The sequence below is a fragment of the Scomber scombrus genome, chromosome 8, assembly GCF_963691925.1.
Source record: "Scomber scombrus chromosome 8, fScoSco1.1, whole genome shotgun sequence".
Lineage (NCBI taxonomy): Eukaryota > Metazoa > Chordata > Actinopteri > Scombriformes > Scombridae > Scomber > Scomber scombrus.
In genome coordinates, this window is record NC_084977.1 from 26,920,034 (window position 1) to 27,042,533 (window position 122,500).

The following is a 122,500-nucleotide window of genomic DNA, read 5'->3' on the forward strand; positions in this document are numbered from 1 at the left end:
GCACAGGTAATCCTTCTAATAAATCATATCTGTTCATCTTGTCAGTTTTTCATAAAAGAGAAGGAACCAACTGTGAAAATAAGGTGGATTTTGTAAAACATTTTTGTATTTTTTCTTAGCTTATAACTATCAAATGCTAAATCTGATGAAGGTACACTTGTCATTTTATTTGCAAATATCTGTTTCATCTTGACCACTCATGTCAACCTTTAACCTTTTTTTTTATTTGGATGTATACTTTTTTTCTGAAATTCCGTACCTGTTGTACATACACTGCATTTTGTACAGACTAGGAATTTGTTTATTTTGAAGGGTTTGTTTGCATATTTGTCAACTATTAATGACAGTACATGCACTATTAACTCACATTTCTTGGTGTGTGTGTTTCCCAGATGTACTGCCTTTTAAAGGAATGGCCGTCCATTCGTCCAGAGCAGGCCATGGAGCTGTTGGACTGTAACTATCCAGACCCCATGGTCAGACACTTTGCTGTAAGATGCCTCGACAAATACCTGACTGATGACAAACTGTCACAGTACCTCATCCAGCTTGTACAGGTGGGTCTAATCATATGTCAGGAATATTGGGTCTGAGGAATCATTGACAAAAGAAAAGCATAAAAAATTACACTTAGTAAAATGGATTTTGGAGTGTCTTTCTCAAGCCTGAGTGTTCTCGGCTTTCAGTCTTATTTCTGAAGGAAAGAAGCTCTTGATAAATTGGTTCCTGTGTATCAAAGACTTAAAGGCCTTTATACACTTGACAGCATAATGGGCTTGTGAGTTTGTGTTTTTATGTGTTTCTGTTGCAAATTTGTATCGTTGCCGGTGTGAATAGTTTTGAAGTATTTCACATTTTCATGGTTTCTTTTTTCTTTGTCACGCCCCCTGGTGTGTAAAAGCCTTTAGGTTTTATATGGTGTTTGTGTGCACAGACTCACAAAGTGGCTAGACATAATAGACTTTAAAATTGCAAATTCCTCTTCTTCTTTCTTTCTTGTCTTTAATCTTCTCCTCCGGTCTCTCTTACTGTTCCAGGTGTTTAAAATATGAGCAGTACCTTGACAGTCCCCTGGCCCGATTTCTCCTTAAAAAGGCCCTGACCAATCAAAAGATAGGACATTTCTTCTTCTGGCATCTAAAGTGAGTCACTGTTTGTATGTTTATGTGCCTTCAATTCTCTGCCTTCCTACAAAGCTAAATGCAGTAAATCCTCCATACTGTGTTGTGCTTGTTAAAAGCCTCTCTGCTTCTTGTTTTTTTCTAACACCTCTCTCTCTTGACTCTCTTTCTTTCTCAAAGGTCAGAAATGCACAATAAGACAGTGAGCCAGAGGTTTGGGTTGCTGTTAGAGGCTTACTGCAGGGCTTGCGGCATGTACCTCAAACACCTGAGCAGGCAGGTAGAATCCATGGAGAAGCTCATTAACCTCACTGACATCCTCAAACAGGAGAAGAAGGATGAAACGCAGAAGGTAAGGAGGTGGCGACACACACACACACACACACAGACACAGGCATGCACAGTAATACAGATATGATTTTCAGTAGGCTTCTGTCTTTTAGATCTTAACACTACACTATATAATGTGTGAAACAAATTGTGAGGATGCTGACATTTATCTTGATCATACAAAAACACCATTGGAAACGTAAATAATAAGCATCTTACATCACAATCTGTGTATTATCAATGGTTGTGTTTGATCGAGCAATGCTCTGAAAGTAGGGTGGAAATGTAGATTTGTACCTGTCCACCTAGCTATGTTGCTTTTTAGAATTAATTTATAATGTTGACATATAATACAAAATAAGCAGCAAATGATCCAGCAAGAAATATGCATGCAAATAAAATAGGCTGATTTAGTTTCTTGGTTATATTCACAGCATAGGTTTTTATCAAATAAATATCCTTCTTTTGGTCTTAATCAATCACTGCTGTGGCTTCTCCATTTAATCGACTCATAAAGGTCAATTTACTCTTTTAACTGACACCAAACACACAAAATGTAATTATGTGCTATTATTATCCAAAAACTGGCCTGTTGAACATCCAGATTTTATGTGGGACCTGTGATTTGATACTTATTCTTAAAACAGAAAAACATGCCTGTCCATTTTGATTATTACTCATCGCTTAGGAATAGAATAGAATAGAAAGCCTTTATTGTCATTGTACAAGAATATACAACGAGATTTGGAGTGCTAAGCATAATTCACCTTTTATAATATTGTGTGACATATTCAGTTGGTTTTAGAGGATTTCTTTGTGTTTGTGTCTGTGGAGGTCCAGATGCGGTTTCTTGTGGACCAGATGAAAAGACCAGACTACATGGACGCTCTACAGAACTTCACCTCTCCTCTAAACCCTGCACACCAACTGGGAAACCTGAGGTTAGGAGCGTGTGTGTGTGTATGTGTTAGTGTGTGCGAAGTGGTGTGTGTATGTGTAAATAAAAAAAGAGGTTAATTAATCATTTGATATAATTCCTACGCAGGTTAGATGAATGCAGGATCATGTCATCAGCAAAGAGGCCATTGTGGCTGAACTGGGAGAATCCTGACATCATGTCCGAGTTGCTCTTTCAAAACAATGAGATCATCTTCAAAAATGGAGATGGTAACATACACACACACACAAACACACACAGAAATACACACAGCCAGCCACTGCTGCACTCACTGCAAACTGAAACCATGTGTCCTTTGAAACAGATCTGCTTCAAACTTCTCTCTAATGTCAAGTCTGAAACAATATGAGCTAGAATAGATGAGGCATCGTATAGCCTATGACTGTCAAATAAACGGTGATAATTTAGTTCAGTGATGAGCCTGAACACTAAAGATTACGGAAAACTTCAATCTCAAAACAACTGGTATTGTTTGTGATACTGTTTCTTAAAATAAATCCGTATGTCTCACATTACAGCAGATTGGAAGTTTTGTATTTGCCTCTCACACTCCTACCACAATATGCTATTGTAAAGACTCAGGACATTTTAAGTCTGTTTTATGGGGAAGAGCATTTCAGTCTTTCTGACTTGTGCTTTAAAGCAGTAAACCACATTTCATAACAATTTCTAAATGGTGACACAAGATATAAACTACTGTATAGAGGCTGCAGATCTTCTCCTGTAATCATACCTGCGCTTCTTTATGTTGTTTTTGTGTATAATCTGTGAATGGAAGGACTGAAGGATGTTATTTGTTGTAATGTGTCTGTGTTGTAGACTTGCGGCAGGATATGCTGACTCTGCAGATTATTAAAATCATGGAGAACATTTGGCAGAATCAGGGACTGGATTTAAGGTATTACAGTCAATCTGTACTTCATTATCTCTCTATAACTTTTTCTTCTATTCTCTCGCTCTTTCCCTATGACAGAGTTTTTGGGGCTAAGACTATCTGTTTTTTGTGTGTGTGTGTGTGTGTGTGTGTGTGTGTGTGTGTGTGTGTGTGTGTGTGTGTGTGTGTGTGTGTGTCTCTCTCCAGGATGCTGCCCTATGGCTGTCTGTCATTAGGAGACTGCGTGGGTCTTATTGAGGTGGTTCGCAGCTCCCACACAATCATGCAGATTCAGTGTAAAGGCGGCTTGAAGGGAGCCCTGCAGTTCAACTCCAACACTCTGCATCAGTGGCTCAAGGACAAGAACAAGGGTGAAACGTAAGTTCTTTTCCCCTGACATTATTTTTTACCGCTTCTCTGCATCATTAGACTTTATAGAACTACTGTCCATTAGAGTACTGTCCATTAGAGTACTGTGTCTGCTGGGCTCAAAAAGAAATGTCTCTAAGGGGGATTTAGTCGTTTAAGAGTTCCAGTTCATTTAGTTCAGCCTATAATAAGTTTATATTTCTCATATGTGTGATTTATGTAATTTGGAAGTACCATTACTACTACTTTATTTTCAATTTTTAATTAAAAATACAGAATTGATGCTGTCATAGCTTACTGTGATTACTGTGTTTGTGCAGGTATGATATGGCTGTGGATCTGTTTACGAGGTCCTGCGCTGGCTACTGTGTAGCTACATTTATTCTCGGGATAGGCGACAGGCACAACAGCAACATTATGGTCAAAGATGACGGACAGGTAACCATACAGCATACATACAAATACATACACAGCATGAAACATCATGGTTTAGGATGGACAGGTTGCAAATTGCACACATACACAGATATTTTCTGGATATAATGAACATTTGGGTCAGTGACAAATAAGGGTTGGCCTTAAAAACAGAATCGTGTTTGTTAAAATGTACATTTTGTATTTTTGTTGGTTTTATGTCATTTGAAAATAAATTTGCACAAAAGTAAGACTGAATGGTCCCTATGTCAAATGGTGTAACCACAAAAGAATGATAAATATTACATATTTTATCCACCTACAGTGTATTTAAGTGTACTTATACAAATAATTATTTCATTTTTAAAAAATGTAAATGGTTCCTGATTTACATGATTCCCCAGATTAAATGTAATATTTAGAACAGTTGAATTCCATTAACTTTATTTAATATAAAAAGTTATAATGTAAAATCATGCAAAACTAGTTGATATGAAATATGAACACAACATAACACAACTTGTGGTATTAAGCTGCTCCATATAAATGTTGCCCATTTACCTCTATAATCTGTGGGTATTTGATTTGATCATTTGTAATTTAAAACCTAACTTGTTTATTGGCCAGGCCTTTATTTGATCCAATGAATAAGTTTTTAGCCAATACTGTGTCATTTTAGATACTGTATTCATCTTTGTAATAAGATTGGTGTCATTGCCTTGTGCTTTCATGAGGTTAACAGTATATAGTGTCACTGAACTTTGTCTTCCTGTATCTGTCTGTTTTTGTTCTCTGCTCCAGTTGTTTCACATAGATTTTGGCCATTTCCTGGATCATAAGAAGAAGAAATTTGGTTACAAGAGAGAGCGAGTGCCATTTGTTTTGACGCAAGACTTCCTCATCGTCATCAGCAAAGGTTCCCAGGAATGTGCAAAGACCAAAGAGTTTGAGAGGTACTGTAGCATGTTACTTCTCCTTTCTTCTCAGCTGTTAGGTGTCCTTGTCTTTAACTAGGTTTTAAAAGGATGACTCAATGAACTGGAGAGCACGTAGTAAAAGCAGAACTGCTAAACTTTAACACGCAACTTTGAGCTCTTTTCATACGTCAGGAAATAAAAACTGCTGCCGTAATACATAAAAAAAGAAAAAAAAGAATTGACCAACACCCTTCCTGTCTGGCAAGCAGGTCTGTGGCATCTTTTACCAAATTTGCAACATGCAAGTTGCACGTTGCATCATGTCCTCTCTTGTCTATTTTCACTTATACGTGAGCCCGTGAAAACCTCAATTGTGAAACAGCTCAGTGTCGGAGCCATCACGGCACCCTCAGCCTTCTTAAAAAAAGGCATCAGACCTGAAAGGAAACACAGGTGCTCATCTGGTTTTGGGTGGGTGCTGCAGCCGTTGCTATGACGTCCATGCACTTCAGCCACCTAAGGAAATTGTACAATAATACTGTCTTTTTTCTCACATTCTCCTTTTCCATATACCTCCAGGTTTCAGGAGATGTGTTATAAAGCCTACCTAGCCATCCGGCAGCATGCTAACCTGTTCATCAACCTGTTCTCCATGATGCTGGGCTCTGGCATGCCTGAGCTGCAGTCATTTGATGACATTGCCTACATTAGGAAGACGCTGGCTCTGGAAAAATCTGAACAGGTATGGGTCAATGACGTGTTTAGTCAAATTTAAAGGGTTTAAAATGTGAAATTATTACTGCAGCAAGTGGACAGTAAAATAGAAGAGAAGCAATAAGAAAAAGAACAACAACAATTATAATAAAATATCTATAATAAAATAATCTTGACATTATTTACATTATTTACAAGAGTAATATTGGTATTGTGTTGTAGGAGGCCCTGGACTACTTTATGAAGCAGATGAACGATGCTCACCATGGAGGATGGACCACCAAGATGGACTGGATTTTCCACACAATCAGACAGCATGCACTAAACTGATTCGCACACGAGCAAAAAAAAAAAAAAAAAACGCCAGTCCCACCACCATGGAGTATTTACTTCTGTCAGCCAGCATTCATCCATCACAGAAGTTTCAGTTTTGCAAAGCAGACGCCAGAAACTGCTCAGTGATGATGGAAGTTTTGGAGCTTGATATTTTTTTAATCACACCAGTACAAACTTTTTTTTTTAAACGAGGTTCCTGTTTTTCCTGCATTTTCTTGCCATGTTCCCTTCTTCCTTTTTGTGTGGTCTTGATGGCGCTCCCCACACTACCCTCTGCTTGTTCTGGGTCTACAAGAGAGTGTCCTCCTCATGTCCTTAAAGATGTGCGCTACTTGGCTGATGTTTGTAGTTCTGACTACTATGCTTCCTCTGCCATATTCTTTTCATACATAAAAGAAGAAAAAAAAACCTTTTCACCTTATACAATCCACAAATTGGATAAAAGGTGTAAAGAAAATGTATCGGCCAAGCTATAAATGTAGCCAGAGTCCGACCCGCTGCTGTATTAGTGCTGCACTGTGGCTCAATCCCAGAGAGGAGATGCTGGGGAAACTTTATTTTTCTTTTCTTTTTAAATCTTATCAGTGCTGAGAAGACAGACAGAGGGCACAAGAAACTGTCTAAATGATCTTGTTGTACAGTGCAGGATTGGGGGGGCAGTTATGATGAAGGATACCACTGCACAGTCTTCCGCCATCTTTGTGGTGAAGTCGCCCTCGTGACCTGATTCAGTGTCAGCGCTCCTACCTTTTAAACCCTTTTGTGAGGAAATGTCAAAGTTTAAAAAAAAAAAAAAAAAAATTGCTTTGCGCCACTCTACAGTCTCCGTCAGCCTCAATGGAACAGCACTTCTGGAACTTTTTGTCAGTGGTGTAACTTTAAGACTCTTGAATAAACTTCAGGGTGATGATGCCTTTCCATCGAAAAAACAGCACTTAGAAAAAAAAAAATCAACAACAGAGTAATATACAAATTTATTATGACTTTTTACATTTATTTATGTATCTTGTTTCATTCAGTTTATACAGTGGCAAAAACCCTGACTCAGCTCTTCAGAAACATGCCATTGTTTGTGTAAATATATTTGAATTTCTTTTTTTTTGTATTTGTGTTTACCTGTTTGCAGCCTCTTTTGACTCCCATGAGTGCAACTGCTCCCCCCTTTGCTCATATTTCTTAGTTAGGACTGCTGCTGACGCCTTTTTTTTTTTGCCTCTGTCACTTTTAAGTTAAACATTTATTCGACCTTACCAGTAGCTCCATTTGTTTAATTGTGGCTAGTTTGCAGCCCCACCTCGAACTTTCAACTTCAGTTTGTTTACGAACGCAAAATGACAAGAATGAAAGTGCCACTCTCACATTTTATGAATAATGGGACCTATTTTGAGCCTCAGGCTGTCTGTTTTGTCAGCGAGCAGAGGCCCAGGGGAATGTCACGTCTTCCTGTTGATAAAATGCCTTCGTGTCACAGCACAACACTCCACAACACTGCACACTGCTAAGCCCTACACACTTTGCTCAGTCGAGTTGTAGAAGACAAACCGTGACAGCACTATTACTATTGAAAAGCATGGCTTCATTTGACCCTAGTGATGTGGTTGTATTTCTAACCATGTTAGGTTGATGGATTTTGGCATTTCCGTCATGAGAATGTATGCATCACACATTTTTTTATCCAGAAAACACGCTTCAATGAGCCCATAAACCCAGGCAGTATTTGACCTCTGTTTTCTGTTTCCAGGCACTGTGAAAGCCATGATCTCCACCTTTCTGTGAAGCCTGGATGATTTAGCATTTAAACAAGTCACTTCTTCATCAGCTAGACGTTACACTATGTGGTCGAGGTTTAGTTATGAGACTGACTTAATGGTGAAAGGAATGAATTAGACCTCAATCAAACTCTTTGTCAACTGACATCCAAACACTGACCCAGTTTTATATGATGGGTGAGGTTAGCTCGTCGACCCCGATCACATTTGATTGGATACAGTTATGTAATAGCCCCCAAGTTCAAGATGACTCATCAGAAATATTTTTCATCTTTTACTGGAAGAGGGAGGATAGGGATTTTGATATGAAAACACTTCAAATGAGTTTTTAAAAAACATATTTGCATTAAAAAAAAATCATTATTTTTTATTTTACATTGTCTTCGAAGCAGATCATAACTGTCTGGTCTCTGAAGTTACGTAATTTCGGGAATTTTCTAAAAAAAAGAATGCATTTTTTTAACACTTACAAAGCACCTTGAGTGGCGGCCTGCTTTACAGCATTCGTCAGTTCAGTGAGGAGAGAATGTATTTTATTTTACAAGAAAAGGTGCCTCAGAGCAGCCTCGTAACCCCCCCCCCCCCCCCTCTGCAGTATGACATTTGGATGTGGGCATGGCTACATTATCATTTACATTAAACTGGATCTGTCAGGGAAAGAGAGAGAAAAAAACACTTTCCTTGTTTAACAGTTGATTGTATTTAAAAGCCAAAGTTGTGGTCTTGTTCTGATGTGGCGCACGTGTGTGTGTGTGATGTCAGATTATTGCAGCATTAACGGCTCGAATGTATTTCATTTCTAATGCAGACCTTAATCGCACTCATCTTTTTTATGTTTTTGCATCCGTCGTGTTTTCTCTCTAAGGTGAGATGCAGTGCCACTAAACATGTTGTCAGCTCCTTTTTTCTAAACGTGCCATGTCGGGACTGTGAAAGCTAATGCTTGATGATGCAGTCGGTCGAATCAGTTACAAACTTCTTCTTTTTTTTAAAGGGGAAAAAAAAGGGTTGGGGGTATGCACTTAAAGTTCTTGTACTCAATGCCTTTCTGTCCAAAAGTACACTGTAGGAAGAAAGTTAGCCTAGTATGCATGTTTCTCTTAAGCAGCATTAACCAGTATGTGTGTACAGTTACAGTCTAACCTCTTTTTTCTATGTTAGGCTTCATGTGTGACAAGCCTGTAGTGCTGTTAGCCTTTATTTATCCTTTCCCACGTATCCTCCGAATTGTGTGCGCGCGCGTGTGTTTGCGTGAGTGCGTTTGCCCATATGCATTAGCTGTTTCTGTGCAGGTTGCAGAGCTTCATTGGCAGGCCCCAATGAGAATCCACACTATGTTTGTATGTATGTGTGTATGTGTCCATGTGTCTGCGTGTGACGACACTTAAACTGTTGCAGTGATGGTGTCTCTAAATGTTTTATAAGCCTTTTTTCCCACTGGCTTGTATGTGCCAGAGCAGAAGAAGAAGAAGAAAAGGGAAAAACAAATGCTGAAGTTTTTAGCATCATTTGTAAAAGGAAACAAAAACGAAGGGGAAACTTTTTTCATACATCAGTTGTAAAATGTATTACTTGAAATGTTACAAATCGGAACCACAGTTGTAGTTTTAAAGTTTTAAACGGGAGAGTGCAGTGTCTGTTTAATACTGAAGGGTGAAAGTGTACATATGTCGTACTGTAAGTAAGCACCGAAGGTTGAAGCACTATGTTCAGACTGTTTGTTTGATACTGGATTGTGAATGTTATCGATGCCGCCATCAGACATTTCAGAATGAAGACTACTTAACGAAGGACTAAAGTTGATATTGAGGCCAACATTTTTAAGATCAGATGCAGTGTGAACTATGACAAAGTAGTTTATGTGATTTTAATAAGATTTACAAATCCTGACGATGACGCCCAGCTGTGATAGTTCTCAAGTCCTCCTCAGAGCATGTTTAATTGTTTAAAGTTTTTCTTGGCCCTTAACAGTGGCGCTGAATAGGTGCAGGAGTTCTTCTGTAAAGTGTTGCACTATGTTTTCCTCCATCATGAGAAGGCTCTGAAGGCACCAGAGCTTTCTCCAACTAAACAAGAAGCTAAGCAATGAAAACACAGACAGACATTTACAAGTCTGCTCATCACAGGATCAGTTTGACTGGTTTTGTGTCGTGTTCGAGCTAAGCCGACTTGTCTGACTGTATGAATTAACAATTAGCAGAAGATTGAGTATCACATAATGATGTATAACCATCACACCTGCTATTTTAGTATAGTAGGTGAAATTAGAAATGGTTGATTCTCCTTTAAGCCCCTTATGAGAAGTGCTAATACATTTTCTGTGCAGTTTAACAGAGAAAGGAGGGAAATCTGATTTTCATTCATCCTCTAATCAGTTTGTCCCTGCTAATACAATCATCATTTGAGCTGGGCAGACAGTGAACACAATAACATGAACTTTAAAAAAATAAAATAAAGAAGAAAAAGCAATCCAATAAATTATACACTATCTGTGTTTTGATGACTGTGAAAAAAAGTTTCTGTGTTCTTGTTATTGTGTCCACCCCCTGTATGGGCCCAGATATTCACCTTAAAGCAGTAAAAGGTGTTGTTTTTGTTTTGTTTTTTAACCTTAACTTAAGGAGTGTCATTGTTTTAAGAGAGTGTTTTTTATAAAGCCCTTCAAGAGGCTTCAAACTGAACGAATGTCCAGAGTTTTGAACTCTTACACCCTCTGATCTAAGATCAAATATGACTAATCATTCAGATTATTGATGATTTGTGATCTGAAACGTCCTAAATTCTCCCTGGGAAGAAAAATATTGATGTAATGTCAGATTGTTATTTTTTTGTATGCAGCACTATTAACGACATCGCAGCGTCTCACCAATGTATTTCCATTACATGCTGTCAAAACCTTAACCTATACTATGAATGTACAACGGGCCATGTTATTGTATTGTTTTTCACAGCCTACCTGCATGAGATTGGGTGACAATGAATATTATCCTTCTTGCTACCTTGTTTTGTGTTTTTGTTTTTTTGTTTTTTTATTAGTCTGCTAAGCAGCCACACAAATATTTATAAATGAATGCCTTAAGTTTGCTCCCTGTAGGAACAGTTCATCCTCACAATAACCTGCATTTTCTTTAATTTATAAATGTATATTGTGTTTCATTTTTGGTTCCTTGGTCATAGAGTAAAGGTTTGTACCCTGACTGACGGACTGACGGACTGACTGACTTACTGACTGACTGGTCATCTGAGTGTTCTGTGAAGATGTACAAATAAATTTGTTAAACATTCACCCGGCTGTGTTTGCTCTTGTACACACACCCCCCCCCCCCCCCCCCCCTTCCCCCACCTCACTGATCGACCAAGTTTGAGAGTGCAGCAGGCCTCTTAACCAAATGTTTTATTGAAGAGTGGAAGCATTTAGTGTGTTTTTATCCAGCACATGTAACTGTAAAGAGTTAAATGTATTGTTTTATTTTCAGTGTTTCCATTTTTTGTTAAAATCTTAGATAATTTAGAAGTTTAAAGATTGGATTATTGAAGAAATGCATTAATTCTCCAGGAGAAAACAAGGACTATCAGAGATTTCTTCAACTGTTAATTAAATATTTCTTGCACTTCATTGATTTCAGTCCAACTTTAAAGTGAATTTGAAGTTTTTTAAAGATTATTATTTTAAATTACGATCTCATCAGACCGGAAAGAACATTTAAGGCAATAAAAAGTGCCATGAATGACTTCTGCCTAGTCATGGGATACTGTGTTAAGGGAAAAACACATTGTGAACTTTGTATCCTCTGATCAAACAGCTGAATATTGTCTGTCCATGTGTAAGTAATTACACCACATTTTCTTACTGTAAAAAAAGGAAAAAAATGCATTTTTAATCACTATCCATGTGCTTGCACTTATATTCACACATTAAATCAGCATGGACCAAGTATTTACTTTATTTTCCTTTAGAGAAGATTTCCAATGTATACCCAGAACTTGTCATCTTTCATTACCTCAATTTATTCAAAGGAAACACATCAACTAGCAATGTTTTTTTGTTTGTTTTTTAACTGCTAAACTTGCGATTAATACAATAACAGTATATCACTTCATATTTATCTCTGGCTTAATTTAGTCCTTTTTTTTGGCCCACAGTGCTTTCAGGAGTTACAGAGCCTCAAAAATGATTTGCCCTTTTCCCCTAGAAAACTGGCTCATCTTTTTACCAAAACTCTTCTGCTTTTGTAGCATTAATTCTGCACAATATAGCTGCAAATGTGCCCTTCCAACAAAAAAATCCCTGCAATCCAATCCTTTATAATGGAAGATTAGTCTATAAAACAACAACAAATCAGTTAGGACAGCAGGATGAGTGAGATTATTTTTCGGGAACTGTTGTTTTTATATTTATCCCAGCAGGTCTGTATCACTGAAGGTCCCAGGTGAAGGTTCGGCAGGAGCCAACTCTAGAAGAGCCTTCGTGGGAGCTGCGGGCGCACCAGTGTGGTCTAGTTTGAAGGGTTTCCAGGGCTTGGATGGGCAATGGAAGGGGTTGTCTTTCGCAGCTGCATCAGGGGAGCCAGCCTGTTTGGAGCCAGTTGTGTCTTCCTCAGAGGATTCCTCCTTGGCTGGGGCTTTGGAGGGCGATGGCAAGGGTGGAGATGAAGGAGAGGGGACGGTGTCAAAAAGAAAGTTCCTGAGTGGAGACCAGCCGGGAGGACGGCGCCTGGTGAGTACCTGAATAAAAGAATAATGGATGAACCTTCATCACTGGCACAGGTTTCTTCTGAAGTGCACCCATGGAAGCATAGCCTTCAGGATAAACCATGAAATCACAAACCATTTTACACTGTAGATGTGTTCATAGCATTGCCTTTCTCACTATTTATGCATTGGCTCTCAAATGATTCCAAAATGCTGTGAAAAAGTTAAAGTTTCGGTAATTCCTAATAGATTTAAGTCAAACTGAGCTCACATTTGATTGTTTTTCGGTTCAAGACTGGCTAGTTAACACAAAACTTGCTGGTTAATTTGATGCAAGAACCAGATATTTGTCTAAAGAGTTGGTGGAGAACAAAACCGCTGATATTAGAGTGAATGCTAGGCTTTAATTTGTCAGGAACACGACTCCAAATTAATTCTATGGTTGGTTTGTGTCTGGTGGATGTGTAATTTGCCACAATTGTTTTATGGTGATCATATATCAGAGTTGTGACACTCTACTGTCCTCAAGTGGCCAAAAAACTACTTTTGCAGCTTTTAAATTATACATTTAATCAGGAAGTTCATATAAAAGAGGCAAAATGCTTACCGCAGGCAGTGCACCTTGTTCACACTCTAACTGGGCATCTGGGGCCTCAAGTCTCCATGGTGCTACGTCCACTGTAGAGTTACAGTTACTGAACTCCTGCACACACATAAATACACACAGAAATACATCAGCTCATGTAAGCCTGGAAGACATCACATTATATCAGTGATGGTGCGAGTTTTGTATCCATGTTTACCACATTGTCTTCATCAGGGACACACATCACGTTAAGTTCTTTGTGTTCAGACTTGGCGCAGACGGTCTTCCTCATATCAAATCTCAACTTGTATCTGAAACCTGCGACCACCTGCAGGGACACACACACACACACACACACACACACAGTATGGTCAGAAAATTAATAGACATTTTCTCTACCTGAGATTCTTCCCACATCATCGCCAACCATTGCACCCAGTCTCTACCTGTCTGGTGGCGTAGCCGACACTGTGGAAGGTGAACAGGTGTGTATGCTCAGAGACGTGAGAGTTATACTTGGAAAGGGAGGCGGTAAGAGGGACCCTAAGGTCCTCTGAGTTCTCATCAATCTCCTCAGGGCAGCCCAAACAGGGAACTTTCTCTGGGACGATGTAACCATCTGGAGGTGGAAAAATATCAGGAAAAAGTGTGAAGAAAAGCATGAAGTAGAGATTAACTACTAACTTTGTAGCTGTAATGTCGATTTTCAACATTACAGTGTCATTATAACTTAATTTAGCTTTAATCCAATCATTAATTTACAGACAAAAAGGTAGTTTTAACTGAAAATGTGAAGGTTATCATCAGCCATGACTAAAATGTAATGTTGAGTATCATCTGCATATTTGTGATGATTGATGTTATTGCATGTTGTCATGTAATAGCTTCTATGAGACCAAATTCATGTCACAAGTTCAGAGTAAGTAGGTGCTGATGCTTGTTTACTTTATATATTTTAATATTCAAGGCCAGATCCTTGAATACACACAGATATTACATTATCATAAAGAGGAATATTTCAAGCTGAGACAAGCTATGTTTGAATATTTTGGAGAAAATGTTGAGGCCGACTGTGGGCTGTGGTTAGGTAAACAGATTAAAGTCTAGGCTTAGACGTTGCCTTTTATGGTGGGATAAGTTCATATTGTGCTCTCTCTATCTACAGATAGTGTTGATACATTACTCAATCAGCCCCCTTTTGTATCCTCTTCGCCCACCAGCGTACATTTTCCTAAGTGACTCACTGTTTTCTCAAAGAGAAATACTGCATGTTCTCCTATGATAAACATCTGCCACAGTGGACTATATCGATTGGACGATCTGAAAATCTTTGACTATGACTTGCTCAGTGAAGTCTTTCTCTTTCTGGAAGGAGTAGGATTGGAAGTGAGTACTGTGAAAAGCTTTTAAAGGATCTTGCTTATGGAGAGCTTTTTCAAAAAACCTTCACTTCACTTAAGTGAAGGTTAATCTTAAGTGTCCCAGATTATTTCACACCACACAAACACACAAATTGATCAGACTTAGTGCATGTAAGTTAAAATGTCTCACTTCACTGGAAGCTTATTCTGCTGGCTTCACTTGTGTCATAACTGTGAAATCAATAATCGGATGCAGAGTTCAATCACCCAGATCCATGTGAGATCATATTTACTCACCTAGCAGGCAGGCCACCTGTTTAGTGTCTGTTTCTGTCTCTGTCACGTGGACTGTGGCATTGCATGCAAGTGGCTTTTGGAGAAACAACAGAATATATATTATGATTATGATTGGTGCTATTAACAGTCAATATAATTGTATAATCCAAACATTTACATTATTCACTGCTTCCAACTGCAAGCAGCAGTATAAAGACACTATAAACTAATCTCAAATTGATCCAAATATACAGTTGCCACATGGAATCTGCAGCTTATTGCACTTTATTTCATTTTAACCTCCACAGAAATAAATAGAGGACACATGTACTTTTCATTTCTAAATTGAGATTTGTCAAGAACAACAATATCAGCAACTCTTTGTCATCTCTTTGTCACTACCTTGTGTCCAATAGGCAGATAGTCGCAGTCTGTCCAGGGTTTGCTGCTGCTCACTGGACAGTCGCTCCTCCTGGTGGTGAACTGCAGCGAGTACACCGAGTCTGCTCCGCTGTCTGACTGGAGAGGGACACACACACACACACACACACACACACACACACACACACACACACACACACACACACACACACACACACACACACACACACACACACACACACACACACACACACACACACACACACAAAGTCAGTGTGTACCAGGGGTCAAAGTATTTCAGCATGTTTTCCTTGAATTTCTTGCTTATCATCCCACAGCTTCAGTTCCTTTTTGCGTCATCCTCATTTTCCACTTTCAGCACTGTGTGGATTTTTAAAGGAGGCAACAACCATTAGATCACTTCACATCAGAATATTTCCATAACACTAGAAAAATGATGTTTTTAATTATATTAATTATATTTATACACTGTGATTTATTTGCATATGTAAAAATAACTTTAAAGTACTGCTTCTTTACATCGATTTTGTGTTTTTAATGATATTTCATTTACTTTTTATAAACATTTACCTGGCAGGAAGCTACTAATATTGATCATCTTTACTGTGTTTGTCTGTACTTTTACTATAAACTATTTTACTATACTGCTGGAATATTAGCAATAGTTTTCTTTTAAGACTTAAATAGAAAATAAGGGAAATTACATTTTCTGCCTCTATTTTTCCTTCGAGACAAATCCACATTTTTTTGCAGACACTGTACCTTGGTGGCTGTTAGGACCTGATAGAGGGCCAGCTTGTTTTCGCTAGTCAGCTCCTCATTGAACTTGTGCACAGCGCTGGTCACAGCCTTCTCCACAACTGGGTCGTCACAGAAGACAAGAACGCCAGGTTGGACTTCCACCTTGAAGAGGAGAATAATGATTTAATAAAGCAACTCCTAATCTTTGGACCCCCTGAAAGAGTCACAGGATAAATCTGAAGGATTGTGGACTGATTAACAAGACAGAAAAAAAAACAACAACACAAAATTACGTTTGACTTTTCTCAAGTCTTTTTCTGGTGAACATCTCATAGTCTTACCTTTTATTTTAATTAGAACATCTTAGTAAACACACTCACACTTAGTCAAACTGACAACAGCTCATACAAACTGTTACAAGCAGCAGAGGAACAAAACCAAGTAGATTTAATCAAGGGGCTGTATGTGTACAATTTTGTGGTACTCTCCTTGTTTATCTCCATTCAGTTATTTAAGACTTATTTACAACTTATACACTGTGCAGTATATCTACTGCATTAAATTTCATCAAAAAATATGTAGTTTTTACTCCACTACATGTACCTGACAGCCATAGTTGTATGTTATGAAATACAATGCATTGCCACACATTTAACCTCCCACATGTTAATGCATCAGTAATAAAAAATCAATATTCAAGAGTTGCATAACAAGAACTTTTACTTTTAATACTTTTGAATCCTTTACTCTATTGCATTTTCCTTTTACTCATAATAGAGTTTTGTTTTGTTTTTTATGGTACAGTATGGCTAGTTTTACCTAAGTAAAGGGTTTTAATACTTCTTTTACCGCTGGTGATGACGGCCACAAGCAAAAACAGTTTGGAGCAATTTAACCAAAGAACGCAGCACTTTGACTTCATAGAAGTCAGTTTTACAGTCAATTTAATTACTCAAATCTGTACCTATCAGATAAATCATGCTTGTGGTGGAAAGTTACTTATTACATTCACTAGAGTCTTGCATTTAAGTACAGGTATTTCCATTTTGTGCTACTTTGAACTTTTAGCTCTGGAATTTTTTTTTTGACTTTTTAGTTATAGATAAGGAGTTAGTCAAACTCCAACAAGCTGCACCTTTAAAATGCTCTTTACGTGATACTGAATCAATAACTATATATAATTAAATAATAAAATATAATTATGTTATACTCTGAAAGTCATGAAAATATTTTATTTTGATACTTTAAGACCTAATAATTCTGTATTTTTAGCTTTTGCTGATCAGTTCATCTGCTCTCCCTGTGTACTTTAGGTTTAATGCCACAAAAGCAGCTCAAAATTGTAATTTCAGATTATTTTCGCCTTACCTGCCCAAAAACTGAGCTGTAGAGGCACAGCAGGCACAGCACGTACTGCCCGACTCCACTCCTCATCGTTTGATCCTGATGAATGTTCGGCTCTGCTCTGCTAGGAGGCACAGAGGAGTGATATTTAACTGTAAGTGTATTGCTTAAACAGATGGAACCCCCCCCCCCAAAACCTGGCAGTGATAGCTTAATCAATCCTAATTATCTTATTTAAAGCTTTGCAAACAAATATAAAAAAATCTCTTGAGCAAGTGGTGCTTACAGTTTCTGAAAGTGGAGGCCTTCTCGTCGTTCCTGCAGGGCTTGAAGGGGGAAAACGTGACTCCTCTCCACACACGGATGTACGACTGAGTGAAGTTCTCCTGAATATGTGGGCGGGAATCCTACGAATGATGAAGACACACTGATAGACCCATACACAGAGGACAGGAGGGCAGAGAGGACACAAACACACACACACACACACACACACACACACACACACACACACACACACACACACACACACACACACACACACACACACATATATTTACGCTCAGTGGGTAAAAGAAGAGTAAATGTTTGCTCATTTGTTTGCCCTCCTACCTGTTGGGTCAATACAGCAGAGAGAGAGAGAGAGGGGAGCATGTAAGGAAATGCACAAACCTCCATCATTAATGACTTTGGAGGAGCAAAAATCACACCTGAACATGTAAAAACACTAAATTAAACCACAGTAGACTTGATTGATGTGACTTTTTTTATGGTAGCAAAAAAACAACAACTCCCCTCATAATTTAGATGGCCATTTTATGTGTGTGTGTATGTGTGCATGCTCAGCGTGTGTGTGTTTTGTGTATTTTAACTGGTACTTTGTCCCTGTCGACCTTTATACCACTTTGATTTCCCCACTGTGGCCTGATGTTACACTCCACATATGGTGAATGTATCATACAGGCCGTGTGTGTGCATTGCATTTGTGCACTTTTACCAAGTGCACTTTCCTGTCACCTGAAGTAAACCAATCACAATCTTCCATGTGTCACTCATAGATAATTGACTCTGCTATATTTAGGGAACTATTTTGGCTCCATCATATGTAGGTCTATATGATTGGCACAGGATGTTGGTCCTTAAAGTGGATATTTTTTGGAGACTATGAACAATTGTAATTCTGTCAAAGATCTCAAAAATCGAGACATCAGCAGGTTTTTAAAAACATAATTCTGCCCTCTGATGGTTATTTATGTGTAATGAAACAGTGTGCTGATCGACACCACAGCTACAAGTATTAATCCCATTAGAGTTGCTACAATTAAGCGATTAATAAGCAACTATTTTAATAATCAATTAGTCAGTAGTGTCAGTTTTCAAGCAAAAAATCCAAAAACCCCTTGCATCCCATGTTTTTCTTTGTCTTAAATTATATAAAATTGAATTTCTTGCTGAATTGACTTTCAGTTTTTGGATGGTTTATCGGATCAAACAACATGACATTTGGGCTCTAGTAAAACTGTGGTGGACATGTTTGACTATTTTATTATATTATCCTGATGATTTGTAGACTAAACAATAGTAAACTTCCAACCTGAGTTCATATCCACTAGGGGTCGCAAGAGAGAGAGAGAGAAAAAAGATTTCTGCTACATTCATTTTTGCTTATTTCTAAAAAAAAATGTCCTCTTATCTTTGCTCCTTATCTTATGAATTGTAGTATAATTTTTACTTCTGCATGACTCTGAGAGATATTCAAATGTAACAAAAGTTATTACTCTGATGTGTGTAGACATGGCTTCATTTTAAAGTGTCACATGCCAGGAACTTCAGAACCACCAATACTTTATAAACCACATAAACTTTATCACCTCCTCAACCACAGAATTCAAACTTGACATCATTAGAAACTCTAACTATTTTTTAAGGTGGGGTGAGTCGTGCAGTCAGGAATGATCTGGTGCTTGTCATTGAGTTTTATGATATTTTTTGGTATGGTATTTTATCATAATTTAGAAATGATTTGAGTCTTTTGCTGTTTTGGATGTATTGTATTGCTCAGTTTTGTGTACTTTTAAAGGCCTGTGTAGATACTGGGAGGAGGAGGACATCTTCTGTCCATGCAGCAGATAAACTTTAAAATAAAAAAATATTAGCTTGAGAGAGGATAATGTGCGGAAAAACAATGCTCGATACACATTATTATCAAAGCTGAGTATTTTTTATATATCTTGAACCATATATGGAACATTTCAACTCCACATTTCTTGTGATTGACAAGTTATATGTCACTCATCTTGAGCTCTACTGTATATGCAGGTTTAAACAAACATTCAGAATTAAGAAAAACACCATCAACCCCATCCTCAATCAGAAAGAAACCACCTGGACTACAGCATATGGCTTTGGTGAGGAGGGTTAATAATATATTATGAAATTTTAAAAGCATTAGTACTTTAACTTCACCATAAGTGAAGTTTTCTATTCAACATTATAACTTTTTATTCAGCAAACCTAACCAGTGACACCTCTAGAAGCACATTAAGTTATGTGTTGACTAACCTTTGATTCAGGGACTGTTCTCACATCAAATGTTTGACAGTTTCAAGTTGTGTGACTGACATGACATCACCATCAGAGGTGCAGCGGCCTCTGCCCCACCTACTCACACTTCACTTCCTCTGCTCAAAATATTTAGGTGTTAACTACATCAACACAGTTTCACATTCACACACCAGATCAGACCACAGCTGCAGCATTTCCATTGTGTTTCAAATCTAGCAGCATCATTTTATTATAGCCTGTTTGATTCTTTTCTAGATACAATGATAAGGAGCTGTGCAGGTGGATGGTGTCTTTTATTCCTGGCTGCCATTTTTCCAGGTAAGTCTGCTAATATTCACAATTTAATTTCAGCATCAGATGTTTGACTTTGAATTCCCATGACAGGCTGCTCGTTGTCTTTTCTCATTTATTTAAACATGTTAATACTTATGGAAGAATTATGAGTTAATGGCAGTGATCAAGGTTTTCCACACTTTGAACTCCCAGTTTTATTGCATTTTTGTCTCAAAAATGAATCACACAACAGTAACGTGATACAGCTTTTTAAAATTAAGCTTCTGTTATGCTTCATGAAAATATTTAAAGGTGAACTGTTTTTCACTTTGCACTCCAAAAACAATCAAATTGCATGTTTAACATTGTTAAATATACTATATCTATACATATATGTATGATGCTGCAGCACCAGTTGAGTTTTTGTCAGGTCAGTGATGGTGAGTCAAATTTCCCAGAAGTAGCTGAGGTGTCTGTTGAGACCGCTGTGGTTTCCTGTCCCACACAAAGAACATTGGTTTACTGACACTTCTGGTGGTCGCATGCTTTCTTTATTTCTCACTCTGTGGTTTATGCAAACAGATCATCTATGAAGATGAATTGAAAAATTGAGCAAATCTATTTTGCCCGATAAACATCTTGCAATGTATTTACATTTGTTTACCTCTATCAATTCATTTTAAAACATCCTGGAAATGGGGGTCTTTAAAGAGAAGAGATGTGTGTCAAAAGGTGTGACAACTTTAACAGAACAGTATCAATGTTTAAAATGATACGTCATGATATTAAATTAATAACGAAAACTTTTGTATTATTATTCTAAACAAATACAAAATGACTGTGGTCAAGACAGTTAGTAGACATTTGGGTGTAAAGTTTGCTTTGTCTTACAAATATAAACCTAGTTTCATCTGTCTTGTTGCAAAGATGAAATTATTTCATTTGTTGATGCATTTCGTTTTGAGACAAAGAAGACAAAATATTGGATGTGGTTTTTCTATCTACTTTGCACTTTTAGCACAATTTGCCACCTCAAGATCATCTCTAAGCTTTGGTTGTATTTACACTGAAGTGAAGCCTTTTCCTGCTTTGTGCTATAAAGAAATGCAGGAGGTTTCCCACCAAAATCCATCCTGGTTCATGTGAAACACTTTCTAAAACCATCCTAAAGACTGCCAAAGCATTGCTAGTTGTAATGTTTTATTGATCTTGAAGTTTTTTTATATAACACATTGTAACAGATGATAAACAGATGATGTGAGTAACAGGTTTCTTCCTCCATCAGGTGTTCACCTCCAGGGAAATGGCCGCTCCACTCAGGCTGCCTCCCACTCTGAACTCCCCTCAGAGGCTCAGATCTACCAGCTGCCGGTCCTGTGGCCCATTGAGACAACTCCTTTCGTAGGTATAAAACATCATCCCCATGTCTTACAAACATACAATCAAGAAATATGTTAGTTACTGCACTCAAGTGTTGCTTCTGGTTGCTGCCAGCTGTCATGCTGATTGGACTGATTTTGTGCAGCCTTTTGAAGATAGTTTGCTTTGTCTGCATATCAAAACTTTGCAAATGTTTGATCAGGACATAATGAGAGATACAAGATTTGAAAAAAGTCAAACTCTGTAGTACAATGATGCAATGGGAGTATAATGCATATAAACTCGTATACCTCATATAAATGCATCATTATGGTACGAGTTTAAGAATAGCTGATCAGTATATAAACCTAAACTGTATTATGTCAGTTATAGTGACAATACATTGAAAGTGACAGAGATTTCATCTTTGTAATGTTGAGTCAAACTACATGAGCCTATATGTCTGGACGATCAAGGTGCACTCAGCAACATTTACAGCTGTATTTTTAGGCATAATCAGTGAGAATTATTTGAGTGCAAAAGCAAAATTTTAAATTTGACACATCCACATTGCGTATGTGTGTGTGTGTGTGTGTGTGTGTGTGTGTGTGGTGTGTGTGTGTGTGTGTGTGTGTGTGTGTGTGTGTGTGTGTGTATTTTTTGTGTGCAGGGACCTACACGGTGGAAAACCATGCTGGGATAACCTGCATCAAAGCCACCATGGGAGTAGAATACATTGTCATCGAAAAGAAGGTTAGAGGGTGTGTGTGTGCGTGTGTGTGTGTGTGTGCGCGCGTGCGTGCATGTGTGTATTTGTGCATGTGTATGCATCTGTCAGGGTCAGACATTTTTGAATATTGATGTGCATGCTTGCCTCTGTGTGTGTATTGGTGTCATTTTCTATAATTTCAGCACTTTTTGCAGTAAGTGTGTGTTTGTGTCAGCGTTTCTTTGTGAGGTGGTACAAGTCGGTTTCACTGTTCAAACTGTAAAAATCCAAAACAACCATGCTAAGGAGAGATTTTTAAATGACACTGTCTTGTGATATCAAGTATTTCTCTCTTGTGTGTATTCAGAAGTCCTGGTATTTTAACCTGGACCCCTCCAGAGTCATAACCAATGGTCTCTGTGGCAAAGACACTGCTGTCCTGTTTCTCACTCTGCCGGGTTATGCTGCCAGTCTGCAGTTCACCTTCAAAAAGGTACAACAACACATTAAACAACATAATGCACATGTTCCCCTATGTGTAGAGTCTGCATGTGTCTAGTTAAGCCAACATTTGTCTTTTTATTTGCACCTATGGAAAAATGTGGAAGCAAAATGTGACACTGTGGTTACAGTGTACAGCAGAAAACAAAAAAGTCCAGATTTGCAAAATGAACCACATTCACAGTTTGATGGCCATACATTTCAGCCATTATGAAAGCAGATGAGATATTGATCTTTCAACTCTAGTAGAATATTCGTTTAAAAATAAGTCTGCAAAAGTGCTGAAAAAACATTTTTAAAAGTTCAGATCAGCACATAAAGAGATATGTGTCCATGTCAAGAGAAACAGTGACATTTCTCCTTCAAGAAAATGTTGTCTTTTGTTCTTTATGGAAACTAAATAAATATTCAACACATATTGTTACCATATATGTATTATTTTCATCCAAGAACACCATACATTCACACAGAACCCCTGTGAGTCTTTCAGATACATATCAAGATCAAAATGTTCACATCAAATCATGAAATGTTTGTTCACTTGTTTAAAAATGTGCAGATTTCTGAATCTGCTTCATTTTTCTATATTTTGTCCTCAGGGAGCGACTCTCGACTTCTACGTCACTGACTTGGCTGCTCACCTGTCTCCTCGGCCTGTCTGCCTGGGATGTGCCAGTAAGACCTCAGAGAGAGAGAGAGAGAGAAAGAGAAAGAGAGAGAGAGAGAGAGAGAGAGAGAGAGAGAAGGGGGAGAGTGAGAGAGAGAGAGAGAGAGAGAGAGAGAGAGAGAGAGAAGGGGGAGAGTGAGAGAGAGTGAGAGAACGACAACATACAGCTTCTATTTCTGATTTGGAACAATAACCTGTTTGTCATTTTAATGTCTTCCCTCCCAGATAAGACTTACTCAGGTTCAATAACACATGACAAGCTGTTTGCAGCAGGCGATGGACAGAGCTTCAAGTGCAGTTCTGTGAGTCTGCTTCCGACCTCTTCGGAGCTGAGGATCAAGCTGGTTCACTTACAGGTGCAGGCCTTCAGGGTGCCAACATTCCTGTATGGACAAGGTGACTGAACTGATGATTTAGTGTAGGGGTAAACAATAAGGCAGCTTCAGTCTGGTGCACAATTGATCTAATTAATATATTTGTTCTTTGGAAGGGGAGTTATAAGTAAATCCGGGCTTGCAGACACATTGAAGTTGCATGTGTAGGCTACTGCTTGATCAGAGAATTCAAAAGCAGTGTGATTCTCTGATCCCTTCACAGCTGAGCATAATAATCTTGTTGTGCTTCCTCTCTGCTGTTCAACACACACAGAGAAGCGCAAGAATGTGAACGCCAGTTTTGCACGGGTTTCAATGCATAAACACACATTTTCATATAAAGAATATAAACCTCTTTGGGTTTTGAGCTTATTTTCTGCAGCAGGATCACACTTTGTTCTTACTTTTAGTGGTGGATAAAACAACCTCATTGGTAGCTTTACTGCTCTGCTTATTAGTGTCTCAAGTATTTTAAGGGAATACAAAGGGGGCAACCATTTATGCTGTCATGACAAATCTAATTTCTAAATCGGGATGGTTTAAAATAAGGGCTGCAACCCCTGCTTTATGTCAGGTTTTATTGTCTTTATTTCTATCAGACATCTGTGCCAGGAACAGGAAGGGAAAAAAACTGGAAAGGGTGGTTTGTGACTCTTTTTATTGATTAAAGAGGCATGCCTGTCTGCGATAATTTACCCCACTGGACTGTGTTTAAGAACAGTGTGATTCTGAGTCGTAAATTTGACCTAAAACTGTTAAGTGTAGTCCTGCGCAAACATGAATGATGTGACACAAAATTGATTTAGCTAGCAGTAAACCTTCCTGTTCATGTGGTTAATGAACGAAACACTTGAACAAAGTGCTCGTAACGTGGTCGATGTGAGTGTGCAAACATTGCTATAACTTCTAATACCACAAAAGTGATGCAGATTCTGAGTGAATATATGACATCTTTCTTTCTTTCTTTTAATCCTCCTCCTCTTTGCTTGTTTTTCAGAGGTGGATTGTTGGACTGATTTTTACAAGGAGCTCATTCCCATCATCATTGGGGCCACAGTGCTGACCCTCGTTCTGACCGCTTTGCTGACCTTCTTGCTCATCAAAGACCGCCACAGAACAGGCTACGTGAGGATTTGAGTCTGATGTGAACCTGGATGCAGATTATCTTCACCTCAAAGACCACTCCAACCACAGTTACCATCACAAAAAGTTCTCAGATTTTCTCTCTTTAATTAGTATTTGACTTTTTCCTCAATAGATTTGTCTGATATCATCTTATACAGAACTCATGTCTGTAAATGCAAACAGTAGACCTATTATTGAACTTTTACATTTTTTACTTTTTACATTTTTTTTTGCATTGTCTTTGTAACTCTTAAGTACCTTAATTTCATTTTGCATTTCATTTGTCTTTTGTCCAATGCTGTTAGTTGTAACATCCTGATTTGTTGTATATTTGGCAGTTGTTTAATAAAAAGAGAAGTGCTGAAAACTCGAAGCATAGCATTTGTTTCCATAACACTACAAATATAAATCAAACAGACTATTGTATAATGTTATTTATCACAATAAAAAAAGTCTTTAGATGCATCTTAAAATTATCAGCCGTCTCAACCTGTCTAATGACCCCTGGCAGGCTGTTCCAGAGCCGAGGGACTTACAGAAAAGATACACATCCACATACATTCACACACAATAAATACTTCTTATGAAATATATGTTTATTTATTTTTTTTAACTGCAAAGGATATATAATTAAAAAGTTTTGATGAAGCCAGTTTAGTCGTTAATGTCTCATGTCTGCCACCTGTTTAACAGAGAGAGAAACGCCGCCCTCTGCTGGTGAGTTTCAGTCACTGCAGCTTCTTCCCCACCTCCATTTCGCCTTCTCCTATTGGCTGTCGACACTACGAGTCCTTGTAAAGTTCATAAATAACACACACAAAGTTTTTACATGTATATATTATCGTTTAGTAGATTTTATAAGTGCAAATGTGATATTTAGCTGCTTTAATATATCTTATTGTTGTACGTTTAGTGGTTTGATGCAGTAATAAGTTTTTTTATGAGTTGTTTATTCAATTACGGCTTCGCCTTTTTTTTCCTCCTCAGGGTGCCAGTCACTAGGTTAGCAGTCAGCTAGCCGCATCAGCTGTGAGCTATGGCTGCTGTTATCCTAAGTTTCCCAACTCTGCAGGGTCTGAGGATATTTACACAGTGAGTACATGCAAGCGTCATGACTGCAATGATCATATCTCACACAGGCTGACAGTATCTTTTACCTCTTTGATATTTAGTGTCTGTTTTAATGTTAGCTCAGCAGCTAACAAGTCTGCAAAGCCAGCCAATGTTTGTTTTTTTAGGTTGTATATTGTATATTAACTAACATACCGGTGCTCATCAACGCAGGCCTGATTAAAGGCATACTATTTGTCCTCTTAACATCAACATGAGCATTAAATGTTTTGTCATTTTTGCAGCTGCTGGATCAGATAATAACTGAGCAAGGTTAAATAAAGGTAGCAGACTGACAGCTAGCGTGGCTAATGTTTCATACAACACTTGTGCTACCATCCTTCATTTGATACAAGCAGTTCATTCAGTCACAGAGGCTGGAGACAGTCAAGGACCTTAAATGAACTTTAAAACATTTTTTTCTTGCAGGAATAATTACTGAGCATTAGTAGATCCATTCATAATGCATTTAAAGTGTAAGTGATGAGGACCAAAATTCACAGTCCTCCTTTTTATGCAAACATGTGTTTAAAAGTTTATCTGAAGCCAGTAGTGTCTTTATTGTTATTGCAGGTATACAATTAAACTTAATTTGATCAGTCCAATTGCAGCATAAAAATAGAAAATATATAGACGTAATGCTAGCACACACACAGTCATGTAGAAAATGAATTGTACACAAGTTGTTAACATTTCTCTCCTCTCCTCAGAAAACTGTCATGGACCAAAAAAAGTGTGAGGCTTGTTTCAGGAGGTGAGTGATTAAAGTGCTCTTTGCCATATTTCAGGTTATCATGACACAATTTGCTGTCTTGTATGTGAAACTCTAAATAAATCAGTTTAGGGTTTGGGTAATAATTTAATATTTTTATTATTATTATTATTATTATTATTATTATTATTATTATTATTATTATCATTATTATCTAGAGACTTGCAGCAGAGTTTTATTGGGTTGAAAGTTTTAATCTCTAAAAGTTAAGTGAGGATACTTTCAAAATGATGCCATGAATAGTTATTTACCAATGAACTTATGCAAAGTTCAGTAAACATTCATTCATTCATTTATTCAGCGTTGCCTTTAAAGCAGCACCAGTTCTCCTTGGTACACCTGCTCACAGTGTTTAAAGGTTCTAGGCATCTCATTTGTTAATGCATCTTGGAGAATTTGCCACAATATTCTGTAGATTTACTTTTTAGGCTGTCATTGTTTCTTCTGCCTCTTTATGTGATCCCACACTGACTCCATCATGTGGAAATCAGGGCTCTGTGGAGGCCCAACCATCTGTTGGAGAACTCCTCGTTCATTTTGTAGCAGAAGATAGTTCTTTATGACTGTGGCTGTATGTTTTGGGTCGTTGTCATGCTGTAGAAAAAAATAATTTGGGACTGATGAGACACCTTTGTGGTGGAATTCCATTATGGATAAGAATCTAAAGTTATGTACAGTGCTTTGTAAAAGAGCCTAAATCTTTTGCAGAGTACTGAAAATCATGTTATCATTTACTAAATATATGTTTACCAGCTGAATTATGAGGAAACTGTCATTAATATTAGTTAATAAACTTTATGTTACATTTGAAAACTTGTAATGCATTACAGTGGAACAACACTGTCAACGCTTCAATAGCTTCAGTATTTTGATATGAAATTCTTTATGTTAACATGGGAAAAAAATCTTTATTACTGTTGTGATCATTATTTCAATCACCCAGTAGTAGGAAGTCTTAGTGAGCTGAGTTGGGAGATTGTCAGTGATTTAAATATGATCTTTCTTTCAATATTTGTCCTTATTGTTGATAGGAAACAGTCATTGTTAAGAAAGTACTTATTTCTAGGAGAGTGATGCTTACAGAAGAGTTTTCTGCACATGTTGTAGATGGTAATAATACTGCATGTAGCTGCAGTTATAGAATATGGCTCCAGACTTCAATTTACATTTTCATTTAAAGAACAACTTTGAAATAATAAAAAAAAACACTGTCTGCTGTTTCCTGTGCAGGGGTCGGGAGAATAGAGAAGGTGCTGATAGCCAATCGAGGCGAGATAGCGTGTCGTGTGATGCGCTCAGCCAAGAAGATGGGCGTCCGCTCTGTGGCTGTGTACAGCGAAGCTGACAGACACTCCATGCATGTGGCCATGGTGAGAGGCTGCAAACTTTTTCTTTTTTTCTGTCTTCTGTTTTCTTCCACTCTCTATGCAGCTGCTTTTTAAAAACACAATGAGACATTTTTCTAAAACTATTTGCTACTTATTACTATTTTGAAATTTGCTTTATTTACATTCAGTTATAAATGGTGTGTTTTTCTTTGGTTGTTTTGTAGGCAGATGAAGCCTACCACATTGGGCCTGCAGCCTCCCAGCAGAGTTACCTCTCCATGGAGAAAGTTTTGGAGGTGGCCAAGAAGTCTGGATCTCATGTGAGTAATCATGTAAAAGCTTTTGTGAAAGAAGATCCTGGGAATTGATGCTTTCATTTGCTATTAATCCTGCTGAAAGGAGAACAATTTTTAAAAGAAATCTGTAATAGTCATGTTTCAGTTTGACATTGTTACACTTAATGTTTTAATAATCGTGTGTGTGTGTGTAGGCGGTCCACCCTGGCTATGGATTTCTGTCAGAAAACACAGAGTTTGCAGAGGCGTGTAAACAGGAAGGAATCATCTTCATTGGACCACCTTCCTCTGCCATCCGAGACATGGGTATTAAGAGGTAACACACACACACACACACACACACACACACACACACACACACACACACACACACACACACACACACACACACACACACACACAACACACACACACACACACACACACACACACACACACACACACACACACACACACACACATCATTAAATTAGCTTCATCCTTTCCAAAAACTCTTGTATTTGGCAATTGATTTATTGTTTTGTCTTCTTTTCAGCACTTCCAAACACATCATGTCAGCTGCCGGGGTGCCAATCATTGGTGGTTACCATGGAGAGGACCAATCAAATGAGAGGCTGCAATCAGAGGCTGCCAAGATCGGCTACCCTGTGATGATCAAGGCAGTCCGTGGAGGAGGAGGGAAGGTGACACGACATGGAAGAGCCTAAATAACTTAAACAAAGTTATTTCAGTGAATACAAAATAATATTGTGTGTGTGTGTTTGTGTGTGTGTGTGTATGTGTTTAGGGGATGCGTATTGCACGGTCAGACTCAGACTTCTTAGAGCAGTTGGAGTCGGCGAGACGAGAGGCCAGAAAATCCTTCAACGATGACGTCATGCTGGTTGAGAAGTTTGTAGAGGATCCCAGGTAACACTCACATGCTTAAATATTGCCAAGCGATCTACTTCCTTGTTATTTTTGTGACATAAAAAAGATAATATCATTCTTTTATTTCTTCCTCTGTCTCTGTGCCTCAGACATGTGGAGGTTCAGGTGTTTGGGGACACGCACGGTAACGCTGTGTATCTGTTTGAGAGGGACTGCAGCGTCCAAAGGAGACATCAGAAGATCATAGAGGAAGCACCAGGGGTGAGTGTGTGTGTATTTAAAGAGTTGGCCATGTGCTATCACTGAAATACTCACATTTGAAACACACTTGATTTAAAAAGAATTTTTAAGGTTGATGTGAATAGACTGCATGTATATAGCGTTTTTTCACACACACATTCATACACTGAGAGCACAGCCATCCCGAGCAATTTGGGGTTCACTATCTTACCCAAGAACATTGCAACATGCAGACTGGAGGAGCTGGGGATCTGACAGCTAATCTTCTACCAGAATGTGCACAAATCAGACTCAACCTGTCCGAGTTTGAGTGAATTTAAATTCTGTAATTGCAATCAGTTACTAAAATAAGTCAAGATTTTGCTCCATCCAGCTACCAGGTGCCTGAGTTCATCACACATCACACACACACAGCAGTGTTATGGTTAGTGCTACATAGTAGAGAATATTATGTATATTTCTGTGCAGCATTCACACTAGTTTCTTTCTCATGTAGATTCTTTGTATGTCACAAACACTGCAATGCTGTCTAATATTAAGGATGTATATCATGTGTGGACTGTGTTATTGTGTTGAAGTTTTATGTCCACACTGCAAACCAGTTTCCCTCGAGGATAATCATTAAGTTAATCCAACTTTTTCCGAATAGAAAGTTAGAAAATTGTCTAAAAAATGATTTCATAAAAAGGTTGGCAACCTCGATTATCAAACATGTCTCCCATTGTGAGCGAGTGCAAACAGGCAAACTGTGAAAACCAATATTTGTATTATAAATGCTTCTCTTGAGTCCCATTCACAAAGAAAAGCTCTTAGTAAGGGGACATGAGAAATGCCAAAATGCAACTGCTGCTTTTAAGTAAGAAATCTTCTATGTGTACCATTTATGATAACAATAGAAAATATAATAGGGAAAGTGGATTCATGCTGTGAAACTTTCAGGGCTTTAATCACTTGAATGTGTTTGTTTTTTCCTTGTTTTGACTAAATGTTGTTCATGTTTTTCAGCCTGACATTAGTCCTGAGGTTCGGAGGAAACTCGGAGAGGCAGCAGTCAAAGCAGCTAAGGCTGTGAACTATGTAGGAGCAGGTGAGGCATAAACACACACACACACACACACACACACACACACCTGCATATCCACCTCACCCTAAATTCCCACCCAAACCTAAAAAGTGGTGTTATTTTTTCTGTGTAGGTACGGTAGAGTTTATAATGGACGCTCAGCATAACTTCTACTTCATGGAGATGAACACCAGGCTGCAGGTGGAGCATCCCGTCTCTGAGATGATCACTGGCACTGACCTGGTGGAGTGGCAGCTCAGGGTGAGGGAAAAGTGAACTTTATTCCTACCGTTCAAGCCAAATGCAAGAAAGAAAAGTTTAGATTTAAGTCAAACTGACAAGTTAAAATCTTTGCTTACCTGCTCTCCTCCAGGTGGCAGCAGGGGAGCGCCTGCCTCTCCTCCAGGATGACATCATCTTGAATGGGCACTCGTTCGAGGCTCGTATATATGCAGAGGATCCAAATAACGACTTCCTCCCGGGGGCGGGGCCTCTGCTGCATCTCTCCACCCCTCCAGCGGACCAACACACACGCATAGAGACTGGAGTCAGAGAAGGTAGGACGTCAAGATCGAACTCACAGATCCTGTTTTTACAGATAGTTTTCCATTCTTCATGTAATAACTCTTATAACTTTTATGGCCGATAAGACAAAATAAAACACAAAAAAGACATAAAATCACATGAAATCAATGACTGATCGATAAGAAATTAGAGGGCTGAAACAACAGCAAGAGTGCTCAAACACTGACTGGTCTCTATTCATTTGTTTCTTTCTTTGTTGTCCTTAAGGTCTGATTTGTTTGTACAATCAAGGCATCAAAAGAAAATACAGGGAGGATGAGTAAATAGAAAGTTAATTATCGTTGTACCAAACTGTGAGCACTGTGGCTGCCAGTATGTATGTACAGCTGTGTGTGTTTTAGGGCTGCAACTTCTAATTATTTTCATCATAGATTAATTGTACGGAATATGAAATGCAATAGAGTTGTGAAAAACGCCCATCTGAGTTTCTCTGAATTAAAGGTTTTAAATGTCTTGTTGTGTCCGACCAACAGTCAAAAACCTGAATATATTAAAATTTACAATAAAAAAAAAAGAAAAGCAGCAAATCCTCACATTAGAAAAACTGGAACCAACAACTGTTTGGTGTGTCTGCTTGAAAAATAAAATGAATAGTTGCAGATTATTATTATTTTTTCATCAATTAATGAGTTGTTGCACCTTTCATTGTATTGTGTTTGTTTGTTTTCAGGGGACGAAGTGTCTGCTCATTATGATCCGATGATCGCTAAGCTGGTGGTGTGGGGAGAGGACCGATCTGCTGCTCTAAAGAAGCTGCGGTACTGCCTACGACAGTACAATGTAAGACGCTCAAATGATGTTTTGCATGTCATACAAATAAGTGAATTAATGTAATAATATTAATTATTAGTTAATTGCCAGACACCACATACATGCCAAAATCCCCAGAGTTCATGTTTCCTTGCGTTCACCTTTCTTTTCATCCTTCCTGCCCTCAGATCGTGGGTCTGAACACTAACATAGACTTTTTGCTGAGTCTGTCGGGTCACCCCGAGTTTGAGGCCGGTAATGTGACCACCAGCTTCATCCCTCAGCACTACGCTGACCTCTTCCCCACACCGAAGGCTCCCTCTGGAACGACGATCTGCCAGGCGGCCCTGGGCCTGCTGCTACAGGAGAGGACACACACACAGGACTTCACACAGATCTCCACCGGTGAGGAGATAAGATGCTCTTTGTAATGACACATGATTTGTAGGACACATTTGAGCTGAAAAAGAAATACTATACTATATATAAGTACATGTGTTTATATGATTTCCAGATCCCTTCTCTCCATTTGGCTCCAGCAGCGGCTGGAGACTCAACGTACAGTTTAACAGAAACATGACACTACAGCTGGGAGATAAGAGTAAGTAGCAGTCATGCAGGTTTACCTTTGCTGCCCTCTGGTGTTCAGGACTGTAAGGAGGAGGAAGAAAAGGAAAATAAGATGGAGAACAAGATCATAAGTGTTACAACAGCTGAGAAACTTTTTTTCCCCCCAATAAGTAACAGTAGTTAAGTCTAATGAATGCAAGACAGACGGACACTGTCAGCTTCAGAGCCTTTAGATCAGAAAGATTCAGAAAGTGCTCATTTATTCAAAAAATGTGAGAAAGAGGAGAAAAATATCCATCAGATTCCCAGAGCCTACGGTGACCTCGTCAGATTGCTTGTTTTGTCCGACTAACAGTCTGAAACCTAAAGAATTTAAAAATGAAAAGCAGCAAATACTAAAATTTAAGAGGCTGGAACTAATGAATGTTTGGCGTTAACAACATTATTGTTGATTAATTTTCTGTGGAGCGTGTCTGAGTCTTTGGTAGTGTTGGCGGGTAACCAGGATCATGTGAGACTAATGGATTTCAATATTTTCAGATTAATGTTTGATGATTGTTTAGAGGAAGCTTTAATTAAAGTCCCATTGTGTTTTAAATTAGGTGAAGAGCTGATATGTTAGTTATAAACAGCAGGTCAGGACAGTTTGGATGAACTGTGGACTCACAACTGCGGATATGATTCATTTAATGACTATTTGAGTAATTAAATTTAGGACTGGTCTGTTTTATGACAGTCAGTTAATGAACTCCTATTCATTATTCAATGTTCTTATTAAAAATTGTCAGTGGGAAGCCAAAAATAAGCCCAATGGCTGCTGCTGTGTTAGTCTGATGATCATGATAAAGCTCAGCTGAAGCATCAGCGTTAAGTTTCTTCCATGTTTTCTGCCTTTATTAATTACAAACCTGTTATTAAAACATTTGTTTCTGTGTTTTTAGAAGTTCATGTGGTCGTCATATACAACAAAGATGGAAGCTACACTATGCAGGTAGGCTACAAAAACAGTTTTACACAACTTTATTGATAAGGCACTTGGTTTTCTTATTTAAACTGATTTTGAAGGCAAATCTTTTGAAGAGGCAGATCATTTTAAACATCTGCACATGATATTATTGTATTATAATGATAAAATAAACTCAAAATCGACCTGTTCAGTGTGTTTATATTATTTTTATTCTATGTTATTATGTTTGTTTTGATGTTTTAAACTTTTGTTCTACTTTATTTTAAGTTTTATCTTCTTATACATTTTATTCATGTTTTTTCTCTTTTATCTCTTTTTTCTCAACATAGTTTTAGTATAGCTTTTATTAAACTTTATCTTTTACTTCATTTTACTTTTATTTTGTCTTTTTTATCTATTTTAAACCCAGTTTTTTAGCAACTATAAGGCTCTTTTAACTACATTAACCTGAATGAAAGGGGCTATATAAATAAGGGTTTATTGACCATAATAACTATTTGTATAGCACCTTTCATACAAACAACAAAGCTCAAAGTGCTTTACACAAAATAACTTGGATGAAATAGTTTTTTAATATTAAACGAAATAGAAATAATAAAACCAAGTTAATAAAAATTATACCTTATAATTGATAAGGCATTTATTATACATTGATTATAAGAAAAGAAAAGCTCAAATAGTATATGGAGTCCTACATGCAGTAATAATGGTGACATTTAGTTGTATTAATGGTAGTAATAGTCACAGTATGAGCAGCAGGAGGATTATTGGTCATATTTGGGTAAATATATCATTGGTAAGAGTAACAACAGGAGGTAAAACAGCAGTTCAGATCAGTAATTATATATTTTGTTCTCTCAGGTTGGTGAGGAGTCGTACCATGTGACGGGGGAGCTGGAGATGGAGGACGGAGCTTCATTTCTGCACTGCTCCGTTAATGGAGTGAAGTCTCGTCCCAAACTGGTGATCCTGGACAACACGGTGCACCTGTTCTCCATGGTACGTCCCCGCTGAACCACTGCTGTCACCAATATAAAAACACTGCATGGCTGACCTGAATGTAAATGATGACAGAGACCTTGCATCTCTTTTCCCCACATCTCATCTGCATCTGCTTTGCATTGTACTATTCTAAGTCATTGAACCCAAGGACATCATTGAAGAGGGATTTACTGCTTATGATCTGCAATTTAAAGTCACAAGAGGCAGAAATTTGTGACTTTTATGTGATTAAAATAATCAAAAATTAAAGTAATAGTGTTGTAAAAACCTTGTCTTGTAGTTTTATAGCCAACTTACTGCAGGTTCATTTGTCCAAATAAAGGATTCTGTACAAAGCTGTAAATCCACGCTTTCCCCAAGTCGATTTTAAAGATAAATACACTTCACCTGCCACTGCTGACTGAGTGTGTCTCTATTTCTAGTCTTCATCATCCATCATTTGTTAAACCCGGCGACTGGAGACAAACACTCAATAATAAAGCCGTTTGAATCCTCTCACCACTGTCAGCTCTGTTTTTTTGACATCTTTATGGTTTTTCTGCAGGAGGGGAGCGCCGAGGTGTCTATTCCTGTGCCGAAGTATCTGGCCGGTGTGAGCGGCTCTGGGGCTCAGGGTGGAGCAGTGGCCCCCATGACTGGAACCATAGAGAAGGTGAGTTTGTTCTCACTACATTGTGATTTCACGTTTGCCAAACTAGTCGTCAAATTACAGGAAATGTCTTAAGTTGAGGGAAATTAAACTTAACTTAATGAAAATTTTAAAAATGGTGATATAAGTAGGAATTTTCCATTGTCAGATACTGACATTGTTGCGAGCTAGAGTCAGCTAGTATAAGTGTGAATTGATGAATAGGTGAATAATTACAACTTAATTGGTGAATCAGAGTAATTTACAAAGTGCTGAACATAAGGTAGAGTAAAAAATCGACATAAACTGCCAAGCTAAGTTATAAAAGAGACTGATGACAGATTCAGAACATAATGAGCTCCTTTATTGCACAGATTTAATTGGTTGTGGGAAAAACTAAAAAGGCCTTAGCCAAATGATTGTAGACACCATTTAGTCCAGTCAGGCATCGTTTATATACTGTGTGTTGGGGCTCAGCAGCGCAGCACCTCGCAATGGAGGAAGGTTTCTTCAGATTTTGTGATAATGAATCTGAAGTGTAATCTCAAAAATAATGAGTACTATGTGAAAAACACAATGACATTAAGCAGGATGGTAATTCCTCTTTTTCATGTATGTGTATATTATGGTGCTTTAAAATCAAAGTTGTGCTGTTTTTAGATTAACTGCAAGTTTCATAATGTCTGACAAAGTACCTGTATGAAGAGTTTTTTCCTCACTGTAACCATTCCTCCTGCTCATACTTACCAGTAAGAGTTAATATGCTTCCAGTTTAAGTGACAAAATCCACTCCTCTTCTGTGCAAACATTCATAAGCTCATATGAGGCTTCTGCAGTCTGATTTAAACTAATCAAGTAGATATCTTTCAGAGTTAGTGTCTCTTTAACATGAAAATCCTTCTTTGTGTAACATTCACTGCACACATCTAACATCTAATAAAAAATGTTGTACTAAAGAGACAAATCTGCTTGATTTGACTAATCTGACTGCTGAAGCCTCACACTAACTTCAGATAACTTTTAAATACATTATTGCACGGAACAAATCTGCATTTTCTTCCACTAAAATCACATTTTGAAGGGATCTTCTAATTGTCAGCTAAACCTGCTTCATTGTTCAGAACGGCACCTAACTATTGCTTTAAAATGAACTGGGAAAAATGTGAACTAGTCCTTTAAACAATACATAACTGTGACAATGATGCTTTTGCTTCCCGCTACAATAGCCAGTTAATTATTGAAACAAACTGCTTCCAACATACTTTATAAATGATTTGAACACAGCTTAACGTTTCATTGCAGTAAGTATCTCTGTTGAAGAAATGCTGCTCTGTTTCACATCACCTCCACTTTCTTTATCATTTTATTCTATGAGGACAACCTATGAGTGTATTACTGTTTATCTAAACCATGCTGGCAGCCAGGGTAATGAAACTGAAATAGAAATGATAAAAGCAGACCGGCTGCCAGGTTTTCAAAAAGCCAACGAGAATTTTTACAGCAGTCTAATCAAGAAATAATAAAGGCACGATTAAGCTACTCATTATCCTTGAGTGACATTATGAGATTATGAGAATTATGATAAGTACACCACTGACTTTCCTTTATATTGAAACAAATAGACATCATAAGTGTTCTGTTTTGTGGTGCGTTCAGGTGCTGGTGAAGGCAGGAGACAAAGTGAGCATCGGAGACCCGCTGATGGTCATGATCGCCATGAAGATGGAGGTGAGGCAGTCCTGCTGGCTCCATCTTTGTCTCTCTCACACACACAAACACACAGTCACACACATACATGCTGACCTTTTAACCAGCAGTCTATCTCTAATGTAGTTATACACACACACTGCGTCTCCGCCGAGTGTGCCGATGTTGATCTATGGCTTGTTATTGTCTCTGCAGCACACGATCCGGGCGCCCAAGTCAGGCGTGATCAAGAAGGTTTTCTTCACTGAGGGCTCTCAGGCCAATCGCCACGCTGCTCTGGTGGAACTGGAAGAGGAGGGGGAGGATAACGGGGACGGTGGCCAGTAATTGCAATTAAACACATAATCAAACCCACAAAAAAAACAAAAAAAAACACCACACAGACACAGAGGCAGATAGGAGAGAGCCAGAACGAGTTACTGTGACTAAATGAGGGGGAGGGGGGGTCGGCATCCATCACTTGATTCATTTATATGTCTGAAAATGTGAGTCAGTACCACCTGAGTGGGGCGAGTCTGGCTCAGTCTGGAAGGGGATGAGACAAATATTTTGTCATTTTGCCCAAAATGCATTTAAAGAAGATTGAAAACAGCTTGAGAGACCTGAAATGTCACTTTGGGAAAAGACTCGCATAGAAACGGTCATTAAGTATTTAATTCACATAAATGTACAGTTGCCTTTCACACAACAGAGGATTGCCTTTATGTTGATTGTAGAAATATTAGTTTCTTCTTCTTTTCTTTGTTGTGAGTTTAGTTTTTTTGCAGAAATCATTGAATCTGGCTTTTCTACGTCTGTGTTTGTAGAATATTTCTTTTCCCCCAAGTCTTCCCTTCTCTGTGTTGGTTTCTGTCAGCGGTGTTGGGTATTTCATTATCTGTATGGACACACTGTACTACTTTTTTTCCCTTATTTTTTTTAACACAGTAAAGTTTGTCAGCAAATCTGAGGCAGAAGATACTGAGTAGGCGGGATGGTAAGTGATAAACAAGACATAAATCTTGCTGAATTATGCCACAGAGGGTTATAGGAATAGTTACTGATAACTTTGGGGAGTGAAAAACTCTCATTCACATTAATATTTGTGTGAAAACTGTCAGCCCCACGTATTGCATTAATGGTTTGTGTATCACCCTGTCTGAGGAAGAAATGCCAGGAGCTGTCCAGTAAAACTTATGCACCTTCAAGCTTGGTGATTTTTACAAGTTTAAGGCTCCAATGCTCCTGCAGAAAATGATTTAACTCTCCCAACACTTGTGTATATATATCATACCTCTTAGTATTACAAAATTAACTCCTTTTGTTTGTTAATTCATTAAAAATGAACATGTTTGGAGCTGCATGATTTTTACTGAGCAGTGAAGACAGGAGAGAACAAGAGGTTGGATGTTAAATTCTGTATTCCAGTTTGTTGCTCTGCAGCTTTTCTGTCCTTCAAGACTGACTCCTTCCAAACTCTCCATCCCTCTTCCTCTTTTGTTCTTGCACTTCTAAAAGCAGTGGCCTAGTTTAACCCTGCAATGTTGCATCATGACGTCTCTTTAGAGAGTAAAGGCAAAAATGCGGCACTGAGAAAGCTCCTTTTTTTTCTAAATCGGGAGGCAGAAAAACACTCCAGAACCACCTTAAAAATCGGATTATTCTCATACAAAGTTTAAAGTCCTGTTTTCAGTGTTTTTTTTGTTTTTGTGCCCTCATCTGAAAAAACCCCTAAAGAATGAAATGTCGGTCACGAATGGCTTTTACCAGACAGATGGTTTGCCTGTGTGTAAATCCACTGTCATTCCAAGTGATTTATTCGCACAGTCGACATGTGAACTTGACCTGTTTGAGCCGATCGCTCTCCTCTTACTAACTGTGTGCTACGAGGCCTTGTAGACTAAAACTGATCATTTAAACACCTGTGTTCATTTTCTGGCTTACTTTGTAGATGTAAAGTAGATGATTTTTTTAAAAAGATGATTTTTGGAGTGGTCAAATACTGTAATAAACTTTTGTGAAAGTACATATAGCTTTATGTCTTACTTGATGCATTTCAAACTGTTAGGAGGTAATTTAAAGTGACTATAGCTTTTTCAACAACTTTTGCTGGCCAATGAGACCTGTTGAACTGTCTGTGTGGGCAGTGTTGGAGAGTAACTCCTGACTCCTGACACCTCCTAGCTTTGCTTTGTTGCACCTGTTAAGGCAGGAAAGCGTTGTCATGTAATCGCAGAGCTCTGCCCCGCTTCACCTTGGAGGTGTAATCAGCCAGAATAAATGAAAACACCTGTGAGGCTGTGCAGCACCTTCAATGCTGCGTGTGTGAAAAATCTAGTCGGAGAAGTGAAATAGGGAGAGCTGCTACTAATTGATGCAGTGTGAGTGTTAACTGGAGATGTAATTAACCTCCACAGCTCAGCAGCTAAACCTTTTTAAACCTTTGTGTTCCTGTGAGAAATGGCTGTAGAAGCTGAGCAGCTGTGCAGAGGTTAAAAAGGAGCTGCACCAAACTGGTTAGCTGGTTTTTTTTTATAATCAGGACTGCCAATAGCTTTATTATAAATTCATTGTTTGTTTGATGAATTAACCAGATAAGCAATTAGTCTATAACATATCACAATAGTTGCAATTGTGTTTTATTTATTAAATAAGGCATTATGAAATAAATGAATACAGGCTAAATGAGTATAATCAGGAGATGGTGAAATATTCCAATTATTTATTAAGATTCAGTGTGTTGTGATTATTACATTTTAATTTATCGAGCTGTTTTTCAAGATTAATGTGTATTTCTTATGTCTCTCCAAAGTTTCTTTACTTTGTGACAACTTCACGATGCAGGTTTTGTCCAACTAACAGTCAAAAAGCTAAAGATGTACAATTTATCATTCTTATAAAACAAAGATAAACAGCAAATCTTCACATTTGGAAAGCTGGAAGAAGACAATGTTTTAGTTGTGCTTGACGAGTGACTTAAATTGATGATCAAAATAGTTGATTACTCACTTAATTGATCATTTTAAGAGTCATAAAGTACAAACATAGGGGGAAAAAACCCTTCAACCTACTTTTTAATTGAACTTCTCTTTACTTAAAGCCCTTCTCTGATGGTCGTGTAAGACTTGAGAGAAACTGAATAGATCTGTTGTATTAATTGCAGCTACCAGCCTGATATTAAGTCCTAATTGTCCTGTTTTCTCCCTCATTAACTAATCTAGAGATTTCTTCAGTCGCTGCTGTTTTATGTGGTTCTGCTTCCCAGAATTGCATTTAAAAGAGCACTGATGTGAAAGAAATCACTTTATTTTTTAAAGACCAGTTTCTTAAAAATGTATTTATTTCGTAAATAGAACTGCATTTTCATAAACAGCTATGAGACAGTTTTACAGACAGGAGGAGGAAGACATACAGACACAGCAACAGATATCAGTCAACAGAAGAATGATGGCGGGTTATTTAACATGAGGTGATTTATTGACACGAAGAGGGGGGGGGGGATAAATATTATTTCAAACAAACTGACTTGATCCCGCAGCTTTGTGTCCGAGCTGGGCGATGCTGAGTCACAGGACCTTCTGCTGCGGAAAACTGGTCGGTTGACATTTTAATTTAAAGTCGTTTTTTTTAGCTGATTTGATCAAGGAACCCTTTAATTTGATTCAAGTCTGCAAACCGAGGCTCGGCTTTCCAAGAGCATCCGTGCAATGACATCATCTGTCACCTTTTCTTTCATTTCTAATTGATGGTAACTAATGTTGATCACATTTCTTGAATTGAACAGTTTAAGATCAGGCCTCAGGACAAATATCATATTTCACTCACTTAATTTTTGACCAGTATTTCCAGAAGCAGGAATATTTCTGATTTAACTTTTGCTTTTTCTGCCTTTATTTAAAATAAGGTATTCTATTAAACCTGGAGAATGCCTCTGGTGAATGACATGATGATCATCTCTGGTGGATGCTTGATAAAAAATTAATAATTTTTTTTTAATCATGCGGCCAAGTTATCTCCTGCTTCTAGAAATACCTCCAGAGGCCTTGAATCCAAACCGGCTCACTTAGTAATGAAGCTCAGGTGACGTCTGTGCTGCGATGCTTTGGAGAAACAGATCCAGGTTGTTACTTACATCAAAATCTCATCTTTTAAAAGGAAAAAACTGAAATATACTGTATAACAGCAGTAAAAAAGATAACTTTCGTGCCACTTACGGGCTTTATAATTACATCTGATAGTGAAAAATATATCTGCCCCTTCACAGAGTCTGGATAAAAGTGCAATTACAGATCTGCATTTACATGTGAATATTTTATACTATATGAATAAGTTCTTGATGTCTGCTTTGCATCAAAACTGACTGGATGCTTCTTCTGGTTTTCATCATCAGGATAGGAAAGACCCAAAATGTTCAAACTGATAAATTGTGAATCTATCCTGTAACATCTTTAGTTTATTGCAGCCCAATTTGAAAAAAGGTCATTTTCTAGTGTTTTTTAATTTTTTTTATTTCACACCGTTTTCCAAATGATTGTCTATTTTAAAATGTCTCTTCATCACAAAGTCTTACAACAGACTTTTAAAAAAGGACATTTTGAAATAAAAAGTGCTAAAATATGAATGTTTTTACTGATATTTGTCCTCCATTATGATTAATTTAGTTGTACTAGTCACTTATTTGTGTATCTCTATAAACAAGCCAGGCTGATACATTTTGTTGGTATCTACAGTATTTGGCTTTACTTATGCTATGTCGGCACTTTGAACATTTTGGGTCTATGAGCACTAGCTAAGTTTAAATAAAATAAATTGTACTCATATGGCTGTATAATGTAATTTGAGGCTCCGAAGGAGATTTCCAAAGTTTGAGGATCATATCAGCTTGAGCTTGAGTATTGAAACTATTAACATAAAGTAGAGTTGACATTTGCTAGGCATTGTGGGAATTGTAGGATCCAATGTTTTTGACAGATCCTTAAAAAGTCAAGCTATCTGCCTCTGCTACATCAAATTTGACAGTTTCTTATTAAAAGAGGTACCCCTGGATAAAAGCAGCAGATGTCCTGATATCCTGATTTAGTTCCTGGTATGAGATGAGCTCCATTAATGCTGGATCCTACAGTTCACATAATACAACTCAAATCAACCTTCACTGCCTAAATGCCCTTTATCTCTCAGAGTCCATGATCTCAATTAATAACAAAGGTTTAATATCAAAGTCACATCTTTTACATCAGCGGGGTTACTTCCTCAAACTTTTAGAAAGCTCCTCCAGAATAATAGAGGACATTATAAATCTGTACACTGACCTTTTTAATGTGTAAAATATATGGAGTATTAACATGTATATAGATTTTTAATTCAAGTACATATCACAGGTGTATCCAGGTAGAAATTTTAATATCAGATATGAGGTCAAATGGTTACAAATTCCTGTGTAAATGTGGCGTAAGGAGCTTAGGAGCAAATGATGAACTGGTTTTCCAACAACAGTGTGATTGATATGAACATCCTGTTAGCTACATGGATCTCAAAGCTCATGGCTGCATTCAGGCCATGTAAAGGACACATTGATATATTGATATGTAAGAAAAAGTAAAACATAACAGGGGAAGAAAAAAAAGAAAAGAAAAAGGACCGTTACAGTAACTACACAGTTTCATCATCAGTTGCACCTGTGTGAACAAAAAAAGGATACAACAGATTTTGCATTTAACATCTGTACCGTTTTGTAAAATAAACATCAAGAATAATTAACAATGACAGGAAATATTACTGACTGATTTTTCAAGCTGCTGAGACAACGATAGCTCTTCGAAACTGTAACCGTACCAACAGAAACATCCTATGACTCTTTTAATGTTCCCCGTGTGTGAACTGAGGCGCCTACCGGTCACTGTGGAGTGATTGTTGATGTCAAGTTTAAAACGGTTGTCTTAAAGGGTTTTTTTTCTCCCTAAACCTTCACTGTCACCTTCTGGAGTCTCCTAGATGCCCTCTTAAGTCTCTTAATCCCAAATATGAACCGTAAAAGTCTGACTCAGATAAACGAGTGAGTATTATTAAAGAGAAAACTATTTGACCTGCGTGCAACAAAACTACACACTGTACCGCCGTTAACCAACATGGCTGCCGTACAGAGAAAACACACCAACACTCACACATTTCATCAACAGGTGAAATAGAAAACACACATGGAAAAGAACAACGTAACAGCAAAAAACATGATTCACATGTGACATGGTGACAAACGAGCAATGATTTGAGAAACAAAAAAAGGAAAAAAACAAACAACAATGTGATTTTTTTGATATGTGACTTGTGCAAACTCTCTGCTTTTCTTTTTCATTGCTGTTGAAGCTGAACCGTATTAATCTGATATATTTAACTCTAAAGATAGAAAACATTCTGCTGTCTGGTTCGACATGCATCAACCGCGATCTGCGAAAAAAAAAGCATCTCGCCATTAAAGCCATTATTTTTGTGTGTTACTGAAATAAAATAATTGTACCATTATCTGATTGGATGGACAGGAAATGCTTTAAGGTAACTGAGATGGAGGGTTCTACCTCGGTTCGATGTTATAAAACCTGATTACCTCCAAAATATTCCCTGAGCATCGTTGGCTTTTAATGCTGAGATGCTTTTAGTAACTCGGCTGAGTGAAAAAAGGCATTCAAGGGGAACACAAAGTAACAACGGGCTCAAACAGCTTCTATTTACAGTACCTTCAATAATCTATTATTAATATAACTTCTTGAAAATGTATGGCTTTATAAACAGACCCCGTCTGGCCCTCTTTCAGCGACGCTCCACGGAGAGAGAGAGAGAGAGAGAGAGAGAGAGAGAGAGAGAGAGAGAGAGATAGAGAGATAGAGAGAGAGAGAGAGAGAGAGAGAGAGAGAGGCCTGAACAGTCAAGACGAGAAAGCAGCACGAACAATGATAATAGTCTACATAACAATATAAGCTTCTGTACAATCAGGCACAAAAATAAATCTTTGAATCTCCAGTCTGAATCCTTTTGGTCTTTGGTACCACGTTAGAGATAAAGCTCCACATACAGCATCTCAGGGAGTACTGTAGGTCTAAATGATAAAACATCTGCAGAACCGCTGGATCAGCAGGGTTCTGGATGCTACAGCACTGTGGGTGGTTGAGCTTTTTTCCCTTTCCATCTTGAATGAGAAATGAAGGTGCAGCGGGGGGCTGACAGCTCTAAGAGTGATGCAAGTCGGAGGTCTGTAGCAGAAACGATTATAGTTCATGGAAGCGACATGATGGAAGGTCTCAGCTACAAGCCAACACCTCTGAGATGTGGTCTGACTTTGCTGAGCTTGTCTTGGTGCTACATTGAAAGTCTCGGTAGTTGGTGTCTACAAACAACCTCAGTTCAGGTGAGTCTGCGAGTCCAAACCAGCTCAGGTAAGGTGGCAGTCCTCAGGCTGCGATGCTTCGAGCAGGACTGACTTCTGACATGCAGTAAAAAGTCCAGAAACACAAGAATCTGCATTCTGTGTCTACAAATATATAAGACTTACAGTTATTTCAAAACCAGTTGCAAGAAAAAAATAAGTTTGGCAACTGTTCTGAAAATGAAAAATAAATAGCTGCGTGCAAGCTTGTGTACCAAAGCTGATCTCATGTCTTCTTTCACCATTAAAGACAAGTAAATGTACTAAATTTGATGTTGTCAGATACTTGCAGCAGAAATCTGATGATTAAATGCTAAAAGATGTGGATTTCTCTCCAGGAGCAGCTCCACAGATGTCGGCTTCATGCTGCGCTAACTCGCTCCACGCTTCATGTTTCATTTCCCTTCATGTTGCGGCTCTTATTTGATGTCCTTTTTTTTAACTTTTTGTTTTTTAAACAAGATTTGATTCACTCTGGGACACAAATTGCTGGAGGATAAAGTAACCCCCGCAGCACTGAGCCGAATCCTTTGGTTTCATACGAAGCGACGGCTCCTGTTTAAGTCCGCTTTGCATCCAGCTGAGAATGCATTGAGTTTTATGTGAAGTAGGTTTATAAAATGGTGACGGGGGGGCGGGGGCGGGGGCTGGGGTTGTGATTATGACTCATAGCGGAGTAGCAGCTTTCCCCCCCAGCTCTGTGCGTTACAGTCAGCTGCCCAGGGATTCAGCAGTGGGTGGCCTCGATGGGCGACAGCGTCAGGATGCTACGATCGTTGGAGTAGAAGTTCTCTGTGTCGTTCCAAGACCTGAAAACAGGCAGCAGTGACTGAGGGTTAGGAGGCTGAGGGGGTGTTTTTGTGTTAAGGTGTCTGTGGTTTGTTTTGGGGAGGGGGGGCAGAGAGCTGGAAAGTCCTTAGCTTAGACACTGCTGTCCAAAGTTTGTTTGATTACAACCTTCACAACCAGGCTGGAGGAAGCAGAGAAAAATGATGAATGGAGGAATGAGGCGTTGATAATAAACATGATGGTGGTTGAGTATCAAAAGTCTCTCCCTCCTTAACTCACATTTACAAACTGGTCTTTCAGGATAGTTTCAGAAGCTTAAATTTAAAGAACCTAAAACAGTTATCCGTCACTTGTCATCTATTCCCAACACTGATCATCTACAGATCAGGTGAGTTTTGGGTGTTAAACTCTTTATAAATATTACGAATAAAAAAGCTTATTTAGTCAAGAATATTCAGTGCTGCAGAGAAATACCAGAAGCTAAGTTTTCACGCTATCAGGGGATCTAAAAACTTTCTATAGCTATGACATTTTTAAAACTTCAAATAAAGAAATAGAGCAGCAAAAAGAATCATTTGTGTTTAGTAAAGCTGGTAAAAAGTATTTAAAGAGAGAAAAAATAATTCATTACTACAGAACAATTTGGTTACATCCACTAATAGTCTCTTATTTACTTTTTTTTTTTTTACATTTTAAAAATGCAAAAATGTTCTCAGAGTGCATGGAAAAGATGTAAGCGTGCAAGTATATCTCAATAGTTGATTAAGTTGAACAGCTTTTTTCACTCTAAACAGTGCAGTCCAGTCGCAGTGAAATATATATCTACTGTATAAAAAAAAAGTTAAATACCTGGATCTGTTTCTGGTTTGTTCATTGAAGAGAAAAGGAAGTGACATGAGACTTGAGTTACTCAACCCATGAATGAAATCCACACAATAATAATAATAATAATAATAATAAATAGAACAAATCATGATAAACAAGCATCAGAAACACTCTTGCCTCATAGATCCACTCTCCAGACGACCAGGGGCCAGATCCATAAACCATACGTGCACACAAAAACCATGAAACGCTTTTCCCTGCACACAAACTGATACTTATAGACGCAGAATGTTTAAACCACGCGCATTCTTCAGACCAGACGTACAAACGTTATTCTAAACTGATCTGAGGCTGAAGTGATGAGATGGACATGAATCTTTTAGTAAAATATTATTTGTTTTGTCTGATTTTTTGTGTTCACACAGATTTATAAAATGCCAATCAAAGGTGCACCTATAAACGTATTAATTATTTTTATGTGAATCATTTGACTATTTTTTTTAAATTACACAGAAATCGTCATTTTATTTTTTCCCCCTTCTTAGTTGTGACACACGTTGTAAAGTCTGTTCAGACTCAAACTAATCGATTAATTTTCTGCTGATGACAGACCATGTGATGGATTTATGACATGGACGCTATAAAGAGCGGCACAGCTGTGTGTAATGATCGTTCTCGCTTCACAATCTGTGAAACTGCACTTCTTTTCCCCTGTTTGTGCTACTGACAGGTGTTCAGATTGGTTGAGCAGGTGGTGAACGGATATGAAAACGGCTAATAAAATGCCTAATTTTTGGAGTAGAAATCAGGCTTTATAAATATGATGAAAACAACGCATATTTCTGGCTTTGTGTGTGCAGATTTTCGTCAATCAACACAACGTTTTATGCATCTGGCCCCTGGATTCCTAAATGATTCCCTGCAGGTAAAACATACATCCTTAAGTTCATTCATGGCTATTTAAAACATCTTCCCTTCTTCTTTTTCTTACTCTCTTTACTACAAAAATAGGTATCACAGTATCTTTTATAGTATTAAATATATGCACTATGCATATAGTATAAAATATATGATCTATATATTTCAGCCTTTGGAAAATAAGGACTCATCAAAAGTCACAGTTCTTTTCTGTAATTAGCTCATCAATCTGGATCTTCTTTGGAATTGTCTCAGTGGGACAGATACACAATCCGTTTTTAAACCACTCTAAAATGGTTTTGAACTAAAAAGCTGGTAAGCAACGCTACATGGAAACATCATGAGGTTCACAGCTTGCCAACAGTCATAAAAAAGGTCACAACAAACCAACCTCTACCGCTCCAGCTCACATCAAAGCACTGCTGCACCTGATCTGACCCGCCTGGTGCATGTGCAGCTTTTTACATGTCTCCATCAACAAATCTATCCACCATAATCACACCCTTTCTTTGTTTTTTTGACTTCTAAATGTCAGCTGCTTTACTCTGAATAACTCTCATGACCTTTTAGTTTTAACGCTGCACTCTTGAGATGAAGACAACCGTTTTAAGACCTGGTAAACAGGAAAACAGGGCCACCCAGGGACTTTAAATAGGCCGATGACTCAAATGGTGTTTTGACTGGAGGCACTATCATGTGCTACATCACTAGCTCGGCTGTCTACCAGGGCCGGGGTCAACTCAAACATCTTATTGCTAAAATCCGTCTTTGCTCTGCGGGTTTTAACGACAGAACAAAAGAGGACGTTAGCTCCGAAACGCTTTTAAGGGGGGATAAACCGGTGGGAACACGGACCAGAGAAAAGAAAAAAAACAGAGCAAGCAGATTTCTGACAAGACGCAGCTTACGGGTGACGTTAACAGCACATGAATAATTCATCTGGAAGGTCGAACAACATTATGCAGATTTCAGACACAGAAGGACAAGGACACAGAGCAAGAGGACAGAAAAAGACAAGTGCAAGAGGAGGAGTGTATGACAGGGCACGAATACACACGTTTTACATACATTGTATACAAAATACCAAAGGCAACAGCAGCCCCCATGCAACAAGACAAGAGTCTGGGCACTCTTGTTCTGTAACCTGTAGTGGACAAGCCAGGTGGAGTTATAGACTGTTCATTTAAACATGCAGAAAAGGAGTCATGTGGAAGAGGTGAACTCCACCTGCTTGGGACACCCCAGGTTATAAAACAAGCATACCCCCCCTCCCCCCCAAAAGTTGGCCTCTTCTTAAAAGCACATATAAGGCTTCAGGATCCAATAGAAAAAGATTAATAGATACAGGAAGTAGCAAAAAAAAGAAAAAGACGTATTGTGATGCGCACAGTGTGATGAGATCATGACGTTACAATCAGGAGTGGCTTTGATTATGTGCACCTACATTTTTGCCGTGGATATACGATCCATCCAAAACGCCTTATGTCTCTCCTCATCTGCATTCTCTTATTTAACATTTCAAAGGTCAAGGGGAACAAATTGCTTGACATTTTGAATGGAGACGCAGCTACTGAGGTGTGACAACTACACACGACGGGCATATCTGTTTAGTTTATTTTGGAAAACATCTGGACTCCTGACATCCGTGTCAGTTCTCGCTTTGTTGCCAGTGCCATCCCCATCACCCTCCCAGCCATGACTCAGCTGTGGGCCAGCGTTCAGCACCGCAACGACAGGCGCCCAAGTCGAGCAGCCAGCTACAGTCGAGCTTCAAATAAATGACAGATTAAATACTTGACCTGTTATAGACGTTTTAAATATGCTTGCTGTATGTGTCTCTTCCACTCATATTATCATTAATATGTAATGTAGAACCTTCTGTATGGCAGTATCCTAGCATTAAGGCCAAATGTGGACTGAGTCTCACTAGTCTTTCATTCATTCTGTGTAGTTTTCTGCCTACAGAGAAGGTGAAGAAGAGGGTTGAGAAGATGAAGAGGACAGGGGTAGAAAAGGAGAGGATGGATAAAAAACTAGACTTGCAGATTCATCCCTAAGTCTATAAATTGGGGATCAATAAAGTTAACCTTACTGTATATGTTTTTTTTGTGTATTTTACAGTATAGAGCACGCCTAATCAGAGCATTTTACCTGTATTCATCATTGTTTAGCATTATCCTTCTGGGAGTACAAATTGGCTGTCGTTTCTTTAATAGGAAGAATCCAATTGTTTGCTTTGTGCTAAGGTCAGAAAACAAATCAATCATTCCCACAGGAAGAAATTCATCTAAATTGAATCATGCAATTAGTGGTAATTTGGCCAACTAGCAATGGGGGAAACGTTTCCTTTCTTTCACCCTGACAAACAATTGAAATGGATTATTTCGTCCTGCATATCCCACACGATATTGTCAGAGGGATAATTAAGAAAGTGAATATTAAGATGAATGACTCGTTTTATTCTCCCTATGGGCTGAAAGAAAAAGTTTAAAATGATCAGAGGATGCCTGCGATGTTAATTAATTGCACACAGGCCAAGATTAGTCACCAAGACGTCATTACAGATGGTCATAATTTTACATCTCGGCTATGATATTACTCATAAGACCGCTGTTTCCCCAAAGCCTGACTGACGGCGACGACACAGTCCTCTAGTCGACCACAGAGAGTCTGCAGGTTGCTATCCAGAGGGGCTGGAGGGGAAGGGAGGGTGTGTGTGTGTGTGAGGGGTGTTAGGAACAGTGCTTCCCTTATCTGACCTGCATGCCGTTATTACTTTTACACACACACATACATACACACACACACACAGTCATAAATGAACAAACATGCGAGCCCACGCCACATGACTCTGTGCAAGGTTCACTGCAAAAAGACTCACAATGAATACAAAGAACAAGAATGCTACATCTTCATTATTAATCTAATCAATACCGAGGGTCCCAAGCTGTTTTGGGGAATATTGATTGCTCAGCAGAAAGAGCTGATCAGGTCAATTAATCAATGATCCTACTGAGTCACTGGCATTCAGGTTTAAAAAAAAAGAAAAGAAAAAAAAGAGACACAACAACATTGAAAGCGCAGACTGGGCAGACCAGCAAACTGTGAACTCAGCTTTCCCGTCCTTAAAGCTGCACTCTGCACAATATTTCATGAATGCATCCGGTTGCTTCTGTTTCATCTTTTAAGTGGAGCTGCAGCAGAGGAAGAAAGACCTGTCTGCACTAACTGAGAGTTCACTTTTGTGCAGTAAACTCTGACATCATGTTTTATTACTTCTGGGCACTGAAATCCTTAAATGTCAGTTACCTCCCCGCTGCCATTTAGGGGTGGCGACAATATGCTCGCTGCAGCTTGAAAGCTAATTTGCCACAACCTCACACTAGTGAAGCCTTCTCACAGCTCTTCACAAGCAGATGGATCATTTACAATCTGACCAGCTAACCATTACCTAGCCTCGTCTCTAGTGGAGTGTAGAAGCCCTACGATGAACATGAAGAGCTCCTTTACAATAGAGGAATCAACCCAAAGCTAACCAGTCAGCATAACAAGACACATGGGAGTCATATGTTAAAGTGCAATACGGATTTAAGAGTTTCCCTAGAAAACTGGCTAATCAGGCTAACCCCCATTTGGTCAATAATCTCTCTGATTTGAAGGGGAGTACTGAACAGAAACAGAACCAGAGGAGACAGACAGAAGAACAGATCATAGCATAGATGATTAAGACGTAAACACAAGAGGTGTTACAGACCTGCCCTTAATGTATGGGCTATACAGGTTATATTGTGTAGTATTGAGACCTGTTGGGTGCCTGTAGATCACAGCAGGTCTTCATTCTAAGGGTCTAAATAAAAAAATACTGGGATTCATATTCTCCCTGGCTGGGCTGTCAAACATCCACATCAGCATGCTATGTGATGTAGACGGCATGGCCATCACAATCTACTCAGTCATTGGTCTCTATACTTTTGGTTACAAGGTGTACTGATATATTTCTGATAGTACACTAGTGTAGATATGAGGTGAAGCACACTTTGGATGTCCAGACTCCTTACTCTCTCCACATGGACTCTGATGAAAATAATAAAACTCATAACAGTGCGGTCCATGATGGCTTGATCAACACATCTTCTGCCTCTATAACTCCTCCATTGGCCGTCGTCCCCAAAGGCTCGTTAAACCGCACCCCATGACCGTTTTGAGACCCCAACTTCCCCCGCACAACTGTATTCAACCTGGTATAGATCTGAACAAGAAAAACTTACAGTAGAGCAGAAGCCATATTATGAGCTGAAACCTTCAGGCGTGCAGCCCAAATTTTTGCAACCAAGAGGTGGAGAGGGTTCATCGGGTTTCAAAATCATATCTTGCCGTTGTTGTCCTCCCCACCTGTTGCTGGATGCGTGACAATGGTCGGCGCTGGCCTGGCACTGCCTGGTCATTTGCTCCAGGAGGTGGGCCAGGCGGGAACAGCCGCTTTGCCCATGTTGGTAGCAGCACAGGGACTCCATACAGCTGAGGGTCTGCGCCTGGGCGGCTGGTAGAGACTGGAGGAAGGCAGAGGAAGGTGGGACAGTAGAGAAAGGTGAAGTAAAGGGTGATATAAAAAGTTAAGAGAATGGCAATGGCAGAGAGTGAAAGAGGGAGAAGTGAGTGAAGGGAAAGGGCAAAAAAAGAAACAAATTATTACCAACACAATACAGGTTTGCTGTCACACACTGACAGGATGATGAAGGTGACTGGAGGACAACATATCGCATGCCATCACAGAAAGAATGATGTACAGGGAAAACATTCAAAACATGCTATTGAAGGGACTGAGATGTTTCAAATTAATATAAAAATTTGAAAAAAAACAAACAGTAAACAAAGAGCTCCATGAGAAAACAAGCTCAACATGTTAAATCTAAATAGTTTGCAGTATATTTAAAGGTGGTTATAAGTCTTTTAACTTGTTTGGTAATCAAAGTCTATCTCAAGGTTTCCAACACTTACTGGGAAGTACACAGGGCTGTCTTTTACCTTGAGTGCCTACAAAGGGTTTTTTTTCTCCAGCGGCTCTAAAGCACAAGGCTGCTCCCCTCTATACTCATCTAATGCTATAAACCTCAGGATCAAACAGATATTTCACTGCAGTGGGTCAGGATGATCATGCACAGTATTATAATGTGCTTTCAGACACTCTTTTTAAAGCAAGATGACGTGTCGCTCTGTTGCCAAAGCCTCTAACGCTCAGCTCAGTCAGGCCAGGCCGTTATGATGTCTGTGATTGATCACTCAGCATCGGAAGAAAGTCCACATCCCTGATGAGCATGACCTAACCATGAACCAAGACCAGCTGATCAGAATCATAATCTGTACTACAAACTAACCTCTTTTTCACTTTTCCTGTATATTTAAATATAATATAATATAATATTTGAAGGAATTTAATAAAAGGAAATTAGTGTCTTGAGTTATGGCTAAAAATGTATTTTGTGGGGTCACAGTGACCCTTTAGCTTTGACCACTAAAATCTGATCAATTAATCCTTGTTTACAAGTGGACATTTGTGCCAAATTTGAAGGAATGCCCTCTAGGCGTTCCTGAGATATCCTCTTCACGAGAATGGGATGAACGGGCAACCTCCAAACATTACGCCTCCTGTCGTAGCCATAAAAAATATGCCTCTGACAGCAGAGGGATACTTTTTATGCCTCTGCTGTCGCCGGCGCGGAGGCATAAAAAATATGCAGTACTCTCATAGATCTGGGATATGCAGCTTACTTCAGTTCTAACATTACTGGATAAATATCTTTTGAATGTGCATACATACAAAGCAAGATGACATGAAAATCAATATACCATTATTTTATAAACATTATATTTGTTGTAATTTTTCCTTTCATATGAGAGAAAATTAAAAGATAAAGCTAAATTGTGTCTGTATTAATGTAGGAGTTGAAATACAGTGCCAAGAAAACTGTCGAAATAACAAGACTAAAAATATATTTTATGATGAATCTGTCTTGAATTTGCCTTGGTAGACGAAGTTGAATGAAACTGCTGCCTATAAACCTGTGGGATCAGGTGGCTTTGTTGACCTGAGTCAGCACCCGAGAGAGAGGAAGAGAGAGAGGAAGAGACAGTGTGTGAGGGGGAAGGAGAAAGTGAAGAGCAAAGAGGCAGATTGTGAGGTTACACTAATCAGGTTTTATCCTGCACCCCGTTTCCATACAGCATTACAGTTACATGATTAAAACAAATTGAAACAACACTGAGGTTAGGATAGACACACCTCATTCCTATAAGTTCACATCAGCTCCATTATGTGCTTTTTTTAACATCAATTATAGATATCTGTGGACGTGTGCCTCACTATCTTGAATTTAACTGTGGTAAACTGCAACAAAGCCTCCCCTCGTCCTTTTCACAGTGTCTAGTTTCAAAATCCTCCCTTTTAAGGATATAAAGAGCTCAGTAAACACGAGGATGCTTGTTTACGGTCTAAAATCAGCAAGTCAAAGTATGAAAATATGCTTTTGTAGTAAACAATTACTACACTTTCATATTTTATCATTTGATTCTTTGCGCCTCTGATGTGGCTGAATGTGTGATAAACTTGTGTTCCTGTGCTTTGACTTGTGATGTTGACTTTGTTACATTTCTTTCTCTGCAGCAGAAATTGGAGACACCCTTGGCATGAAACCAAAACTTCTCCTTCTTGGCCAGCAACAGCAAAACAAAAAAATGTAATATGAATTATACTGGCAGAGGAAGGTGTCCCCAGGTAACAAATGCATGAATTCATGCTGTCTCTAACATGGCCTTTTTTTTTGTCCTTTACTTTTGGGGACAGGCATACAAATGTGTTCTTGTTACTATAAAACGACTTAAACCTCTCCATAGCTGAGGGGCAAGTTGAGGTTGGAAACTATTCCAAACACACAAATGGATCAAACCACAATAAAAACAGCTGTAACCATTGATGGTAACGTCAATGGTCAAGTGTCCTTAGTGTATCTATATCCATATGGGCGATTAACACTCAGCTTTTCATTAATTCATAAGATGATTAGCTTACTCTGACCAATGAGCCATCATGTCAATCTGTGAAGTGGGAAATTAGTCAGTAAGCACGGATGAGTCAGTCATAGAGCTGGTAAATCAGAAGCAGTGGTGGACAGAGTCGGAGAAACTTCTGTTTTCAGTCACAGTCATGTTAGACTTAGAGTTATTCTCCAAAGCACCTCATTGGAAAGATGATTAAGTATCAGCTGAAAAGGCCATCCCACTATATAGCGCTTTTGAAGTGATTTTCAAGCCATTACTTGTTTTTGATTCTGGAGAAGCAGCTGCAATATGATACTCAGACCAAAACCAGGCCAAAGTGTGTGATTAATAGTTGTGTTGTATGCTGCGGTTTTCTGAGAAACAAATACCAGAATTAAAGATTTTGTCATAAACTGACCAAGCCTCAGTGACAGCTATACAAGCGACATCATCTCCCTGTTTAGATTTACTAGAGGAGCTAAAGAGTTCAGCTAAAGTTCATGTGTGCTGTCCTTTTATCCCCTTCACTGTTGTGTTGGTTTATAGAACAAAAGAAAGAGTTTTTCTTTGACAAGATCTTTTTGGTAGCTGTCTCTAGGAGTATGTTATTCTTACAATCCTAGATGTATAATATATATGGGCACTCAAAGCAAACTCTGTATGTAGAGAAGAAACAAAAAGTGAATCTGACAATTTAAAATAATGCAACGTGACAGAAGAAAATAACTCAAAATACTTTCTCAAACTTGGTGTGACAAAAAAATAAATACTTAAAACAAAAAAAAGTATATGGAGGCATCAAATTACAAGCAGACAATGGTATATCATCCAGGCTTCAATATGGAGTAACAATACGAGCATGGAGGGAGCTTACGGTGGAACGAAAAATAAACATGTCAAACACGATGAACTTTGCATGCCAACAGCATTCTCTCTTTCTCTCTGAGCACAGACCTGCTCAATAAGAGCAAGGGGGTGAATTGAGACCAGGTTGGGAAAGATAGTGTCAGCCGTGGTTGGGTAGAGGAAGACGTGGGTCATGGAGGGCAGGGAGGGAATGGAGAAGGGGTTGATCATGATTTGGGGAGAGGATGGGTCATTCATGTCGGACTGACACATACAGGGAGCATACTACGCATGAAATAAAAGGAAAGTGCAGGGGCAGCTGTAACAGGCAGCCATGAGAGCATGACTGAGGGTGCATAAGTGCGTATGCTGTCGACTGCAGCTGTTAGGGGGTGCACAGGGTTGGTTGGTCCTCAGGTAAAAAGCCATAATGCTGGGGGCGTTGACAGTACAGTACAGGGGGGGACAATGAGAGTGAAGAATGGTACGCTACTACCTAGGGGAGCAGGGGTCTGGGCCGGGGGCAGCAGGGGGAGGATAAGCAGCTAGCAGGTGCCAATTGTCCTCCCCTGGGCTTCGCTGGGCTTTAACAGGGTCATATTCTGGGCCGACTGAACCCTCACCCTCTTCCATCTGAAGGACACAAGATGCTTACAGTGAGCCCTGTTGGCTAGTCAAACAGCTCATCAGTCAGTAGACTGTTGGTAGGTCAGACACCCAAATAGCAACAGAACAAGTGAAGCCAGCTAACTAACCGGTGACACTGCGGAAATAGCCATCTCAGCCATTTAGTCTCATATTCAGTCTTTAAATTTTTGTTTAAATAAGTGAATGATTCTGATAATGGGATTAGATCATTACTTGTTTTGGGGATTTTCTTAAAACTAGTACTTCTATTTAAGAAAGGACTTTTTAAGTATCTTTATTTTAAGTAAATTTCCATTTGATAGAGATTAGAAACCATCTAATATCATTGGTATTATTTAACATTTAATTCAGGAAACCTATGATCTTAAGACTCAATACGAGACTAAACAACTAAAGTGATGTGGATATGTTTTTCTTTTTGTGTTGCTTATTTACCAACCAGTGAATGAATCAGTTAGTTAGTAAGCAAGTGGTCAGTTAGTAAGTCAGTCCAAGCGCCACTGTAGTGGGGGCAGTCAATTAAATGTCTGACCCTCAGTCCACAGTGTGCCCTAAAACACTTACACATAAAGTTTACTGAGACCAAACTATGTTGGTCCCATTTTTAAAGTCCTTCACGAGTGACCTCAAAAGCTATCTTCAAAAAAAAAAAGCAACAGAGCTGTGCAAATTTTTGGCTTACAATGCAAATAAGAACACTTGCTTCCTGTTTTTTTTGTAACAAGACACCAATGCGCATCTCTGGCCTTATTCGCCTGCTGCAGATCTAATATTGTAATTGGGACTGTGTGATAATAAATTACCTCATGAGAAGAGGTCTTTGAGAAAATCTGAGTGGGGTGATGAGGTCACTGAGTGAGGGCTTTAATTTCTCACAAAAGCAGAGACAATTGAACACATTAGCATGAAAGCTCAGAAAATAGCTGTAAAACTGAACGACAAATGAGCAGAAAGAAGCTGCAGGCATGAAAAATATGTCTTGAGGGAAAATGTTCCTTCTAGCTCAGATAAGAGCAAATCTATTAGCATCCAAACTAATTAACCCACTGCTGAATCTATCAGAGCTACAGAGTGGCCAAACAATGGAAACCCCAGGAGAGACTTCTGGGTTCTTTTGTGATTACCTCCCTCTGATCTAATTAGGAGAAAAAAAGGCACTTCAACACATCTGAATAAATTGCATTATTCAGCACATGATCATGAATGCATGCTTAGATTTTGAAGCTAATACGAGCATCTTTGTATAGATCCAGGGTTTCAAAAAGCAAATTACTCCAACTGAGGAATCTCTCTTGCATAATCCACGCTCCCTCTATTACTATAATACACACGACACTGATGATCAGTAAGTCTACAGTTTGCTTCTGCTCATCTAGTTTTTGGGACAGGACCTGTTTTGTCCATATTACCTAAGACTTGTAATATACACTTAGTTGCCAGTTTATTATACAGCTAGTTAAAACTAATGTAAAAGCTCTGCAACAAGTCCTATCTTCAAAATTCCAAAAGATTTCAAAAACCTCAAAAGGTGGTGAAACTATTTCAGACAGGTGTTCAACTTTATGGTCATCCGGAAGCTGTAATTTTGTGAAGTGTAGACTAGAAACCCCCCTCAGTGTAATGCCATTTAATACAACCTGCACCACAAACTACAGCCTCCATAATGATCATTAAGTTGAATCAATACCTCTGAAACAGTTTCTACAAAAACTAAGCATTAAAACCTTCGGTACAGTAAGATTTGTTGCAGGGCTCTTGTATTAGACTGCATTAGTTTCAACAATGTGTATACACTGGTGACTAAACTTAAACCACTATAAACATAAATCACATACTATTATTTTTATATCATATAATAAAATTTACAGAGCTATCAGAATTAGTATGCAATGTACGTAGCAGTAATAATAATTTAAAAAAATGCAAAAAACAGCCCTTTTTAAAAAATTACCCTACAAATAACGATAAAATATACATCATATATTATTCACATGATTTTGGACAGTTGACAAAGCTGTCAAAGATCAAAGTATTTTTCTCCTGGCTTTGATTTTTTTTTTTAACTCAAGAGAGATCATGCTAACGTTAGCATTTCCCCTGCAGCATCTTTATATTGATATTTGCTATGACAGCACAAGATCTATGAGTCATTAGTTTGACAAAGCTGTGATAATAGCACAGCTGTCTTGTCATGCTTCTAAGAGGGCGACAGCACCATGCTGCTGTACAAGGCAGCCCAGACCAGTCCAAAAGTCTGTCATGCAGCTGTTGAGGAGTATCAGTCTTGTTCTCTACATGCAAGCGGACAACTTGCATATGAGGATTTTTCAGGTGGTGGAACCAGTTTGAGGGTGTTTGGTTCAGTAAACGTCAAGAGGATGCACCATGCCAGAGATAAAGGGGGTGATTTGATGGGCTTAACCATGCGACTATCTGATGTGGCAAGCCAGACTGGGGTTGTAGGACAAAACCATTAACTGATGGAAAGCAGGCAGGTCCGACCAGTTCTGATTTAGCACTGATGCAGATGCAGATCATCACAGTCAGAACGGTGCTTCTTAAATTAAGACTCAGGACCATAAATGGGAATCAGAAGGAATCAAATTAAGTTAAAAAAAGGGAAAAGGTGTTTTTGACATTCATTCATCCACTCATTCATTCATGCAGTGGGCTGACTAATGACTGTACCATGCTGTAACACGCAGGAGTGGTGGAGGTCACATTCTTTAATACCAGCCGCTCGATGAAAATGCAAGACATGCAGGTGGGTGAAATGCTTGATGTCTCATTCTTCTGCATTACTATTTTTCCCCGATCCCATTTACGGAGAATGCTGATTGGCTTGTCTCAGCATGCACTTACAGGAATCACACACAAAAAAAGAAGCCCTGCTCCAACACTAACAGCACATCTCTGCAGTCAGCATACTGCCAGTGTTGGAAACAGGCCTCAGTGGGGCTAAATCAAGTCCTGAACTGGGAAATCAACATTTAAGCATTGATCAAATATTTATAGGGAGGAGCGCTTGTTCCATAAAGCAATGTTTCTACTTTTTAGTGGCTATCCAGAGTATTTAAACCAGTATAATCTACTGGTTTAAACTAATTTTAAATCTGACAATACACATATCAAAGCATTTTTGAAAAGATAGGTCTCAAAATTTGCCTAAAAAAAGTACACCAATTAGTTGTCGAGAGACATTATGCACATTTGTGCACAGTTGTGCTATGTAAAATCCTTTCATTAGTCATTTTAGACTTCTAATGACTGCACTGAACTATTTAGTTTGTTATAGGTTCCTGAAAAAGGCAAGATGTCACAAAGATATAAAAACAGGCATAATTCAAAACTAAAGGAAGTGAAATTTTAGAGAGAGCGGCATCAGTGCAGGCAAACAGGAAAGGCCTCTCTATTCAATTTAATATACAGATGACAAAAACTACTGATATAGAAATATTGCTTTTCAATAAAGCACTCCAGGGAAGTCGTGTTATTTGAATAGATTTTCAGCTGTATTTTAAAGCTCGGGGCTGAATCTGTCTTATCTCCTCTACCTAATTTTGCCCAGCTGGCTCTTGGCTCTGGACAGAGGCTGCAGAGCGATGAAGTCATCACCTATTGCCACGCGGTTGGAATACATCTACACCAGGAGAATACAGACAAAAGGATAGGAGGAAGAGCACACAGACACACAGAGAGGTTAGAAATCAAGCATACTGTAAAATCTCTTCACACAGACACAGACACACAGACACAGACACACACACACACACACACACAGACACACACAAAGACAAAATGGGATAAAGGTTAGAGCAGAAACAACAAACAACAAACAACACACAACGGATTTGAAAAAGCTAGTTAATTTTTTTTCTTAGAAACAAGAAGAGAGTTTTTTGAAAGGACGAACATATAAGATTAAACATAAACAGTCTCAAGCTGGAGAAATCAGCACACTAACAACATGGGGTCTGCTGAGAGGTGACCATGCCCACTGTGTGTTTGTGCATGTGTGCATACATTTCTATGTAGTGGATCAAAAGGAAGTCATGCGGTGTGCGTGTGTGTGTTTGTGCAACTGAACATCATGCTGTTCCTGTAAAGAAGTGAGTTACTCATGACCTTAAACAACATGAAATCCCAAACCTTTTTTTTTTTTTTTTTACTCACTGCCTAGCTTTTGAGTTACCTTGACATTTTTAGATGATTTCTCTCTCCCCTCCAGTCACTTGTAACATTACCGGAAACAAAATTACCACATTTTTCATGATACAAGTAGGGAATAAATAATAAATCCATCAAAGCACACAGGAGACAGTTTAAGGACTGGAGTGTGCTTGGCTTTGTGTGTACAAATAAATTAGTTTGAGTAAGTTTTACTTTTGAGATTGGACTTGCAGACCTTATAGAAAATATTAAAATCTGCAATGACAAGTATTTTAAATTGGGCTTAAACAAACAAACCATGAGAAGAGATGAGCAAAGACAGCTTTGGAGATTACCTCCATCTGATCTAATTAGGAAAAAAAAGGCACTTCAACACAACTGATTAAATTGCATTATTCAGCACATAATTATGAATGCATGCTTAGATTTAGGAGCTAATAGGAGCATCTTTGTATAGATCCACAGTTTCAAAAAGCAAATTACTCCAACTGAGGAATCTCTCTCGCATAATCCACGCTCCCTCTCTTACTATAATACACAAGACACTGATGATCAGTAAGTCTACAGTTTGCTTCTGCTCATCTAGTTTTTGGGACTGGACCTGTTCTGTCCATATCATCTGAGACTTGTAATATTAGTTGCCAGTTTATTTTACAGCTAGTTAAAACTAATATAAAAGCTCTGCAAGTTTGAATAAGCTTTACTTTTGAGATTGGACTTGCAGACCTTATAGAAAATACTAAAACTGACAAGTATTTTCAATTGGGCTTAAACAAACAAACCATAAGAAGAGATGAGCAAAGACAGCTTTGGATATGGATAAAACATCTACTAATTACAGAGTAGTTATAATGTGGTGTGGATGTCCAAGACAAGAGCACAATCGTACAAAGAGGTGCTCAACTAAACAGTGATTTAAGAGCTGTAGTGACCAAGAGTTAGTACACTGCACCTTGGTGTCAGACGCAGGGTTCAGGGTGTGTGAAAAGTAGAGAAAACCTCCTGAAGTTAGACAGATAGATGCTGATTAAGTCTCTTTAAATCCTATTTTATTTTGATTACAACCACGTATAATTAACCATAGAAAAGCTCATTCTTATCCACTGTAGTGACAACTGGACTAGGATTTGTTACAGATGTGTTTTCTTACCACACACTCTCATTTCCTTGTTTTATAAGTCCTCGTCTCCCTCCACCCCCATCCTACCTGACTCTTCTGTGTGCTGGTGGGCTGCAGATGTCGGTAGAAGACCTTCTTCACTATGTCAGGAAACAGGCAAGTTATGACGATAATGATGATGGCGAACCAGGCTGAGCCGCTAGACAGCAGCTGCACGAAGACGAAGTACATGTCCTGGGTGTGGAGGAACGGCCTGAGGGGGAGGGGAAACAATGATTGTAAGTTTGTATGCTTCTCATCAGTGGTGGGAAAAGTCGATTTGTCTCAAAGTAACAGAAACATATATCAGTGCGTGTACAGGAACTGACCTGAGTAGGCTTTAGGATGGGGGCACTGCTGAAACCCTTCAAAAATATTTATGGAGGTGGTTGGCTCACTTTGCCCTCTAACTGTAAATTCAGACCTCACTGGCCTTTCTCTTTGAATTATTTCATTGTCTCCAGACAGTACAGGATCTGTGCAGCTGCCAGACCACAAATATTAAATATGACCCAATATTTTACAGAATGGCTCCAACTAGTCTGTGAGTTGTCTGGTCTGGGTTAAGTGATTAAGATTGATCCGATCAATCCAACACACTTTCAGATAATCACTGCTTACTGCTGATCCAAACAAAGTCTTGAAGATTTCTCTGCCAAGCAACAAAGCAGCCTAATAATGCTCAACTGAAAGTACGTGTGTTTATTTTTTTTTATAAACAGCCACATTTAAATGAACACTACATTAACTTGAGGAAAATAATTCAATACTGTGAGAAACACAGTCTGTTAAAAAGAGGCTGTCAGACCAAACAGCGTCTGTCTAATGGCCCTTTTATCATTGAATGCAGTGTAAGTGTTTGTTTTGTTGTTTGTTGTCTTCTGCTTTGGACGTTTCATATGGATAGCAATGCTGACAAAATATTAGCTCAGAAAAGCTCACGGTAGTCACTTTGTATACAGTGTATTTACTATAGTTTTCCATGTTTATATATTAACCATAAGCAGTAAATGATTACTAGTATCATTGGATATTGAAGAATGCTAATTTTATTTTCCCTCTGCAAATATGATTTAAAACTTTTAATGCAAGAGTGTTATTTAAAATAACAACTGCCTTTATGCTGTTTATGCTACATCTAAAACTGCTCCATGGTGATTCGAAGTATGTTTTTACAAATGTAAGGACCTCATTTTAAACATGTTGTAAAAGCTTTGTGCAGCGCCTAAAGTATACCATGGCAGAACACTTTCTCTCAGTTAAAACCTGCATTTTTGTAAAAAAGAAAAGATAAAGAAACTGAACCAAGATGCTATTCTCACCAGATGATGCCTCCATAGAAGAGAGAGAAGATGAAGTAGAAGGCAATCGAACCCCATGTCACAAAATGGTTCATCCACGTCCAGAAATGAGTCTCTAATGCAAGCTGTCATTACACACACAGGCACACACACACACACACACACATAGTGGAGGGAGAGAAAAAAGAAAGCTAGATGTAAAACACTGATACAGGGACAGGGTTAGCCATCAATAAAATACAGCAATCTACCTTGGTGCTGTAAAATAACGGACCTTGACCTCAACCTGTGATAAATAATCTTCTCCAGTTAATGGTCACTGAGATCATCCTAATACTTCACAACACACAGTATTTCATGTAACAACAGCAGCACTACATGTGTGTCCCTGTCGACCTAAACGTGTTACCCAGCTTAGAGCCAGCGCACACAGTAACAATCATCTTAAAGCTGCTTAAAGCTTTCAACTTCTGGTGGGCAGACATACTAAAAAAAAAAACAAAGTTGCAAAAACACAATGCCGACAGATGGTGAGTTTACCAATGGATTATGGATAAGATGTTTGAAAATAACCACCTATTTTTAGTAGACAGAGCATCATGAGTATCCTATTGAAATGTGTTTCTGACCACTTGATGATCCAATATTTGCTGTAATTTACCTTTAATGTGACGGTGATGACCATGACAGTAAAGACAAGCGTTCCAAAGGTCCAGTTTCCAAACATCTATAAAACAGATACAAAACTGTTAATAAAATGGTCAACAGTATAACACAGTGAAAAAGTGGCTATTTTAACATGCATGGACTCACTTACTAGCAAGATAACAATATGGTAAGATCATTGTGTTGTCAACCTGTTTATATAACTTGCAATTTCTTCTTCCTGTTTTCAAGAATAAACTAATAATCATGATGTTACTTCACTATTAGGTTAGTAAAAGGTCGCAAATCATTCAAATAGAAATCTCTGACATTTTGTTGGCATTTCACTACAATGAATAATGGAGACGAAAAGTGCCAGCTGAAGTCAAAGTCGTTGGTAATATGAATTATTTTGCTAGCACAATATTATTATTATTATTATTATACATTTTTCAGTCAAAGTCAAACCACAAATATGGATATGAGCAGGAAGTTAGGAGAGGTAGAATCAGTTGAGCAGAGTTATGCTGGAGTTTACAGATGTAGTGTGGAGAAAAAAAAAAACATCCAGCAAGCATCGGCCTCAGTTAACAAGTTGTGTTGTAATACGGTTCCTATAATGAGGCCTCGCCCTCCGACTGCGTGCCCATCTCTGATAACACCACCGCTTGCTATGAGAATCACTCTACTTATAGGTTGAGAGCTGTGGGGGGGGATTGTTTTGTTGCCAGCCAATTTAGGCCCCTGCTGGAGCACTGAAAACTAATAGTGAGTGGAGTACGAAATGTCTCTATATATCTATGAGATGCATCTCTAGAGACACTAAAGGAAATAGACAATAATTCTGGGTCAGTTAAAGGAACAATATTCAAGTCATACTTTACTTGTACCACAAAACAAATTTGAGCAAAGTGCTTTACGAACTTTACTCCGTATTAATCATTTATATTATTTGCATTTTATATTTACTTTCGTTACATTTTAAAGTGAAAGTATGAGCTGACCCTTGGTATTCTAACTAGTTAGAAATATATCAATCCAAAAGTAAGTTAGTTTGCACAGGAGGGTCCCAAACATATCCTCTTTAAAAAAAAAAAAAAAAGACATATGAGGTAAAACTATATATTATTATTATATATACTATTTTACTACTGGTGGAGATAGTGTACCTCAGACACAATTTAAGACTCAAGGAGACCGTACCTTCCAGTCCGCAGCCCCAATGCTATGAAACAGTCTCCCAATAAGCTTGAGGTCATTGGATACTGTGGACTCATTTAAAAAGCACTTAAAAACCCATCTGTTCAGTCAGGCATTTAGGTAATTTGTGGTATTTTATGTTTTTAACTTGACACCTGTGTCTGTTCCCTTTGTTTATCTTATCTGGTGCCTGTGTTTTTATTTATCCCACTTTCATATGATTGTATTTGATTTGATTTTTTCTGAATATTAATATATAATATTTGTGACTGCTGTCTGTGAAAGGTGCTTTATAAATAAACTTTGCTTGCTTTCTTTTGCTGTGGTCTGTTGTGTGCGCTAGACAAAGTAAATTAATACAGAATTTATTACATTTTTCACCAGAAAATGACTAATACTGCAATGGAATAAGAGACATGGAAGTAAGAAATGAACACTAAATTAAAGCAAAGAGAAAATGGAGGAATAAAAAATGATAGTTTTCAAGAATCATCGGGGATCAATGAGCCACTGAATGTTTTATAAGTACCAACACAGCTCATTAAAATGTTTAGAGAGAGAAAAACAGAGCCTGTGTGGTGTTTTGTGGTTCAGCATCGTACAAGACTGCATTTTAACTCAAAGGGATAGTTCAGGTTTTTTGACATGAAGTTGTATGACATCCTCACCATCAGTGTCGATGGAAACAGCAGATGGAAAGGTGGGCTGCTGTCAACAGGCGGCAGCGCGCATAGATACGAAGGGAGGGTAAATAGAGCCAGGTGATTGTGAGGTCTGACTTTTTTTATGGACAACGATTTTGTGAACGCATATTATTTTTTGAAGCAAAACGCTTTATCTTTGTGACTCCAGCAAACTAGCCGGAACTACTTTCTTCAACACCAAAAGCGGGCCAGAACTCTGCTCACATTACGCAGTAGGGGAAAAGTCACTGCTGATGCACGACACTGATGGTGAGGATGTCATACAACTTCATGTCAAAAAACCCGAACTATCCCTTTAAGTAACATGAAAATGTACTGCAGAGCACACAGTAGTTACAAAGATTTTCTCTTATACTACAGCGTTGTTGCCAACACAAAAACATATCGAGGAATCTTGATAGTCCTCTCATTAACCCCCTTCAGAGACATGCATTCAACTGTAGAGCAGACTCTTACCAGCTGCCTGTTAGCTCGCAAGATCTGAAGACATGCACAGCGTGAAGGCAGAAGGAAAAAAAAGAGTAATCAACAAAAGATAGAAGAAAAAAGATAAGAAAGAGAGAGACCAAAGTATTTTCTGAAATACCAAATGTCAGACAAAGCAAAAAGAGGGCAAAGATATGGAGAGATACCAGACACACAGATGTTAGAAGAAGACAAGACAAAATGATTAGAACTTACTAATTAACACGTGAATGACATTCATGCTATTAGAGTAATAGAGACAAACAGACTGTATGAAAGGTTGGCAAACAAAATTAAGAGAGAATTAAGGTGAGACAGGCGAGTAAAGAGAGTTTTAAGGGGAAAGAGTGACTGCAGACAGACGAGCAGGCAACCAGCCCCGTCAATAATAATAACACACGTATACACACATAGCTAGCTGTCCTGCATTTGTTTATACATAACATACAACACTGGAAAATCCTCTCAGCATGTCTAGGGATTCTGTAATGGAGACAGTAATAACATACAGTACAACACACACACGCTAACACACACCTGCCCGTTGCCCATAAGTGTGGTGTCTTCTCCCATCAGTATGTAGGATCCGAAGAAGAAGATTAAGGCGTGACAGAAGCCCAACAGAGTCCAGTACAGGAACGTCCAGAAATTCAGCAGAGAGTTCTTGCTGATGTCTCTGTAAGATATAAACGGGTCAATGACGTTTTTTTTGTGTCCATGTGGTTTAGTCAAATTTAAAAGGGGTTCGAATTCGTTTTGTTTTGAAGAATATATAAAAGGATTATGGCAAAAATGTCTAAGTGGTGTAACCATTAAAAACTTTGTATCAAATAATTAAAATAATGAATTAAATAATAAAACTTGCTTAATTCTCAATAAAACACCATATCAATTAGTTTGGCATGATCTTACATTCTAACTTTTTTATTACATAAATATCTTGGAAAACAATTGTTCTAAATTTTAATTTTAATCTGGGGAATCAAGTACCAAGTAATTATTTGTACTGTATAAGTACACTTAAATACACTGTAGGTGGATGAAATATTTAATATTCATCATTATTTTGTGGTTACACTATTTGACATTTTCAGGAGCATTCAGTCTTACTTTTGGTAAAAGAAATGGTGCAAATGTCATTTCAAATGATATAAAATCAACAAAAATACAAAATGTACATTTTAACCAACTTGAAAAATAATTTTTAAAGATATTTTTTAGTTGTTCATCTTGCCAACGCTTGTTTGTTCCCAACCCGAACATGTTTTTTTGTTTTTCACACTCATGTTTCATGTTTAATTTACAGAGCTATTTAGAATTTGTTTAATGAATTATGGATCACATATTGCACATATGCCAACAAACTTTGTTATGCTGCTTGATTTTATTTTAAATGTTACATAAATGTCCTATTAGCACGATCTTTGCTGGAAAATATTCTACAAACAGTCAACACAAATCTATAGTGTGCACCCACAGGTATTACACCATCTTACCTGTACAGGCCTGGTTTATTCTGCAGGACGTGTGGATGGACCAGCTGTTCAAACAAACTGTACACCAGGATGGGCAGCGAGGTGAAGCAGATGTTGTACAGTGTCAGATAAACACTGTCATACAGAGTCTAGATGGGACAGAGCCAGAGTTTCATTCAACATCAGCTTACTGGCTTTAAGTTTAACAAAATGAGCAGAAATCAAGTATATAAATATGCAGGGGGAGGAGAAAAAAAAGAAAAACAGTAACTGCACATGAATATTTGATGAATTTAAATGCAAAGTGGGGCATCTAACATTTTAATATTAAAGCAACTCTAGACAACTCCTAACATTAAATAAAAGTAATGACTGGATCAAATAAAATTCTTGCTTGTTGAACCTTTTAATTCAAATTTCAAGATTACTCTAGGAAAGAAACATATATTTAAGAACAGAGTTTATGAAGCAACTTTATAATATTCAGACAATGAGACACTGTGCCACATTAAAACCACAAACAAAACTACAATGACATATGAGATGGTGGAGGAGATGAAGAGAGAATAAGACTTACTTGTTGTGAAAACAGACAGAAGAACTGGTATAAAAACTGGGGCGTGATAAAACACACATTCTACAAAAAAAACAAAGAGTGCAGGAAAGAAACATTAATAACACTGCAGTGAAAGGAGACTATTGAAACTTGGGGTGTAAGGCATGTCTACACAGTCCTGTTAACAGCTGATATAAAATCCTATTAATGTAACTCAGGATGTATTACATGAACAAATATGTGACAGGGTGATTCCTGCATATACCCACAGACTGAAAATAGTGTATCACTGAAAAGCTGCTGAGCTGGTATCTCTTATTAACTTATTCTGCCCTGGGAATGCATTTAAATTCCTTAAAAAGAAATTAAGATGAGTGGATCTGGTATTTTCTAAAAATGCTTTATCAGTAAAAAAATATTATAGCTATCCTTACTAAAGCTTGTGCAGATAAAAATGTAAGAACATTTTGTACCCAGTGCAAAGTCTTACCTTGTAGAAAAAGTACTGTACAAGCGTAGATATTCGAATGTAGTAGAAGTGACCGTGGACGAGCAGTAGTTTAGCCAGGAACTTAAATCTGGCAATTGCATAGTCACTGTTCCTCACGGCCTGACGACCCTCCTTCCCCATGATACCTGGAGACGTGTGCACACACAGACATGTTGGAGGAAACGCTGCAGAGAAAGAATTTGAGACCATTTTGTGTGGCTGTGAGGAGAGTGTTTACCTATCCCCACGTGGGCTTCTTGTATCATACTGACATCATTGGCTCCGTCCCCAATAGCTAAGGTGATGGGTTTCTCTGGAGATGTTTTTAAAAGACGCACCACCTGGACAGAGAATCATCAACACAACATGAGCGGCAACAGTAACTGCACAAATGTAAGACTTTATTATAAGCACCATTTTCTCTAAACATTTCTCTTTATCAACAAAGAAAGACAAATTCTAAATATCTTCAGTGATGGTGGCACTCTCACTAATTAAAAACATTAATTAGGGGGTGGTGTGTGTATTGCAGTGGTTGGTACCTTAGCTTTCTGCAGTGGGGCCATGCGGCAGCACAGCACGGCTGAACAGTTTTTACACACTTCCATAAAGAGCTTCTCGTGTTCCCTCAGCGCTAAAGACAAACTGGCTCCATCCACAACCAACCCATGCTGAATGACATGGTCCTCCTTTATCCTAGTAACACATGGAGAGAAAGAGAGATGAAAAAGAGCAGGAAAGGAGAGGAGAAGGCTAAAAAGAGGAATGAAAAACAACTATAAATTACTGCCATCTTTCTAAGTGGGTTTTTTGTTTATTATTATTTAACACATATACTTAATGTTTTGTTTTAAAACAGACTCTTCATATTTTATAGGTCTATTAATATAGAGCATATTAAAAATCCTGACAGGTTCCTCAATCAATGCCAAGTTTGTGGCGGGGCCAAAACACAGAATTTATATATTTAGGCCCACTTAAGGGGCTGAACCATCCCAGAAAGTAACACAAACAAAAAATCAGCATGTAACAAATTAAGCCTTGTTTGCTGAATCCTGTGATCACACTTTGCCCACAGTGCGTAAGAGCATGTTAAAACTCTTTTAACACTTTGTCAGCCATTCTTGGTTTTTATACTTCTAGCTTATTTAACTTCAGCATAGGTTTCTTGCAGAAACATAGATTATTAGGCCTTACTCCCTAAAAATACAGTATATTTACTTTTTTCAATAATAGGCAAGTTTAGGTCTAGACTGTGAGTAAATATGTTGACGTGAACATATACATCACACAGTCAAAAGCAAAACCACACTACGGCTGGGTGATATGGGCAGAATCAAATATCACAATATTTTTTACCAAATATCTCGATATCAAATATTTACGCAATGAGATCTTTGATAAATAGTCATCAGTAATGTGGATATAATGACCAAGTGGATAAAGGCAGATAATAGAACAGTCTGTCAAGCTCAGAAAATGACATTTTTACTGTAATGCAGCCTTTAAAAGCAGAAAAAGACAACACTTATTCCATATCACAATATTACAATATCCAAAATCTGAGACTATATCTATAAAATATCACTATATCGATATAATATCGATTCATTGCCCAGCCCTAAACCGCATAGTTCTGTCTCACACACACTCACCTCCTAGCCAGTCTGCGGAGCTGCTCGGCACACTCGTTGTCAGAGCGCTGCTGCAGGAGCTCCAGGATGTTCATGGTTCTGTGGAAGTGACCACAGGACAGGCTGACACTGACCGCGGTCTCATGTTTGTCCCCCGTCAGCACCCATACTTTAATTCCTGCCAGCCGTAGAGCCTCAATGGTCTCCTGGACTTTGTCTTGGAGTCTGAGGGAGATGAGGGAAAGAGAGAGGCAGAATAAATATATAATATAAAAACTTTCAGCTCTATGGGTTCAGTGCTTCTTATGTGCAATTATACTGCGTTCAGGTTTATTACGGGTGATGCCACAAGCTGGCATCCAAACTTTTAACTGCAGTTGGTTTAATGCTGTCAAACCCTGAACAAATTCATAGTGAAAGACAAGATGGTGCCCATTTATTAAAGCACTGACTAAAAGCACCGACTCAGTACATTATACTGGCAATATCTCAATACTCAAGTGTTCAAACTGCAGCTTATACGATGATGATGAAATTCACATAGCCAAATACACAAGTACTCCTGGAACTAGTTCATGATTCATTTTCTTTTCACCCACACACCTTGTAAAATATGCATTATGGTTAGACGTTGAGTAAAAGCAGTTTGAGTTTAAAATGAACTTTGTTTGAACTTTGAGTTAAAGCTTCTCTAAGTCTTTGCATCCTAGAGTGCCCATCCTATTTCCATTTGATGAGAAGAAGAAGGTGAGAAATGGCATTGAAATCAGACAGCACTGATTTTATGAGAATACAGAATGTATCAAATATCTATGTGACCGCAATTAATATTCCCCAAAAAAAAGAATAAAAGAAGGTTAATAGACACTGAATATAATCTAATAGTACCACGGCTATCAGATTTACATTATTAGACTGAGGAAAAAAAAGAATGGTTTAGTCTTCTTGTCTGTAATGGTGATCATCTGATTGTGACCATGTGTGCCTGAGGAGGAATTCATTCCAGATACAGAAACAGAGCGGGGAAGAGAGGAGAGAGACAGCAGAGAGATAAATAGAGTGGGAGAAGCGAGAGGCTTATGTGAGGAGCAGATGGTGAGCGCATGCAAACACATATCAACATTCATTTCCAGCGAGGTTCAATGAGGTGACGTCTCCATCTCTCTCTCTGCTGACTATCCTTTTGATGAAGATTCTCCCCCCCGATGTGTTTTTTTGTTTTTGCCCCGTGTGTTTCCTTGAGTACTGTGATGCCCCAGTTTTTCTTTTACTGTACATCAAACTATTTTTAATTCACGTAGCTTTTAACACTTTAAAACACTAACAACATTTTAAAAAGTGGTTCATTTTTCTGTGCTTTACTGTAATTCTGTAGATCCAAGTAGCTGTATAAACCTTTATAAAAAGATTTTCTATTAACAGAAAATGAAGAAATGCAAAGGAAACATACAGAACATATTGTCAACCTAGATTGTTATTAAAGCTAACTATGTTTTATTATTTAGGGTCTAAGGATAGAGGGTCATATATAAACCCTGTGGGCTTGGACATAACGTAAATGAAATCTGACTTGACTTGGCTATCCTAACAATAATTATATGTTGTTTGTCCATACATAAGTTTACATCATACTGTATGTTAAATAACATTGTAATTGGGCAGTTGAAGCAGCCTACAGATGACAGTCAATCACCTCTTCCTTTACTTTAATAGAATAGTTCACGACACCCTTTCATGATGCGAGTTAGATGAGAAGATCAGTACGACTCTCGTGCCTCTCAATACACTGAATAAGAAACTAGAGCAAGCAAGCGAAAAGCTTAGCATAGCAGAAAATATGCCTACGAGCAACTCCAATGCACACAAAATAACACATTACCTCATAAGTTACATGGTAGGTGGATCTTTTTATAATTGGGAAAGAGCGAGGCAAATGTTTTCTCCCTGCTTCCAGTGTTTACGCTATGCTACATTAAGCTAATCACCTGCTGGATTTACCTTCATATTTAACATACAGACGAAAGCATTATAACCAGGGTGTAAACTACAGGGGAGTCAGGGGGGGCTTGAGGTCTGTAAAATATTGACGATATGCTATTTTTAACATGCATTTCTACTTTTCTGCATTCTCATTATAATGGATCATGCGTAAAATGAGTCCATTATGGAAGTATGATTCAGGAATGATGGTTATTCCTCATTAAAAAAATGTGAGCTCACCTGAAAGGCACAATATTGTTCGCACACTGATTATAACTATCTTCCGTTCTAACTGTAGGCAAGTAAGTGAATAAGTGTGTTCCCCAAGAGTATTTCAAAATCTACCAGTTTGTACAGATATATGCATAGATTTACATAAATCATAAGTGAAGTAAACAACTTTATAAAGTCCAGCACAGAGGGTAAAAAACATTATCTGTTTGTAATGCACTTACAAACTGACTAGATTCATTCTTTACATAGAAGATTTAAATTAAATCATGGACTAATGCATCAGTGATGAGAACTGCTTTACGGGAAAAACAACAATAGTATAGTGCAATTTATTTTTAAGTGTCCATACTTGTCCTCCACCCCTGTTGCTCCCAGGAGATGCATATCTTTCTCTATGTAGGTGAAGGCCTCCTGCAGTCTCTCCTCTCTCTGCTGCAGCGCGGTGCGCGCACTGTTCAGACGCCTGTCCACATCAATGTACTCCTCTGGGCTGAAGTGGCGACATGCTACCACCAGGGTCCGCAAACCTTTCTACAGTGGGACGAGGAGGGTGGGTGATGGGTAAAGAAAAAACAGGAATAACAAGTGAGGAATATGATAGAAATTGAATGAAAGACACAAGAAAAAGACACAGGGGGGTAAATGTATAAAGACAAATTAAAAGAAGTTTTTGTGGTAGGGAACAGTAGAAGTGATGAAGTTCAGAAGATGGTTAGTCGGAGGATGTGTGTAGAATGAAAGAAGAAGAAAAAAGGAGTTGAACATGAGCAGAGATGGAAAAAAACAACAGAAAAACAAATTATGAAAGCATGGCTTTAAATCACGGAACCAGCCCGAGGGGCAGACAAACACAAATCAACCCAATCCACAGCACCGACTCCTGGGTACTGACGTCCAATAACATGATGTGGGGGCCGGATGTGTGTGTGCGTGTGTGTATGTGTGTGGCTGAAGAATTTACAGTCTAATACAAACAGAGAGCGACAGAGCCAGAAGTGATCACTACAATGCTGCGAAATGCTAGGCCTAGACACGCACAAACACACAATTATAAACATATGGACCAAAAGGCATTTCAGAGTCAGATATTTGAAGGTTTCACTATAAAGTTCAGGTGGATTTTTTCTGCATTTATATTCCATGAAGTGGCAAGTGTGGCATTGTGAGTTCATGTCTCTTATTCTTGTTCTTGTAGAAACATAAAGATTTTCTCACCAAGGCAAACTCGTCAACGTGAAGTCTCGTCTTTTCTATCTCACCACTGGTAGTGAAAGGCAAGATGGCTGACTCTGCTCCCTTGGTGAACAGCACTTGGCCCCCTGAGGGTCAAGACAAAAATGATAAATTTAAACGTGGTATGTTAACATATGAAAATATGAAATATCTTTCAAAAATACCACAGGCAAAATTAAATACAGTACATTTGTATACAGAATGAATGCATGCAAAAACTGATGCAAACCATCTATGCTGTATTTCCATTGCAATTATTTCTTATTTAAGTGTATTTGTCAGAGTTGTCTCTTATGTTTTTTTTGTTATTTTATCAAAAGGCTAAAAATTATGTTTAGTTCAAAGTTGTTTTACCTGAAGGAGTCTCAAGTATGACGCTCATTCTCCTGCGGTCGGCATCAAACTCTAATACATGGAGCAGTTTGTACCTGAGAGAGCATAGATAGGCGAATGTTAATGCAAAGTAAGAGTTGTGGAACTAGTTAATACAAAGTTTAAGAGAACTTTTAAACTGATTTTTCGGCATGGACACTAACAAGCCTTGACAGTTGGTAAATACCTTTCTGCTATCCTTAAATTACTTCACGGAGGAGTCAAAAACAGCTTTGTGAACTGAGAGATAAAAAAGAGTGAGACATACTTCTCTGATTTGCCAAATGTTTTGATTTCCATGGTTTCTCCGCTGCAGAGTGTGAAGGCCACTCCAATTCTGAGAGGACAAAACAGCAGTGACAGTAAGAATGGAAAATTCTGACCTTTAAATACTAGCTGAGAACCCAATTTAGAGTTGAAAAGGTTATGAAGGTAATAGTCAAATAGAGATAAAAAAAAAGTTTAACTTTTAGCTATAGTACTCTCTAAGGCCATTCAATCATTCATTTATTGCACCCAGTTATTAATCTTCCTCACAGTTATGGCTATGCCTATAATATACAGTATGTGTGACAAAGGTGGGACATTATAAGGAAATCCAAGTGATCAGATTAAAGAGAGATCTCAACATAATTTTTTTTTTTGCCCAAAAGAAGATATTTATAGTTGGTTCTTTAACATTAACTGACTGTTTTATTTACCACCCATTATTGAGGTTAGAGGTCCAACTGTCTGTCCTTTCAGTTTATGTCAACAGCTACACTGTCTGTGGCTCAATGGAGCATGGAGCCACTGGGTCATGAGTTCGAACCTTTAGCGCTTGACAAAATTAATTTTGATGGTTTGAAAATGACATGGTTCATGAAGCCAGGATCTCTTCATGCTCCGTGGATCCATAAAACTTTCAAATATATTCTGACATTTTAGAGGTGTGCCCCCAGAGCAATCTATTAAATACTCAGACAGCCACATCTCTTAATAATTTCCCTCACAGTCTCGTGGATCCTTTGTTCTTCAATGTTTTTTGTTCAACTGGAGGAGCTTTTCAGAATCATCAAGAAGAATCTGGCCACACTTTACTCCCTTAAAGCCATTTTCTCCCCATGTATGCCCCAGCCTCCAGGATCCAGGCTTATTTTTGGTTTCAGAATTTTGGAGTTTTAGAGTTTGAGCCCAGTGCTGCAAGACAATTCTGCCAGAAATCATATGACTCGCTACCTTGTGTTTGGGCACATCTCTGAAAAGTGAGTGTTGTAAACTCAGCTCTGAAAGAACAGTCTGCATTACAAGTGCACATGTACCTTTGCAAAAGTTTCAAAATAAAGATTCAGCCTTTCAAAGCTCTTTCAGTTTCAACGTTATATAACTTTTTAGATCACCAAGGTTTCAAGTTATGTTTGTTTTTTCAGCCTATCAAAGCATTACGCAAGCCTTCATAACTGAGTTTAAATCTTTCCAAACCTTTTTTATTAGGTTTCAAGCTTTCAAACACTGAGTTTCAACCTTTCCAAGCTTTTTTTTTTTCCAGTTTAGAAATATTAGAAATACGATATTCATCCCATAAACCTTACCTCTTAGCCGCCTCTACCAAAGCTTTCTCGTCTGGTGAAGCGGCGTAGTACTCCATGTGGTTGGAAGAGAAACCGTTTGCATGGGAGAATGGATCTCCTCCCCCAGCCAGGCAGTCTGGCTGATCAAAGCTGATCTGAACCGTGTGACACAACGATACCGCCTTGAGAAATAACAATTCTTCACCAGTCTGGGCGGAGAAGAGACAACAGGTAAGAATGAAGGATAAAAGAGGTGATAAATACAAATATAACATCTAATTACATAATTATTTGGGATATTGTATGTATATGTGAGTTACCAGGGGAGGTGAAGAACCATCTGGTGAATCGTCGGTCACTCCCTCTGGTACCAGTTTGCCGTTAACTTCACGGTACTTGGTTCCGTTAATTGAACACTCGCGGAACTGCATCTCGTTTTCCGTTAGCGTACCCGTCTTATCAGTAAACACGTACTCCACCTAGGTGAGAAGAACACACACAGGCTCACATATACTGCATATTACCAAAGTTTCCTAAAATGTGTTGAATATGTTCATACCTGTCCCAGCTCCTCATTGAGGTCAGAAGTGTTGACCTGAGCTTTCTGGTCACTCTCTTCGTGGTAAAGGTCCAAATCCCAGCCAATGAAAAAGGAGCCCATGAACTTCTGCATTTCCACGGTAACGTAGAGCGAGATGGGGATGATGAAGTTATAGAGGACCAGAAATGCCAGGAAATCTGAGATGAACTTCAAGATCTGACGGAGATACACAAGAGCAAATTTTATTAGAGTGAGGGATAAGAGGAGGACAATACAATGAGATTAAACCAATTTCAACTTTTTATTGGTAACGAATAAAAAAAACTGCACAGAAACTGGAAGGAGAACAAAAAGCAAGATGAAGTGTGACGATGTGTACAAGAAGAAAAGTTAAGTAGAATATTTTCATCTGGATTTCAGCCAATTCCAAATGGACTTTTTAAAAGCTAAAATGAATTAGATGAATTAGCTTTCATCATAAAGTGTAATGTTGGTTGATAATGGACATATCTGAAATTAAAAAAAGGCAATATTCTAATGCACAATGTGAAGATAAAACAACTATGTATTTAAATTTGAAGACATGTCCAATGTTTGTATGATGACATTTTTGTTTGAAGAAATATTTGCGATCTTTTTATCAAGACGACGGAATGTTTTTTCACTATTGACAAAACTTTGTCACTGTATAGTTTCTATCAGTTGCTTTGATGCAAATATAAACAAGTAGAAGACTGAGATGGCTGAACATTTGCCTGATATAAATCTAGACCTGCACCAAATGCTGATGCCTTAAGCACATTGTTTTTAATCCAAGTAGACAGAGTAATTCATTCCAATTAAGCAGTTAATTAGCTTCCTTGACAGTAAAGTAGCGGGAGAGAGGACCACAGACTGAGATAATGCTTTACAAGAGCCAATTCTTTGACCTTTTAGACCTACTACTGAGCTCTGCTAAACCTAATAAACACAATGAAGAAATAAAGCTGGTGAAATTAGTATATTTCTGGGGGGGTTTTTTAGAAGAGAGGCAACATAACAAAACTACCAAAAAAGATCAGTCATGAAAGGTACAAATTTAAAGTGTTTTTTTTTTTTTTAAATAAAATGAATATTGATTCAGAATATTGAAGGAGTGGTAGTTTAACCAGACACAACAGAGAGCAGGACATTAGCTGGGATGTGGAGACAGGCAATCATTGGTTGAAGCAACACACACTGAAAATACGCCAGGGGATTTCTGGCGCACTTCTTATTCTAAATAGAAAAATAAAGCCATTCATTTGTTGCAGGTCTTCATTTCTCTGTCTCAAGGGAGGAGGAAAGCTATTGTACAACTCCCAACTTTTTCTTCATCTCTGTCTCAGTACAAAGAGGTTGCTGTTCCTCTCTGACAGATTAGTGTTGGCAGGTAGGTTGATAGGCTGGCAGACTGGCCCAATGAAAGGCACTTCCTCTCTTATACCTTGTCACAAAATCAAGAGACACTAAAAGCGCCCAACCAGCACCTTTCTAGGACTATGTGTAGATGTGGAATCAAGCATGACCTAATCTTTACATTTTCACTGACTGTCCCCGTTAATGTATGTATATCTGCAGTAGAGAGACAAAGACCATTATTCTTTGGTGAGGATATGAAAGCATTAGGGAGTGCATGTTGCATAGAGGTAAAGACAGAGCGAGGTGGAATGTCGGCTAAAATCTCACTTCATCTTATCTCTGAGGCTGATAGCGTGCACTACTTACGAAAGCAAATCAATAAGAATGCTCTGGTTTTTTTATGCTTGATGTGAAGTGGACTAACCGGACTGCTGTTTTTCTCTTGTTCAGTCATTTGGTTGTAGAAAGGCTCGTCCCATTTCTCCTCAGCCTGCCATGCGTACTTCAGGATGGTGCTGAGTACGGCCTCGAACAGCAAGATGACCAGGTAGATGATTAGGAAGGTATTCATGGACCTTATGAAGTAAAAAAAAAAAGATAATGAATATTAAAACGTATTTTAAAAGCAACAATATGTTGTATACTCTGAACAGAAAATGCTCACTTCTCTACTGCAGAGCGTTTCTGGGACTTGCACTTATAGTTGAGGGCCATCTTGGACTCCATCCCGGTGTAAACCGCCAGAGCTGCACCAGCACAACAGGTTAAGTTATTACACAGGGCTTGTGGGAGATTAACCCATTACCTCACTTATCAATTTACACATCTGGGTCTACATACCAACCACTAACACCAGGACATTTTCTGTACTTTATAATTTCTATAAAACCTGCAGATGAATTTCAGCCTTTGCCCAGTCTTTGGTTTACATCACAGGTGCAATGTGGCTCTTTTTAGCAATCATTTACCCCCCCACATGTTTTCTCTCTTGTGGACAGTTGGTTTGCGGGACCATTTCTTTTGACCCTTGCTGTATTGACTCACCAAAAATCTCTTTGGTATTTTTCAACCTTGCTCCTCGCAGCAGCAGGTTTTCTGGACCCAGCGGTCTGACAGGAAAGAAAACACACACAACATAAATACATAGTAAGATGGATGTTGCTGCAGGGTTTTAGTGCAAACAAGACCCATTAATCTTTATTTGGAAATAATCTTTTTTTCATCTTCTTTTATGAGGCCCACAGCTAGTTAACAAATTAGTCGTTTGCAGAATCAGTGTTTGTAACATTACCCAAATGTTTTAAAATAAGGGGGAAAAAACACTTGACTGCACGAAACAGATGACTTTTATGTTTAACTCCACAATTAGCCATTATAGCTGAATAAAGCTAGTCTCACCTGACTATCTCTTCTCCTTGTTGAGTCACTGTCATCCGACCAACAAACCTGTAAAACATCAGAGGCATTGTAGTGATAAAGATGGTCAACTAGGTTTATACATTCATGCAGAGAATGCAGCAATCTGAGAAAGCTGTTTACACACACTTCTACAACCTGGTTACTGCTGCTTGTGGGACAGACTCAGAGTAGCCAGGAAGTATGCTAAAGGCTAATAAAATACACACTTGCCTGGTCTGATATTTCACATCAAGCAATATCCTTAACTACATATTATACATTTTTGTTCCCATTACTAAATAAGAGTCAAAAAGATTGAAGTTGGAGAAACTGATTTATTTTCTTGAATAATTTTCTGTACTTTAACATTAGCATATTATATTAAAGAACAGGAAAAAGGCTGTCTATGTATGTGCCAGAGTGGGGCACCAAAGTGAGAGCAAATTGACTCCTAATTAAGAGTTTTCTGAAATGTTCAACAGTCCTTTAAAGTGCATGTAAACAGAGCCAGGACATTTATGTGCACTTAGGTAACAGCGGTTACTCAGAGAAACCAGGTTGCTGAGGTAATCAGAGATAGTTTTTACATGCACTGTAGTAACCAGCTGATTACTGTAAATCACTGTACACAAGCAGCAGATTTCTAGCCTACCCCCAACCTTTTTGTTTTTTGCAAGCATTTTTATTTTCTTTCTTATTTTGACTTGACTGACAGCACAGTGGACATAAAACAGGGAGACAGCCAGGGCAGAGCTTTACTTCATAGTGTGAATGTAGCTGAATTTAAAAGTTAAATGTTTATTACCTCTCTGGCCTCACTTTAAGGGTGAGGCTAGAGGGTGGAGTAATCTCATGAAGTTGTCTCAAGGATGAATCACTATGTGAAATAATCTTTCCTTTTTCACCTGTCTGAACCCTTTCTCATACACATGCAATTCAATTAGAAACCTGGTTACTCGTACATTGCCAAGAAATCAGCGTTCTCCAGGAGAAATCTACATGGGGTAATCAGGTTACCAGATTCCCCAACCTCAATTACGGAAACATGGTTGCAAATTCACATTTAAGAAATCAGCTTCCTGGAGGAACGAGATCGTAACCCTGTTACTTAAGAGCATGTAAACGCAGTGAGTGAGTGTGACCAGAAAGAGACAGTAACTCAGAGTGGGGGATGGGAGGAAAACTGCCATTGAAATAAACTGCTTGCCTGATCTAAAAATACACTGATCAATCCTGAAGTGGCCATCTGAGACAGATCTGAGGTGTAAGGATTGTTGAAGCAGGATATTTCAAACATGTATTTATCATTTTTTCTAAGTCAGGTCCCAAGAGCTCTAAAAGTTCTTCAGGGGATCCCAGAAAATAAAATGTCGGAAATGAATGATCTATACTTTAAGTGTTGAACATTACACAGTTAAACATGACAACCAAAAATAAATATAAAACAACAAATTCCTTCATGAGGACAGAATAATGACAGAATCTTAATTTCTGATGTTCTATTTATTTAGATTGGAGTATCCTTTTTATGTTGTATGATACACACACACAAATTTGTATGCTCTCACTCTGTTAGGTGTATAAACACATGGGTGCTGATTACCTGTACAGGTCAGCCTCTGGTTGTTGACATTCCACCACAGCCTGCAGGGCCTCCAGTTTGGAAACAGACTGACACACTGATGTCTCTGCCACAGAGAAGTGGGTCTACAAACACAGAGCCAGAAAAACACAAATACAGATAAAAGAGAAAAGGGAGGCATTGTTTAAAAAAAAAAGGAGTTACTTTTTAAGTTTAGAAATTAGACATTTTCATAAAAAAGACAGGCTCCTCCCTAAACAGATATATAGTAAATATATCTACAGTTAGAACCACTTCTCTCTATTTATAAAACAACTGGTTCGACCGGTTGCCACCTCACTGCTAGACAGGAGGCTGCATCTCACCCATTAACCTGGTTATGGGAATTAAGGATAATGACAGGCAAGACATTACTTTTTCACCTTATTTGAAGATATTCAGAACAGATCCAAAAGTGGACCAATTATTAAAACTTCTTAAAAAGTCTCAGTGCTGACTGAGATACTCTGAAGCATATAGATGAGCAAACTCTGCATTACTATGAAAAGAACCACAATGCAGCAGTAAGATACATCAATCCCATCAGGTCCAATTAAGATATGATCAGTAGTTCTGACTAGGTATCATCGCTACCTTCACTACTATGAAGGGAAACATGTCTCAATGCAGTGTTGACTCCATTAAAACCACTGATATATTTCTAGTCTTCAGACAAACAAAAAAACCCACAAAAAACTGCAATTATAATGTAGTTACAATATTTTTGGTAATTGGTCTTCCTTTAGGCACTCAAACAGGAAAAAGGACAACATAAAATTGACTAAAACTTTCACAGCATAGAATATAAATAACATGGCTGCTGCAGTACTACAGTATAAACAGCTGTAGATGATCAGGTGCAACAACTGTACAAACACGTTTCTGGACCAGTAGTAAAAACCCACAGCGCTGTATAAATAAACTGTAATAGAAAGAGCAGCATGTCGTTAGAAAGACAATTAAGTAACTTGGCTTCTGGCAAAACAGGAGGGGAGGGGAGGCGTGATGAGGAGAGGAGCGGGGATTAGTAATGTGACAGCAGTCTGTCTATTTTCTGACCAAATCAAGACTAATTCCTAATACTGTATATGCAATCTATTTCCACTTAACAGCTTATCAATGAATCTCCATGAGGCTCTTTTCAATGCATAGTTTTATTAGCCTTATGTTCCAGGAGTAGCAGTGTGTCTTCCAGTCATCAACTCTCTTTGCCTGTCAGCACTAAGAAGAAAAAAAAAATTCTCAGATGCATCGTGATGCAGACGTGGATGATTCTGCATCGATTTGGAAAACTCAAAAATTGATTTTCTAAGTGGGGTTTCATAATGTGATGTTGGCAAAAAGAAAAAGGTGAAGGCAGTGCAGCAGTTCACAAAGTTTGACTTCACAAAAGGCAGCACTTGCAAGCATGTTTTTATTTAATGATTAAATCATTACCCTTGCAAGATGAACGTGAAGTATACTGAGAAGAACCTTCTACTCCATCTCTCAGAGACTAACGTAAGCAGAGTGGAGCAGCGAACTCCAACAGTAACAAACAAGACCAACACACACTGCAGCATTGAACTACTTAAACCAACTCTGAGGTGAGGAAAATAACTCTAACTAAGTCTGTTTCATCTCAACAACACTATGCCCGGACAGCGATGTCTTCCCCCAAGCTAACGGTGCAGCAGAGAAGCTGCTCTCAACTGCTGGAGACATGACGTTAATACCAACACAGTGGAGCACTCCGCCTCCCCCTCGTGTTGTTATTCTCGTACCGGCAGGAGACGGGCAAATTAATTAATTAATGCACTTAACTTTTTAAAATAAAAAGGCTGCAGACTATTCATCTAATGTGGCAGTTATGTGTCATCTTGTGTTTTAGTGAATTAAGAACTGAGAACTGAAAAATAAATAAAGAAATCAAAAATTTTGATGCATCAAGATACCTCTGTATTCAATTTATCATGACATCGTAGACCTCTGTATCGGAATCTGAATCGAATCATGAGGTGTCTGCAGATTTCCACCCCTATCAAACACCCTTCTAACATTCATGAGTTCAGCAGCAGCAGTAAAAACTTGGGAAAATCTGTTCTTTTAAAAATGTGATTCAAAGTGAGAGATATGCACTGTGCATATCCAGGATCATATTAACAGTAACATTTATATAATAAAGAAAAAATTATATATAATTACATTTGCTTGCAACCATTTATTTGCCACGATCACTTTTATTTAATCAATTTAAGAAACTGTCTATTTGAAACACACCATTAAGAAATGGCTACTTAATAACTGATTGAAATGAAAACATACACTATCATTCATCAAACATGTCTCCACTTGTTTTCCCACACCACATATACTCACACTCACACTCCCAAATTCAGTGCACTGACGCACACACACACACCTTAAGATTGGTCTCCCCATCGAGGCTGGCCGTGGTGATGTGACATGTGCCATCTGCACGGTCCGAGGACAGCAACACCAGGTCAACTGGGAACGTCTCATCTTTAGCCACACGAACAATGTCCCCCACCTGGACAGACACGCAAGGAAAGACACACACACACACACACACACAGGTTAATACTGTTAAACTTCAACATCACACCTGTTCAACCAACGAGCATCTACAGACATACAGCTCCCTGGTGCTTTTTTTACATTCCTTTTGTGTGCTGTATATTGCAATACTAATTTGTTTGTATGTTATTGTATTGTTTATATAATTAATTGCTCCACACAAATTGCCTCTATAATAAACTGGTTTGTATTATATTGTATTTTATACCAATATGTGACTGTTTTCACTTAACACTCACCAAAAAAAAAACATTTGAGTAAGGTTGTTAAATCCTCTTTTTGTAATTTTCCTTTTGTACATGAACAAATTTGGATCATCAACCTTATTCATGTTTACATTGTGCTGTTTGATTGGGTGCATATGAACAAGCTATTCGACATTTAACAGATTCAGCAGTTTTATTGCTGCACAAATGTTCTCTTTTTTTTTTTTAAAGATTTTCCACAGGCTTTAACTGTAAATGCACAAACTGACATTTAAACAAATGTAACGGTTAGGCAATACGCCCACCTAGCAGAAAGTCCTCTTGGCATTTGTATTTTACCGCTTCTTGTTACTGACACTTCCTGGGAAAGGGTGGGTGACAAGCTTAGTATTTCAACACTGTGTCTTGCTCTACCGGTATTCAACCCACTGATGCTGATCCATGCTGTGGGTATTAAACTAGGGCAGTGCCCATTCAAAGCAGAATGGGCTGACTGCTTGGCCTCCTGCCACTACTTTATACAGTTGATGGGATTTGTGATGAATGAGTATACACCAACAACATGAAATAAACATTATACACAGATGTTATAAATAATAATTAGTCTAATAGTGAATACATGCTCTTTTATCCATTTTATGTACTTAACCACAGTCATTGTGTATTGGGCTCTAAGTGCTTCCAAAACGTAGGCGACCTCGCTCAACAATGTACCCGAACGCCTCCTGTGTACTTACTCACTGCTGCAGCTGCTAATCTGCAAAAAGTGCTGCTAATGCTAAGCTTTCTGTCTCAACACAGGGTCAGAGTGTCCATAAACTGTGTTTTTGATGTCTACTCTTCTCTTTTTAGAGCGCTTTCCATCTTTCCTGTGACTCGTGTCACGCTTCGTTTTGGTCTCTCCCGACACACTGGAGTCATTCTGCAGAGCCCCGAAGCTCCACCCTGTCCCTGCACAAAGCGAAGCGGCTTGTTGATCGCTGGTTTATACAAAGTTTATTACATTTAAACTTATTATGTCTCCAAATTGCACCAAATTCGACAGCGCACTCCCTTGGGTCCCCAGCGATACACCCAGCAGGCATGGAGTCGATCAGATGAACGATTCATGAGGTAAGCAAAGGCAGGCATACATACAGACAGAGATTCTTTCCTTTAGTAGAGAGATAAAATAGTTCACTCTTGTAGACAAACTCGTCTCGTGGGTGTCATCAGGTAAACATCATCAAGCATACTTGACAAGCTTGAGAATATTTCTAACTGTTTGATTAGTTACAGTGTCTCAGCAAAGACATAGTCATGTGTGAACTGCAATGTTTTGACTACCAAACATATTTGGGCAGCTGAGACTCAGTATCAATAAGAGGAGAGACAACAGCAACACTGGACAAAGAGGGCTGAAGGATGCAAACATCATCATTTCTTTACATCAGGGGGATTCATTCTTTAAATCTTGACTACAAAAAAAATTTCAGTATCAAGTAATTGGTGAATTATTTGTTTTATTAATCAAGTAAACATGTTGTCAAAAAAAGTGAAATATGCCCATTACAAGCTATGTTTGTGTTTTCAAATTGCTTGTTTTATCAGATCATCCAAATCTCCAAGATATTAAATTGACTATAATATAAAAAAAGAGGACAAATCCTGACACGTCACAGCCAAATATGGGAATATTTTGAGTATGACCCCGTAGTAGGTAAAAGTAAAAGTGTTGCGATGAAGAGTGATGGGAACATTTGTAGAATATAGGTAAGATAAAAGGGGAAAACCCCAGTAAAGTCCACCTTCACAAGAAAGCACACAAGAGTTGAGACAATAGGAGAGTTGAGGGTGCAGGAAACAGCTAACATAAGCTCACAGTAACACAGCTGCACCACAAATACAGAAAACTTTACCTAAGTGTCAGGCATTATTTTATCCTTTTCAGCTTCTATAAATTAAGGCTTTGCTCTTAATACCAGAAAAACTAAAACTACTTAATTGCTTGTTAAACTAAACTGAAATTTAAAAAACAAACAAACTGAAGAACTATATGAAAATGAAAACTAATAAAAATTTAATAACTATAATAACCCTGTAAAAGACTAACAAATCCATTATTCAATGTATTGTTAATTCACAGTTAACTTCAAATTTTAAACAGGACAGGCTGCAGCTACAAAAAAGCAGGTTTCAATGTCACCCGATAAGACCAAAACAAACCCATAATTATCAAAAAACTGCCACAACTGGACAGCTACATGAGCAATAAAGTCAATCTGAATGAAGATGCCTGTGGTACAATTGCAGCACCTTGTCCAATCAACAAAATGAAAGACATGATTATTAAATAGCATCAATATTGCAGCATCTGTGTTGCACGCTATGAAAGTCTCAGTTTCTTGCAATTCATAAATATGAAACAGTGCTCTTATATATTAGCTTACAGCATCAGTCTATGCACTCTACATCTACAGAAACCAGCAGCAGTTAGAATTTAACAGCCAGGCTATAGAGAGTTGGGGCCGGTGGCTATGAGCTGTGAAAAGCTATTTTTAGACACTATGAGGTAAAGGTACATAACGCTTGCTCTCTGAAATGATCCTGTTCTTTTATCTGACAGGAACCCTTTGAGCTGGACTAACTGGTATCATGACATGTCTTAGTGAGCAGCTGTTGCCGTCTTACCCTGATATTCTTGGATCTTGTCTGGACCAGACTTCCACTGCGAACCACAAAGACTGGAGCCCCGTTCACTTCATTGTCAGCCTTGTGTCTCAGCCAGTCCTCGTAGCCCTGTAAGATAATTCAGTTAATAACCAATCAAAGAAGCATCTGACAGCTGGTTAACTTCAATGAAATATATCATTATTGTTCGGCCCTAATTGCTGACGAAATGCAGACATAACCGAACATTCAATTTCAATTAAATTTGTATTAACTGTAAAAACCAATAGATAAGTCGCAGTCTATTTTGGGAGGTCTCGTGCAGGAAAAAATGCTTTTCTATTAAAGGCTGGTTTATTTGAATGCACCAGTAGCTATTCATTTATAAACACATATATTTATACATTAATTTGAAACACAATCAAAACACACATATTACACCTGAAACAGTGTGTTGGGTTAATGGTTAATGGTCCGGTAATGACTTGCTTAACTGAACTGGACCGCTTTATTAACTCCTATTAACCTATTTACTTCGGATTAGGCTAAGAGTTTCAATTAAACCTTTTAAAAGATCACGGTAACTTTACATAATTGATACAGAGTGTAGCTGTATGCTCACTCGAATCCCAAAAACACTTCATAGGAGCTGTTGCTGCTCTCTGTACAACATACAGTGGTAGCATCATCAATATCCATTTCATTAGCTGCCGACACAGCTCGAGCGCAGTGCGTGCTTGACACTGCTGTTTACAGGACGTTATAGTTCATAAGTGTGGATGCTCACATCATTATTATAGTTATAGTTTAAGTTATAGTTATAGTTATCGCTTTTAGTGTGGACGGCCCTTTACAGACCTATAACCAAATCAGATCCAGCCTCTCTCTACATTTTACTGCTGTATAAGACGCACCCCACTTTTAAATGAAAACAAAATGGTATCAAAGGTGCGTCTTATACACCTTTTTTTTATACTTCAATATCGATATTTGGACAATATTGTAGGTATGATTACTGGTGCTTTAACAAAATATGTACCCAATGAGATTTTTGATGTAATGTGGATATAATGACTAAGTGGATAAAGGTAGATAGAAGAGCAGAACATTCACTCTATTATAATATTCAAAATCTAAGACGATATCCATAAAATATCACATTATCGATACATTTATTTATTGCCCGGCAGCCTTAAACCAAATCACAATGAAGTTATTTCAAGGCACTTTTCACACAGAGCAGGTCTAGACTGTACTCTGTAATTTAATTTAAAAGAGACCCAACATTCCCCCAATGAGCAAACACTTGGTGACAGCAGCAAGGAAAAACACACACAGTAACACCAACGATCATAATAAGAGCATGACTAATGATAATGACAGTAGCATGCATGGGTGTCAATCTGGACAAACATCCATCATCTGAAGCGAATGACAAGCGATTCCAAACACACTATTTATGTAAATTGTGTTGAGTGCCGAGTTGAGTCAACACCACAAACTGAAGAATGAAGTGATGAATATGTGATTGATTTTCAGACACTCAACCCCGAAACTGATAGTTATAATTCACAGGAATGGTTTCAGTCAGCATGATTTTAAAAAACAAAAACAAACACAAAAACCAGAACAATGATGAAGCAGGCAAGATGCTGCAAGTCAGTTGACGTCAAACTAATCTAGGTACTAATCAAGGTCATGTTGTATTTGTGCTGGTTCCCCATTTTCGACTCCATGAAGAGGAAGTTATTGTGTGCTTGTGCTTCTCACCTGTTTTATGGCAGTAACTGTGATCACAAAGAAGAGAGGCAGACCGCTGGTGACTGGGGAGGTCGGGGTGTCTATCATTAACTGGAAAAGACAGATGCAGAGAGAAGGATGCAGAGACGTTAGTGTGGGTGTGTCTCTTTGGTAAACGACAATCATAACCACAGACTAGAGACAACAGAGGGAAGTAGCGGCTGATGTGTCAAACAGGAAACCTCCTGAACTTCCTTCATTGGTTAACTGTCAGTTCAGAACTACTCGAGCATACGTGAACGAGATAAAAAGGGCGTGGAGGTCTTGAAAGAAACATTTCCCAAAGCAGACATGTCTCAGCTTTCCCTCTCGTAAATCAGTCTGAAGTTTCACATTAAAAAAAAAAGTCTATCTGTAAGACTTTTACTCTTGAATCTTTTGTTTGTATACAAGCTTTTTGGGGTGAGAATTTAATCTTTATTGGAAAGGTGACAGTTTGAAAAGGCAATATATAGAAGATGCAGTGAAACCGCGGATGCTGTGGTGACATTGTGGCGCCCCTCAGTCACGGGGGGTCCCTTTATTAAAACCCTTCATTTTTGCAGACTAGCTTATAATTAGATAATAGTGAAGCACAGAACGTGGAACTACACTGATATATCCTCTTAATGTCACGGCAATTACTTACTGGGTTAGATTTTAACATTTTAGTTCCTGAACTATCGACCAGAAGTGCATCTGCTTCCTGGTAGCTGACAGGGAACATGTTTTAATCACAGTCATAAGCTTTATGGTCCACATACACTGTTTAGTTGCTATAGACAAGATGATACCTGTCTCTAACATACACTGAAACACATGTGAACATGGTTGTGTGACTGATGTAATCCATATTGGGGCTATCTACCTGTTTTTTGTAATTTAATTTAATTTAATTTAAACTAAATTAAAGGTAATGTGTGTTTTTACCCATTAGCAATGCTGTTATGAGCAGCACAAAGTATGCAGGTGACTCAATGCACAATCAAAAACAAAAGTTTCACACTATTTCTCTGACATACATGCAGTGTTAATGTGTCACAAAAATGCGGCAATGCTCCAATAAAAGCCAGGAAGAGTAAACTTCCTTGCCAGTAAACACGTTTTCATTTTCTGTTTAAACTGGCTTTGCAAATATTTTGCACCGAATCTCAACTGAAACTTTGTGTACACTTAAACAAGAAACAGTAAAGATGTATTTGTATTTTCTTTTTTAACAAACAGTAACAACAAATATTGCCTAAGAATTAGAGCACCGCCCCACCCTTATCGTTTGCATCGTTCCTGCGGTCGTGCTGACTCTCAGCCACTGTATCAGTTTACTGCATCATTTAAGACAGCATGTTTTTAACAAGCAGCTTCAATCTGTTGACATAAATAATGGTTGAGAAATGCTTTCCTGTTGTTTTCATTCATAGATAAAAATAAAGAAGTTCTGGTAAATACGAACTGGCGACAGGTCGCTGTCAAAAACCAATTTACCCAAAACCTGTTGTATGATTGGTTTTTATTAAGGGCTGACTGTGTGGGATCCTTGTTGAACATTTTTATAAATTTAAGTATCTCTGTTAAAAATTAATACCAGCCTATTAATTTTTTAAATCCTCATATATCAAAATCTGCATAAGCCTTAAAAATCCTGTATCTGTCAGGCTCAAATAAGAATTAACACAAACTATAATGAGACCAAGACACATCTTAACTTGATTTAATAGGGGAAAAGCTGTTCACAACAGGTATCTAAAAATCCATCTCAAGGCATCTAAAAATGGTCACATCAGCCTTTTAAGAAGACGTCTTGTCCACAATGTCAAGAGGAAAAAAGGCCCTTCTTTCAATGATTTGAGACTAAGCTGACTTCAGCTTCACTGACAAGTTGAGTGGGTGAAAACAGCCTTTTTAGACAGAGTCAAGTCGATTGCTTTGGCTTCACTTCACAGGCCCAAATAAATCAGGAGAAGCCTGAAAATTTGAAAGCCAAATTCTACTTGAGCAAAGGCTGACTGATGCATACTGAAGGCCTGACGCTGAGGACTGGCCGCAGAGACACATGTACTACTTAATGTGTGGGTGTAATGTTTTAATACTGGGGCAGACTTGTCTCTCTACTAGTCCCTAGAAGTCGATGAGTCACTCACTCCTGCACACGCAGACACGCGCATATTTGTGTCGAGAGCAGCAAGAATTGAGGTCACACTTGACTCGTCACCAACTGACTGAGGAGAGCATGTACCTGTAATAAAGAATACTCTCTCTCTCTGTGTGTGTGTGTGTGTGTGTGTGTGTGTGTGTGTGTGTGTGTGTGTGTGTGTGTGTGTGTGTGTGTGTGTATGTCTGTTCTTACCTGTACAAGGAAGATAATGAGAAAATAGAAGTTGGCTATTCTCCTGAACTGCTCAAACAGATTCTTGGGGACAAAATTCCAAATTGTGTACTGAAAGAGAAAGAAACAAAGTTATACTGACATTTATTACAATATATGTAAATTATAAATATATATATAAAAATGAGGTGCAAATAAGTACTTTAGCCATGTCTTCTCTTCCGAAAACTGTTTTCAGATTGCTTTTCTTTTTTATATATGAGCTGTTCTGTCTCTTCACAAGCGTGACTTGAGATCAATTTAATACTAAGCCAGGTGACTTAACCCTTCTGTCAATCATTTAATCAGCAACAGCCTAATCACTGACAGTCATCACTGCTGGTGGCCGTGATCCTGTTATCAGCAGACCATGCATCAACTTCCACATATCTTAGACCGCTGCTGCTGCTGCTCGGCTCCAGACTACCTTGATAAAATTAGCCAGACTGGTTTCAGTACGCCTTTTTTAGCCATGTTTGCAATGTTAACACATGAGAAAATAACTATTATCTCATCTTATTAAGTAGACACCTCTCCATAAAGTATAATCAATAGCCATATAGACTGATTCTGACTGACTAACATTTAATCCTGTAGTTAAAACACTGTGGGGAAAAGATACCATGTATAGAGTTTCAGTACTGGCTTAAGCAACATTTGGTACCTTGGATGAGATGATTCTGTTGTCAGCAAAGCGTTGTGGTGTATAGAGGCCATGCTGGGGGAAACGGTTCGCTACGTAAATCGTCCTGGTCTCACTCTGATGGGGGGGATCAAAGCCCTGAGGGAAAGAAGGGATGAGAATAGGGATGATGTGGAGAGATGGGGAAGGCGGGGCAGAAAAAAAAGGAGAAAGAGGGGGAAGGAAGAGGGGGTTGAACAAAGAGACAGCAGGTTAGTTACATAACAACTCTTCTCTTTGAACATCCCTTATAGCTCGCAGACATCACACTTTTTTTCTGTGCAAGTTAACTCATGTAAAAGTTATTTCAATAAGTAGGCCGTCCTTTTTTACAAGGGTTACCTGGCTTTAAACTTTTGACTTATTTTTATGTATAGTAGTTTGACAAAGTAGTGCCCAAGATCACAATTATTAAGCCATAGTTATAGGAGAATTATTCATATTGTTATTATCATAAATGACATAACAGAGATACACCTGATTACTGTAAGAAGACAAAGAAATATCAAAATAGATGGAATTCAAATTCTGCTAAAAACACAAATGACTGCCTGGAAAATACAATTTCATTTTAGCTCACATTTGAAATAACCATACATTAAAGCTATTAGACTTAATCAGAGTGATAGGCAATCAACTGAAATGAAGAATTGGCAACTGAAGGGGAAGTAACATTACGACATTAATATTCTGAAGCCAACTCTTATTTCACGTAGCTGGCGTTAGAAAAGAGGCAAGACTAACTACTTGACACTCTCCGCCACGCTAAAATCCCACCAGGTGAAAAACATTACGTTTCAGTTACAGTATAGTATATAATTGGTGGTGTAAAGGCATTTTCTCTATGGGGTCATTATTCTGTAGAGTGTAGCCGAGGTAAGTTTGGGATTTGAGGGGGGTCAAACAGTGAGAAACAGAAAGATAAACAATAGCAGACAGTACTCTAGTATTACATCATGTAAGTACAGCTGGAGGTTTATAGTTGCAGTGCAGTGTGAGAGAGAAAGGTAAATAATCCTTACTCTACTACTACAATTACTATGATTGTATGTTGCTGTGAGTTTTATACTCAAAAGCAAATATCTGAGTAACTAAGCTGGTTAAAGCAAGACAAATTCCCCTGCTCATTTTAATCCAGTAGTGGATAAAGCTTAATTATGTGTTAGATAGCTTATATAAGAAACTAAAGCCCTGCAAGATGTCTCTAATAAAAAAAAAAAATAAAAAAAAGGGGGGGGGGGGGGGGGGTCAGAATAGCTGGTACAAATCAACATCATGTTCAGTTTAGTCACCAGCTTTGTCATACTGTCTTGCCCCTAACCACATAAACTGAGTGACATTTAGAGGAACCTTGACAACTGTGAATTTTTTACACATACACACTTGACATGTGTTGTAAATAGAAATGGCATTCACGTGGGGTTATATGAGCATGGTTAAAACACATTTTTGAATGTCAAAATATAAAAAATATAATGTCTTAAACACTTGATAATATTAGCGATACTCTCAGTCTAAGGTTTGGTCATGTTCATCCTTTCAGCTAGAAACCAGAACATATAGATGCACTTTTCATTCATTAAAATACATTTCTACTGTATAAATCTCTGTCATTTCTTTCATAGCTCTAACATTTTTTTCCCTAGTGCTATTCTGTGTGTCACACCCTGTCCAACACAACTGCTACACTAAGAAAGTTGCACTGAATGCTTAAAATCACTTGCAAATGTTAAATGACGTCGGTCCAACGCTCACACGCCCATTCACAAACACAGAGGAATGCATCCTGGCCACGTCACTCACTCCCAACACAGATCCAACTCTGTTCAGGACACATGTGAACAATTACTGCCTAAACTGTTACACTGTCTCGTGCTTCTCCGTCGGCTGCTGTTGCTGCTGCTCTGTTATCGTTTTCTACTTAAATGCACCACATCTAAACTGAGATTGTCATCCACATTTGTTAATCTACTGCAGTGTTTATCCTGATCCTGTTGTTTTTCACTTTGCTCAAAGCTTTTATCCTTTCTTTGTTTCTTTGCATTATATTTATTTAGTCATCATTTCTAGACCCAATTCTAACCTCCAACATTTGAACAGTGAATTCAAGATATAAACTATCTACACTTAATATTTGGCGCTGCCTCACAAAAAACAATTATGTCTTTAAACCTGTTTTTAGACTGCATATTTAAAGGTATACCTTGCAGGACAAAAGTAATTCCTCTCAATCAGTCATGACCCAGTAGAAGTGTGTGGTGATGTATTTATCTGCCCTCTACTTGTATTTTCTTATTATTTTTTCTGTGTTCGGGACACTTCTGGGCATCAACCTTTGGGCAGTGGGTGTGAAGCCCCCAGCCAATAAAACTGCACAGGGTTTGAGATCGGGACTCGAAGTATAGTGACCATGCTACATCATGGATGTGTAAAGAGCAGCAGGTCTGTGTTTCTAGTTGAGTGAGGATCGGACTGAGATACACACACACAGAGCAGAGAGGCCACAACGGACATGATGAAGCTCCACATTCACACTAAATCTGTCAATGAGGACTGTTTATGTGCTTTAGAAACAATCTGGAAATAATGTTTTATTTATCTGATTCATGGCTTTGTTCTAGCTAGTGCTGCTTGCTCGGACCTCTCTCTCTCTCTCTCTCTCTCTCTGACCTGGGGAGGAGGGCCATACTTTAAATGTTGTCTGTAAATGTTTACAAACACCAACTGACAAATCCTGCATATTATATTTTAAACACCTTAATGCCCTGATTCTGTGTACAGAAAAAAGCTGTCTAGCAACTTCTTACCATAATACATGCAACAGTGTTTGTTTCTTTTAGAGCAACATCCTGCAACAGTCACATTGTTGCACATCCAGTACGATGTTATATTCATACTTTAGTGTTGCTGTAGCAAACAGGAACCCGCACAATGCTATCTCTGTTCTAAAACACTGGCTCCTGAGCTGGTCCCATGAGTCAGTTACACTTAATCAGACATTAAGTAATACAGGATTTTAAATTAACCAATGTAACCCGGCGACTGTAGACATTGACCGGTCAGGAAGTGAGTTTTGTAAGTCAGAAAAAAGAGTAATAGTTGGTTCACTGGCATTGATCAATGAGCTGTTACATCCCTGCAGATAGATGATGGTAGCTTCTTACTTTAAGGAATGTAAACATCTTACTTAACACGCTTTTATGTGATTAATCAAACAAACCTTGATGGCTGTTGCTGAGGAACAATATTTTACCTTCACTTTCTCCACCTAGCTTTTCAGATAGTCTGGGGATTCAGAGCGCTCCACCAAATCAATCACCTACCAGTTAAATTGCTTAATCATTGAAATCCTTTCACACAGTAGCCTAGGTTTGCTTAATTGCTGACAGAGTACAAACAAAGCTGTGGCCTTGTGAAATGAAAGGAGGAACCTCACCCAGTGTTTCTGTAGCAGCCTGTAATATTCATTGATGGAGCAGCTCTTATACATTATTATAGGTTTGGCCTGTGACATTACTCATACTGAAAAGATCAAACCGTGTACTGGTTCATCTTGTTGAGCCAACAAGTAAACTAACAATTAAGGATTAAACTAGTACATCCAGTGGAACAGTGATTCTCAGCAGACCAAACCAGTAACAGTCCGTGCAGTGTTTGGTAAATGGACAAAAGGTTGCGTTGTTGGCTGAATATTTTTTAGCAATGATGAGAAAAATCTGAAGGGTTACAGATTACACTGAGGGTGAACAACCGTAACTTTAAGTTATTCACACCTGGGACTGGGTTTCCGTCCTCCAAATCTTTAAGGTATGAACCGAAATAAATCGATAACTTCTCCCGTCAAACGATACCTACAATCGATCCTTTTTGCACCCAGAGCTACAAAATATGACTATTTGTATGGACTTGCTAATCAACTAATCAACACAAGTATTCTTCGATTTAATGCGACATGTGGTGCTGAAGTTTTGGTGAATTTGAGTTAGCGCGCTTAGCAGTTCAGCAGCCAAGATGCCACCTATACGCTCTAAAATGTGTCTACACTACACGCCTGTTACGCCAGATAAAAGCAAGTGCAGAAAATGTGCACGGCAGCCGAGTGTCCGAAGTTCCTTTAAAAAGTCCATTCATTGGGACGGCACTGACAAACGAGGCGAATAATGAAGCTGAAATGAAAATGAGGGGCAATAATGATTATGACTGACTTTTTAGGACCCTGTACGTCAAAATGAAAATCTAACGCAGCCACTGAAATGGACTACACTTATTTAACGCCTCTGAGTGCTTTTACACTACAAGCATTAACACACATCCTCACACACCGATGGCTGCAAACTACCACACAGGGTCACTGGCGCAATCATTGGGAGCAATTTGGGGTTTAGTATCTTCTCGCCCAAGGACAGTAATCTTTTGATTAGTGGACGGCCTGCTCTACCTCCGGAGCCACAGCCACCGCCCTGGATAACCGGTAGCAAAGATGTTATCTCACAAGGACTGTGCACAGTGTATGAACATGTGCATTTAGTTCAGCGTCCGTTCTCTCATCATTTTTGTTCAGCATAAAAGCAAAGTGGTTGATTTTGAACCAGAATTAAACAAATAAAACTTATTTCATGGATCTATTTTATCTTTAAACCTTATCTTGGATATATTTGTTTAAATAGTCTGGCCAAAGATGCAACCCGTCCGCTGCACAACGGCCACAACTGGAAAATACTCCAATGTGATTAGATTAATGTAAATGTCATGCATTGTTTCATGTTATCCAATGAATAATACTCTGTTGTGAATAGTTACATACACTTAACCATCCATAAACACTAAGATTGGTCGACTGATATCAATCTCTTTGTCACAAAAGCAGTAAATCCAATGAATAAATAATCATAAAATCACAATAGGATGATCTGATAGTATTAAATGCCACTTTCCATTAGATCCATTTATTTTTAAAATAGACAAAAGGTTAAAACTATGTTGTTGTGTCTGTGCTGCGGCCCATAGGGCATTAACTGGTTCTGCATTGTTCTCCTCTTCTAAAAACCAAGATAAATACAAAATCAGTCATAACACTATTGTGTTACTGGCAAAGGTGAGGGAGAAAAAAAGTATTACAAAAATAAAAAAATACTTTAGATTGTGAGCAAGTGCCAGGAAAATAAACCCACATACCCACAGGAAATGGGTTGAGGTTCCCAATGAATGCATCCTATCATTAAACACACAAAACAACACTAAGACTGATAAATACATCACTCATTATACTGTAAATCAGTCTCCGTAAATCTAAAGCATGCTGTGACTTTGACAGGGATGATAGGCGTGATTTTTGACTTCTTTAACATTCAGATATTATTGAACAACAATATTCAAAGATCAGCAGAGATGTAGAGTCAAAGGAAGGAAAAAAGTCCACCTCTCTCCTTTGACTTTGTATTGCGTAAAGAAAGGTGCCACCTTGTCACTTCTGTCTGCTAGCAAACAGAAATATGCCTAAAAGCTGCTGTGTGATGGGTGGTGGTGGTGTTGGGATGAACTAAGTTTTCATAAGCTGTGCCCTACTGAAAAACCGAGCCTCAGACAGATGTGGATACAGGCGTGTGTGCAGTGCGGTGGAAGAGACAGACTCGACCTGAGCAGCACAGGCGCCTGCAGCTCAAAAACCTCCCTAAAAAATGACACATATTCTTGGACACTGCTAAATCACAGTGAACACACATGAAAGTAAAAAAAGAAAAACAGCAGCTGTTTAATTGAAACATATGCTGTGTCTGGAATAGATGTTAGCATTCAGCTAAAATGCTAACTGTAAAAGCCTGAAAGGGGAAATGCATAAATTCACCATCAGTCATTAATAATGTTTCTATTTATTTATGGGGAAAAAAACATTCAATATCATTATTTTATGGTCCAGGAAAACATTTTATAGAATATGATGAATACATCATGCTTGAAGGTTGATTTTGGAGAAAAAATGTCATAAACACAGGTCAAAAATGTGTATCAGCGCTCAAAAAAAAGAATAAAAGATGCATTTTATGGACTTTTTTTTTTTTACAGATTTCAAAAATGTGTCACATTTGACCCTGATCAATACGTAAGGGTTAAAAGTGTCACGCCAGCCTGTCTACCTGATGCCAGCCTGTGGACCTGATGCCAGCCTGTCCATTCATGCATAGCATCTTAACCCTTAAATACAATTTTACCTTTTTTATATTTTTTACATTTGAGAGCTGTAAAAACACCCTACACACATTTATTTTAGTCTGACTTTTCCTAATGTGACACACAGTATACAAAAATAGGAATAAAATGCATCTTTTTTCAATTTTTGTGCAGCTGATACAACATTTTATATATGAAAAATGTACAAATTTGACCTGTGTTAAAATGGGGATTGTGAATGTTTTCCACAAGATTAATCAAACAGAAGGACTAATCAAGCATTTATTAATGACAGATGGGGAATAAATGAATGTGAATTGGTGTAGAGACTAATTATGAGTTAGTATATGAACAGTATGTAAAGGGTTAATGTAAAGGGTTTCAGCACATGCTATAAACCACCTCTGGTAGACAAACGGTGCTAAAATAACCCTTTGACTTGCGGATATTGTAGCTAGCTACAGACATTTTGTGTTCCCTTACATGGTTGCATATAATAGCGCCGATTGTTTTCCCCTCTGGTGTGCGTTGTTTTCAGAGTATGACACTTTGCGCTCTGTCTCTGTAAGGAACATATTAGTGCCACTTACACCATTTTTAATGAGGAAGGTTAAAAAGTGCAGATGGTGGACTATTAAGATGGTGCAAAGAGCCTGATACTGAGTGATGGAGTGTCCACACTGGCCATAACCTAAAAGAAAATGACATGTTTCTTTTCATGTTTTACCTGGCAGTATAGTAATGAACATTAAAATAAATTACTGATAATTAGAGCTGAACAATACGGAAACAAAAATTTAATTGTGATTATTTTGACTGAAATTGCAACTGCGCTATGGTTTGCGATATTAGAGGGAATGATCATTATTCTCATTGGAAGACACATTAAAATGATTATGGTGGGATTTTTGCAGGGATCTATACCAAACTAAGATGTTTTCTTAAGTCTGTAGAATATGATGTTTAGGCCTGGACATCTCTGCAGCCTGACAATATTTAACTTAATAAAAGTTTACACTGACACACATTTTTGCCTTGAACAAATAGCGTATAGCGCCTCCTGCGATAATATTTCGAGCAATTGTTCAACTCTACAATATTACAACAATGTGACTTTGTTGTAAACACCCCTCACAGCTGAAATCAGGCTTTTCATTTGTCCCCACACTCTCGTACCCCATTAATTTATAGGCCGACAGGTAATTACTCCGCACCAAAAGCCTACAAGTTCCACATGGTACCTTTGGGGAAATCACTAGCCTCAACAACGGCTCGGCAACAGACTAATGCATCACGACCAGGGTAATGCACTGAGTGGCATTACACACTAAGAGGCATTTAATAAAATGGGATGAGTTAATCACAGATGGAAAGAGTGCATGGAGAAGGGGTAGCCAAAAGAGTGAGTGGTAAAGACAAAGACTGCGACACAAAAGAGAGAGAGAGAGCAATAGACCGTTCTGTAGTCAGATGTCGTGGGTGCTGTTTTTGACTGATGTCAACGGCAACATGAGCACAGGCATGTCAAATAGATATCTACAGTAACAACATCCTGCAGCAGAGCTATAGGTGATTAAAAATTAACTATTCTGTTAATGGTGGGATAGGTTAGTTATTTATGATAGGATTTACTGCTTTATGATAGCAGATAAGTAGGGCTGCTGCAGCAATGTGTGATAATGATCCTGAATGAGACTGTAAAAAAAAGTGTTCAACAGGGCGAGATGCAGTGTTTTTGCATTGTTATGAATATTAGATGTTTATTTATATTAACAGAATACTCTTTGTCTCTCGCTTATTCCATCATTGAACACAGAGTACCAGAGGATTTTATACTGATTTTCTTTCCTCCAGGCAGCTATAGGTTTCTATTCAACTTGCAGAGACAGAAACATATTCAAGTTACAGGTCATGCATAAAAGTAAGCATTCAATAACCTCTAGTTTCAAATGACATATTCAGTATTATCATTGCTTGGTTATACAGTCGCAAGCAATAGCTAAGAAAACTCTTTCCTCTTAGCGCAGTCAAGCAATTTCCACAAAGTCCCACATCATTGATATCAAGCTTCACAGAGGACAAGTTTTACATTTGCTGTTCCTTTGGGAAATAACAATAATAATAATACTAGTACCACGATTATTATGAAAAAGAAAAACGTGGACTTTGTATTTTCTGGCATTAAAACAGCTGCTGCTGTTCAACAACCACATCTCAAGTCCCAGATGTCCTGAACACCAGAGTAGACTTTCATACCATATTGTACGGGCAAAGGGCCAATAACTGCCTGTAAGGTGGAAAATCAATAGAAGAAAAAAAAAAAAAAGCATATGATGTACCTTTTGAAGTGGTCAGAAAACAATGTGTACACTGTAATTTGTGACTTAACAATAAAAATAAGTGTTTCCCACAGACGTTTGTGAGACTGGTGGTTGGACCTCAATCTGACCCTCTAGGGATTCTTTTTGTACATTTTTAAGTCAAATGCATCATTCTGGTGCACTCAGAGCGCAAAATTAAGAGGTTATATCAATAAAAAGAACTAAAAAAACAATGATGTAGTAATTTAACTACTGGGTGTATACACATGAATGGTGATGACACAACCACAAAGCATGGGTAATAAATTTTACCAGCTCATAAATGTTTCAAACAAACCATCAAAAGAATACTTAATGCTCATATTTCAGCTCTGAAACAAATAAAGTAGACGTGATTATCTAAGTTCAACTAGTTCATTACTTAGGAACATATAAAATATTGTTAGATTTTGACATTTTTCAGTAAATATATTGTTCTACATTGTTTCAAGTTTGTGTTGTTTTTCTTCAAATAACTAAACTACAAATAGGCCACACTCTATATAATTAATAGGAAAAGCTGGAAATACAGGAGCATGCACCAAATGTCAGGACAAGATGTTATAAAGGGTTTTTCCTAGTCTGTGCTGCAGTCTGTCCTGTATTTAGTCTTTTGTGATGTTAATGCACATGACAGACATGATATAAACGCTGCTGATGGAAGAGGACTGACATGAAAAGCCTGCCACACTGCCCCTGCCCATCTGTACTAATTTAGCCATGCCCAATGAGACTCACCCACATGAAACCTCCTCCTCTCTTTCTCTTTCTAAATGTAGACCAATGTCACCAGAAGTGAACTGATAAGCGGTGGCTGTGTGAGTGATAAGCAGCGCCGTGTTACCTACCAGTTGATACCAAGGTGACACTAAAACACCCCCCTCACCCTTCCCCATCGCCCAAAACAAACTTTTTTCATTAGGCCATTTGAATTAAGATGCATTTTAATTACACTTTTAATTAACCAGGCAGGTCAAGCTATATGGGATGAGTCAAATTAAGTGTGCTATCTCAAATTAGGAGCAACTTGGAAGAAAAGTGAGGTTAAAAATAAATCTCTAAAAGCAGATTTTGTACAAACTTGGTAATTATGAAGCTCGAGCAGGAGCTGAACTCTTAACACAACCAGAAGCACAGGGAGCATTCAAGGACTAGGACATAAGGGAGTTTAGACACACCTTACAATTCATAAACTCACTGAGGTGCTGCGATGACATCAACAGTTTTAACCAATGTATGGCTTGAATGAATTAGTGCATTCACATGGGGCAAGCCCTGGTCTCTCACACACACGCACACGCACACACACACACACACACACACACACACACACACACACATTTATACTGTATGTCAGTGCAAGTTGTTACCCAAACTGTGAACTCTACTTTGAGAATCATGTTTGTTTTTTTTACTCCTGCCTGGCTGAATTACACTGCCCTCCCATCTGTTACTTAATTCAATATAAAATTGTACTAATAACATTGAAATCTCTACCTGATCTCCACTTTACATTTCTGAACTCCTCACACTTTATCCTGCACTGAGACCCCTCAGATCTGAAAATCATGTTGTTACATGTTCCAAGGAAGGTCCAAGCTTACAGCTCAAAGTACACAATGCTTTTACTGATGTAGCCCCAACGCTGTGGAACAAACTCCCCCCTCAGTATCAGGTCAGGTGAGTTGGTACCATACTGTTCATATTCTACAGCCTCACATGTTCCTGGGTCTAAAATTCCCCCTCATAAAAAGTGTCTACACCACGTTTTGAACCACAAATCTATTTAAAATGCATCAATAGTCAATCTGACTCATGAATAAATGGGTCATTAAACCTTGATTGATGTTTCAGAGAGCAGAGAGGTTTTTTTAGGTTTTACACAACACAACTCCAACTATCACACAGTACCATCTCCTATTTTACCTAAAACATGAAAATATAACATAGCAATAATTATTTAAATGTTATTTTATTGAAACTGAACAAAAAGCCATGTCAGTAGATATGGGTAAAATTGGACCTTCAATGGAAAAGAATCTTTAGAACCTTTACAAAAGTATAACATTTTAAAATATGTTCATTTTGTGCATTTTTGGCCACTTGATGCAAATTAATGTAATGTTATAATCATTATTGTTTGTAATCAGAAGTTAGCCCCCTAAAAAAGCCTGTATTATGTGTCACTGCTGCATGACTGAAAGCAAAAGCAAAGATCACTCTTCCTTTCAGCAGTCACATGGGTAATTCAAACCTCAATGCTCCTGCTATGCACCGTTGACTCACTCTCTGCACTGGCAACACGAGTTAAAATCACCATCAGACTCTTCTTTTTCTTTTTCTTTTTTTACACGACATATATGAGATATACTGGACTATCACTGTCATTGTAACCTCTCTTTTTCTCTACTAAAGCCTCTGTCTATCACTGTGTCACCCTACAGCCATGTTTGTAGACAAACAACAGGTAATTACGGCCAATACAGGATGCTCTCTAAAGCATATTTATTCAACCGGAGACAGTTGAAAGAAAGTTTAGCCCAATTTATTTTCTTTTTGCAAATATTTAGAATCAGACATGAATCAAAACGACGCTGAGCCAATTAAAATGTCATCAAAGTAAGCGATGTGCTGCAGAGTGAAGACAACTCTTGACATGAATAAATGAGGCTGCCTAAAAAATAAAAAATAAAAGACAAAGTAATTGTGTAAAGTAAAGTAGGGTGTGGTTAGAGTTGCAATAGCCTCTAGGTTTAGGTGAGGTTGTGAGCTTACAGAGTTTGACTAAAGCTACGTTGTTAGCCAGTGAGCCTCAGACTCAGACAATGTTTATGCAGTTAAAACACAAATCAGCTTTGGTTATAATACTAACAAACTTCAAGTTAAAGCTCAAACCTCAGGGATGTTGCAGAGGTTGTGAAGGTTTAGTTTATATTTGCACATGTTAGAAATATGCAACAAAAAACGAGACAAATACTGACAGAATAATATGCAATTCAAGTGTAAGTGTAAGTGCACATAGTTTTAAAGCCTCTATCTAAACAACAAAATGTTAAAATCAACTTAAAGCAACTTAAAGCTCAAACTTCAGGGATGTCATTACTTATCTGCATTGATTAATGGGAGCTAGCTGTGAAAGTTTAGTTTAGTTTGGTTTAGTTTATATTTGCATATGTTTAAAAATATGCACCCAAAAAAAAAGACAAATAATGACAAGATAATATACAATGCAAGTGTAAGTGTAAGTGCATATAGTTTTAAAGCCTCCACCTAAACAACAAAATGTTAAAATCAACTTAAAGCAACTTAAAGCTCAAACCTCAGGGATGTTGCTGAGGTCTGCACTTAGCATTACTTATCGGCAGCTAGCTGTGAAGGTTGCTAACACGTTTAGTTTAGTTTATATTTTATATACCAAAAAAAAAAAAAAAAAAAAAAGACAAATACTGACAAGATAATATACAATGCAAGTGTAAGTGCAAGTGCAAGTGCAAGTGCAGTGCTTGCAGTTAAAAGCCTCCACCTAAAACAAAATGTAACCATATTATTCACCTCCACCTGGCTGTCATCACACACAACAATGTTTTGGACACACAGCTAACTATTAGTGGAAATGCTGTGTTAGCTAGCGAGATGTTACCCCCTGTTAAAGTTCATGCACCTCTCCTAAAAGCTAAGGAAATCATTATATTATGTTGCTGCTGTTCTGAGAAAATGTGTGCCAGCATTATGAGAAAAAGGTAGTAAGAGATATTATTTACCAGCTGCTGTCGTATCCACCGTAGCATCCTTGCAAAAAAAACTAACAAAACACACAACACCAATATTATCCAAGTAGCCTTGAACAGTCGCTAGCCAGCCAGCGCTAGCAACTAGCTACTCTATAACAAAAACAGTCCCGAAACATAAATATCTTCCCCTCTCCCAACGAAGGCAGCTCTTCTCGGTTGCATTACGCGACACATTCATGCAGTGTAGTTGTGCAAAAGATTAAATCCAGCTGTTCCCATTCCGCGGTAATGTCCACACAAAAATGATCCACGGTAACGGAGAGGAAAAAAAAGTGACAGACGGCTGGTTAAAAAAGAAAGAAGTCCCAGCTACAGCTACATCTCTGCTCTGCCACGATAGGCTTCCTCCTGCCCGCACACAGCCGACATGGGCTGCTCTCTGCCGGCCTCGCGACGCCCCCTGCCGGCCGGTCTGTCTGCCGCACTCATAGATAGATAGATAGATAGATAGATAGATAGATAGATAGATAGATAGATAGATAGATAGATAGATAGATAGATATATAGATAGATAGATAGATAGATAGATAGATAGATAGATAGATAGATAGATAGATAGATAGATAGATAGATAGATAGATAGATAGATAGATAGAACATTGCACACTTGTATATTAGGAATTTATGTATATTGTACACAATAGATTATTTTAGAGATTGTTTATATTGTTTTTTAATCACTTCACCATTACAATGCTATATAAACATTACAATTATATATAAAGTATTTACTTTACTTGTGTCTAATTATTTATAATACGAAACAGGTGTTTCCGGTCATAGATAGAGTGTGTGAGAGTGTGTTGGGAGGGTGTTAATCATTCATCTTACTGGGAAATATAAGTGTTGTCTTTTACTGGTTTTAAGGGCTGCATTACAGTAATATGATGTCATTTTCTGGCTTTACCCATGTTGTCATTATATCCACATTACTGCTGATTAGTCATTGTATTTTGTGAATATGATCATATTAATCTTTGTCAAAAATGAGTCAAATCAAGTATGTTTCAACACATGTTTTTAGTGTCAATGTGCCTCTTTTTGTCATTATACTTCCACTGCAGTTCAACAGAGAGACACAAAGAGTGAATTTGATGCTAAAAGACTGTAAATATAGCAGATATCCACTTGATATGAATAATTCAGGCTGAGTTTCATACAAACTTCACATAAGCTTTTAAACTGATTGATTTAACTACTTTTAATCCAATTTATTACAATTTCCTTTAAGCTAAGTCTCTACTTCAGTAAAGAATGAAGACACGCATTTTAATAAAGTATTCTTACATAATGGGTAGCTGCTATCACAATACTTCCTCAGTTACTTCATATTCCTAATAGAGGCCTATAGCTCATTCATGTCCTGCAAAGGGCGTCTTAGCAACTTAATCCGGGCATGGCTAAGTATATCTGCAGTGTCAGTGATCATTAAATTACGATCAATAAAACAATATGTAATAATATGTAAATATGTATGTTTTTCTTCCTCATAGTGTTTTGAACAGCCATGATCTCATATCACATGATAAATATAAATAATGCAGTGGGGATATTAAATTGCTGACTGTATTGCTTACTTAGGCTTATAATACAGTATACACCAAATAGTGATAATGCAGGGCCCTGAGTTATATCTAGATTGCATACTAGGCACTTTTAAAACTAGTGACTACTCTTTGACATGGAGCCAACAGAGTGGAGACTTAAAGTAGATTTGCTTACTCCAAAGTGTGTTTTTAGACATCACAAGCCACAGAGAGTTTGTTTGTGCTCTCCTGGGGCAAGTCCTCACCAAACATGGGCTGGAAAAATGTGTCCTTTAAACCTTTATTCATGGTCTCTTGCTCATAAGACATCTCATTTAATTTGATTGATTGTGTGGTTCCTCTTTGAATGGAACATTGCAAACATAGCCACATAGATCAAGACATATAGCAGTTACACAAATGAGAATATTTTAGGTGGATGTATCATGTGTTTGGCTTTTCTTTTTTCTTCCTTTCTTCTAATTTTCTTAGTGATGCTATTCACTTCTCCTGTTGTTCCAGGATTTCTCTTGTAAGGCATCTCACATAAAGTGAAGTCATCCTTGTATTAGTGCCTCTGTCCCAGTGATTAATCCATTCCTGTCTCCTCCTTGGAGGCTTGGCTGCAGTATAGCACTCAGTCAATAACGTATAGACGATGAACAATGCCACACAGTGAGACACCAAAATGTGAGTATATGGAACATTTGGTGGGAGTGTGTGCTAAATTAATTCAATATGCTGTACAGGATTGGAAATACTGAAGAGTCGCTCCAATCAATGGCAAGAAGCAAATGGCAAATGATAATGATTCAATTTAATCAATGTATTCCAGTAGCTATATTTGGAGCTGAATAGCTGCAGCTGACCAGCAGTGAAGTGTTTCTCTCTCTCTCTCTCTCTCTCTCTCTCTCTCGCTCTCTCTCTCTCTCTCTCTCTCTCTCTCTCTCTCTCTCTCTCTCTCTCTCTCTCTCTCTCTCTCTCTCTCTCTCTCTCTCTCTCTCTCTCTCTCTCTCCCTCTCTCTCTTTCTGTCTCTTTCTCCCTCTCTCTCTCTCCTCCTGCCCTCCTAAATGAAAGAATGAAACATATGAATGTATTTGCATCTTTTTGCATACTGCCCAATACTCTCATGTTAGTTCCTTAAGGTGCTTATATGACTCAACTCTCACTTTAAGCAGTCTTTTTTTTGTCTTTTTTTTAAATGCCTGTGATAATGCTGCAAACCAATTTCCCCACAGGGGGACTACTATTGCAAGAAACCCCCTACTGGTCTCTCCATCATGAAAGTGTTTTTTTAAAAATAGGGGAAAAAATACAGTGAAGCTAAACTAAAAGCCACCAACATGCATTTATATCCAGGATTAAGTCAGCTTTAGGCCACACTATGAGTCAGCAGAGTAAGGAACTGACTGTGACACAGTACTTGCAACATCTTGGGTTCAAGTCCCACTAATATATCATGCACAATAGTCAGTGTCACGTGCCCTTTTCTGTTTTTTCTTTTTCTGTATATCCAGTAAAAGCAGAAATGTCATAAACTCATCTTAAAAAGACAGCTTTACTCTGCAAATCCTGTGGGTAATCCGCTATCTGTCTGTGTTTGTATGTGAGCTCTGAGCCCAGTGGTTCCACCCATGTGACTGTCAGGGTAATCTCTAGGTTACACTGGCTTACATAACGCCGCTGCAGCAGCAACATCTGGGAGCTCCCACTGCACAGCTGGATAGGATACAGTATGTAAGCCTTTCATGTGAAAGTCAGCGAGATGCTGTCGGTGTTAAAATGTTAACTTTTTTAGGCACCAAGAAAATCAATAAGGTTTGCATAAGGGAGAAGTGATGTTTTGACTAAAGCAGAAGTAATTTCATATACTTTAGGCTTCATGAAGCAAAGATCTAATCATGTCTATGGCCATGAATTGTTGAAATGCTTTATATGCTTAATGCATATCTTTGTGCCTCAGACAGGAGAGAGCAGACCAGTGATCCATAATGCCCTTGATGTCTGTCACGGAAATGGATGGCAAGGTACCAGATAATGTCCGGCTGCCTTTCCTGGTTTTTATTGAATTTAATTTCACTTATACTGTAGGCTTATGATTGCTTGTCATATTAAGTGCTGCAGACTAACAGGTTGAAATCACTGCACTGCATGGTTAAAGGTATTAGTCATTCATACAGCATGTGTCCTACACATGAGACGACACCATTTTTTATTTGTCATGTTAAATATAAGATTTTGCACCATTTTCACTTCGGCTGGATGATAGTTACTACTAATTTTTTACAGCTTATGACCAAAAAGGTAAAGGCAATTATCATTAATTTAATTCAATCTAGAAAAAACATCTATGCTACACATATATCAACATTCACACACAATGTTTAGTCATAGTAGCATATGGATGCATTGCAGAGCACTAATTTTGACCTACTTTTAATTAAAAACACCTATTATACATCACCTTACTGGTAGTCCCTGCATTTTTCAAATTTCCAAACCATAAGTTCTGGGAAAAGAGGAGCAACGACTAATTACTGACAAAACATCCTAATCTCTGAAATATATTGCTGAATCTTACAGAGGTGCACCGCAACAGGAACTGTGGTCCTCTGATGTGATTTGAAATTACACCTGTCAGTTTTAATCAGTTAAATCAGATCTGCTCTCAGTATAATATAACCCACAAGCTTCTTCCACTAGCTCACATGTGAGGCAAGTGTTGGCTCTTGAAACACCAAAATTATGTCCATCCTTTTTTCAATATAGATTTTGGCATGCAATTAAAGGCAAATAGAGGCTGTCCTGGAAGAAAAATATAACGCATGACTCTCCTCTTCTCTCCTCTCCTGGTCAGTATTGGACTGAGTTAATCCATCAGGCCTGTTTAACCATGCTGTGGCTGATCCTCTTGGTAAATACACCAGCGCTAAGTGGCTTTCAATCATTACCACCAAGTATCCCTAATAGTACTAATAGGCTTAGGACAAGTTCTCCCTCTCAGCCTCTCTGCCTAGACTCCTGCTCTCTGCGTAACGGTTGCTTGCTCAGACTTTGGCTACCACTTTAATGTGTGTGTATTAGTACATGTCTTGTTGCATTAGTATGAATAGCTATCTCTCTCTTTGAGGCCCAGAGAAGAGCTGAAATGGTCGCCTTACCTCTTACTGAAATAGAAAATTAATAGATTGGCTTTTAAACTGGATGATGGAATCAATAGCAATTGGCCATTAGTCTCTGCAATAAATAAACAAATACTGCTTTCAAATTTAGGATCAAGTGGTTTTACTTTCTATATGTTAAACTATATCTTAAAGTTAATTCTTGATATTGTGTTGCAGCAATATCATTAATTGTAAACTCATTGGTCTATTTTTAAAATAGAGATCTGATGTGTGGTGTGAGTCTCCCTCTTGAGGACAAACTGGGGTGTTACAACTATAAGATGCAATTTACAGTGATGCAATTTGTAAAATGCACATTATGTATTAAAAGCACGATGTTGCATTTCAAAAACTCAAAGACCTCTGAGACGTGTGCCACAGTGTGTGTGTGTGTGTGTGTGTGTGTGTGTGTGTGTGTGTGTGTGTGTGTGTGTGTGTGTGTGTGACTCTAGCTTCTAATCAGCTACTTAAGATGCCTGAAGGCAGTTGGTCACAACTGGGTGAATCACTGCAACTCGACTATTGTGCGTCCATGTTGTCTAAGTATATGTGTGTTTGTATGAGAGTGCGTGTGTTTGTATGAGAGTGCGTGCATGTGTGTGTGTGTGTGTGTGTGTGTGTGTGGCCATGTGGGTGGTATCGGGTTTCCGAGGGAGCTACTAATTCTTCACCTAACACCCTGACCTCCTTAGTCTGTGACCTGGAGAGACCATGGAAAGGCAGCTCTTCATCCACTTCATTGGACCTAGTCAAATCGTGTGTCTACCTGTGTATGTGTGTGTGTGTGTGTGTGTGTGTGTGTGTGTGTGTGTGTGTGTGTGTGTGTGTGTATTTCAAATGGATCACTGTTGAATGAACCTGAATCTTTATAAATAATCCACATACAGTGCAGAAGGTTCTTCCTTTCACTGAGAAGAGGTGTCAGCAGAATAAAGGCAGTACAGTATTTTCTCTGAAACTAAAACGCTGAAAGGAAAGTGTGGTATCTTTCCTTAAATGTATGTTCAATTATGAGAAAGTAGAAGTGGAGGAAAGGAGAGAAGGAAAAAGAAATTAGAGGAAGAGAGTTTTTCTTTCAACTAAAACAACAACTAAATTAAACAACTAAAGTACACTTTTCAAACTTTTCTCTCCTGAAGCCAATGACCTTTTGTTAAGTCTGTTGGTTCATGTTGCAATTAAAGCTGCATTGTGAAGCTTATTTAATATACCTTTGCTCATCTCCTCTTCCTTAATTCTTTCCATTTTTGCAGTACCTATAAGCCATGTGGTGTTAGATGACTAAACTGCACACTTGTGTATTTTTCTTCCTGGGGTATGCTGGGGTGGATGTGGTGACAAGCTTCAGCCATCATGGGTGAGTCCAGCTTTCTATACATGCTGGCAGCTGTTTGAAAGACTCAGAAATTGTTTGGGCCATGTAAGGTGAATCTGTAGAATCTTAATGGTGCATTTTTTGTGTGTGCAAACAACCCCTATTTAATGTTTCATATCTGATAAGATGTGTTTAATTTTACAGCGGTTTGGTCATCACCTGTGCATCTCCAATCACAGCTCTTATTCTCATGTTCTCAAGATTCTCAGTGGTACATTTTGTTATTCGCCAAATAGATACTAAATCCAAGAGGTGACTCATTGAAGTTAAGTTCTGTAATGACAGTGCAATGTGGCAGCTGCTGCACTTCAGCCACCCACAGAGCTCCTAAACTGTCAGAAAGTTGCCTCTTGAGTGAGATGATGAAGGTATGTGTGTGTGTGGGAAGGGGCTGTCTCTAAATTTTCTACCTTACCGATTTGCTTCATTTATACCAGGACAAGTGGCTGCTTGAAAATGCAAACGCTTGCCGCTCCATCATCCTGACAAACACAAACATACACTTTCTTTTTTTTTCTTCTTTTTTTTTAGAGGTTTGGTTAGGAAGGGTATGGATGAAATCTTGCCTATAGAGTTAGTTCAATTCTTTATCTCACAGATACAGATCGAATAGTTATAATAAGAATTTATATGTTTATAATTTTGGACACATTCATTAGTTTAGAACTTGATGTGATTTAATTTGATCAGAAAAAAATGAAACAAACTTGCTATTAACTGTCTGTAAATGCATGTACTAACACTTCTCCTTTTTTAAAACCAAAACTACTTTGATTTCTTGACTTGAGAGCACATATTCTACCTTGTGGTTTTTCAGGGTAATCTTAAATAGTTTTCCATTGACAAAGGGAAAGGTCACTTATGTAGCTAGGCTGTTTTTTTGAATGACATTTGCTCCAGTCATTTCTGTCATGTAAAGGTGAGAAAACTGTAGTGTGTACTTTTTGCCCTGTAGTGTTTTGGTCACTGAACTCTCACCTTATCATCTTTTTTTGATACGTGCCAGGAAAGGCGTAGTTTTTTCACATTCAAAAACACACAGGCAATCTTGGAGGACAGGCGCAGGTTTGATGGGTTTAGAAGGAACCTACATACATGAAGGTGTTTATAATTCACTTTGATAAAAGCAAATGTTCAAAAGTCCAAAGCTGACCACATTCACCCTCTTATTGATGAGGTGTGTGTTTGTATGAAGTAACTGCGGTAACCCCGTAGTTCACAACATGCGTCTGCCTGTGTGACTGCATGTGCATGTGTGTTTGACGTTGCCATAGTAATGCTGGCCCCTGCTGACCTTGGCCTTTCAGGCCCCTATCCTCTCTTTCTCTCTTTCTCTCTTCCTCTCGGCTCATGACTGACTGAACGGCAGCTGGTTTGGACTGGTGTGTATCTATGAGTTCAGACATGTTCAGAAGCAACTGGTTTGTTTTAGCAGATGGATAGCTTAGCACTAAGTTGTTTTTTGCTTAGCAGGTGGTGGAAGAGGTTTTCAGAACTTTTACAGAAGCCAAAGTAGCAAGAGCACTCTGTAAAAACACTCCATTAGGAGAAAAAAACATGCATTTAAAACATTACCAAATGTTACAAAGATTACAGAGGGATTACAGAGGCAAAATGCAGCAATTTTCATATGGCTTTGTCATGATCTTTTTAGTGCTTCCCAGTATGAGGAGAGCTACAGATATACTTTCTGACTGCAGAACAACTGGAACAATTTTGAAACAGTTTGGTTCTTGCTATTAGAGTCAACTGAAAGTAAAACCTGTGTGTGCATGATACAATGGCCAGCCAGGTCACAGGTGTGCATGCACCAATGTACATATTTATGTGAATGTTATCAGGAAAACCTCTGGTTGAACTCACGGTGGATTGCGCAGATCCTAACTGAGACGGCAGGTGGGTATACGAGTGCATGTGTTTGTGTAAAGGACTTAGCCAGCATCAGTCATCAATCATGCCTGTTGGGCAAGACTGGTAGCATTTTCTGTCTCTATCTTCATCACAATATGGCTTTTATGATCGAATAATGATTGAAATGAACAAAATACATACGTTTCATGGTGTAGCCGAAGATCAAGGCTACAGTATTGCTCATGTAGACTCAGCGCATATCAAACATCCTCTCTACTTTGCAGCCTTCACGCCTGAGGCAGTAAACCTGTCTGTCCATCAGCGATTATAAGCCTTCTAATAGTTCACTCTGTTTAAATGACAGGCCTTTCATCTGTCTGTCTGCCCTCTCCTGCTACATGACTTTAATGGCCCTGACATCATGTAAGCCGCAGCAGCTGGCTGTTTGTGTGCATGTGTGTGTGTGTGTGTGTGTGGCTGTAGGTGAACAGGGAGTTGTTGGTACCTGCATGGTGGTGTGGCTCTAATCCATGTTTGTTCTGCTCCAGCACCAGGAGAGAATGTCCCACACACACACACACATACAGCACACCTGCAGGCCTCACACACACACACACACACACACACACACACTGAACTCGACATGGTTGTTCCTCTACATGCACGGTGCATAGAAAGTAGTTAATACATCCTGTCTGTGCAGAAGTAGTTATTTTATCATCAAAAGCATTGATTCTGATCTTCAACCGCCTTGTGTGTGGGTCTGTACTGTCACCCTGTACTGTGTTCAATAATGCAGTACTACTTTATAAGTCAATTTATAATACACTACAATATACTTAGTATGCTAATTTGTATGAAACTGAAACTATTTTGCTACATAAGTTGTAATTAAGTTGCGCATGAAGGTATCTAAATGACACTTTTTATGTACTTTTGGATTCTTTATGCCACCAAAATTGTACTCTTTTTAAGAATCAAAGGTATTGAGTTGAATTGAATTGAATTGAATTGAATTGAATTGAATTGAATTGAATTGAATTGAACTGAATTGAATTGAATTGAATTGAATTGAATTGAATTGACTTTAGTGTCCACCTTATTAGAAATGTGTCTTTGCCTTCCTTCAATACATTAAAAATACAAACAATACACACCATATCATGAAGACATTAAAAACATACACCAACACTACACAACATAAAAAACATATAAGGTAAAACCTGTTTAAAGGTGTCTTAAAAAATAAAAAAATAAAAAAATATTTGAGTTCATAGTGCATTAATTTTATACTTTATGGCATAAGGGATAAAAGACCTCTTGTATGTGTTCCTGCTCACCCTTGGGGCCCTGAATTAGCGGTCAGATGGGAGTAACTCAAACGCTGCGTTTAGTGGGTGAGAAGCATTTTCAGATATGTATGTTTTTCTTCGAATGTGTACTATGTAAAACATACTTACTGTCAAGCTTGTGGAAACATGAAAAAACTGAAAAGTTTCACTGAAACAAAACAAAAAAATCAATGTATGAAAACTACAGCAAAATATATTATTGTCCTCTGTACCTCTTTCACCTCTGATTAATTCAGATGTTCTTTGTGTGCGTGCGTGCATGCCTGTGTAACTGTCATGCAAGCAGATGTTTGTGACTAATATCAACAAAAAATACAGTTGAGCAAACAAAAAAGTATGATTTGGCTAAAAACTGTTACGTCTGTGTCACTGCATAACATTCTGTACTTTTGGCCTGATATAGCGGCTCAGTGCTGTTAAAGTCTGACTCGAGTGTCTGGGAATTGAGACGTACATACCAGTCAGTCAGTAGGCTAATCTAAGAGAGAGGCAGACAAGAGGGGGAGAGACCACCAACATAGTACCAAGTCTATCTAAAACTGTGTGTGTTGGAGAGAGAGAGAGACGTTATCGCTCCATAGCTTTGATATGAGACTGAGTTTGAGCTGAAGTGGAAAGATTTACACAGTTCGTTTCACAACTTCTCTTATCTGTGCTGACTGAAGTAATGCCTGATACTACCATTACTACTGCTACTGTGCGTGTGGCTATGTGTGTGTGTGCAAGCGTGTACAAAATGGTAGAATAACAGTGTGCATGCATTACATTTATAGTGAGAATATATGAGATTAAAGGAAAACATATTGAAACACTGCAGTTGCAGGTACTAAACACAGTATAATATAACTCTATTCATCACAATCATTTTATGAGCATAAAACAAGATTTCAGGTTTGAAAGTGCAACATTTTTGCATCAAGATTTGTGGCCTGATAACTACAGATGCACCTAAATCAAGTTGTTGGCTTCAGATGTTTTTCAAAGTAACATTGACCATTGGAAGTAACCTGGCCTTATTTGGAAGGCAAAGTCAAATTTTCCTCCAGGTGAAATCCAGCTGTTGAGTTTTCAAGCAAGAGCTAAAGAAGACCAGCTGCTTACTCAAATCTGGGGACATGATTTCTCCTGATGTCTTGAAAACATACTATATAATCACAATTATGTCTTCAATTTACACTCAGTACTTGGCTTTCACTATTATTAGACAATATTATTAACTTAAATGACCTTCCAAAATATTTAGATGGACAAAGGAAATGAGGGAAGTATAAAACAGTCAATTGCCGGCTCTTGTCTGTCTGCTACATATGGAGTCAGGTGTGTGTCTGGAGGCGGACAGACCAGCATGTTTATCTGAAGCCTCTATCAGGCACAGACCAAACATTTGCCCTACCCGTTTCTTCCTCTGTCCATCTTTTCCCCTCCATGTTTCTCTCTCTACCCCTATATCTTTCCCTCTGAAGAGGCAGCATGCCGCTCATGTCAAAGACAAAGCAGGAAAGCGAGTAGAACAGGACAGGGGCTTTTGAGAAGTGTCTGTTTATACATGTGTGAGTGTGAGGTCTGCTTCAGAGAGGTCTTTCAGTGGTCTCACTTCTTGATGTAAATACCATATTATTTTCAAGCTGTTGACACTGATGAGCTTGAGAGGATATGTTGACTGGAATATCGCTGATGACCCAATGTCAGAATGAATCTTGACATGCACATATAGTAAGTGACATTTGAAGTGCCATCCTGAACATCAGATTATACTGGATTACAGTGCTCTATGTCCACCTTAAAATGCTTGTTATTTATCTCCTGAGGGTATATTTATGTCAAGTGGTAACAATTAGTGTGCTGTTGTAAAAGTCATCATATTGTGCTTGTGTCAGTGTGGTTCTCTGTACAACATTTTTACTACATTCGTATGTACTGTTTAGCATCATTCTACATTCAGTATATAAATCATATACTTTTTTCATATGGGGCCTCTCTAGTTCTTTTCAATTACAGATTAATGAGGGAAGCGGTTCAGGGATTCTCCACATATTTAATATTAAGGAACATCAAATAGTTCATTTGTATTGTTATCAAATGATAACTTACAATTATGTAATTTAATAATATTTGATGTATTGACATTATGTGTAATGTGCATAAAAAAACATTTCAACATTTTATTCAACTTTTATCATCATCATCATCATCATCATCATGTGTTTTTTTCTTTTTTCATTTAATTACATTTTTTTTTCATTTCATATTCAGATTTTTATGAAGAGCTATAAAACCTGTGAACAGTTATGACATTATGACAATATTATTGTCTAAAATGACAGTGTTCTCCAAACATAATATAATTTGATTGATGCTGTAGATTCAGACTGCTCAACTGGATTTCTCAAAACCCCTGCAAAAGCCTCCAGTGTTTTTCTTTAATGCATTTATTGTAATCAATGCATTCTCTTTCATAAAGTTCAGAGCTAACTCTGTCATTTCCCAGGTCCCTGGTAGTTACCCTTCTAACCACTAGATGGTGATACATATTCAGCAATTAGCTGTGAGCAGGCTAGATTCATAACAAGAACTGCATTGGTATTTGTGTCACTGTTTGGTTCATCATGAATCCTAAACCCTCTGACTGTCACATGTTGGTGATATCATCTTTAAAAATGCTAGGGTCTGATGGAGTTTCAAGACTTGAAGGAGGTGAATATGACTACAAATGCAGTGAAAGTTTTGATTTATGACAAATGACACTCAATAAAATATGACACTATACTTTCATTGTGTTTTTAGGGAACTTATTTTATTGCCTGAAACACACATATTATTTACCTTGTGTTTGTCCTTGTACTGCGACAATAAATTTTTGTGTATATGTACATGGGTTATGAGGGAAATTATTCTATGAATATGTATAAATGCTTATGTGAACTAGTGAAAGCTTAACATGACCAGTGATAGTCATATAAATCATGTTTGCACTTGAACAGTATGTGTGAAAGACAAACAGAGGACATCTGTTTGGTCTGAAATAGATCCTGCCATGTCTGTTTGGGATTGTCATGCATAGAGTAGTCACAACAACTCCTAGAGGTTGGTATGAAACAGATTAAGTATATTGACCCCACTGTTTGGGGCTCCCTCCACAGCATCTTGTATGTCTGCATTGAGTGTAAGTGTGCCACACTCTGAGCATTAAAAAAAGAGTGAGAACACGGCATCAAGAGTTGTCTCTGTCCTTATTGAAGTCACGTACAAGAGGTAAATTACCATAATAATCCAGCTCATCCAGGATACCAATCTCATTCCCTTTTTTGTCTGTTTTCCAATCAGGTTAAATCTGTGCAGCCGGTGTAAGGACTACAAGTCGCATAAGACCCAGGAAGTCAACGTCCCATGAGGAAGGCTCACCATGAGAGTAAACGACTCCCAGGATGAGAAGAGACGCCAAGGAGAGAAGCCAAAATCCAGGTCTGCTTCCAGACCAGTCACCATTTCAACCAATGGCAAGACAACCCGTCAGCATAGTATGGGCCTGTATGACAGAGTTTAATATGAGCTGATAGAAATGGGAGAGTCTTCTTCCAGAGTGTCCTTGCACCATCTCCTTCACATTCTACAGACTCAGCCCAAGAAACACTGTCAGAACAAACAAAAGGGGGCACAATCACAGTCTACAGCGCCCCTTCTAAACACACCAGAGGCAAAAATAGTGAGAAAGGCTTACGATGTCCATGATGAGGTCCCCAACCCCAAAGAAGATGGTGGAGAAATAATGTATATCTACTGCCCATGGACACATGAAGAAATGGCCTCTGTGGCAAGTGAACTCTGAAATATGCTGTCAGGGAAGCCAGGAATATGTAATCCCTCTCTACATATACTGAGATCTATGGCCCTGCTCACACTTGGCATTAACATGCATCTTGGGTAATCAGATCAAAATTGAACAGCTCTAAGTATGTCAGTTGACACCTGGAAAAAGAATGCATCTCGACAATCATATGAAGTGACCACTTGTGATTTGATCTCACTTCCTTGCTCCATATGCAAATAAATAGGTACATAATTTCCCTTTGCAATGACCAGATATAATTTTAACCAGCAGAAGGCACCAAACAAATGAAATAAAAAGAAGGAGAATGGCTTGGTACATGGACAAAATTAAAACTCTTTGGCCCAATGTAAAGGCCTACCGGAAGGAGGTGGATGAATTGATGCACTGGTGTTAGGAAAACAATCTAATCCTGAACATTAGCAAGACTAAGAGCTGATAGTAGACTTTAGGTAGGAGCAGAGAAGCTGCAGCCAATCTCAGCTGACATACGGCAAGACTGAACCTGGACAGACAACCATTCACACTCAGATTCACACCTACGTGCAATTTAGCATCACCACTTAATGTAACCTGCATGTTTTTGGTGTGTTGAGGAAGCCGGAGTACCCGGTGAGAACCCGGACAACATGCAAAGTCAACACAGAGGGGCCCCAGCCCTGCTGTGCGGCAACAGTGCTAACCACTGCACCACCATGCCGCTTTACCCTACCAGAAGAATATTTGCACTGAGCCCTGTAAGAGTAAGGCTAGGAGAGTCACTAAGGATCTCAACCAACCAGACCTGAACCAGACACCTTTTCTCCATGCTGTGGTTGGGAAGAAGGTACGATAAACAAGGCCAACACTGAAAGAGTTTCTACTCTCAGGTTGTAGGATCCTAAATGAGGTCATTACCTAATAATGCCTCGCACCCATAAATTTGTTACTATCCCTACTCTATTTATACTAGTTTAAATGCACAATTGAAAGGACTTGGTGGGATTACATTTCAAATGATGACGTGAAAAATAAACTTGATTGATTGATTGATTGAACAATATTTTCCTGTGTTAAAGATAAACTGAGAACATCTTTTTATTCTGAAACAGATCCCTCCAAGAAGTATTTGCCCCACTGTTCTGGTCTCACTCCTCTACAGTAGCTCTTGTGTTTCTATCACGTGTCATGCTCTGACAATACTATATGTAGAGTTGTCTTTTTCCTCATTGAAGTCAAATGCAAGAGAATAACTGTCATGACAGAACTCATATGGATATTGATGTGTATGTACATGTTTCCCCAGGGTTACATAACTCCTAAACCTGCCAATTGTTACTGTTACCTGTAGGTAGCTTTACATTAGCCTGACATTAACACATGCACGCACATACACTGGAAATTCTGTCTGCATGTTTACTTGCTGATTGTCCAAAGCAGCTGCTGTCTGTAATGACGTTAATCCCAAGCCAAAATGGAAACACACCCACCCACCCACCCACACTCAAACACACACACACACACACACACACACACACACACACACACACCTTTTTTTGCATTTGAATCAATGAGAACTTTCTTGTCTCACTTTTTTCATATTGAGTAAATATTAGCTTAAATATGCTTGCTGCATTTTTATTTCATTTGTTGTTACTTTGCAAGCAAAAAAAGAAGTTTACTCTAATGTTTTCAGAGACAAAGAGAGAGAAAGAGCAGAAGCTGTGAAAGGGTGGTCTTTGTCCTTTTTTTTTTGATGAAGTAGTGCAGTGCCCGTTCAAATTGTGCCTGTGGACTGATTGTGTAGCCTTCGGCCGCTGCTTAGACAGATTAATACTGTTGATGTGAGATGTGAATGAGTATACACCAACAAAATGAAAGAAACTAACATACTATTATACACAGATGTTATGAATAGTACTCTAATAGTAAATGTTCTTTTCTCAATTCAAGTAAAAATACGGGCTGCATTTAAAAAGATTTAAAAAGACTGAGACTTCTTCCTTTACAGTTACATGTGGAGGTTTTTACTTTAACACTGTTTTTGCCATTTAATTCCACCTCTGATTGACTCAGAGTTTAAGGAATTCCCAGATCTTTCCCTTTATGGTGTGGGTGGTTAGGGGTTTTAGTCAGTATCATCTATGTGATCCTTGTACTTCATTCCTTCAAGTAACTTTTCATCATGTCTCATAGATATTTAGACATTGACAGCAGAGCAATCAGACTTCCTTTATAGTGAAGAAATTCTGTTTTATTGGGACCAGTGTCTTTGTTTTGAGCCAACAGCCAAACAGCAGAGGAACATACTCTAGAAAATATACTTTGCATTTGTTTAAAGATTAATTTTAATATGGCATCTTTCTTAAAGGACACAGAAAGTCAACTTATTGCTTTAAAAATGTCAATAACTATCTGGAAAAATTATCTTCCGTGTGGTAATTTTATGGAAATGACCACAAGACAAGTAGAACTGCATTGGACACAACTAAAATGATTTAGCTTCACTAGCAATAACTGGCAAAACTTGTTATGTGTGAAAAAAACTTCTGTTCCTGTAAACTCTGTGGGTTCTTTGCATAAAGAGGAAATTGCCATGTCGCTTGTGTAAAAGGTCACTACAGAGATAAATATAAGGCATTGGGTTTCTGTCAATATGTATACAGACCAGTTAAAATACAGACGGTACAGGAGTACAAGTAGAACAATTGTGTGTAAGTTGTTTGCTAATAAATAAAGGAGTTAACATTGATTTCAAAACTGTCACACTCATGATAAGTGTATCCATGTATTTTTGGCCACTTGAGGGGAACATAAGAAGCTGTAGACACAACACTGTCATCAAACATTTGCCTATTGATACATTAGCATTTAGCATGTTGCGCTTCACCAACTCAATAGGGAAATATGTGGTTCAGTAGCTGCTAAATGCTTCCCTTTCTTAACTAGCTGGTTGAAAACTTTGTCTGGTAATGGTTTGGTTGATATTTGGTGCCGGGTAGTTCTGCCTACTGCATTTTGAAAGAAAGCTGATGAGACTGGTGAGAGTAAAGTGAAACAGTTGCAGCCATTTTTAGTTAAAAGACACTAAAACATGTAATAGCGTAGAGGGAAACCGAAGTCAAATCACAATTCTATGTGCCTTTGTGAATCTGAGCAACCCCCTTTCACATTACACACAGACATTTGACTGATTGTTTAAATGAAAAAAATGATAAGTGCAGATTTAATTATGCCAACTTTAATATAGAGTCCATTCAAATATGGCCTTGTTTATTTGCATTGATTTCATAATTGTTAATCATACTAAGTATTTTACTGCCACATCGTTAATGTTGATTTACTAGGTTAAATCCTGATATCTTTTGGGACCTTCACACACTCACATGAACTGCACTATTTCCTCTAAAGTGCTGCACCCATATCAGTCTGTTGAGTGGTTTAGTTCATCAAAACTTCATTTCATTTTCCAAAATGCTAATAGCGTGGATGGCAAGTCAGAGCCTGGAGCCTGTGACAGCCAACAGGAGTAGAAATTAGAAGTGGTGATTAAAGATGATGGTTGTTAAGGGGAGAGAAATGTCTTCGTCCCTCTCTCTCCGCCTGTCTCTCTCTTTTTCCCTGTCTTACTCCTGTCTCGCTCTGGCTCTACTATCAATGGGAGCTTTCACTTTGCTTTGCATGATAAATATGATGGTTGTGTGTGTGTGTGTCTGTGTGTCTGAAAGAGTCCAACAGTCCACTCCAATGCATGAGTGGCTTGGAGCATTGCCAGCATGTAAAACCTAGCAACAAGATTTGACTTGGCCCGCTGAGAGAGAGAGAGACAGAGAGGGAGAGAGAGAGCTGGCATATGCACAGCATGGGCATATGGATCTTTGTTTGCCCGTTTTGGACCATTTAGTCATTCTGTCACTCCGATTGGACTACTTAGCGAATTGGTGCTGCTTCTGGTTCTGAATTACACACACACACACACACACACACATTCGCGCAGACACACGAGTGAGCCAAGACTTGACTCTGCTGCTTTACAGTATGTTACTGTTCACATGGGCTGAATGAAATGAAGGACCTTTTCCAATTAATCCTTTTAACCAACATGTGTGATCCCTGGCTCACGCTGATGGGGCCTTCCAGCTAACCGGGTCCAGGCCAAGTCAAGTCAATTCATACCCTCTGGGGATTTTCCTGACCATCACTGAATCAGATATGAAGCCAGGCAGCTCCAGCATTGATTTCCTTAACCTTCTGAATATACAATAATAGAAAATACTGGGAAATAAATGTGAGATTGAGACTGGTCTGTTTTGTCTTCTGGCTCCTGTGTTAGTTGACGACAGCTCAGTTTTTCAAGAATATTTAATTTATTGTACCTTTTTGTTTCTGATAGCTTTCACAGGAGTATTTCAGTGTATTACATTATAAATGACAGAAACTATAAATCCCCACTCACACCAGCATTTAAGATGGCAAAATCCATTTATTTCAATGGATTTGCTCTTGGATGATGAAGTATTTGTTAGTTTTTGAGAGCAAGCTGTCTTGAAAATGCTGTTCTTTTAAGTCCAAAAAGGAGGAAGCCATTGTAGCTTTTCAGCTGTGTTGCACCATCCATCTTTATTCTACCCTCCTGTGTCAGTATAGAGATGCATTGTTAGTATAGAGTACTTGACTTGATGAATTATTTTCAGACAGTTATGTGACAGGAGTTGATGATACAAATGTCTTTTAAATAAACTGTGTAAATTTAATTTGTCCTGTTAGTTATTGTTTTTTTCCCATCTCTTCGATAACTCTCTAATTTAACTTTTGTTCCTTAAATTGTGGTCCATCTTGGGAATAAAGCTCGACCTCGTCACACGACAATGTTGTTTTTGGGCACTTGCTTAAATTACTAATGAGTTTTTCTGGGGAAGCTGAAAATTAGAACTGAAATTAGATAGTTATGAGAGAAATGCAGTTATTCACCTGCTTCGCAATAGAAGAGCACATCAACTCAACCAAGAATGGCTAATCTAACACTGTTAACCTTTCGTATAAGCATTAACCATCACAGACAGATTGGGATCACAACCAACAAACGAGTGTTGTATGCACATGAGCCCATTTGAGTTCCAGGTTTGTTCCAGTAGTTATACTCATGATTCAACGTCCTTCCAGTTAAAGGCTGTCAGACTGGACAATCCATCAAACCCATCTGAAAACCCTTTGTGACTTATGTTTCCTAAGAGCCTATAACAATCATCACCATTCATAGTTCCCCTGCAGCAAACTTGCTCACAGCAGTGTTGTCCATCACCAGAAACAAACCTTTTAAATATGAAGCCATGTCTACAATGACCTGGCTGTCCTGCCCTGCCTTACTGGACTGAACCACGCTTAAAATAAGTTTGGAGAATTTCTTGGTGTGTCATTTTGTCAACATGGTAGCATGTCAAACAATCCCACGGGGTTCCTACCAGCTTCTCAAACCTCTGCAAGAATTAAACCATTTTTAAATTAGCCCCGTTTAGAAATACTCTAAATCTGTCATGCTCTAACGTGGTGTCACATTCCCTCAGATTACCATCATTACAGTAATTAATGCTTTAATTTCTGGGTATGTTTTGAAATGAAACCCAAAGTGCTGTGATTTTAATGGAATATGGGACTAATGTGGTGTGGAACATTTGGTAATCTGGCTCCCACATGCCTTGGATCTGCCGAATGGGTTTTATCTGCTGTAATACGGTTCAAACACTGAGCTACAGGCGGTTAGGAGGAAAATAGACTGTACAAATTGGCTCTGTGTAAAAAGTACTGAAACATTTTAAGGGGTATTTTTTTTTACAAGCATGTCTCTTATTCTTGAACTTTACAGGGCAGAATGAGAGGCAAGCTGGAAGGGAGAAATTGCATGAAACATAGCAAAACTAACATGATTATTACGAGAAATGTCGATTTTACAACACATGGAAAGTGACTAATTTGGAGCTTTATTTCAGTCTTGAAACTAGCATCTATATGTTTATGACTAATTTCACATCACAAAAGGAAATGGAGGAAAAGTAATAGGATAAAAGAATATGCAGATTTCGTAACCTGTGATTTCATTTTTCCCCATAATGAACTGACCAACCTTTGAGTGAATAAAATGAATAAGCTTTTTTCTTGTCACCAACAGATGAAGCGCTAACTGGGTTACAGTTTCACATAAATGACTTAATGGGCTGCACTTCCTGTGAGCTCCACCTGGCCTTTCTTTGCCCTCACACAAAGTGTCTAATATATTCAATTCATTCAGACACTGTTAGTCATAATGAATATTGCCGGTCGTGAGGCTACTATTGAAAGATACTATTAATAATCCAGGACAGATGAATAAGCCTCTGTCTCATTCCCTAGTGTAAATGTAATCTTTTGTGTGAGGTGGTTTGTATCTTGTTGTTCAGTACTGATCTGTTCCTCTCTCTGTTGTTTGGTATATAAAGTAATTTGCACTTCTCTCATTGGCTCCAATTCTATCTTAATTCTGATTGGTTTATGGCTGCCCTACGCTAACCCAAAAACACATATAAGACATGAAAGCTGCACATTAGAAAAACACATTTTATTATACAAGTATGTATGTGTAAGTATGTTGCTTTTAATGAATGTACACCCAACCAATTAAATACGAACAGAAACTCAGAATAAAACATAAATATGTGATTATGCTTATTATTCTATATTTAAATTAATTTCAATATGTGATTTATTAAACTATAGTTACACTGAAGTTCATTTGTCAAACCAATTAATGCATACCAGTGCATAAATGAGCAGACCTCCATAATTTGTCAAATTGGATGTAATTAAACAAAGAATCCAGGAAAAACTCTAATCAACTTAAATCTGTGTCAAACCAGTATTCATTCAGACACTGCACATAACAAAGCTGTACTTTGTAATGTACAGCATCTCATAATAGATGCCACTATTTAATATTAATTAGCACACACACACACACACACACATTAAAACTGTGTATGTAAATGTGTGTGGGGTCACATTAGTCCCATACTACAGGGCTGTGAAGTAGTAAATGAAGCTGCTAACAAGGTGACTACACACACACACACACACACACACACACACACACACATAGCAGTAACTGTCTGTATCCTTTATAGCGTGTATGTGTGTGTAGTTTATGTGAGTGTACACATGCTGAGTGTTAATGCATGTGTTGCTTTGTATGTTTATTTGTGTGGTGGGGGGGGGGGGGGTTTACTCTATTGTTACTCTAATAAAACAAATGTTTACACTCATCAGGAATTTCCTCTACTTTACAAGAGAGGTTTGGTCAGAGGTCATCAAAAACAGTGTGTGCGTGCTTGTGTTTGTTTGTGTGTGTGTGTGTGTGTGTGTGTGTGGTGGGGGGTTCCTGTCTAGTAGTTCTCTACTTGTAAACTGTGTCCTTTGTATTAATAGCAGCTTGCAGCCAAATTGTGCCAGCAGCCTTTGTTCGTAATCTGTGGTTGTTTGTATGTATGTGTGTATGACATATTTTCTTACATCTTTTTGTGCAAATGACAACAAATAAAAATCTGGAAACTTTGAGTGAACGAGTAAAGCAACAGAAATGGGAAGAGAAAAAAAGT

The 122,500-nt window shown here is 38.3% G+C and overlaps 5 protein-coding genes across 6 annotated transcripts in view; 3 read left to right on the forward strand and 2 right to left on the reverse strand.

The window, feature by feature from the left end:
- The window catches only part of LOC133985197 (phosphatidylinositol 4,5-bisphosphate 3-kinase catalytic subunit alpha isoform-like), a 28,280-nt gene extending 17,108 nt beyond the window's left edge, over positions 1–11,172 (forward strand). Inside the window, 11 exon segments of the mRNA XM_062424795.1 lie at positions 393–559; positions 1,041–1,142; positions 1,302–1,473; positions 2,286–2,392; positions 2,497–2,618; positions 3,229–3,307; positions 3,491–3,661; positions 3,973–4,090; positions 4,868–5,019; positions 5,563–5,725; positions 5,920–11,172. Of these exon segments, the coding sequence (XP_062280779.1) occupies positions 393–559; positions 1,041–1,142; positions 1,302–1,473; positions 2,286–2,392; positions 2,497–2,618; positions 3,229–3,307; positions 3,491–3,661; positions 3,973–4,090; positions 4,868–5,019; positions 5,563–5,725; positions 5,920–6,027 (1,461 nt within the window). The 3' untranslated portion in view covers positions 6,028–11,172.
- A 558-nt stretch (positions 11,173–11,730) lies between these two features.
- kng1 (kininogen 1) lies at positions 11,731–17,646 on the reverse strand. Of its 2 annotated transcripts, none has more exons than XM_062424792.1 (9): positions 17,491–17,646; positions 17,229–17,325; positions 15,882–16,022; positions 15,120–15,236; positions 14,739–14,811; positions 13,527–13,699; positions 13,298–13,408; positions 13,102–13,197; positions 11,731–12,527 (listed from the first exon to the last, which is right to left on the reverse strand). In XM_062424792.1, exons 2-9 carry the CDS (start codon positions 17,292–17,294, stop codon positions 12,198–12,200), a joined length of 1,107 nt encoding a protein of 368 aa, XP_062280776.1. In that variant the 5' UTR covers positions 17,295–17,325; positions 17,491–17,646; the 3' UTR covers positions 11,731–12,197. The 2 variants fall into 2 exon arrangements, with proteins under 2 accessions (XP_062280776.1, XP_062280777.1); XM_062424793.1 differs by having other exon boundaries at positions 17,229–17,328.
- A 2,302-nt stretch (positions 17,647–19,948) lies between these two features.
- Positions 19,949–25,062, forward strand: lamp3 (lysosomal associated membrane protein 3). Its single transcript, XM_062424796.1, has 7 exons — positions 19,949–20,087; positions 21,328–21,447; positions 22,072–22,154; positions 22,478–22,603; positions 23,211–23,286; positions 23,504–23,674; positions 24,650–25,062. The coding sequence occupies exons 1-7, from the start codon at positions 20,030–20,032 to the stop codon at positions 24,787–24,789; spliced, it is 774 nt and encodes a 257-aa protein (XP_062280780.1). The 5' UTR covers positions 19,949–20,029; the 3' UTR covers positions 24,790–25,062.
- Positions 25,063–25,760: 698 nt separating this feature from the next.
- mccc1 (methylcrotonyl-CoA carboxylase subunit) lies at positions 25,761–38,670 on the forward strand. The gene is made up of 19 exons (XM_062424258.1): positions 25,761–25,869; positions 26,598–26,641; positions 27,890–28,029; positions 28,212–28,307; positions 28,478–28,599; positions 28,819–28,966; positions 29,071–29,192; positions 29,303–29,414; positions 30,399–30,480; positions 30,590–30,717; positions 30,830–31,013; positions 31,712–31,821; positions 31,980–32,196; positions 32,306–32,392; positions 33,303–33,352; positions 34,190–34,327; positions 34,875–34,982; positions 36,615–36,686; positions 36,861–38,670. Exons 1-19 carry the CDS (start codon positions 25,814–25,816, stop codon positions 36,990–36,992), a joined length of 2,148 nt encoding a protein of 715 aa, XP_062280242.1. The 5' UTR covers positions 25,761–25,813; the 3' UTR covers positions 36,993–38,670.
- A 9,201-nt stretch (positions 38,671–47,871) lies between these two features.
- On the reverse strand, positions 47,872–102,102 carry atp11b (ATPase phospholipid transporting 11B). The gene is made up of 29 exons (XM_062423489.1): positions 101,772–102,102; positions 89,465–89,581; positions 88,783–88,872; positions 86,430–86,510; positions 84,681–84,788; positions 81,629–81,757; positions 79,210–79,313; positions 77,607–77,654; positions 77,253–77,317; positions 76,873–76,954; positions 76,633–76,783; positions 74,847–75,044; positions 74,608–74,766; positions 74,309–74,496; positions 73,006–73,074; positions 72,720–72,793; positions 72,348–72,451; positions 71,482–71,663; positions 68,940–69,143; positions 67,827–67,980; positions 67,523–67,625; positions 67,285–67,430; positions 66,816–66,875; positions 66,260–66,387; positions 65,301–65,439; positions 62,411–62,476; positions 61,771–61,874; positions 60,497–60,662; positions 47,872–51,140 (listed from the first exon to the last, which is right to left on the reverse strand). The coding sequence occupies exons 1-29, from the start codon at positions 101,796–101,798 to the stop codon at positions 50,877–50,879; spliced, it is 3,510 nt and encodes a 1,169-aa protein (XP_062279473.1). The 5' UTR covers positions 101,799–102,102; the 3' UTR covers positions 47,872–50,876.
- Positions 102,103–122,500: the final 20,398 nt, after the last annotated feature.

Excerpts from the sequence above, each read along its gene's own strand:
- mccc1 (XM_062424258.1), top strand. The coding sequence starts at position 25,814 with ATGGCTGCTGTTATCCTAAGTTTCCCAACTCTGCAGGGTCTGAGGATA. Across the intron at positions 26,642-27,889 it reads TGTGAGGCTTGTTTCAGGAG|GGGTCGGGAGAATAGAGAAG; the intron begins GTGAGTGATTAA and ends TTTCCTGTGCAG. Across the intron at positions 29,415-30,398 it reads TCATAGAGGAAGCACCAGGG|CCTGACATTAGTCCTGAGGT; the intron begins GTGAGTGTGTGT and ends CATGTTTTTCAG.
- lamp3 (XM_062424796.1), top strand. The coding sequence starts at position 20,030 with ATGATAAGGAGCTGTGCAGGTGGATGGTGTCTTTTATTCCTGGCTGCC. Across the intron at positions 22,604-23,210 it reads TGCAGTTCACCTTCAAAAAG|GGAGCGACTCTCGACTTCTA; the intron begins GTACAACAACAC and ends TTTTGTCCTCAG. Across the intron at positions 23,675-24,649 it reads AACATTCCTGTATGGACAAG|AGGTGGATTGTTGGACTGAT; the intron begins GTGACTGAACTG and ends CTTGTTTTTCAG.
- kng1 (XM_062424792.1), bottom strand. The coding sequence starts at position 17,294 with ATGAGGAGTGGAGTCGGGCAGTACGTGCTGTGCCTGCTGTGCCTCTAC. Across the intron at positions 14,812-15,119 it reads ATCTGCCTATTGGACACAAG|CCACTTGCATGCAATGCCAC; the intron begins GTAGTGACAAAG and ends TTTCTCCAAAAG. Across the intron at positions 13,700-14,738 it reads ACAGGTGGCCTGCCTGCTAG|ATGGTTACATCGTCCCAGAG; the intron begins GTGAGTAAATAT and ends TTCCACCTCCAG.
- atp11b (XM_062423489.1), bottom strand. The coding sequence starts at position 101,798 with ATGCTACGGTGGATACGACAGCAGCTG. Across the intron at positions 69,144-71,481 it reads GCAACAGGGGTGGAGGACAA|ACTCCAAGACAAAGTCCAGG; the intron begins GTATGGACACTT and ends CATCTCCCTCAG. Across the intron at positions 67,431-67,522 it reads AGAAGCCCACGTGGGGATAG|GTATCATGGGGAAGGAGGGT; the intron begins GTAAACACTCTC and ends ACACGTCTCCAG.